Here is a 144,179-nt window from a genome sequence, read left to right as displayed (position 1 = left end):
AAAAGTCGTAATTGAATCGGCTTCCATAGCTTCCTCTGGCAGCTCCTTGTAGTTATAGACCACTACCTGAGTAAAACTATGTTACCACTCAAGTCATTCTTATAACTCTCTATTCTCAGTTTATGCATGTGCCCTTATGTTTTTTAATCCTCTACACTGAGAAAGGTGACAGCGAGGTCCTGGGGCGGAAAGTTGACAAGTGGAAACATCCCAATAAATAGGAGCATTTAGGCCAGCCATGTATGTCGACATGCCACCGATTTGCTGCCTTTGGCCCATATTCTCGAAAACGGCGCTTAAACGTCTGACAAAATGTCTTTTAAAAGTCGTAATTGTAGCTGCTTCTATATCTTCCTCTGACAGCTCCTTGCAGTCCTAACTAAGTTGCCCCTCAAGTCTTTCTTATAGCTCTCCGTTTTCAGCTTATGCCTATGTCCTCGTGTTTCTTATTCCTCTACACTGGGTAAAATAGACGGAGGGTATAACTTAAACGAACAAACGCGGGGCTTCATACTTATTCAGACATCGGGCAGCACGGTTGCGCAGCGGTAGAGTTGCTGCCTTTCAGCGCTTGCAGCGTCGGAGACCCGGATTCGATCTACGGGTGCATGGCTGGATGGAGTTCGTATGTTTTCCCCGTGACCGTGTGGGTTTTCACCGAGATCATACGTTTCCTCTCACACTCCGACGACATAGGGTGGTGTTAATGTGCCGGTATCGATGGGCGGCGCGGTCTCGGTGGGTGCAAGGGCCTGTTTCCCCGCTGTATCTCTAAAACTTAAAACTAAAATTCTGATAGAAGTATATGAAATTATGAGGTTAGACAGGATAGACTATCGCTGATCATGATCAGCCATGATCACATTCAATGGCGGTGCTGGCTCGAAGGACCGAATGACTTACTCCTGCACCTATTGTCCTTTGTCTAGTAAACCCACCCCCACACGTTCTCGCCCCGCCGTCCCCGTGACACCCACCCCCTCCTCCCGATGGAAATGACAAAGACGTGGAGGCATAAATTTAAGCTGAGAGCGACAATATTTGTTGCAGACGGATGCGGCAAATATTTTTACATGGAGAATGCTGGGCACCTGGACCGCCTTTTCAGTGGTGGTGATGGAGCCAGGCACGGCAGTGGCGTGTAAGAGTGTTTCGGGCATAGAAATATAGAAACATAAAAAATAGGTGCTGGAGTAGGCCATTCGAGCCTGCACCGCCATTCAATAGGATCATGGCCGATCATCTAACTCAGTATCCTGTACCTGCCTTCACTCCATACCCCCTGATCCCCTTAGCCACAAGGGCCACAGCTAACTCCCTCTTAAATATAGCCAACGAACTTGCCTCACCTTCCTTCTGTGGCAGAGAATTACAGAGATTTACCACTCTCTGTGAGAAAAATGTTTTTCACATCTCGTTCCTAAAAGACTTCCCCCTTATATTTAAACTATGACCCCTTGTTCTGAACTTCACGAACATCGGGACCAATCTTACTGCATCTAGCCTGTCCAACCCCTTAAAATTTTTGTAAGTTTTTATAAGATCCCCCTCAATCTTCTAAATTCTAGCGAGTACAAGCCGAGTCTATCCAGTCTTTCTTCATATGGAAGTACATGGACGTACATGGTAAATGGTAGGGAATTGAAGAATGCAGGTGAACAGAGGGATCTGGGAATAACTGTGCACAGTTCCCTGAAAGTGGAATCTCATGTAGATAGGATGGTAAAGAAAGCTTTTGGTGTGCTGGCCTTTATAAATCAGAGCATTGAGTATAGAAGTTGGGATGTAATGTTAAAATTGTACAAGGCATTGGTGAGGCCAATTCTGGAGTATGGGGTACAATTTTGGTCGCCTAATTATAGGAAGGATGTCAACAAAATAGAGAGAGTACAGAGGACATTTACTAGAATGTTGCCTGGGTTTCAGCAACTAAGCTACAGAGAAAGGTTGAACAAGTTAGGGCTTTATTCTTTGGAGCGCAGAAGGTTAAGGGGGGACTTGATAGAGGTCTTTAAAATGATGAGAGGGATAGACAGAGTTGACGTGGATCAGCTTTTCCCACTGAATGTAGGGAAGATTCAAACAAGGGGACATGACTTGAGAATTAAGGGACAGAAGTTTAGGGGTAACATGAGAGGGAACTTCTTTACTCAGAGAGTGGTGGCTGTGTGGAATGAGCTTCCAGTGAAGGTGGTGGAGGCAGGTTCGTTTTTATCATTTAAAAATAAATTGGATAGTTATATGGACGGGAAAGGAATGGAGGGTTATGGTCTGAGCGCAGGTACATGGGACTAGGGGAGAATACGTGTTCGGCACGGACTAGAAGGGTCGAGATGGCCTGTTTCCGTGCTGTAATTGTTATATGGATATATGGTTATATGGTTAAGTCCTGACATCCCACGAATCAGCTGGTGAAACTTCTCTGTACACCCTCTATGGCAAGAATGTCCTTCCTCAGATTAGGAGACCAAAACTGTACGCAATAATCCAGGTGTGGTCTCACCAAGACCCTTGCAGTGAATTGATCGCAATGTATCACGTACACCCAAATAAGATTATTGTGTCTAGGCATAAGGTTCGGTACAAATATTCTGGGCGAATGGGGCTGCTCCTGTATTATAGTGCTCTATGTTTTTTATTGTAATTCTGGCTATTTCGGGACTTCCGCTGTGGATGTGTTTTGATACTAACCCTTCGTGTTTCTCTTGCAGTTAATTTAGTGGCGATTGTGATCCTGTCCCGAGGAAACTGCGGCCTGTCCAAATGTATCAGCCGGTATCTCCTGTCTATGGCGGTGACGGATCTTTTGGTCATTCTCACTGCAGTGATGTTAAACCGGATACCGGCTATTTATTTTCCGGGTAGCTTCCTCGCCATAACTCCCATATGTAGTTTCAGCATTGCGTTGATTTATGCAGCGAGAGACAGTTCTGTGTGGCTGACAGTCACGTTCACATTTGATCGATTTGTAGCCATCTGTTGCCAGAAGCTCAAAGCAAAATATTGCACGCACAGAACCGCGGGCATTGTTGTCTCAACCGTCTGTGCGTTGGGCTGCCTTATCAATGTTCCCTGGTACTTCCTGCACGAACCCATCTATATCATTGACAATGTCCCTTGGTATTGCAAGCGGAGGGATATCCGCTATTCTTTCCTTTTGTGGACAATATTTGATTGGGTTGATCGCATCTTAACCCCTTGTCTCCCCTTCATTCTTGTCCTCGTGTTCAATGCACTGACCGTCCGGTACATACTGGTGGCCAGTCGAGCACGGAAGAGACTCCGTTCTTGCTCCACGGGTGAGAAACAGAGCGACCAGGAAATTGAGAACCGCCGGAAGTCCATTATCCTCCTTTTTGCCATCTCGGGGCGTTTTATCCTGCTGTGGATGCCGTATGTTATCCAGTTCTTTGTAGAAAGGTTTCAAGTTGGTTATACAATTAATGGCTACAGTGACCCCAGGTTTATATTGATGGAAAGTGCTAATGTGTTTCAATTGTTGAGCTGCTGCACAAACACGTTCATTTATGCAGTGACACAAAATAAATTCAGGGAGCAGGTGAAGGCAATAATGAAATATCCATTCAAACAATTGCATTCGGTAATTAATTTGCGTAAGTCATAAGTTCCATGAATGATTTTGTGTTAAATGTTCAAATGTTTAGTATTGTATTTAACTGACAAATAAAGTCCATGGTTTATGTGAATTGGAAGTATCTTCATTTTATCTTGTACATAGATCCTTAACGAAAAATGATATATACTAAACGCGTTTCCGGTTTCCTCCCACGTGACAAGTAATACAGCCTCTTTAGGTTAATTTGCTTCTGAAAATTGTCCCTAGTGTGCTGAAGAGAACTGGTTCCCTGGTGATTTCCGGTCAGCACGGACAATGAACCGATGGGCCTGTTTCAATGCTGTATCTCTCAACTAAACTAGACTAAATTATACTAAACTAAACTAAGCTCAGCTAAACTAACTTAAGCTAAACTAAGTAAATCTAAGCTAATATAAGCTGAACTAAACTAAACTAAACTAAATTAACTAAACTAAACAAAACTAAATTAACTAATCTAAACTAAACTAAACTAAACTAAACTAAACTAAACTAAACTAAACTAAAGTAAACTAAACTAAATTAATTAAACAGAAGTAAACTAAACTAAACTAAACGAAACGAAACGAAACGAAACGAAACTAAACTAAAGAGGATATGCATTGCGGATTGGGTTGAAATTGGATTTGAGAAAACAGCATGGAATGAGGTTCTTCGACACATCGAGTCCACGTCGTCGATCGATCACCCGCTGAAACAAGTTATCAGTGATAACACGTCTTCACTCACTCCCCACACAATGGGAACGATTTACAAAGGCCAATTAACATTCAAAACCGAATGACTTCGGAATGCGAGAGGAAAGCGGAACACGTATATGGTGCTGATTATATAAAATGAGATACCAGAGAAGGTGGTTGAGGCAGAGGGTATAATAATAATAATAATAATAATGGATGGGATTTATATAGCGCCTTTCTAATACTCAAGGCGCTTTACATCGCATTATTCATTCACTCCTCAGTCACACTCGGTGGTGGTAAGCTACTTCTGTAGCCACAGCTGCCATGGGGCAGACTGACGGAAGCGTGGCTGCCAATCTGCGCCTATGGCCCCTCCGACCACCACCAATCACTCACACACATTCACACACATTCACACACAGGCAGAGGTGGGTGAAGTGTCTTGCCCAAGGACACAACGACAGTATGCACTCCAAGCGGGTTTCGAACCGGCTACCTTCCGGTTGCCAGCCGAACACTTAGCCCATTGCGCCATCTGTCGTCCCAATTGGGTATGACACAACTGAAGCGTAATTTGGACAGATACATGGATGGGAAAGGTTTAGAGGAATCTCGGTCATTTTTTTCTCCAGTTACGTGCCTCATCTCATTTTCCAAGGCGCGGTCCAGTATTGGGCGCTCTTTACCTTGGCGAAGGAAGCTCTCTGGAATATATTTGACTAGTTCTATCCCGTCCATGACGTTTATAGCATCAGAAACTCAATAGCTATTGGGGATAATGAAATCTTCCACTAATTCTAAATTGTTGCGATGCTTTATCTTCAATCTCCTATTTATCTGCCCCTATAGGAATAGGAATACTATTATTTCCCTTGTGAATGCGGAATCGTATACACTGTCAGTCAAGCGATCATTTCCTACTTGTTTAAACGTTATGCCCATAGAGGCTCATTGGGCGAATCTCCAATCATATCCTATTTAATATCTCAGCGAGATTGGCCACTGATGATAGAAAAAAGGAACACGAAACGAGCAATTTCTTTGATTGTAATGATACTATAGTCCATCCAATAACTAGCCTATTTGAGAGAACAGAGATTCGGGCATTTTGCGAAATGAGTTAAAACAATGAGGTTAATATTTTCGCTTCGAGAAACCAAGTATTTTATAGGTTTTATTCAGGGAAAAGCGTATATAGGAGGGAATTTTGTACTTTACTCATGCCCTACATCTGACTTTACTCAGATTGGCCCTGCCACAAAATAAAACAGCTCATAGATTAGTGGTGATTCAATTGGATAAGTCGGTTTCATAAAGGCCTTTGCGACATACACGGGGAAACAGTGTGAGCATGCTCAAGCTGCCTCCAAATCTTACAGTAAATGTAGGATGTTTAAACCCAAATGACACAACGGTTACTTGTGGAATTAAAATAAACCATCATAGAGGGAGAGAGAAGCGAGCGTGGAATGGGGAGAGGAAGGGAGGGAGGGGAGGGAGGAAGAGTGGGGAGGTGAGAGGCAAGGTGGAGGGAAGCTGTGGATGGGGGGAGGTGGGGCGAGGTCGAGGGAAGCTGTGGACGGGGAGATGTGAGGGGCGAGGTCCAGGGAAGCTGTGGATGGGGGGGGGGGAGGGGAAGGAGGTGGAGGGGGGGGGGAGGAGGGACAGGGAGGGTAGGGAGTGCGTTACAGAGCCAAAACGTAACTAAAACACAACTAAAGGAAAATTAATTTAAACTTAACCTAAACTACAAACTCAAACCTTAAACTAAAATTATCAGATTACCTCCGCTCAGTCTTCCTGGGCCTACCTGATCTCCCGGTTGTTCAGCAATTTAACTCCCCCTCCCATTACAAATCAAAAAAAGTTACTAAAACTCAAACCAAATTAAAGTTATTTCAACTAAATTCAAACTCTAAACTCAACAGTTGAGCTAAAGCTATCAGAACATATTCGCTCAGTCCAGCTGTACCAACCTGATCGACCGGTTGTCAAACACGTCACCTCGACCACAGATAACATTGGCCTGTTTCCCACATCATCGTTTTTTTTTGCATACCTTTAATTAATTTGTTCTAAATCTCTCCACATCACCATCTATATCTCTCGTTTCATTTCCCCCCCTGAATCTCGGTCTGAAGATGGGTCTCGAGCCGTAACGTCACTCAGTCCTTCTCTCGAGAGATTCTGCCTGATCCGCTGAGTTACTCCAGAACTTTGTACCCGTCCACGTTCTCCACAGAGATGCTGCCTGATCCGCTGAGTTACTCCAGCACTTTGTACCCGTCCACGTTCTCCACAGAGATGCTGCCTGATCCGCTGAGTTACTCCAGCACTTTGTACCCGTCCACGTTTTCCACAGAGATGCTGCCTGACTCGCTGAGTTACTCCAGCACTTTGTACCCGTCCACGTTCTCTACAGAGATACTGCCCGACAACAAATGATCACAATACAAATTTATGATGATATGTGAACCAGGCCAATGTTAGCTGTGGTCGAGGTGCTAAGTGTTTGGCAACCGGTAGGTCAGGTCGGTCCATGTGGACTGAGCGAAGGTGTTCTGACAGTTTTCGCTGAAATGTTGAATTTATATTTTGAGTTTAGTTTAAATTAGTTTTACATTAATTTCAGTGTCAGTTAATCCTTTTCTCTGTAAACCCCTCCCCTCCCCCGTCCCCTCCCCTTCCACTCCCCCTCTCTTTCCATCCCTCCCCCCCCTTTGCCAACTCCTCTCGCTGCTCCCTCCCTCTCTCCTTCCCTCCTTCCTCCCTATATTCCCTCTCTCCCTCGCCCCATCCCCTCACGCCTCCCCTTTTCCCTCCTCCCATTTCCCGTCTGTCCGACCCTCTCCCTTCCTCCCTCCCCGACCTCGCCCAGCGGTACACGGGATTGGAACAGCACAGGTGCGGCCGCTCGCCAAAGGCATGCGCACCCAGACCCCACACACCATGAATATCGTACTGCTCTTCGTCTTCCTCGGACTCGCCGGTAAGTTTACTGCCCCGGACCAAAACTACCTACCATCTCCACTTATCTCTCCCCCACTTCTCTCTCTCCCCCTCATCTGTCTCCCCCTGACTCCCACCCCTCCTCTCTCCCACCCACCTCTACCCCCTGCTGCTCTCCGTGCCTTCTCTTTCTCCCTCCTCTCGCTCCCCCTCCTGTCCCCCTCCCGTCTCCCCTTGCTCCACTCCCCCTCCTCTCTCTCCCTTCTCTCCTCCTTCTCCCTTTCCTCACCTCTCTGACCCTCTCTCTTCCTATCTCCATTCTCTACCCTCCTCTCTCTCTCACCCTCCCATATCCCCCTCCTCTCTCCCCACCTTCTTCCCCCTCTTCTACCTCTCTTCTCGCTCTCTGCCCCCGCCCCTCTCTCCCCCCTCCTCCTCCCTCCCCCACCCCCACCGCAACAGTCGCGGCGCCAACAGGCGATGAGCAGGGGGGGGGATGTTACATGTGCCGTAAACAAGCCGCACCCTGGACCGTGTGCCTCAACGTCGGCCACCGTAAGTGCGACCGCGCCCTGATAAACTCGCGCTGCGTGTTGTCCGCAGCTCACTGTTACCACGCGGAAGCACAGGGATCAACACCCCCTCTCCCCGTCACTGTAATCCTCTCCCATCCTGCCCCTACACCCCCTCTCCCCGTCACTATAATCCATTCCCCTCTCCTCCGGCCCCAACGCCCTCTCCTCGTCTCTATAACCCCCTCTTCTCTGGCCCCTAAACCCCCTCTCCCAGTCTCTATAACGCCCTCTTCTCCGGCCCATACACCCCCTCACCCCAATCTCTCCTTCTTTCTCCGCTCCCCATCACTTTCTTTCGCCCCCCTCGATCCCCGCGACAGCGCGGAAACAGGTCCTTCGCCCCATCGAAGATGTTGCCAAGACTAGAGTATGTGAGATTTAGGGAGATGTTTAAGAAAGAACTACAGATGCTGGAGAAATCGAAGGTAGACAAAAGTGTTGGAGTAACTCAGCGCGTGAGGTAGCATCTATGGAGCAAAGGAGATAGGTGACGTTAAGGGTCTGAAGAAGGGTCTCGACCCGAAACGCCAGCAATTACTTTGCTACATAGATGCTGCCTCACCCGCTGAGTTTCTCCAGCATTGTTGTCTACCTTCGAGGTCTAACGAGAGGTTGAGCAGGCTGGGACTGCAGAAGGTGAGGGGTGATCTGGTTTTACGGTCTGTACGTGGTAGAATACCGGTTCGCCTCAGCGAATATGATATCTTGGCTGCGGAGGGTCGTAACAGTTCATCGACGCGGAGATGATGTCCCAACTCGACACCATGAAACGCAATGTCGTCGACGTTCCCGTGCCCACGCGGTGCACTCAGACCGGCGATATTTGCCACATCTCCGGCTGGGGCAGCCAGGTGAGGTAAAAGGAGGTGAGGGGAGAGAGAGAGCGAGAGAGCGAGAGAGAGAGAGAGAGAGAGAGAGAGAGAGAGAGAGAGAGAGAGAGAGAGAGCTCTATCTATCTCTCTCTATATCTATCGTCTCTCTCTCTCTCTCTCTCTCTCTCTCTCTCTCTCTCTCTCTCTCTCGCTCTTCTCTCTCTCTCTCTTCTCTCTCTCTCGCTCTTCTCTCTTCCTCTCCTCTCTCTCTCTCACTTCTCTTCTCTCTTTCTCTCTCTCTCTCTCTTCTTCTCTCTTCCCTCTATTGTTCTCTTTGTCTTCTCTCTCCTCCTCTCTCTCCGAATGTTCTTGGTCTCCTCTCCTCCCTATTCTCCTTTTTATTCCTCTAATCCGCCCGTTTTCTATGTTTCCCTCTACCACCTCCTTTTTAGACCATTTATCTCTAACCGCTCACCATGAAAGAGAAGCGAGTGTTACCAAACTTCTGAATTCACTGGTCTGGGTGGAACCCTCTCCAAGACACACGTGAAGCTCACCGTTTGGCCTGTTTTTACAAAATGTTAAATGGTCAGCTCGACATAGATCACTAAACCTACACCAACCCCAAACCAATTAGGAGCGGATGAGGACATTCCATCCAATTTGAGATTCCAGCTACCAAGCTAGATATGTAGAGCAATTCGTTCTTCCCCCGCACAATCAAAGCATGGAATAATCTTCACCCTACCCCAGTTACCCAACCAGATACAACTACATTTAAGGTAGCTCTTTCTTCCCAAAACCCCTTTCTGGCTTAAATCTATTTAGAAGATTGAGGGGAGATCCTATAGAAACTTTCAACATTAATAAGAGGTTGTACAGGCTAGATGCAGGAAGAGTGTTCCCGATGTTGGGGAAGTCCAGAACAAGGGGTCACAGTTTAAGGATAAGGGGGACAGCTTTTAGGACCGAGATGAGAAAAACATTTTTCTCACAGAGAGTGAAGGTAGTTGAGGCCAGTTCATTAGCTATATTTAAGAGGGAGTTGGATGTGGCTCTTGTGGCTAAAGGGATCAGGGGGTATGGAGATAAGGCAGGTGCAGGGAACTGAGTTGGATGATCAGCCATGATCATATTGAATGGCGGTGCTGGCTCGAAGGTTCGAATGGCCTACTCCTGCACCTATGTTCTATGTGTCTATGTTTCCCTCTACCACCTCCTGTTTAAATTCCATTTGGAATAATTTAGAGGACCAAGAAGTCAAGACGAAACAAGAAACACAATCACCTTGACTTACAATGTCATTGGGCATGAGCTGGGGAAGGTAGAATTGGAGCAGCTGTTAATGGGTGGGTCCGCAACTGACACGTGGGAGGCGTTTATAGGCCTTTTGATCAAAGTGCAGAAGCAGCATGTTTCAGTAAGATGGACGAATAAGGGTGACAAACTAAGGGAACCGTGGATGAACATGGAGCAAGGAAAGCCTGGTAAGGAACTGTAGATGCTGGATGCAACGGAAGATAGACACATCAGTTGAGATAACTCAGCGTGTCCGACAGAATCTCTGGAGATAAGGAACAGGCGACCTTTCGGGTAGGGTCCCTTCTTTACACCGAGAGTCAGGGGAGAGGGAAACTAGGGATATAGATGTGACGTAGAGAAATATGGACAACTGAAAGAAAGATATGCAAACATGTAACGCTGCTAAAGGAAACAGGCCATTGTTAGCAGTGTGCGAGGTGAAAACGGGTTACAAACAATGAGACTAGACACATAATTTTAAAGCAAAATAACGATTTGTGTGGGGGATGATCGGAGGGAGAGGGGATGCAAGGGTTACTTGAAGTTAGATAAAACAATATTTATACCTCTGGGTTGTAAGCTGCCCAAGTGAAATATCAGGTGTTGTTCATCCAATTTGCGTTTGGCCTCACTCTCACAATGGAGGAGTCCTAGGACAGTAAGGTCAGTACGGGAATGGAAAGGGGGAATTACAATGTTTGTCTAGCGTCAGATCAGGGAGGCACAGTTCGCCTATATAAATGTTCATTTTAATCGGCTATGTTTGCCCTGTAAGCAGGAATGTACATACAATATGTGCAGGAATCAAATGCAATGTCCCTATAATTTCCCCCTCGACGCCGTCCTAGAACCCCAACAATATTTTCAGGTGAAGCAGACATGCTGGTTTAAACCAAATATAGACACAAGTAGCTGTAGTAACTCAGCAGGTCATTCAGCATCTCTGGAGAAAAGAAATAGCTGACGTTTCGGGTCGGAACCTTTCTTCAGAGGGTCAAGGGAGAGGGAAACGAGTGATATAGACGGTGGTACATATAGAGATATAGAACAAATGAATTAAATATAGGCAAGAAAGTTAGTGTGATAAAGGAAACAGGCCATTGTTAGCTGTGGGCTTGCTGAAAACGTTTTACTGACAATGAGACTCGACACGCTAACATTGAAGCTCGTATAACGACTTGGGTGGAGAAAGTTCGGAGAGAGAGACAATGCAAGGCTTACTTGAAGTTATAGAAATCAATGTTCCTACCGCTGGGTGGACTATATTTCCAAGTGAAATATGAGGTTCCATTCCTCCAATTTTCGTTTGGCCTCATTCTGGAGGAGACCCAGGAGAGAAAAGTCAGCGTGGGAGTGGGTGGGGGAATTAAACGTTTGGCAAACGAGAGATCAGTTAGTCACAGTCCGCCTACATACATGTGCACTTCGGTCGGCTGTATATGCCGTATAAGCAAGAATGTATTTATATAATGTGCAGGAATGAAATGCAGGTGTCCATATATCTCCTCCCTCGACTCCGTCCAAGGACCCGGACAGTATTTTCAGGTGAGGCAGGGGTTCACTTGCACCTCCTCCAAACTCATCTCTGTATCTCCGTCTCCGTCTTCGTCTCCGACTGCGCTGAGGCCTAATCGCGGAGCTGGCGGCCTCCAACTGGGACCGACCGCGAGGTTCCGGAGGCAGATCCAGAACTCACCATCGCGAGGCTGGTCGACTTCGGGGCTGTGGTGGCGCTGGGCCCAGTGGACCAGAACATCGGGAGCTCGCAGGTCCCAGGTTGGTGACTGATTCTCTGGAGCTCCCGCAACAACAACTTCGTCCGCTGGACTGGACTGGAGGGTGGCAGCTTAGACCGCCCGGGCCGCGGAGTTTGAACCGGACCGTTCGGGGCGTTCGGATTCTGCCGCGGGACTTGCTAATCATCCTGGATCGTCTCAACGCAAAGGGAGAACAAGGAAGGAAGAGACAAGAACTTTAAGACTTTTGCCTTCCATCACCGTGAGGAGATGCCTGGTGGAGTCACTGTGGTGGATGTTAAACTGTATTCATTGTGTGTTCTGTTATTTTATTCTCAGTCATGACTGCAAGGTACGTAATTTCGTTCAAACTAACAGTTTGATAGACAATAAAGGATATTTTATACTTTATACTTTATCTCCTGTATCAGCCTTTCCAAGTGTGGACTCATATAAATCGGCGAGACCAAGCGCATATTCGACAATCTTATCGCTGAACACCTCATCTGAGTCCGCCTAAACCAGCCTAATCTCCCGGTTTGCTAAACCCTTTAACTCCATCTCCCATTTCCACACTGTCCTTTCTGTCCTGGGCCCCCTTTCTGTCCTGCTTTCCCTCTCTCTCCATTTCCTCCCTTCCCAGTTCTCCAACTAGTCTTATTGTCTCCGAATACATTTTATCTCTGTGCGCTTTGTTGACAACTTCTACCAACTAAGAATGATCTAGTCTATATGATCCTTGATCTCCATTCCCTTTGTCCTGTTTTCATACCTTACACATCCTTATCTATATAATTCCTTATCCATGTACCCTCTCACCGCTTGAACTCAACCTGTAGAATGGCCTCGACCCGAAATGTTACCCATTCTCACAGAGATGAGGAGGAGCAAGCGAAGAGACAGAGAGAGAGCAGGAGAGAGAGAGACAGAGAGAGCGAGAGAGATAGAGAGACGAGAGAGAGATCGAGAGCAGAGAGTCCTATCTAGTTCTATATCTGGACGAGAGTAGCGATAGATCGCTCGCGAATACTCTAGAGCTACTATCTGATAGTCTATATCTATCTACTCTCTCTCTATCTATATCTATATCTATATATCTTCTCTAATATCTTCTCTCCTCTCATATCTCTCTCTCGCTGCGTGTGTGTGTGTACATTTGTGTATGTGTGTGTGTCGGTGTGTGTGTGTCTGTGTGTGTGTGTGTACTTTTGTGTATGTGTGTGTAAATATTAGGCATACTCATGAATACCCATACTTCGAACATTTCCTCATCAGTCTGAAGTCCGAAGAATGGGTCTTGTTCTGAAACGTCACCCAATCCTTGTCTACAGAAATGCTGCCTCTCCCGCTGATTTACTCCAGCATTGTGCGTCTACCTATCAAAGATAAGTTTGATGGGTAGACGTATCTATATTACTAAATCTCTGATCTTGACCGCATTTGGCCGACTGTGCTGCGATTTCCGAGGGAACGCCGCCACCTACGGCCGTCATTTTTTGACCACCTCGCTGGTCACCAACGCAATATTCCACCTCTCCACCAATTCCAATACTGCTCGCCAGTGGGGGGGGGGGCTGTCTGTTGCGCTAGTATGGGTATTGCGGGCCGAAGGTACTGGTTACCAGATGGCTAGTATAGACATTGTGGGCCGTATGGATGCTTGGGCAGGCATCCAACTGTTGCAACAATTTTAAAAGCCAAGCCAAGGCATACAATAGGGCTGCAGCCACCCGACAACCAAATTTCATTTTGGGAATACAAACTTGTTAAAAAAAAAGATGAGGCAACCAATTGGGCTGCAGCCACCCGACAACCAAAATTCACTTGTGAACACAAACTTGTTTTAAAAAAAAGGAGAGGCAAACAATTGGGCTGCAGACACCCGATAACCAAAATTCATCTTGTGAACACAAACGTGTTTAAAAAATGGCGAGGCAAACAATTGGGCTGCAGCCACCCTACAACGAAAATCCATTTTGTGAACACAAACTTGTTAAAAAAAAAGTTTTTAACGAACCTTCCATGAGGAACCTTGTCAAAGGCCTTACTGAAGTCCATATATACAAAATCCACTGCTTTACCCTCATCAATTTCCCGAGTAACCTCTTCAAAAAATTCAAGAAGGTTAGTCAAACATGACCTTCCAGGCACAAATCCATGTTGACTGTTCCTCATCAGACTCTGTTTATCCAGCTGCTTATATATATTATCTCTAAGTATCCTTTCCATTAATTTGCCCACCACTGACGTCAAACTAACAGGTCTATGATTGCAAGGTTTACTCTTAGACCCCTTTTTAAACAATGAAACAACATGCGCAGTACGCCAATCCTCCGGCACTATTCCCGTTTCTAATGCCATTTGAAATATTTCTGTCATAGCCCCTGCTATTTCTACACTAACTTCCCTCAATGTCCTAGGGAATATCCTGTCCGGACCTGGAGACTTATCCACTTTTATATTTCTCAAAAGTGTCAGTACTTCCTCTTCTTTGAATCTCATCGTTTCCATAGCTACTCTATTTGTTTCCCTTACCTCACATAATTCAATATCCTTCTTCTTGGTGAATACCGAAGAAAAGAAACGGTTCAATATCTCCCCCATCTCTTTTGGCTCTGCAAATAGCTGTCCACTCTGACTCTCTAATGGACCAATTTTATCCCTCGTTATCCTTTTGCTATTAATATAGCTGTAGAAACCCTTTGGATTTACTTTCACCTTACTTGCCAAAGCAACCTCATATCTTATTTTAGCTTTTCTAATTTCTTTCTTAAGATTCTTAAGATTCTTAAGATTCTTTTTACATTCTTTATACTCTTCAAGCACCTCCGCTATTCCCTGGGAAACGTCTTTCCATTTTGCACTGTACACTGTTGCTTGCAAGGTGACAATAAAGGTTGATTGGTTGATTGATTGATTGATTGATTGATTGATTGATTGATTGATTGGTTGGTTGATTGATTGATTGATTGATTGATTGATTGATTGATTGATTGATTGATTGATTGATTGATTGATTGATTGATTGATTGATTGATTGATTTACTCCATGCTGCCTATAATTATTGTAGATCTCCCTCTTTTTCCGAACCAAGTGTCCAATTCCCCTTGAAACCCATGGCTCTTTCCAATTTTTACTATTTCCTTTCAACCGAACAGGGACATAAAGATTCTGTACGTTTACTCTTTTTAAATCCTTTCGCATCTCCTCAAAGTTAGCCTTTCTCCAATCAAAAATCTCAACCCTAGGTCCAGTTCTGACCCTCTCCATAATTATATTCTCCATAATGGACCTAGGGTTGAGATTTTTGATTGGAGAAAGGCTAACTTTGATGAGATGCGAGATGATTTAAAAGGAGTGAACTGGGACATTTTGTTTTATGGGAAAGATGTACAAGAGAAATGGAGGACATTTAAAGGGGAAATTTTAAGAGTACAGAATCTTTATGTTCCTGTTCAGTTGAAAGGAAACAGTAAAAATTGGAAAGAGCCCTGGTTTTCAAGGGAAATTGGACATCTTGTTCGGAAAAAGAGGGAGATCTACAATAATTATAGGCAGCATGGAGTAAATGAGGTGCTTGAGGAGTATAAGGAATGTAAAAAGAATCTTAAGAAAGAAATTAGAAAAGCTAAAAGGTTTCTACAGCTATATTAATAGCAAAAGGATAACGAGGGATAAAATTGGTTCATTGGAGAGACAGAGTTGACAGCTATCTGCAGAGCCAAAAGAGATTGGGGAGATATTGAACAATTTCTTTTATTCGGTATTCACCAAGGAGAAGGATGTTGAATTATGTGAGGTAAGGGAAACTAGTAGAGTAGCTATGGATACTATGATTTTCAAAGTAAAAGAAGTACTGACACTTTTGAAAAATATAAAAGTGGATAAGTCTCCAGGTCCTGACAGGATATTCCCTAGGACATTGAGGGAAGTTAGTGTAGAAGTAGCCGGGGCTATGACAAAAATATTTCAAATGGGACTAAGGGAAAACAGTTGTTCGGCACGGACTTGTAGGACCGAGATGGCCTGTTTCCGTTCTGTAATTGTTATATGGTTATATGGTTATATATTGAAACTAATGGTATTTTGATCATTGGTACCGAACTGTTCCCCAACGAATACCTCTGCCACCTGACCCGTCTCATTTCCCAACAGGAGGTCCAGCACCGCCCCTTCTCTAGTAGGTACTTCTATGTATTGCTGCAAAAAACTATCCTGCACACATTTTACAAACTCCAACCCATCCAGCCCATTTACAGAATGTGTTTCCCAGTCTATGAGTGGAAAATTGAAATCTCCCACAATCACTACCTTGTGCTTACTACTAATATCTGCAAACTCCTTACATATTTGCTCTTCCAATTCTCACTCCCCATTTGGCGGTCTATAAGTGTTGCTAACCCTTTCCCATTTCTCAGTTCCACCCAAATAGCCTCCCTAGACGAGCCCTCTAATCTATCCTGCCAAAGTACTCCTGGGCAGGATAGACTTACTTCCTTGGAGCGCAGAACAATAAGAGCTGCTCTTGCAAAAGTACCTACAATTGTAAGATAATTAGAGAAGATGAAAGCGCAGTGGCTTGTGTCCACATTGGGGGTAACAAAAACCAGAAAAGATAAGCTTAATGTAAAAGAGGAACGAATTATCAGGGACACAATCCTTTTCACACAATGCGTTGTGGGTGTACGAGACGAGCTGCCAGATGAGATGGTTGAGGCAGGTACTGTATAAATAATGAAAACACATTTGGATAGGTGAATTAATAGGAACGTTTTAGAAATATATGGACCAAACGCTGACAGGTGGGACTGATGGACGAGGAACATTAAACTTTAATGGAAGGTCGGCTCTGCTTTAATCAAGCAAGCTATTTGTTGAGGCGATTACGAAACGGTATTTTTTTTAAAGATAAACTCAGATGGTATAACAAAGAGAGCGATCATCAAAGGTAAATTACAAGAAAGAGGCCCATAATAACATCAGCAATGATGAGGCAGAAGCTGAGCGGTATATTTTGAATGATCCAACACGATTTACTCCACACAAAGAACTTGGCTGGATTAATCTTGCTTGGACGCATTAATGTCACAGTGTGCATTTAGCAAAATTGAATGTTGTTGGTAACGATATGCTCGAACTTTGGTGGTAAAGTAACATCGGACAACAAACAGGGCAGGGATGAAACATCTAGATATTATTTTGTCAGGGAGATGTTCAGACATAATCGAGTATCAAATGTATTATATTTGTTCCCATTTGGGACTTGTATTCTGCATTGGAGTGTTAAAAAAACAACAATGCCATGAATCTGAATGGCATCATTCGTAGTCGTTCAAACTGTGTGTAACATGAAGATAATTTACTCACCTGGGAGTCCAGAGGAGAATATAAGTGCGACCTGCTGGTCTACAGGTCTCCCATTGAAGAAAATGCACGGACCAGCAAGTGGGCTATTGTTTGCCATTTACTACCCCTTTCTCGCAATTATTGGTGTTCCACGTAAGTTTAACTTCGGTTGAACGGATCCAAAAGCATTTACCTAAATGTCAGTGTATTCATAACTGTGACTCCTAATGTTTAACTTAATTGCATTGCCGACATCTGAGCCTGTTAGTCATCCACTGCAATCGCGTATCCAGTCTGCAAGCCTCCAGTGTTTGTTGATCTGTGTGTGATGTAGCTAGTACCCAGTGACACCCTGCTGTTGCTCTCTCCGGCCTGTGACGGCTCAATTATGACGGTTTAAGCTTTTGGTAGATGACATAGGATGCCGTGAATGTTAGTTTGCGGCCTCAACTTCCAACTTAAGTTTAACATGAGTGATTATTTGTCGTACAATATTCACACCCGCTGATTAAGAATAGTTTGTTATAACAAATATGATATCATACAACCATTATCATTCTGAACTATTACCGTAAAAGGATGAGCTGCAATCGGGTACATAATTCCGCAGGTACAATAAGTGGCTTTGGATGGATATTAATTTCCATTTTATGGTGCAGGGCAGTTGCAGAACATATTATATCGAAACCTATGTCCAATGCTGTGACCTTCTCAGGTTGGGTATTTTATGCTGTATTATTCCTCCTATGTGGCATTAACTGCTAGGGTATGTATTTTCAGAGAGTGTAATTTAGTTCATTTAATGTTGTGTGAGATGTTACTGTACTTCACTGTATATTTAAACCTTATCTGGAACAACTCTTTTTGTGAATTTATTGCATTCTATTGTATTTTTCCATTGCAACAAGTTAGTACATAAACAATGGACGGCCGATTATTGCAGCAGCGGCGGTGCCCGTGCTTGAGAGGTGCGTGGCCCGATCAGAAGATGAGGTGACATTTCTGTGAGATAAGCGGCATTTTCTACTCCCTTTCCTGCTTTAAAATAAAACAAAACAGTTTGCAATTGTGCAGGGATGGACTGCAGATGTTAGTTTACACTGAAGCCAGACACACAATGCTGGAATCATTCAGCGGGTCGTGCAGCATATATGGAGAGAAATAATGGATGACGTTTCTGGTCGAGATTCTTCGTCAGATTGTGAGTCAGGGGCGAAAGAGACATGGAAATATGGAAAGGTAAGGTATAAATATACAGATCATAGAAACATAGAAACATAGAAAATAGGTGCAGGAGTAGGCCTTTCGGCACTTCGAGCCTGCATCGCCTTCAATATGATTATGGCTGATCTTCCAACTCAGTATCCTGTACCTGCCTTATCTCCCTCTTAAATATAGCCGATGAACTGGCCTCAACTACCTTCTGCGGCAGAGAATTCCAGAGATTCACCACTCTCTGTGTGAAACATGTTTACCTCATCTCGGTCCTAAAAGATTTCCCCCTTATCCTTAAACTGTGACCCTTTGTTCTGGACTTTCCCAACATCGGGAACAATCTTCCTGCATCTAGCCTGTCCAACCCCTTAATAGGGGATGATAATCAAGGAAATGTACTTTAATAGCTGAGGCGAAGTCGAGAAGGAGGCATACCATCAGTGACATTTAATCAGGAGGACAGAAAAACTAGTCGGATAACTGGGATGGGGAGGAATGGAGAGAGAGGAAAAGCAAGAGTTACTTGTAGTTAGCCAAATGCAAGTACATACCGCTGGGGGGTGTAAGCTGTTCGAGCGAAATACTACAATTTCCGTTGGGCCTCAAGTTGATAGTGGCGGAGGCACGAGATAGAAAGGTCACTGCGGGAATGGGAGGTGGAGTTAAAATGTTCAGTAACCGGTAGATATCGCCTTGGCTGATTGATCAGACGTGTTCAGAGAAACGAACGGCAAGCGTGCGTTTAATCTCGCCGATATATTTGAATCCACAACTGGAAAAGTGTTCCGGTAGATGAGATTCAAGGAGGTCCATGTGTACCTCTGCCTCGCCTGAAAGGAATGTCGGGATCCTTGGACGGTGTCGAGGGAGGCGGTATTGGGACAGGTGTTGCACCTTCTGCAGTTGCAGGCAAAAGTCCCTTTCGGTGGCGGTGATTTGGGGAGGATGGGGTGAATTAACCAGGGAGATGTGGAAGGTCCGGTCTCTGCTGACTTCAGTAGGGGTGGAGATGATAAGATGTGGCTAGTGGTGGGATCCTGTTGCAGGTGGGAAAAATGTCGGAGGATTATGTGTTGTATAAGATGGCTGATGGTGTGAAAGATGAAGAGTAGGGCGACTCTGTCCCTGTTGCGACATGGTGGAGGGGCAGCTAGAGCGTGGCTGCGGTACACTCGAAGAGAGTCGTGCGCTGCGCGACACACAAGAGAACCATTTTGATGGAAGGGCAAGCATAGGTCACAATATCAGATAAGTACTGATTCCAGAAACGAACTGGCTATCTCCCAGTTAATTGTAACTAAATATTCAAAGACGAAATTTAGGACCTTTTCCAGGACTTCAATATCCTGCAAATTTCTAAAGTTAGGATAAAACGGAACGATCCTTCCATGGTCGAAGCATGGTCTTCCCCACATTCAAGAAAATATATTGTCCGTTTTTTCAATATCTTGCATTTCGCTGATATCACCCGGAGTCTCTCCCCTTCAATTTCCGCTGATTTTGTTTATAGCCCAAATTGGGCTGAGCGGGAAGCATCGGACATCGGAAATGGTTCTTTAGGTATGTGAAGACGAAAAACATAGTTAAGACCAAAGTTGGACCCTATTACAAGCAAACAGATATTATCAAAATTTCATAGAAACATAGAAACATAGAAAATAGGTGCAGGAGTTGGCCATTCGGCCCTTCGAGCCTGCACAGCCATTCGATATGATCATGGCTGATCATCCAACTCAGTATCCCATCCCTGCCTTCTCTCTATAGTCCCTGATCCCTTTAGCCACAAGGGCCACATCTAACTCCCTCTTAAATATAGCCAATGAACTGGCCTCAACTACCTTCTGTGTCAGAGAATTCCACAGGACTTTTTGTTAGAATATGGTCTCCATTCATTGACTATTTGAAGGGGTGGATCGGTTCAGCACGAGGACCTAACTGAAACTTGAACTCAGGATTAGATTAAAAGTTATACTTTATATTCCACGAACCTATCTCCAAAGATGTATTTTTAGTAAATCATTACATTCTTTTTTTTATCTTGACGTTTGTGTTTTTTTTCCTCTTTCCCTCTTACTTCCTAACAAAAAAACAAACTAGAAGCAGAACCAATCCACAATTGATAATATTAATAATGTACGACTGATATATTATTTTTAAATGGGATTGTTGTAGTGTATGTACATTAAGTTCCGTTATTGGCATGATTTCACTTTTATTCCAATTACTTCTATATCCCGAAAATTGACCAAATTGAGTTGTTAGATTTAGTGAATTTGGAATGCTAGTTTCGAAGACTTCTTCTTCTGTCATATGTCTATTAGACCTGCAGCTCCGTTGAGGCGAGCCAGGCCAACCTGTCATCGTCCAGGTCAATCAGACCTCGTTCACCATTCGGAGACCGGTGTTTGGGGCAATTGTTGACGGTGTGTTCCACTGTCGGTGTTGGGTCCCCACACTCGCATGAGGCGCTGTCCACGAGGCCCCACCTCTTCATCGCAACTCCATAGCGTCCGATGCCTGTCCTCAAGCGGTTGATGGTTGTCCACTGCTTTCGGGGCAGGTCCTGACCAGGGGCGTCCATGGGGTGACTGATGTAATGTTGTAGACTAGATGGTTCCGCTGACTTCCACTGGTCTCTCCATCCAGTCTTGACCCAGGCCGCGTTAGAAACGTCAGCCGGTGTTGTGCACAGCAGCTCTTGGGCTTGCGTGGCAAAGGGTTGCGTGATTTGTGTTTCCGCAGCCTGAAGCAGCCAAAGATCAGGCGCCGTGCCAAGGTGATCGCTCTGCCGAAGCCAAACAAGCCCAGCGACGACCCCAAGGGATACCGACCCATCCCACTGCAGTGTGTTCCATACAAGTTCCTGGAACGTCTCCTCCACACACGTCTCAATCCAGTGATCGACCCCCAGCTGCCTAAAGAACAGGGTGGCTTCCGAAGCGGTAGGTCAACGGCGGACCAGGTGACCCTCCTGTGCCAAGATATAGAGGACAGCGTGCAGGCAGGGGAGAAGGCTGGCGCTGTACGTGGACCTCACAGCTACATATGATATTGTCTGGCTGCGTGGACCACACATGAAGCATCTGGAAACCATTCCAGACAAACACACGGTGAGCTTCATCATGGAGATGCTGAGCCACCGCAGCTTCCGGCTACACACCAGCAACGGGCATTGCAGCAGGGTGAGGACACTTAAGAACGGCGTTCCCCAGGGCTCAGTGCTGCCACCAATGTTGTTTTTTGAATTGAATCCTTTATTTGTCATTCAGACCTTTCGGTCTGAACGAAATGCTGTTGCCTGCAGCCATACATGTAATAATAACAAAACACAATAAACACAAATTAACATCCACCACAGTGAGTTCACCAAACACCTCCTCACTGTGATGGAGGCAAACGTCTTAGAGTTACTGTCTCTTCCCTCCTCTTCTCCCTCTGCGCCGAGGCGATACCCCACCGGGCGATGGTATTAGTCCCGCGGTTCAAGCTCCGCGGCCCGGGGGTGGTCGAAGCTGCCCGCAGCTGTTGCAACGGGTGCTCCGGAAAACAGGCACCAGCCTGTGACCTGCGACCTCCCAACATTGTCCTCCACTGGCCCGCGGCCGAGCCCCGGATCCAGGTCGCCGCCGCCTCAGCCCCCGGAGCACCGTCTCCGCCCCGCACCGGGCCGCCCACAAGGCAGCGTCTCAGCCCCGCACCGGGCTGCCCCCACGGGAGCACCTTCCAGCCGGGAGCCGGTCCGCCCTCACCGGAGCGCTTTCCAGCCGATAGCCAGGCCACCCACACAGCAGCGTCTCAGCCCCGCACCGGGCTGCTCACACGGGAGCGTCTTCCAGCCGGTAGCCGTGCCGCCCGCACGGGAGTGTCTCAGCTCCGCGCCGTCCGCCCTCACCGGAGCGCCGAGTCGTGCCGCTACCCGGACGTCGCCACAGCTCGAAGACGGCCAGCCTCACGTTGGTGAGTCCTGGCTGGCTCTACCTCCGGACCCTCGAGGTCGGTCGCAGGTTGGAGGCCGCCAGCTCCGCCATTAGGCCTCAGCGCAGACGGGGGAAGAGAAGGGGGATACGACAAATAAGTCGCATTCCCCCGAAGGGAGAGACAGAAACCTCTGTTTCACCCTCCCCCCACACACATAACACCACCTAATAACCAAAAAAATTACTAAACTAGACAAATAAAACAACACAAAAAGTAAAAACAGACAGATATCTACATCCATGACCTGCCTGCAACCCAGTCAAAGAAGTATGGCTATGCTGATGACCTGGCAATCCTACTCAGTAAGCCATCCTGGGATGTAGCAGAAGAGGGCCTCTCTGAAGACATGACCATCCTGGCTTCATAACTGAGGAACTGGCGCCTCAAGCACAGCATGGGTAAGACAACATCTTCAATGTTCCACCTCAACAACAGGGAAGCGACCCGCGAGATGAACGTCATGGTGGTCCCAGCCCGTCCCCACGTACGTCGGTGTGAAGCTCGACAGAACGTTGTCATTTAAACAGCACCTGGAAGGTGCCAAGGCAAACACAAGCGCCCGTGCGCACTGATACGCTGCCCAGCCGGCACCACATGGGGAGCCACAACGAAGACACTGCGCATGTCCACAGTGGCCCTGGTGTTCTCAGCCGCCGAGTACTGCGCCGTAACGTCGTGTTGCCGTAGCCTTCATGCCAAGAAGCTGGATGCTGCCCTCAACAGCGCCCTGCGGACTGTCTCCGGATCCATATGAGCCACCCCAGTAAACCAACTGCATGTCCTCGCTGGCATCGCCCCAGCCAACAGCAGACGAGAAGCAGCCACGCTGGCCCTCTCGAAAGGCGCAGACCAGTGAATCCCACCTCCTCCATCAGAATGTCACAGAGCCACCACGACGAGACCCTTGACCACTGAATCAGGTGAAATTATTATGGGGTACAAGGAAATGGCAGACGAGTTGAACAAGGACTTTGGATCCGTCTTCGCTCCACAAACAATCTCCCTGTTGCACTAGTAGCCAGAGGATCTAGGGTGACGGATTAACAGAAGGAAATTCTCATTAGGCAGGAAATTGTGTTGGGTGGACTGATGGAACTGTTAACGCTGATAAATCCCCAGGGCGTGGTGGTCTGCATCGCAGGGAACTTAAGGAAGTAGTTCTGGAAAATCGTGGACGCATTGGTGATATTTTCCAATGTTCTATAGATTGTATCAGTTCCTGTGGGTTGGAGGGTAGCGAATATAATCCCACATTTACTAAAGGCGGGAGAGAAAAATCGGGGAATTATAGACCAATTAGCCTGATAACGGTGGTGGGGAAGGTGCTGGAGTCAATTATAAAAGATCAATTAGCGGCGTTTTAGGATAGCAGTAACAGGATGGATGCGAGTCAGCGTGCATTTACGAAGCGGAAATCAAGCTTGACCACATTCCTGGAATTTTTCTGGATGTAACTAGGAAAATGGATGAGGGAGAGGCAGTGGATGTAGTGTGCCTGGACTTTCAGAAAGCCTTTGATATGGTCCCACATAGGAAATTAGTGGGCAAAATTAGAGTACATGGTATTGGGGGTAGGATACTCACATGGAAAGAAAACTGGTTGGCAGACAGGAAACAAAGAGTAGCGATTAGTGGGTCCATTTCAGAATGGCAGGCAGTGACCAGTGGGGTACCGCAAGGCTCGGTGCTGGGACCGCAGCTATTTACAATATATTTTAATGATTTAGATGAAGGGATAAAAAGTGACATTAGCAAATTTGCAGATGACACAAAGCTGGATGGCAGTGTGAACTGTGAGGAGCATGCTATGAGGATTCAGGGTGAATTGGACAGGTTGGGTCATGTTGCCATTGTACAGGGCCCTAGTGAGATTGTGTGCAGCTTTGGTCTCCAAATTTGAGGAAGGACATCCATTCTATTGAGGGAATGCAGCGTCGATTCACGAGATGAATTCCCGAGAAGGCGGGACTGTTACATGTTGATAGAATGTAGCGGCTGGGCTTGAATACTCTGGAATTTAGATGGATTAGAGGGAATCTTATAACATATAGATTATTAAGGGTTTGGACACGCTATAGGCAGGAAACATGTTCCCGATGTTGGGGAGTCCAGAACCAGGGGCCACAGTTTAAGAATAAGGGGTAAGCGATTTAGAACGGAGATGATTGGGAAACCTTTTCACACAGAGAGTCGTGAATCACTGGAATTTTCTGCCACAGAAGGTAGTTTAGGCCAGTTCGTGAGCTATATTTAAGAGGGAGTTAGATGTGGCCCTTGTGGCTAAAGGGATCAGGGGGTATGGAGAGAATGTAGGTACAGGATACTGAGTTGCATGATCAGCCATGCATATGGCTCCAAGGAAATACTCGCAAACGAAGGGGTTCCTGCCGGAAAAGTTGGCTCCAGCTGTTGGCAGAAAACCCGGAAGGGGCCAGAGTTCCCCTCACGCTGCAAGTGCCGGCAGTGAACAGCGCTGTCACGGGTGACATTGGAGTCATGAATCCGGGAAATGAAACCGGTCGCCGAATCTTCTCTTTACGTAAGACTTATCCAACGGTTACACCTGGATGAGGAAGCAAAGGCTGTCGGCCTAATCAAGGCATCAACGACAAACAAAGCGTCATCGTTTCGGCGACGACACACCCCACGCCTCATCGGCAGTAAGCAGTTCACTGAAGCAGCTTGAAAGCTGGGTAGAGGTATTTCAGGCCAAGGTCCAAGCCGGTCTCAGGAAATATGCACTCCACGCATCCTACCAGTCCTACTGACCAATCAAGGACGGACATAGAACCCACGTCAGGGGCCTTTGGGCTTACCATAAGACCACCGGTAACCATGGAGGTAGGTGGGTCTAGTTCTTCCAAAACATGGGGTATGTGGACCATTTACAATTCGGTTATATTTACACTTGTTTTTTTGTTTTGTTTTTCTTAAATAATATTTTTTATTAGAAGTAGACATATTATAAAGTATAGTTGCATATTATAGTAAAAAACTTTTCATATACATCAGTCATACATTATTAAAATTTTCAATTGTCGATTACTTCTAGTGTTTTTTTTGATAGAAAAAGAGAGAAAGAGAGAGAAAAGTTACGTGGAAAAGCTTTTCCCACTGAGAGTAGGGGAGATTCAAACAAGGGGACATGACTTGAGATTTAAGGGACTGAAGTTTAGGGGTAACATGAGGGGGAACTTCTTTACTCAGAGAGTGGTAGCTGTGTGGAATGAGCTTCCAGTGAAGGTGGTGGAGGCAGGTTCGTTTTTATCATTTAAAAATAAATTGGATAGTTATATGGATGGGAAAGGAATGGAGGGTTATGGTCTGAGCGCAGGTATATGGGACTAGGGGAGATTCTGTGTTCGGCACGGACTAGAAGGGTCGAGATGGCCTGTTTCCGTGCTGTAATTGTTATATGGTTATATGGTTAAATATAAAAAAAGAACAAAAAAGGTGGAATGGATTACTTATAATACGTCATTGGAGATAGGTTCGTAGATTATAAAATATGACTTTTCATCTAATCCTGAGTTCAAGTTTCAGTTGGGTTTTCGTGCCGGGCCAATCTATCCCGTCAGATAATTAATGAATGGAGCCCATATTTTATCAAAAAGTTCTTGTTTGTCCATTAAGACAAGTCTAATTCTTTCTAGATATAGGGTCTCCGACATTTCCACAATCCACATTTTAATTGTGGGGGTCGTAGGGCCTTTACAAAATTTTAATATTAATTTTTTCCCGGTTATTATACTGTAGTCGAGGACATTTCTTTGGCTTGTTGTGAGTGTTAAACTTTGCTCTGATATTCCAAGGATTATTAATTTTGAATTTGGATCCAGTTTTGTATTAATAACTTCTGAAATTATTTCAAAAATATGTCCAGAAATGTTTAATTTTTATACAATTTGCAAACGTATGTGTTAAATTAGCATCTAGATGTAGAAATTTATCACAAATAGGAGAGATTTGTGGGAAGATTCTATTTAGTTTTATTTTAGAGTAGTGTAATCTATTTAAGACTTTAAATTGTATTAAAGCATGTCTGGCATTTGACGAACATTGATGTATATATTGTAAACTTTCGTCCCACAAATCTTTCGTTATAGGATGACCTAATTCATTTTCCCATGTGTGTCTATATGGTTCCGTCGGTGGTACCTCGTTGTTTAGGAGGGTGTTATAAATATAAGCTATTAATTTTTCAGTGTTAGGATGCTTGATCAAACATTCATCAAGGATTTCTGGTTCCCTAGTCCTGTAGACTTGTGTGTTAGATTTAACATAATCTCTAATTTGTAGATATCTGAAGAAATTATTTGAGTGCAGTCCATGATTCTGTTGTAACTCCTGAAATGAAAGAAAAGTGCCTTTCCCATAAAGATGTCCAATCTTTTTAATTCCATATTTTTTCCATTGTTTGAAACCCTTATCCGAAAAGGATGGTTTGACTAAGGGATTATTTATAATGGGAAGGCATAGTGGTATATTAATCAATTTTAAAACTTTTTTAAATTGTTTCCAAATTCGTATTCCACTTTGTATTATGGGTTCTCCTTATAGATTTTTTGTGCAGTTTTGTGGTAGCAAATATGATCGGTCCAATTTCAAAAGGTTAACAGTCTTCCTTTTCCATCCGTAACCAATCTGGTTGTTGATCCAGTTCTTCCAGCCAGAAATTCATGTTTTTAATATGGACTGCCCAAAAATAAAACAAGAAATTTGGCAAAGCCAAACCTCCATTTATCTTTGACTTACATAAATGTTTTTACTTATTCTATGATTCTTATAATCATAGAATGGAGTCGACCTTTTTGAAAAAAAAGTTTTTGGGATATATATCGGGATTAATTGAAATAGGTACAGTAGCTGCGGTAACCATATAATATAACCATATAACAATTACAGCACGGAAACAGGCCATCTCGACCCCTCTAGTCCGTGCCGAACACATAATCTCCCCTAGTCCCATATACCTGCGCTCAGACCATAACCCTCCATTCCTTTCCCATCCATATAACTATCCAATTTATTTTTAAATGATAAAAACGAACCTGCCTCCACCACCTTCACTGGAAGCACATTCCACACAGCTACCACTCTCTGAGTAAAGAAGTTCCCCCTCATGTTACCCCTAAACTTCAGTCCCTTAATTCTCAAGTCATGTCCCCTTGTTTGAAGCTTCCCTACTCTCAGTGGGAAAAGCTTTTCCACGTCAACTCTGTCTATCCCTCTCATCATTTTAAAAACATCTATCAAGTCCCCCCTTAACCTTCTGCGCTCCAAAGAATAAAGCCCTAACTTGTTCAACCTTTCTCTGTAACTTAGTTGCTGAAACCCAGGCAACATTCTAGTAAATCTCCTCTGTACTCTCTCTATTTTGTTGACATCCTTCCTATAATTAGGCGACCAAAATTGTACACCATACTCCAGAATTGGCCTCACCAATGCCTTGTACAATTTTAACATTACGTCCCAACTTCTATACTCAATGCTCTGATTTATAAAGGCCAGCACACCAAAAGCTTTCTTTACCACCCTATCTACATGAGATTCCACTTTCATGGAACTGTGCACAGTTATTCCCAGATCCCTCTGTTCACCTACATTCTTCAATTCCCTACCATTTACCATGTACGTCCTATTTTGATTTGTCCTGCCAAGATGTAGCACCTCACACTTATCAGCATTAAACTCCATCTGCCATCTTTCAGCCCACTCTTCCAACTGGCATAAATCTCTCTGTAGACTTTGAAACTCTACTTCATTACCCGCAACCCCACCTATCTTAGTATCATCTGCATACTTACTAATCCAATTACCACACCATCGTCCAGATCATTGATGTACATGACAAACAACCGTGGACCCAAAACAGATCCCTGTGGCACCCCACTCGTCACTGGCCTCCAACCTGACAAACAACCATCCACCATTACTCTCTGGCATCTCCCATTCAGCCACTGTTGAATCCATCTTGCTACTCCACCATTAATACCCAACCATTGAACCTTCTTAACCAACCTTCCATGAGGAACCTTGTCAAAAGCCTTACTGAAGTCCATATACACAACATCCACTGCTTTACCCTCATCAATTTCCCGAGTAACATCTTCAAAGAATTCAAGAAGATTAGTTAAACATGACCTTCCAGGCATGTAAGAAGATCATTTTTATAGCATTAATTCTACCAAGCATTGAAATGGGAAGTGTTTTCCAGTATTGAATACTCTTGTGTAGTTTATTCAGTAAGGGTGGAAATTTTAGTTTAAATAAAGAGGTATATGTCTTAGTTACATAGATTCCTAAGTATTTAAATTTATCTTTAACTATTTTAAAAGGGGATTGTTGTAATCTATGTAGATTGAGTTTTGTTATTGGCATGATTTCACTTTTATTCCATTTAATTCTATATCATGAGAACTGACCAAATTGCGTTATTAAATTTAATAGATTTGGAATACTAGTTTCTATCTTTGTAATATATATTAGTACATCATCTGCATATAAGGAAATGTTATTCCTTGTTACTCTAGTGTTATATCCGTATATTCCTGTATGGGTTCTAACGATTTCTGTTAAGGGTTCGATTGCAAGAGCAAATAATAGTGGGAATAGTGAACATCCTTGTCTACAACCTCTAGAGAGGTTAAATTTAGTTGATAACATTTGGTTTGTTAATATTCTAGCTGTTGGATTAGAGTATAACAATTTAACCCATGTACAGTACTTCTCTCCCAATTGAAAATTTTCCATCACCGAAAATAAATATGGCCATTCAACCTGGTCAAATGCATTTTCAGCATCTAACGAAATAATTGCTAGATCTGCATTGGGGATTCCATTGGAGTATATAATATTGAATAGTCCTCTCAAATTACAAAATGAATAACGTTTTGGAATAAAACCTGTTTGGTCGGGGTGTATTAATGTGTTAATCACTAAGCTCAATCTATGAGATAGAATTTTAGTTAGTATTTTCTGATCAGTATTTAAAAGGGCTATTGCTCTACATGAACCTGGGTCTTCGAGATCCTTATCCGTTGTTGGTATGAGTATGATTGTAGATTCATTTAGAGTTGCTGGGAGTTTCTGTTGAGTGTAAGCATATTTGTACAGTGTCTGTAGGCGTGGAGAAACCAGGTTTATAAAATTCAGAACTTAGACCATCAAGACCTGCAGCCTTTCCATTTTTTAAAGATTTAATTGACTCTTCGATGTCTTTTATCGTAATTGCAGCACCCAGTGATTATCTCTCTCTTTCTGATCTAAACCCACAAGCTTACATTTATGTAGAAATATTTCCATTCCTGCTGATTGTTCTGTCATTTTAGATTAGTACAATTTTTGATAGTATTGTAAAAATCTATCATTAATATCTTTAGGCAGTGTTAGTGTTTCTCCCTTGTCTGTTCTAATTTTGTAAATTGTTTTTCCCCGTCCAGTTTACGAAGTTGGCGCGCTAATAGTTTTTGTGGTTTAAAAATTTAAATGTTTTGTATGTTGATAACGTTTTATAACTTGGTCTGAGTATATCTTGTTCAATTTATATTTCATTCTGCAATTTTATTGTGTTTTATCATGGATGGTGCTGCTGCATTTTCTATGTCTAATCGCCTTATTTCCATTTCCAGTTTCTGTTGTTTGGCCCTATTCTCTTTGTTAAGAAATGATTGAGAAGAGATTAATGCTCCTCGCACAAATGCTTTAAATGTTTCCCAAAGAAGGGAAGCAGAGATTTCAGGGCTATCATTAGCCTCAAAAAAGCATATTAATCTGTTTTACGAGGTATTCATTACATACCTTTTCTTTTAAGATTTGGGGATTAAGTCTCCATTGTGGCTGTGTCTCTACCATTCCGTTTAGTTTAATCATAAATGTTAGTGGAGCATGGTCTGAGATTATGATATTATTATATTGCGAGTTATAGGTAAATGGGATAAGTTTTGAGTCTACTAAAAATAATCTATCCTTGAGTAGGTGTTATGTACTGGTGAGTAAAATGAATATTCTCGACACGATGGGTTTTCAATTCTCCAAACATCCTTATTGTTGGTAGTATTAATATATGAGTTTAGAAATTCACTTGATTGGGATTTTAGTTTTCTTTGAGTTGATGATCTATCCAAATAAGCATCCATTGTACAATTTAAGTCTCCACCGATTATTAAGTTGTGTTGTGTACATTCCGGGATATTGTTAAGTATTCTCTTAAAAAACAGGGGGCTATCAAAATTTGGTCCATACACATTAAGGAGAGTCACCTTTTTTGAGTATAACTCCCCTGTTATTACAATATATCTGCCTTCAATATCTTCTATCGTTGATATATGTTTAAAGGGTATACCTTTACGAATTAATATTGCAACCCCTCTAGATGTATGTGAGAATGAGGAGTGGCACGCTTTAGCAATCCATTTTGCTTTCAATCTATGTTGTGCTTCCCTTTTCAAGTGTGTCTCCTGGAGAAATATTATATCTGTTTTCAATGATTTTAAATGAGCTAGCACTTTGCCTCTCTTAATAGGTTCATTAATTCCCTTAACATTCCAACTACAGAATTTAATTCCTTCACCCCCAATTTTCCTATTCACGTCTTGCATCTTGCGATTAGAGTGGTTAGAGCAGATGGTTCAGCACCCTCAACCCTACCTTATACTCGAACATCAGGTAGATGAGTTTTAAGTCTCGTCTGTTTTCCATCCGAACATATCTCCCTAAATAAAATATGTAATTCCACTCAAAATACAAAATATAATATATTATAAGGTAAAAGAGGTAATAAAAAATTATATTAGTTATGTGTAAAAGGTTGAAAAAGAAAAAAAACTACAGCTAAGATTAGTGCAGTTAGTGATAGCCACCCTAATGTGGCTAAGCATCTAAGGACTTCCGTAGCTTTTGGTAACCAAAAACATTACTAGCTCCGTACTTTCCTTAAAAGAAAAGTTTCAAATTCAGTGCAAGCAATTTATGGGGGGGAAAGGAAATATTGGTTATATTCCATTAATGATATTGAAATGTTAGCCTCGTATAACATAAACATTTGTCAAAGAATACTCAAAATCAAAATATCAGAGAGAGAACCACTATACATTTTTAATTATAAATACCTGGATCACACTTTACTTATATTTCATACTTTTGGTTAATTCTTAATTGATCCAGTTAGCAATAATTAGTGTTAATTAGTATTCATGATTATTAATAGTTGTTAGAAATTAGTACTAAAATGTAAATATTATATATCAGTAGCAAGATATTTGCCCAATTCTTGTTGCAGATTTTGGGCAGCACTTAAAAATACTGAAGAAGGGTTTCGGCCCGAAACGTCGCCTATTTCCTTCGCTCCATAGATGCTGCTGCACCCGCTGAGTTTCCCCAGCAATTTTGTGTACCTTCTTAAATATAATAGTTTAGAGTGTAGAGTTCCATATCTTCTCCGCGGGATAACAATATCCAGGTAAGTGTTGAGTGTTGAATATTATTCAATCTTCGGTCTTATCCTCGATACTCTTGGCGAATTCAAGTGCTTCTGTGTGCTTGATGAAGAAGTGTTCCTTCTTCTTGTAGGTTACTCTTAATGTTGCGGGGTATAACAGTCCGTATCTCAAATATTTTATGTTCTTCAGTATTCTTCTTGTTTCTGTAAACAACGCTCTCTTCTTGGCAACTTCCACAGGATAATCTCTAAATATACTAATCTTATCTCCTTCAAATACGAGATTTATGCTTTGGACAATTTCCTTCATCATATCATCCAAAACATGGTCATATTGCACCTTTACTATCAGTTGTCTTGGAGGGGCGCCCTCCCTTGGGCAACGTCTCGATACTCTGTGTGCTCGGGCAAGTAATGGTGCTTGATCCAGGTTCAAGACTTTTTTCAGTAGCTCTGCAGCAAATTCACGTGGGTCACGACTCCCCTCTCTGTCTTCCTGGACGCCCACGATTTTTAAATTATGGCGCCTCTGTCGTCCCTCCAAGTCACACATTTTTCGGTTATTCGATGCAATAACTTTGATAGACGTTTGTTCTCGGAGATAGGTTTTTTTGTAGTTTCGGTGCTTGTCTCAGCGATTTCCTCTAGTTCCTTTACAATCTCTTGGTGTTGATTTAATGTCTGGAGGATAGGTTCCAACTTAGAATCAATTCTAGATTACATCGAATTCAGTTTATCATTTACTTCTTCAATATTTTGAGTCAGATTTTCTTGTACATTTAATTTCCAGTCTTCCAGAACTTCATGTACAGTAGCTGTAACCTCTTCTTTAATTTGTTCTATAATTTCATTTTTTTTAAATTTCAGCACTTCCTTGAAGTTCTGTTTAAGATTGTTTAGTTCTTCTATTAATAAATTATTGGAATTAGATAAATTAGAGATTTCCTGCGCAAGAACATTTTTTAATTCCTCCATTTCAGTCTTTTTCTTCATTGAGATATCTTCTTGGAATGCTGTTAAAACTGAGGCCGAGGCTTCAGTTGGGCCTACCTCTTTAGCCCTGCCGGTTTTTCTCGCCTTGGGAGGGGGAGTATGTTGTGTCGACATTCTGCCGGTGTCGCGCACCTGATGACGTCACGACCTTACTGCAAAACAATCGGTGCCGATTTCAGCAGGTAGGACCTGTCTTTTCCCCCGTTTTTTGCGGTTTTTTCCCTGAGCTAGTTGGCGCGAATCTCTCCTACTCCATAGCGCCACCGGAAGTCCCTACACTTGTTTTTTGTACAAAGGACAATGATAACATGAGATTCAGATCCGTTTATAAACTAACTGATAACATGTGATTGGTTTATTTTGCACAGTATACAAGGATTTCAAGCATGGCTTGGAATTGGGGCCAGAGCTGTCTTTCGAGGCAGGCTCAGTATTACGGCCAGGGTTGCCTTCCGAGAAAAGCTGCGAAATATGGCCAGCGTTGCCTTTCGAGGCAGGCTCAGAATTATGGCCGGAGTTGTCTTTCAAGGCAGGCCCATTATTATGGCCAGAGTTGTCTTTCGAGACAGGCTCAGTATTACGGCCAGAATTACCGTTCGAGACAGGCTCGGGAATATGGTCAGAGCTGTCGTTCGAGGTAGGCACGAAATAATGACAGGCGTGGTCTGTTCATTGTGAACGATGGAGCATGTCGGGTCGACCTTAATTTAACTCGCATGTGCGACATAGACTTTTCCATCCTCAGGGATCACTGGACACATTTGAAATGTATCCGGAAGGGGCAATGATAACAGTTAAAGGTTTGCAAAATGGGCTAACTTCAGCTCCCAGGTTATTTACCAAATTACTAAACCCGTGCTTGGACTGCCAAAAGCTCAAACAACACTTGCTCTGGCTTATCTGGGTGATATTTTAAACGGTGTATTTTACTCAAATCAACTGTGTCAGCCGCAAACCATAGATTCCTCATCCATCCAGTTAAATTTAAGTTGATACCAACTAGCGTTATTGATTATTGGGATTTACCTTTAACTATCAATTTGTCCGTGACTCCGCCCTGGGGCAAGAGATTGGAAACAAATAAGCCGGTAACAACCTTGTTGTTATGAAACAGCCTTCTATTCATCAAGTGTAATTGGCAATATAGCAGCTGTGTTTCAGCTGTGCAAATTGGGTCTTTGCATTATCAGAACTTACAACGTGCAAAGTAGTAACCTCTCAGGCGGCATGTATGTCATTGTTAACAGACCGATGCTATTACCAGCTGAAGCTACCTAATTCACAATGGCGCACGACTAATATTCAGCATTGCTCCAGTAGGTTTTGGTCACTAAATCTTCAGGTATATTACAAACTGATGCTTGTGCTCAAAGATGGATAATCACGAATGCCATCTCTAGTCACGGAGGCAGATGGAATTTGCATGAGTTACCAATTCTCCAGTTGCTGGTATCAAATACCTATAAACACTATGTGCATTCTATGCGTTAAAGGGTTATTGTGCGAATATGCATAATTTGAATGTTCAATTCCAAGTTGAAACACTGTGGTGGTGGCAAATGTTAGTCACGTAGGTGTAACCCAGTCAAAGTATCCTGTCATATTTACCAAACCTCATTTGGCGCTGGTGCATCATCACGTAAAAAACAATGACAACACAGAATGGATGTTAGATCACAAAGTACTTTATGATATTATAGCTCGCTGAAACACCGAATATCGATATGTTTGTACCCAGGCTCATTCACCGGTTGCTAAAATATGTGGTTCACTGTGGCGAGAGATATATTCTCGCTACACGGGGGAGGAATTGTCTTTCATGTCTGTCCCCCATTTTGCCTCATTAGTCGGGTATTGCAATAAATTCAGCAAGATCCATCTTCAGGGATTTCGGACTGTCTGACTGGCCAATGTAGCCATGGTTCCCGTTTATGTTGGGAATATAATATAACCTAATATGTTTATTCTAAACATGAAACTTTGCTGGTTCAGCCTGTGACTCGGGAAAACAGCCCTTGCATGATTAATCAATTCATTGACTTGCAGACTCCGTGAAGACTGCTCCTGTGGCTCGGATTGTCAGACCGAGCCATGTATGTGCTCGCTGCAGAGTGCAGAGATAGCACCAAGAAATCAGTACATTTCCTCTTCTGGAGATGGGAAGCGTTTTGTTTAAATAGTATGTTACATATAATACGGCACGGATTACTGGCGTCTTGGAGTTCATTTCAAATGGGTCCTTGACAATACATTAAGTATAAAGTCAATAACTGAGCCCAACGTGCCTTCTCATAAGATTTGCTGCAGAGAGCGGGACCCACTCCGTCGGGTCTCACACGCTGATATCCAGTTTATAAAGGATATCATTTACACAAGTTCTCCCAGGCTAAGCACACGGAAGGATGGGATATCAGGGGTCTCCAGTTACATCATTATCTTTGGCCTGGCTCTCATAAGGTAGTTATCCTCAGGGCGCCGGTCTCGGCGCAACGGGTTCACTCACTACATAAATAGCGATTGGACAGGATGGTTACACCTGCAAACAATATAATATTTTACGTTTAGGGGCGTCAGGTCTCAAGCTAGTTCTCATGGCATACCCCATGGACCTTCGGTTATATGTGGCCACACATTTACAACAATACGTCAAGGTCTCCTAGAACCTTAGAGGCTCTGATACTAGCTGTGTTTGTTAGTTACGAAAACCCTCATAAGAAGGTATGAGTTCAGACCATCTCCAGGTGGTTGAAACGGGGTTTGGCTTATGAAGGAGTAGATACTATCTTCTAATTTCACTTCACCAGGGCTGCTACATCGTCAGCAGCAAGGGTTACATAGCATCAGCATGTTTTAAATCCATGTCATGTCTGCATGCATTATCAATGTTCCGCTTATCTGTGGTCAATTGCTGCAATTATGCTTGTGTTGGACTTTTCCACGGCATCAAATCACAGAGCTTTGAAATCTTCACGGAATCACTCACGCGACTCCCATGTAAAATAGTATGATTAAACTAGACCTTACCAGTTTCAAGTTTGATCTTTATTTTATGAGGAGTTACGATGAGCGATTACGTGCCCTCCGTTCCCAACCCTCGTATCATAAGGGTCATCTGGTAGTTCTAGCTGTCTCTAATCTTACTATGTCGCTTCAATTACTGTTATCTGTGATTTCACACCGCTGCTTTGAAGATTGACGCGCATGCGCACTGGTGGGCTTTTATTCACGTAATCGCTCATCATAACTCCACATAAAATAAAGTTCAAACTTCAAACTGGTAAGTTCTCGTTTAATCTTACTATTTTACTACATCAAGCATTATTTTATCATTACTCCTTTACCCTTACCGTTGTTTCTCTTAACAGCGAACATAGCGGCCGTTGTGATCCTATCGCGAGCGAGGTGTGGGCTATCCAAGTGCGTTACTTATTACCTCGTGGCCATGGCCGTGGCGGATCTACTGGTTGTCGTCTCCGCCGTGTTACTGAATCGAATCACCGGCATCTACTTTATTAACAGTTTGTTCTCCACCATTCCCGCCTGTAGTTTCAGCACGGTGATGATTTATACAAGCAGGGATTCATCGGTGTGGCTGACGGTTGCTTTCACCTTCGATCGATTAGCGGCCATTTGCTGGAGGCAGCTAAAATATAGTTACTGCACCAAGAAAACCGCGACTGTGGTGATAGCTGCTGTGTGTGTCCTGAGCGGTGTGAAAAATGCCCCTTTCAACTTTACATACCAACCATTGTATACAGTGGACGCAGTGCCCTGGTTTTGTGACATTAAGTTAAGCTTCTTCACTGAACCTGTCTGGAAAGCATACGATTGGCTGGATCGCATTTTAACACTTTCTGTTCCTTTCCTTCTGATCTTTTTGTTCAATGTTCTAACTATCAGACACATATATGTGTCCAACAGAATCCGCAACGCACTCCGTGGTAACAAGGAGGGTGAGAATGGGAAAGATGAAGAAAAGGAGAATCGGTGAAAATCCATCATTTTACTTTTCAGCATCTCCACCAGTTTTCTGCTCTTATGGGTGACGTATGTCATTAATTTTTTGCTCGTTCGGATTAAAGGCGGTTCTTATATCTCCGGTTTCAGTTTCAGAAACCCACGTTACATTCTCCAAGAAAGCGCCAACATGCTCTCGACCCTCAGCTTCTGCACGAATTCCTTTATTTACGCAGTGACCCAGGCTAAATTTCGACAGGAGTTGAAGAAGGCTGTGAAATATCCTCTGGTGGTGGTTGATAACTGCCTCAGACGATGAAAATAAATTATTCCCAAACAATGTATACTTTTGCCCCGGTTTTAACTTTCCGTTATTTGTTGTAAAAATGTGATCTCCCTATTGCCAATATCCCAGCTAGAATAGCGGGCACCACATCCAAAGCTCCGCTCCATCCAGTTTCTTCCGGACAACTGAATCATTTGTAGTTATAAAGGTAGAGATAGACACAAAATGCAGGAGTACCACGACGGGTCAGTCATAGACCTGGCGGCTTTACAGTCACCATTGAACACTCAACATTCCTCGTCAAATATTGCCGTATGTTCGTAATAGAGTTTAGTTTAGTTTAGTTCTTAGTTTAAGTTTTATTTGTATAGGGACAGTGCATATTAATAAACATTTACATGTAATACGCAAGATTGTAGCCAGTAGCTAATTTCCATCTTTAGTCCCTCTGGTAAACAAGATAAACACATCACAACACAATCAATCAATAAGAAAAAAGACAAAACAAAAGACAAAAACAAAATAAAACAAACAATATGGTTTAGCCTGCAGTCATAACATAGAATAAATAACAAACACTCAACACAGTTTAAAGTCCCAAAGTCACTGTCCCTTCCCTCCTTGCTCTCTCCCTGCGCCGAGGCAATCCAAGCCTCCGACGCCACGATCCCGCCGGGTGATGGCAGGTAAGTCCCGCGGTTGAATCCGAGCTCCGCAAACGGGCCGGTTCAAACTCCGCGGCCCGGGGCGGTCGAAGCTGCCGAAGCTGCCGTCCTCCAGTCCAGCGGACGCAGCTGTAATTGCGGGAGCTCCGGAAAACAGAACTCGAGCTCCCGATGATGTCGTCCACTGGCCCACGGCTGAGCCTCCGAGGCTCTAAAGTCGGGGCGGAAGCTGTGTCGCACCGCAACCACAGCCCCGAAGTCGGCCAGGCTCGCGTCGGTAAGTCCTGGCTCTGCCTCCACAGCCTCGAGGTCGGTCGCAGTTGGAGGCCGCCAGCTCCGCGATAGGCCTCAGCGCGGACGGACACGGAGATGGGGATACGGCAGGAAAGGTCGCATCTCCCCGAAGGAAGAGTCAAAACACATGTTACACCCACCCCCCCCCCCCCCACACACACACACATACACAGCTAAATAAACCGAAATAAACTGTAAACACAGGACAAAAGAAAACAAAAAACAGAAAAGACAAACGGACTGCAGGCGAGCCGCAGCTGCAAGGCAGCGCCGCCACTTCCTTGAGTGAAGGTGCGATGTCTGTTTAAGCAAAAATGCGTGAGTCTTGCAAACAGATCAGTGTGCGTCATTTTGCACGTAACGGGGAAAATACTATAGAGGATTATGTGTTTATCTTTGGGGTATTGATGAAGTATGATGAACAAACCGTGAAAATATTCGAGAGGAGTTTGCCGAAAGTCCGTTCATACTACATTCGTCCGCTCAGTTGACGTCAGCTCAAGGATTATTTTTAGGTTTAATTGCAATGATCATGAAGCACAAAATTAGACTGTTAGAGAAGTACCGCAAATATTTTGTTCTCTCATCATCCTTGCAGCGATAAATTCTAAATGTCCATCAGTTATAGAGGTTACGCTTTTCATTTTCGTTCTGAGAAACCAGTTTAGCAACACATGAAAAAGGAATGCAAAATGGTCTTTATCCTATTGTGGTTTGAATGAACCGTGCAGTTGCGCAGGAATTGGGACGACAACTGCAGAGACACTGTAGACGTCACAGAGGGAGAAACAGTTCAACGGGGATGTGGGCAGCGTTCGGACAATTTAAAATTGGCCTGATGGAGTCATAGAGGAATGAAACACAGGAGAGAAATAAATAGACAGATATAATAATAATAATAATAATAATAATAATAATAATAATAATTTTATTTATAGAGCACTTTAAAAGCAATCATAGTTGCAACAAAGTGCTGTACATCACTAATCATTGACAAAAAAAGTTAATACACACCAATAATAACAATTAAAAGATGGAGTAAGTAAAGATATTCAAAATAAAGAAATATTAAAAACACTAAAAACAGGAGCAAAGTCTCATGCATGGTCAAAAGCCAGGGAGTATAAATGTGTTTTAACACTGGCTTTGAAGATGGACAGTGAGGGGGCCTGTCTGACGTGCAACGGCAGAGCGTTCCAGAGTGCCGGAGCAGCAACAGAGAAGGCTCTATCCCCTCTGAGCTTCCGCTTAGATATAGAGTGGGAGGGAGAGAGCGAAGAGGTGGGAGGGAGCGGGCAGGGGGACAGAGGGAGACAGGAGTTGAACGGCAAAGAGAGAGAGGGAGAGATAGAGGGGGAAGACGGACGGGAGACAGAGAGAGGTGGATTCATATAATGAGAGAGAGAGCGATAGAGGGACAGAGAGGTAGATCTGGAGAGAGATGAAGAGGGAGATAGGATAGATACAAGGAAATTGAAGGGGAGGGAGAGAGGGGGGAGAGGGAGAGAGGGAGAGAGAGGGAGAGGAAGACAGACGTAGGTAGAGACAGGTGAGATGGAGAGAGAGAGAGAGGGGTGGAGAGGGAAAATATTTAATCTCGAAAGAAGGACAGTAAAATACAGATACTGTAAACACAAGCTTGAGAGAGACCGCGATGGGTAGAGAGAGAGGAATGCACAGATACAGAGTGGGGACAGAGAGGGAGGATTAGAGAGGGAGACAGGAAGAGAGAGGGAGACGGATAGAGGGAGTTGTAAAGCGAGATGGAGAGAAGGAGAGAGGGAGAGAGGGACAGATACAGAGTAGCCAGACAGAAATACATAAGGAAAGACAGAGGGAGAGATCAAGGGTGGGAAACAGATGGGATAGCGAGAGAGGGGGATAGAAAGGGGTATCAACGTTCGTTTCTTAAAAAGCAGATAACAACAAAAACTGTTAAAGGTAAAAGTTCGCAGCCTTTAATTGATTCGTCAGACGGGAGTGGCAAAGATCTACAATGCGCACAAACGTTGCTCAGCGCTTCTCGGGCTCCCACTCACAGTACAATGGAAAGTTGGCATAATTATACATTCTTCTTATCAGTAAAACACTCCTACCAAGTTTGAATATGGCACGACTGAAATATTCTGCTGCCTTTCACAATTAAAAAAAACCTGGGTCCAAATCAAGCTCATCCAATGGCAAGTTATTACTTATCTCTGGAGCGTCAGCTATTTTGTCAATCTTGGCTTCTTAATGGCCTGGAATGAAGCACAAGTTATTACTGCAGGATTTCATCTTAATGTCGTTATTTAAAAAGACAACCTGTCCTCCATGTTGTTTTCCATATAATTTACAAAGTTATTCAGACTTGGCACCGAGCCATTCTTTTGTTTTAGTAGACCAAGGATTTGTAGAAGAACGACCCCATTTTAGATATAACTATTAGATTTGACTACTAGCTCTTTCATCCCCTCCTTCTTATCAATCATGATAACATGCACAGCCCTCGGTAGGTACACATAATGGTCGGAAGTATTAGATCAACATTTAGCAGAACGATAGTCACAATGTATCACAGTGTCCTATATAACCATATAACAGATAACCATATAACAATTACAGCACGGAAACAGGCCATCTCTGCCCTTCTAGTCCGTGCCGAACACTTATAACCATATAACCATATAATAATTACAGCACGGAAACAGGCCATCTCGACCCTCCTAGTCCGTGCCGAACACATATTATCCCCTGGTCCCATACAACTGCGTTCAGACCATAACCCTCCATTCCTTTCCCGTCCATATAACTATCCAATTTATTTTTAAATGCTGAAAACGAACCTGCCTTCACCACATCCACTGGAAGCTCATTCCACACAGCTACAACACTCTGAGCAAGGATGTTCCCCCTCATGTTGCCCCTAAACTTGTGTCCCTTAATTCTCAAACCATGTCCTCTTGTTTGAATCTTCCCTACTCTCAATGGAAAATGCTTACCCACGTCAACTCTCTGTATCCCTCTCATAATTGTTTAGACCTCTATCGTCCCCCCTCAACTTTCTGCGCTCCAAAGAATAAAGACCTATCTTGTTCAGCCTTTCTCTGTAATTTAGATGCTGAATCCCAGGTAGCATTCTAGTAAACTCCTCTGTACTCTCTCTAATTTGTTGACGTCTTTCCTATAATTTGTTTTATCCTACAATAAGTAATTGGCGACCAGAATTGTACACCATATTCCAGAATTGGTTTCACCAATGACTTGTACAAATTTAACATTACATCCCAAGTTCTATACTCAGTGCCTTGATTTATAAAGGCCAGCACACCAAAATATTTCTTTACCACGCTATCTACATGAGATTCCATCTTCAGGGAACCATGCACAGTTGTTCCTAGTTCCATCTGTTCAACTTCATTCCTAAATTCACTACCATTTACCATATACGTCCTATTTTGATTTGTCCTGCCAAGATGTAGCATCTCACACATATCAGCAGTAAACTCTATCTGCCATCTTTCAGCCCACTCTTCCAAATGGCCGAAATCTCTATGTAGGCTTTGAAAATCGACTTCATTATCCACAACACCACCTATCTTAGTATCATCTGCTTACTTACTAATCCAATTTACCACACCATCATCCAGATTGATGTATATGACAAGCAACAATGGACCCAAAACAGATCCCTGAGGCACCTCACTAGTCGCCGACCTCCAACCTGACAAACAGTTTTCCAACATTACTCTCTGGTATCTCCCATTCAGCCACTGTTGAATCCATCTTGCTACTCCACTATTAATACCCAACAATTGAACATTCTTAACCAACCTTCCAAGTGGAAATTTGTCAAAGGCCTTACTGAAGTCCATATAGACAACATCCACCATTTTAGCCTCATCAATTTCCCTAGTAACCTCTTCAAAAAATTCAAGAAGATTAGACAAACATGACCTTCCAGGCACAAATCCATGTTGACTGTTCCTAATTATACCCTGTTTATCCAGATGATTATATATATTATCTCTAAGTATCCTTTCCATTAATTTGCCCACCACTAACGTCAAACTACGAGGTCGAAAATTGCTAGGTTTACTTTGAGAACCCTTTTTTTTTTAAATGGAAGAACTTGCGCAGTACGCCAATCCTCCGGCACCATTCCCGTTTCTAATGACATTTGAAATATTTCAAATCCCTAAGTCCACCAAACCAAAGGTATGGCCACTAGTTCAATTGTACCCCGAAGTCCATCAAACCGATGGTATGGCAACCAGTTATCACACTATACATTGACAGCAATCCTGATGAAGCTTGTTTAGGGTCGATGGATCAATTTCTACCTGTAGGCGGTTATAATCCTTTCAGCCGATATTGGGGTTGTGCCATAAAGTTCACACCTCTCCGAGAGTGTTGCCAGTCTCTTCCTAGATCGTTGCACAGGTGAGGTGCTCCCCCTTCTCATCCTGTGTTGTGGTTCATCATCTTGATATAGACGCTATCGTATCCCTGGGTTTGGACAGCTTCTTTAGGTATGTAAAGAGCAAAAAAATCGTTAAGACTGTGAGATTCAAAAATCACAAATGCTCTTGAGACAAATTCAGACAAAGAAGTGTTTTTATTAATTTCATATTCTGCAGAATAGGTGCCTCTCCACCGATGTCCCCTAGAGGCACACCGAGGATCGGGATGTCTTTTATCTTTATACATTTCTTTTCATTATTATCACATTCTCATCTCTCCCCATTGAGCTTCTTCCAATCATAACATAAAGCCCAGATTCCCACGAGAACGTCGTGGAACGCCCACCCAACGTCAAAGGCACCTCCCCTATCATGCATCGCATGTGCATTTAAATTAGGCATCTTGTCATAGTGGGTGTGAGTACATTTTCATGGCATCTCATCACGCAAGTGCAGTACAGAATGCCCCTTCCCCCAGTCCCCGTTATGTTCTTGTGTGACTGTGGTTATCTTCTGACTCTCATCCTTGAAATGTCACCATCTGTACTTGCTGCTATTATCGAGAATTTCTCTCTGTTCTTTATATTGTTACTTTCTATTCTACCAGCAGTCTGGTTTCTGCTGACACCTTATTTCTTTCTAAGTTATATTTCTATCCCTAATCTAAATCAACTATGTCTGTTAACCCTTTTCTCACAACCCATCCTCTTTCTTTTTGCTACGCACCCTTGATTTACACTATCTCATCCTTTTCTAATGCTAGCAGAAGATTATTCACCTCCCTATCCTCCTCTCGTTGGTTATACTGTGTTCTGAAGGCCATTATGGTGGCAGCACTGTTCTTCGTCAGGGCGGTTTCTATCACTCGCTGAGCCAATCCCCGTACGCAGGGAATGATACAACATCCGAACAAACACAATAACCCTGCCATGACTATTACTGAAGTTAGGGCTGATGTAAAGATGTGCTTCCATTTCCCAAACCAGGAGTCTAGAAACCCGGTCCAGGAGGTGTCTACTCCAGAGTTCTCAGCCAATTCAATAGACAGAGAGGTGAGACCTGCTAGGGCTCTTGATACTGACCCATCCGGAGCAGTGTTGTTGGGGATGTATGTGCAACATTGTTCGCCAAACATTACACACACCCCTCCCTTCTCAGCCAGTAGCATGTCCAAGGCCATGCGATTTTGCCAGGCCATTTGGCTGGTAGCTGTCAGTTGTTCCGCTAATCCTTCAACTGCATCTCGAGTGTAATTTATAAAGCGTTGTTGATTGTAGTATAAGTAGTTGATCCAGTCCACATTTTTATTAATTGTGGACCACCAGAAGAGTATGGACTCAAAGCCTGCAGCTATCTGATTTCTGGCTTTAAATTCATCGGGTACCCCTCTTGGCACCCCTATCGCATCTATATAGATGTGTGTGTCGAATGATCCTCTCACCTTTCTCTTTTATCGTCGGCTTCCTTTATCGAGTTCTACAGCATGTTCTACTGCTATGGTGAAGGGCATCATCAGTTGTATGAGGGTACAGGTTCCCGTCCATGACCCTGGAAACCGGGGCCACAGGGTATTCTCCCCGTACCACCACCAGACATCGGCTCTACTGACTATCTGCTTTTTCAGCCAGGAGCTATTGAACAGCGGCCCCTGTTCCTCAGCCGTTATATTATACGTCTTATTGCAGTTGAGCACCTCCCCCATGTCCTGTCCCTCTGGGTTATTTCTTGTATAGCACTCAAACCCCTCCTCCCCGAAAGGAATGGTAAATGGAGGAGGTCGAGGGTCTTCCCTTCGGCCCTTCGTATTGTTGTTGCTGGCCGGAAATAGGTAATGATAACTCTGGCATATCACATTCTTTGGTAAGAGGGGATTCGTGAATAGCTGTAGTATACATGTCATAGCCCTAGGTGTTCTATCCCAATTCAGGGGAAATGGTACTGGGACCAGCTGAGGCCTAGCTCCAGCGCAGGCGTAACAATTGGTTTGTTGCATACTTCTGGCTGTGTACATCATCGAGGCAAGCCAGGTGTTGGCTCCTTTTCCCCCTGTTGGTATTCCTTTCTTATATAACTGCCTTAATCCTGTTTCTCCTGCTACTATCATTATCTTCAGATCCTTAGACTCATCTTCACTGGTGACATTGCTGACTACTGGTGGTGCTGGTGTTGCCCCGGGATCCCTATTCTGACTGTCATCTATCTTGAACACCTCTCCCCTATCCTCGTATATTACCATCTTCCCATCTCACTTTACTTCTATCTCAAACTTCAGACATGCGTCTTTCCCTGTTTTATCTGCACATATCCAATACCTACCACTTTCCTGTATTTGGACACTCTGTATGCTCACATATACGCGTCCTGGCAATTTCTCGTTCAGGTTTTGATATACTCTCCACCTATCAGTTTGATAGGTGGTCCGATGCCACCCATATTTTGATGAAGTAAACACCGCGTGCCAATCTTTACAGGGATGGGTGCATACATACATTCTATAGCCGCACCACCATTTTCCTTTACATACATTAAATGGGATGGTGGTGGACCTTCTATTCTGTGGTATTGTGATTTGTATGCATGTTACATTACTTACAAGTTGGGTAACCACCCAACACACGACCCACCAACACGAAATCTTCATTTTTCCTGCGGGTTTTTGGTAAATGTTAAAGTCAATAGTTCCTCTCCTTTGCGCACAGTCCACGGGCTGATATCATCTGGTGGGGCCTCCACAGGACCCTTAACTCGACTTGCGTGTGTCCACCCTTTCTCTTTTATTCGTACTGCTGTCTCCGTGATTAGTAACACCAGGTAGGGTCCAGTCCACTTAGTTTGCAGCTTTTCTTCTTTCCACGTTTTTATTAATACCCAGTCTCCAGCCTTGACTGGGTGAATCGGGAAGTCCAGTGGTGGGCTCTGGGCCAGCAATCCTTTAATTTTTAGTTCTGCAAGAGATTGGGACACTGCCAGTAAATAGTTCCTTAGGAACATATCATTCCCTTGTATTGTTGGGACTCCTTCTATCTTCCCTAAGTATGGGAGCCCGAATAACATTTCATATGGTGATATCCCTATGTCTTTTCGAGGTGCTGTTCGGATTCTCAACAGGGCTATCGGGAGGCACTTAGTCCAGGGGAGTCCCGTTTCCTCTATCAACTTGGTGATTTGGGTCTTTAAGGTGCCATTCATTCTTTCCACCTTTCCTGAGCTCTGGGGATGCCATGGTGTATGCAATTTCCATTCTATTCCCAGTGCTTCACATATCATTTCATGTGTTTTGGAGGAAAAATGGGTCCCTCTATCTGAGTCTATTGTTTCCACAATCCCATATCTGGGTATAATTTGTTCTAATAATATCTTGGCTACCGCCTGTGAGGTGGCAGTTGCCGTGGGGAATGCCTCTACCCATCTGGTGAAATGGTCCACTACCACTAACAGGTACTTCCATGTTCGTACCCGGGGCAGCTCGGTAAAATCTACCTGTATTCTTTGGAAGGGCCTAACTGCTAATGGTTGTCCTCCTCCTGGGACTGCTCTCATGATTTTCTTATTAATTCGCTGACATATTACACAGCCCCTTATGACTTGTTTGGCCATGGTAAATATCCCACAGCAAGCGTAGGTTCTGAGGAGGGTGTCACAGAGGGCTTGTGTTCCCCAATGGCTTTGTCCATGTAATCTCCCTAATAACTCCCTCATTATTTCTTTGTTCAATAGCTGCTTTCCATTTGGTGTCCACCATTTCCCATTTGAAGTACGCTGAGCCCCCATTTCTTTCATGTTTTCCTGTTCTTTCTCACTAAAGATAGGCATCTTTTCCTCTGGTTCCCTTAAAGGTATTAGTGACTTCATTTCTACCATCTGTTCTGTGGCTGCTCTTTTTGCAACCCCATCCACTGCCCTATTTCCTCTGGCCTCCAGGGTGTTACCCTTCTGATGCCCTGCCACATATGCTATGGCTATTTGTTCTGGTTTTTTTGCAAGGCTTCCAGTATCTGTCCTACCAATTGCTCATGCGCTAATTCTTTACCTCGAGTTGTTATCATTCCTCGCTCTTTCCAGATCTTCCCAAAGGTGTGTACTACTCCAAAAGCGTATTTTGAATCGGTATATACTGTCCCTTCCTTCCCCTCCAATAATTCTAAAGCTCTCATTAATGCATGTAATTCACAAGATTGAGCTGACCAACTACCAGGCAGCCTGCCGCTTTCAATTTCCTCCATAGTTTCCCCGTTCACTATACCGTACCCACTATGTCTTTTTCCATCTATGCACCTGGAGGATCCATCTATCCACAGTCGACAGTATCCTATCAATCCCAGGAATTTTCGGTTCTCTTTCTTATTCTTTGGTAGTGGTACTCCCGTGATCCCAGCTATCCTTTCAGGGTTGATTCGTCTCTTTCCTCCACTTATCAGATGTCCCAGATATTTTACCTCTTGTTTCACAAATTGAAGCTTGTTACGGGACACTCTTAACCCCTTCCTTCCCAAGAAGTTTAACAGGCTTATTGTGGCGTCCCTTACTTCATCTTCTCTCTCTCCTGACAAAAGGAGGTCATCCACATACTGTAATAGTTGCGTTTCCCCGTGTCCTGGGAAATCCTCCAATACCTGCTCTAAAATTTGGCCGAATAAATTTGGTGATTCTGTAAAACCTTGAGGGAGCACCGCCCACCGGAATTGTTGCTTTCGCCCGGTTTTTAGGTTCTCCCACTCAAAGGCGAATAAGTCTCTACTCTCTGTTGCCAGCGGACAGCTCCAGAAGGCATCCTTTAAATCTACCACACTAAACCATTTGTGGCTTGGGGGTATCCGTCCCATGATGGTGTAAGGGTTAGGCACTACCGGGTGTCAGGCTTGGACCACCTTGTTCAGTTCCCTCAAGTCCTGTACGAGTCTAAACGTCCTGTCGGTCTTTCTGACTGGTAGGATCGGAGTATTGTAGGGGGACATACATGGTTCCAATAACCCGTCCTCTAATAAATTCTCAATGATTGGTTGTAAGCCTTTTCGTCCCTCGGTTGAAATGGGTTACTGTCTTACTCGTACTGTGTCTGTGTCTTTCTCTCGCTCTCTGTCTCTCTCTCTCTTTCTCTGTCTGTGTTTCTCAACTTGTATGTCTACCATAAAACAACATAAAAGCTGGTCATGTTTCATCAATTAACATTTCCAGTTAACTTTACTGACAAGAAATCTAAAAGAACATCAAGAAACGATTTCTACAACTTCTCTTTTTCAGGTTACCAGGATACAAAGAGTTAATTTTTGCAGCTTGTTCGCAATCCCCCACGGCCCAAACACAGTGGGAATTCCCACCTCCGCCATGGGGGCGTCTGTGTTCAATTTTACAACTTGCTCATTTCAACCATTTGTTCCAAACCGGTTTTCAAACAAATCACTTCGTTTCATTCTTACTTCAAATAGATTATTCAATTTATTTTTTTCTCCCTGCCTGCACTCTTGTCCCCGGCCTTTGCCGTCTTCTATCACATCCCCCTTTCGCGGCCACTGCCGTCTTCTTATCTGCTACTTTCGGGTTAACTCCCTTATCATCCTGTCTCAGGAACTTTCCTGTCTCTACCTGTTCCTTATTTGCTGTTTTTCTACTGCCTGCAACATAATCATTGCCTTCCCCTTCTGTTTTATCTCATCTCTCCGCACGTACACTTTCTGGACCTCTGTAAGCAACTGAGGTAGTGGTTTCTCATTCCAGTCATCCATCTTTTCCTCATTTCTTCCTTACATCAGGCCAGGATTTGGTCACGAAATTGGCCCTAAGCAATTGTTGTCCTGCCCCTGAGTCCGGGTCTATTCCAGAATACTGTTGCATGTTCTTCCTGAGTCTCTGAAGGAACACTGTCGGGGCCTCATCTTTCTGCTGTCCATTCTCAAATGCTCGTTCGAAATTCTGTCCTTTGGGTACTGCCTCTCTTATCCCTTTTATAATTATATCCCGCAGGTCCTTCATATTCCTTCGTCCTGCTGCTGTTCCCTTGTCCCAATCTGGCTCTTGTACTGGGAATTTATCTGCTGCCGCTGCATTCTGCTGCCCTGGAGGGTTCTCCTGTTCCCACTTTTTCATTGCTGCTGCCCTAATCATTTGCCTCTCCTCCGATGTGAAGAGATTCCCCATAATGGCCATCAACTCCTCCCATGTATAAGTGTTTGGCCCAAGGAATTGATCTAACTGCTCTGCCAGACCTAAAGGATCCTCTAGGAGGCTTTTCATTTCTCTCTTGAAATTCCTCACTTCAGTACTAGTTAAGGGGACATTAACAAACCCCATTCCCCCTTGGGGTCCTCCCATGGGTACCTCTCTTAGAGGTCTAATTTTTACCAAACCTCTTTTTACTCTGTCTGACCTTCTGACTCCCTCTCTTGGTGACTGGGGATTTAATTCATCTACCCCGACCGTCTCCTGTCTCTTTATTCTTTTTTTCTTTTTCACTCCTGGGGTCCGGTAGGTCACTACCGGTATCATCACTGTCAGTAACATCATCATTAGATTCTTGTTTTACCCTGACCTTTCTCTTTACCACCAGAGCGGACCCGGGTGTCACCTTTTCCACTCCCGTCGCCACGAGTGGGGGCGGGGGTTGAATTGACGGCGCTACTTCGGGTAATTGATGTACATAGGGAGGAGCTAGGTTCTCCAGTAAATTCCATGAGGGTGCAGAAGGATTTAACTGTTCAACCTCTTCTTTTAATTTCAACAAATTACATCCTGTTTCCCATACCGCGGCATACGTGGTTTCTTCTATCATTGGATTGGGTTTATTTTTCACATATACATTCAATGCCTGCTGTACCCAATCCTCATCTGACCCATCCTCTGGCCACCAGACCGAAGCTCCTTTTATCGGGTGTTTTGGCCATTCAAAATAACAATACCTTATCATTGTTGTCTTCTCCAACCCCTGGGTATTTCCTGCCCCCCAGCGGTTCAGCATTCGCCCCAATGGACTATTGGGCAGAATGCGAGGATTTGGCTTACGGCCTTTCCCCTCCCTTTTAGGTTTTTCATTTACATTTCCCATTCTCTCGATCGGAATACCTCTCCGATCTCTTATCAAATTGCCCAGGTAATACTATAATAGTAAAAGTTTCTTACCGGGTCTATGCACAGAATCACTCGATTTTCGCGATCTCCTATCACTCTCACTTCTTTGCCGAGTCTCTATTTGGTCCGGATACTACTGCTCAAACAGCTGATGGCAAGCAAGGAGTCTGAGACCGCTGAATTCAGCAGGGTGCACCTTCCCTTCGTCCGTCTACTCCCGTCAGCTGTCTAGAGTATTGGATCTCGGAAACGAGCCCCCAAGTTGTGAGATTCAAAAATCACAAATGCTCTTGAGACAAATTCAGACAAAGAAGTGTTTTTATTAATTTCATATTCTGCAGAATAGGTGCCTCTCCACCGATGTCCCCTAGAGGCACACCGAGGATCGGGATGTCTTTTATCTTTATACATTTCTTTTCATTATTATCACATTCTCATCTCTCCCCATTGAGCTTCTTCCAATCATAACATAAAGCCCAGATTCCCACGAGAACGTCGTGGAACGCCCACCCAACGTCAAAGGCACCTCCCCTATCATGCATCGCATGTGCATTTAAATTAGGCATCTTGTCATAGTGGGTGTGAGTACATTTTCATGGCATCTCATCACGCAAGTGCAGTACAGAATGCCCCTTCCCCCAGTCCCCGTTATGTTCTTGTGTGACTGTGGTTATCTTCTGACTCTCATCCTTGAAATGTCACCATCTGTACTTGCTGCTATTATCTAGAATTTCTCTCTGTTCTTTATATTGTTACTTTCTATTCTACCAGCAGTCTGGTTTCTGCTGACACCTTATTTCTTTCTAAGTTATATTTCTATCCCTAGTCTAAATCAACTATGTCTGTTAACCCTTTTCACACAAGACCAAAGTTGGTTCCTTCAGGACTGAAAAGGGTGAATTTATTATGGGGAACAAGGAAATTGGGGACATTTGGATCTGTCTTCACTAAGGATTACATACAATTGCTGCCCATTATCTATTGCGGACAACATTTGACCCCGCCCTTTAGTCTAAGCGGCCATCAGTGCCCGCCCGCCACTGGCAGGCACATAGCAACCATTCTCCCGGCCGACCAATCAGACGACGGGCCTCCCCCATAATGACGGGGTATGAATAGCGCGAGCGGCGGCGTCAGCCAGGCATTGTGATCACTGGACATTATGGTGGGTGACGTGGTAGAACTCTGAGGACTGATTGGTGAACGGGAGCCCTCTGTGCGCGGCGTGCACCAATCTGAGAAATGCGAGCGGTGCTAAGAGAATCCTGTTATCGCCGGGAGACCCGGTTAACATCGGGACGTGCACACAGACGGGGATGGGTTTCTTGGGACGGGATCGGGGGAGGCGGAGGGGTTATACTTGGAGCATAGCAAGAGGCGCTGGGTGACTTTACGCCCCACCCCATTTTCTCCGTCTCTCAAAACGTAGCCACATCCGATACTAATCCCGTGCCCCCCCCCCCCCCCCCCCCCCCATCTCCAGCGTGAGTGTATTTCAGTTCACGTCGGCCAGCCGGGTGCCAGATCGGCAACGCTTGCTGGAAGCTGTATTGCCTGGAGCACGGGATCCACCCGGATGGACAAGACCAGCGAGACGGGTGCGGGCAAGCACGTCCCGCGGACTGTGTTCATAGACTTGGAGTCTACAGTGATCGGTAATTTGTAGTGGCGGGCGAAGGCGCATGTGTCTGGGATTGTCTCAAAACCTCCCCTTGTCGGGGGAGGAAGGGCGTTTGTGGCGCTGATTAAGTCTCTGTTCCCTCTTCCCTCCCCTGCAGACGAGGTGCGGACCGGCAACTACCGGCAGCTCTTCCGCCCCGAGCAGCTCATTACCGGAAAGGAGGACAAGGACAATAACTAAGCCCGGGGACACTGCTCGGTCGGCAAGGAGATCGTGGACCTGGTGCTGGATCGTATACGGAAGGCGGTAGGTGGACATTGAATGGAGCCTCCCAGAATTCTTGTATTACCACGGAACTTCCGAGAGTGTGTTCCTGTCCCAAGCGTCATCTGAGAACTGGGTTCCCTGTGCACTTAGCGTACTTTAACGCCTTGCCCAATCCACTGTGATATTTCCAAACCTCAGGAAAAGAGTTCTCAAAGTGTACCCTATGTATATATATCGTATTTGCATAAATATCTAACAGGCCTCCGAAATGAATCATCGAGATTTGGCCCAGCAACCCGCATAAATCCTCTATTCCCGTTTCCATACAGTATCACCATGATTCCATGAATTACATTATTTGAATAAATATCTATCAAGTCTCCGACAACAAAAACAATCCAGGTATTTGTTTTGCTAAAAGCCTCAAATCCGGGCATAATCTAGAGAAACTCATCTGCGCCCTCATTTATGAGGGCGCACGTCCTTCCAGAAATGGAGCAACCGGAACAGCACATAATGCTCTCAACACAGTTTCCAGAGCTCTATATCTTTATTGACATGTCAATCCAAATTTAGCTCAGGTGTCCCTTGCTGTAACCAGTCGGAGGCCGAAAAACGTTCCGAATTTCGGAAGTGATTTGGACAGAAATGTGGATGGGAAGTGTTCACACGTATGGCGACTCAATATAGACAAACCCTCCCAGCCCAGACTGCCAACCAGATTAGCATTTAGGTGTTGGGATAGGTTATGAATAAACCATGTCGCGCGATCACTCGAGTCCTATTTTCGTGCGCTAAACCTCAGATGTAGCTCAGTAACGTCACATCCGGTCGTCTATTGAGGATTTCCGTTTGAATTCCACCCTAGGCCGACCAGTGCACCGGATTGCAGGGGTTCCTCATCTTCCACAGTTTCGGGGGCGGCACCGGATCGGGCTTCATCTCCCTCCTCATGGAGAGATTGTCCGTCGACTACGTCAAGAAATCCAAGCTGGAATTTTCCGTCTACCCGGCGCCGCAGATCTCCACCGCCGTGGTCAAGCCCTACAACGCGGTGCTGGTCACCCACTGCACCCTGGAGCACTCCGACTGCGCCTTCATGGTGGACAACGAGGCCATTTACGACGTGTGTCGGCGGAACCTGGACATCGAGCGCCCTACCTACACCAACCTCAACCGCTTGATCGTGCAGATCGTGTCGTCCATCACCGCCTCGCTGCGCTTCGACGGTGCCCTCAACGTGGACCTGAACAAGTCCCAGACCAACCTGGTCCCCTACACGCGCATTCACTTCCCGCTCACCACCTACGCGCCCCTGATATCGGTCGAGAAGCTTACCACGAGCAATTATCGGTCGCCGAAATCACCAACCCCTGGTTCGAGCCGGCCAACCAGATAGTGAAGTGCGACCACCGCCAGAGCAAGCATGTTGTACCGCGGGGACGTGGTGCCCAAGGACGTCAACGCCACCATCGCCACCATCAGGAGCAAGCGCTCCATCCAGTTCGTTGAGTGGATGCCGACCGAGTTCAAGTTGAGTGAAGGGTTTGGGACAAAACTGTGTGTACCCGGTGGAGGAGGAACATTGGCTCTGTTTGTCCGAGACCTCAGGTGAACGGCGCGTCTAAAATGTTAAATAGGTCACAATAATTGAACAAGTACCTCCCCCTCTCTCACCACTGTGCCCTCCCTACTCAACTATGTAGTCGTCTCATGGGAATGTTCTAACCCGGTCCTAACATTTGCAGGAGACACCCTGTCCTGATGCGGGCGCTCGGGATGGAGGAGAGTGGGTGGTGTTGAAGTAATTCACGAGCATGGAGACGATGGGCCGAAGTATCTCTTTCTACTGGGTAGTCGGTCAGTAGTAATACTCCAGGGAACATTGACCTTCGATAGGGGCGGATGTAAAGAATTGGGTTCATCACTTAATTGCCACGTTCCCCTTCCAGAGAGAGAGAGCGAGAGAGAGAGAGAGCGAGAGAGAGAGAGAGAGAGAGAGAGAGAGAGAGAGAGAGAGAGAGAGAGAGAGAGAGAGAGAGAGAGAGCTAGGAGAGATATAGCGTATGAGCTATCTGACACTCTCTCTACTCTCCCTCTCATCCCTCCTCATCTTATCTCTACTCTCTCTGATTCTCTCTCTCTCGCTCTACGTCTCTCCCTCTCCTCGTCTTCTCTCTTCTTTCTACGTCTGCTCGCTACTTCGTCTTCGTTTGCTCCGCTCTTCAGTATTCTCTCTAGGCTAGCAACCTCTCTAAGCTAGGTGTCGTAGCCACATTCTGAGTGACACTAATGTACATCCTCCCTCTTAAAGAATTAAAAGCGAAATGCAAAGCTACCGATAACTACTAAGGCTAAAGTACAACGTATACTTCTGACAATATACATCACACATAGTACATGGCAGCAAGGAAGTTCAGTAGGCCATTCGGCCCTTCGAGCCAACACTTCCATTCAATGTGATCATGCCTGATCATCCCCAATCAGTACCCCGTTCCTGCCTTCTCCCCATATCCCCTGACTCCGCTATCTGTAAGATCCCTATCCAGCTCTCTTTGAAAGTATCCAGAAAACCGAATTCCACAGATTCACAACTCTCTGTGTGAAAAAGTGTTTCCTCGTCTCCGTTCTAAATGACTTGCCTCTTATTCTTAAACTGCGGCCCCTGGTGTGGACTCCCCCAACATCGGGAACATGTTCCCTGCCTCGAGCGTGTCCAGACACTTAATAATCTTAAATGTTTCAATAACAACCCCTCTCATCCTTCTGAACTCCAGAGTATACAAGCCCAGCCGCTCAATTCTCTCTGCACATGACAGTCCCGCCATTTCGGGAATTAACCTTGTAAACCTACGTTGCGTCCCTCAATAGCAAGAATGTCCTTCCTCAAACGGCTGGAGGAATTCAGCAAATTGAGCAGCATAATCGAGGAAATGGAATTGTTGATATTTTGGGTCGATGCTCTGCTTCACAAATGAGAGTGTAGAGGACAGATCGCTGGATACTGCTGACTCCCTAAAGACACTTCCATTGACTACTGCAAGATCCTGCTTTAGTACATTTTTTTACCAGCCATACATTAAGAAGCTTGCGTAGCTGGAAGTTGCCAAATACCGTATGCTGATAATGGCGCTAAATTGGACTAGTCGACATACTTTTTGCGTCCTACTTTTTCGTCATCTAGCCATTGATGTGTTTAGGTCTTTCTAGAGATGCGACTGACTAGGTGGCGTTTAAGAAATAACAATGCAATAGCACGATCCAGGTGGGGGGACGCCAAGAGTTGTAGAACACGAACCAAGTGTGTTTAATGGTCCTATGCACGGGCAACGGAACAATTAAATGATTCCTTGCTGCAGCCTAACGGGTCGGTTAACGCAAACGCACAAATATAAGTATAAACAGCATGTCGTAACCAATGACACCGGTACTTATCAATAATCTATCTACCTCTGCCTTGAAACAAATTATTGGAGTATTTTTGTCATCAACATTTCCGCTCTGAAATATACCAACTGTCTAGCCGGTGTTCAAAACTTCAGCGAAACATAAAGTGCTGGGGAAAGTCAATGGGCAAGGCAGCATCTGCGGAAACATGAGGGGGGACCTCATTGAAACATGCAGAATTGTGAAAGGCTTGGAGAGGGTCGATGTGGAGAGGACGATTCCACTAGTGGGGCAGTCTAGGACTAGAGGTCATCCCTTAGTGGCATGGGAAAAAACAAGCCAATAAAGGATGAATCGTTTGATTAAAATATCCGACCTCAGCGAGTTATCGAACACATTGTGTCCAAGCCGCGCGTGAAGTAGTCGGGTGATTTGCCAATCCCACTTCCTGCCACGTCTGTGATACGGATCTGCGCTCCTCGGTTAAAGGGAGATATCAGATAGTCTGGTAGGTTTATGCTAATTAATGAATGGCATTATTGTGGTGTATTAGATCACGGTGGATGTGGATAGAGTGACCCATCGTTTCTTCAGGATAGAGGACTCATAAATTAGAGGGTATGGTCTTCCGGTTAGAGGAGCGAGATTAGTTGAGGGCAGTTTCTCACTTAAAGGGGAGTGCGAGGCCGGAACGAGCTGCCGGAAGAAGCGAATGGAGCGGGTGGAGGTAAGATTGTTTTTTTTAACATTTGGACAGATATATGAACTGGTAAGGTTGCGTGGGATATGGGCTAAATACAGACAGTTGGGACTAGCCCAGTAATATAACCTGATCGGCATGGACAAGGTTGGCCGAAGAGCCTGTTTGCGTGGTGTACAGTTGTACGACTCTATGAAGTCGTTCCGTTGCCTTCTCTTACCCGGCTAATCGAGTGCTCGATCTCACACTTCCTAAATTATGTAATGTCCCTGTCCCAATTAGGAAACCTGAACGGAAACGTCTGGAGACTTTGTGCCCCACCCAAGGTTTCCGTGCGGTTACCGTAGGTTCCCGGAGGTTGTTGTCAGCCTCCCTACCTGCATCCACTACCTGCAACCTCGGGCAACCACCTGACACCTCCGAGAACCGCACGGAAACCTTGGGTGGGGCGCAAAGTCTCCAGAGGTTTCCGTTCAGGTTTCCTAAGTGGGACAGGGGCATTACAGTCCCTGCTTCTCCCACCCCTTAGGGACGTGACACGTGGGGCCTGATTGCTGGGGTATCGTGTTTGGATGTCTCATGTGTGGGTTCTACAGCGGGTTTAAGATTCTGGTGTTCACATGATAGGGAGGATGTGCCTGCACTGGAGAGGATGTAGCGAAGCTTCGTCAGGATGTTGCCTGGAATGGACTGTTTTAGTGAGAGGGGAAAGACCGGAAAGACTGAGTTTGCTGTCCATGGAGCGCAGGAAGTTAAGAGGGGAAGACGATAGCGGTGGACAAATGATAAGAGACGGAGTCAGGATTGATAATATGAATTGTACCCTATCGTAGTGGTATTGATATGATATTGACACGTGCGCCAAGATACAATGAAAAGCGTTGGTTTGCAGGCTATTATTGTTCTTGTGATACATGTACTGAACTGTATACAAACATCAATTTCACTGTACCTCGGTACACGTGACGAATAAAGTACCATATCATACCGGATCCGGTCATAGAAACATAGAAACATAGAAATAGGTGCAGAAGTAGGCCATTCGGCCCTTCGAGCCTGCACCGCCATTCAATATGATCATGGCTGATTATCCAACTCAGTATCATGTACCTGCATTCTCTCAATACCCGCTGCTCCCTTCAGCCACAAGGGCCACATCTAACTCCCTCTTAAATATAGCCAATGAACTGGCCTCAACTACCTTCTGTGGCTGAGAATTCCACAGATTCACCACTCTCTGTGTGAAAAATGTTTTTCTCATCTCGGTCCTAAAATACTTCATCTATATCCTATACTGTGACCCCTTGTTCTGGACGTCCCCAACATCGGGAACAATCTTCCTGCATCTAGCCTGTCCAACCCCTTAAGAATTGTGTACGTTTCTATAAGATCCCCGCTCAATCTTCTAAATTCTTGCGAGTACAAGCCGAGTCTATCTAGTCTTTATTCATATGAAAGTCCTGCCATCCCAGGAATTAGTCTGGTGAACCTTTTCTGTACTCCATCTATGGCAAGAATGTCTTTCCTCAGATTAGGAGACCAAAACTCTACGCAATATTCCAGATGTGGTCTCACAAGACCCTGTACAACTGCAGTAGAACCTCCCTGCTCTTATACTCAAATCCTTTTGCTATGAATGCTAACATACCATTCGCTTTCTTTTTACTTACTTTTACTTTGTTAATTTTATTGAACATGTTAAAAAAATACAAACACAAATACACTTGTAAGCAATAAAAAAAAATTAAAAAAACACAAAGGAAAACAAACAAATAAGTAACTGAAATAAAATCGTTCATGTTCAAACGGGTAAGTAGAAGTTCGAAAACTTTTCTGGTCCTACCCCCTCTTATTTTCTATACATTTTCATGGAAAAACAAAATAATGGGAACAAATGGACCCAAAATCTGTTGAACAATCCACAAACAAGAAATAACCAGACAGAAAAGAAAGTCACTGGTCCAGCTCATAACCATTCAATCTTTTGTTTCTGAAGAGTGTTTTTAGTTTGAAAAGAGTCTTACATTTTTTCAGCTCATCATGGCATCATTTTTTCAGCATCATCATTTTCTTCACTGCCTGCTGCACCTGCATGCCTACTTTCAATGACTGGTGTACCATGACGCCCAGTTCTCGTTGCATCTCCCCTTTTCCTAATCGGCCATCATTCAGATAATTGTCTACTGTACATGAATACAACAGGTCATACTGTACACGAGCACAACAGGTAGTGGAAACGAAAAGCTGAAGGGCGTTCAAATCGTAATGTTACAGCTGCTGAGTAAGTGCATTTAACAAAATGCAAGATCCGCAACAATATAGATTGGACGATCGGGAATAAATCCCTTAGCGTATAAAAGGTCAAGTGGCTGATAACAGCGGGGAGACATCTGCCCCGAATCTGGTCGTACTGGCTTTCAAAGTTGAATATCTTCTGCCCGACGTTACAGGGAAGAAGTCGGAATGCGCGCGCATGGGAATAGCGTGGGTGCGATAGTCGGGATAAGAGGGGTGGGCCGAATGGCCCGTTTCTGTGCCAGGTGACCCCACCCTCTGCTTTGGATGCAGTTGGGCGTGTTGGGAGGGGGTTGGTGGCTGGCAGATGTTGGCTAATGGGAGATATACAAACCTCATCTGCTCGTTGCTAAGTTCTATTCCTCAGCTCACTTGTGACGAACATGACCGCGGACAATCCGCCGGGTTGTGTTTACTACAATGTCTCCGAGCAACCGCGGGTCAATTGTCCCGCGAGGCCAATGAGAGGCCGTTCTTGCTCAGCCGGGCCGCGGTATAAGTAGGGCGAGTGGCGACATCCGCCATCGACCGCCGCGACAACAGAGAGAGAGGATGGTGAGCCCACGTGACAGAACCCCCAGCGCCACCGCGTTCCATCGAGCCGCGCATCCGATTGGTGGGAGGCGATGGCCACATGGCGGAGCGCTTACCTTTCTCGTCCGGTTCTATCTGTTGACCGGATGTTCCATTCACACATTGGGCGGAGGTGTCGCTAACCGAGATGACATCAAAGTAGAACAAGGACACATTAGTTCCTCATCCGCAGCTGTACCTTGCCCTAATCGATGGCGTCTTCCACAAATATTCATCGTGTGTTTGTTGTTTATACTAGCAATGTTACAAAATTTTGAGATTTTAAAAATCAAGTCTGCAATTTATCCCATCAGATAAAGCATAAAAAGAAGTTTAATTTGACACCTAATTCACTTTCATATCTCAAGTATTTAAAAAGTTATGGCCATTTTCATACTCGGAAATGAGCAACTTGTTCCCTATTGATTTTCTATGGACATAACAAAAAAGCTGTGATCGTGAACAGTCAAAAGCCCATAACTTTCTTAAAAATAAAGAGAACTGAATGAAATTTTCAGTTATCATAGATTGAAGCATTCTGAAACAAATATAAAATCATCTTACTTTGATGACCTGAAATTAAAACATATAATTATTTAGTTACCTAATTGTAGCTAATCTCAGACTTCAATTACTAGATCTAAACATCTATCCATTTCTTAATAAATGATTAACATTTTTAAATAGCCTAAATGTCCAAATAATATTCACAAATAATTCACAATAAAACATGATTTTTAAATCTCATTTACATTAATTTATAGACCAAAATGGAAGGAATTTAGTGTTCAATTGCTGTAAATAAATGCCCATTTAAATCAGCTTTCTAGTGGGATCCTGTGAACGCGCTGGTTTAGAACGTTCACATTGCGGTAGATTTGTGCCCCCAAATGCCGAGAAAAATACTGCGGGATATATTGGGCCCAAAATGAGCTTCTCGCAATATTAAACTTTGTATAAAGGGATCTATAGAAGCCCTTTTTAATGTAAAAATATACAACCTACCTTCAGTTATTTGCTTTATGAGACCCTGCGGTTGCTGGCGGTCGCGGGTTTAGAGATTGATTTTTAAACTACTATAACTATTATACGAGGCCTTTAAAACTAATAATAGCTTTTGCGACGGGGTCTTCCAGCGATTTTTCGTTAATAATTAACTAGGCTGAACATCTTCGATTTGAACAGCCTAGAGAACACCGCGTTTTAAACCCGCCCCCCTCTAAACGGCGCCAAAATCGCGCACACCCGCAGCGACAGATTTTTAGCGACGCTTCAGGTAGGCTTTGCAACATACCTATTTATACGTGTGTATTTATTGGCGGACGGGTGTTAATTGTAACAGATATCCGAAAATATCTATTACAATTGTGAAGGGATAGGTGATCCGTCATCTGTTACGGTCCCAGTCCCTCTGGTGTCAATAATCTGTATTTGTAAATATTATCGTCTTGTATTTCTCTTCGTCTCCAGCGGGAATGTATTTCAATCCACATCGGCCAGGCCGGGTGCCAGATCGGCAACGCTTGCTGGGAGCTGTATTGCCTGGAGCACGGGATCCAGCCGGATGGACAGATGCCCAGCGACAAGACCATCGGGGGCGGCGACGACTCCTTTAACACCTTCTTCAGCGAGACGAGGGCGGGCAAGCACGTCCCATGAGCCGTGTTCGTCGATCTGGAGCCCACGGTGATTGGTAAGGCGGCAGGAGGAAGAATACTGATATGTTCTGCATTATCACAAATCCTACCCTGACATTCGTGGAGGGCCGTATGTGTAGCGCAGGTTAATTCTCTACTTTCTGCTCCCGTCCCCCTACAGATGAGGTGCGGACCGGCACCTACCGGCAGCTCTTCCACACGGAGCAGCTCATCACCGGCAAGGAGGACGCGGCCAATAACTATGCCAGAGGCCACTGCTCCATCGGCAAGGAGACCGTAGACTTAGTCCTGGATCGTATCCGGAAGGTGGTAAGTTCATTCGCAGTAGAATTTCACACAATTCCTTCATTATCACCGCACACCAGGGAGCTTCCTATCCGGCAGGATAGGAATATTCATCCACCCTGAGTTTTTCTATTGTGCTCTGACCATACCTTGAAACCATTACCCTTCTACCTTGACATTTCCAACATGGGAAATGGGTTCTCAAAAATGTTTCCTACCCCTGCCTTTCATATTTTTTATGCACTTCTATCACGTCTCCCCTCGAACTTCCATGTTTCAGAGAACATAGTCCACATTTGTCCGACCTCTCCTGAGAGCTTCTTCTTATCCAGTCCACATCACAAGGGGGGGTCTTATAGAAACTTACAACATTCTTAAGGGGTTGGACAGGCTAGATGCAGGAAGATTGTTCCCGATGTTGGGGAAGTCCAGAACAAAGGGTCACAGTTTAAGGATGAAGGGGAAATCTTTTAGGACCCAGATGAGGAAAACATTTTTCACACAGAGAGTGGTGAATCTGTGGAATTCTCTGCCACAAAAGGTAGTTGAGGTCAGTTCTTTGGTTATATTTAAGAGGGAGATAGATGTGGCCCTTGTGGCTAAAGGGATCAGGGGATATGGAGAGAAGGCAGGTATAGGATACTGAGTTGGATGATCAGCCATGATCATATTGAATAGCGGTGCAGGCTCGAAGGGCCGAAGGGACAAATGGCCTACTCCTGCACCTATTTTCTATGTTTCTATGTTTCTACAAGATTAGATATTGTTCAGTCAAAGATGAACACACTTCTCGGCATCTTCATCAGCGAGATCGGCAGCTGTGCATCGGTTTTCCAGTTGAGGCCATTTCAGTAGGTGTTCCGTTCTTTGCGGTTCAATACCACATTCGGAGGTGACATAGTTGGAGTTATACTCCCACTTGTTCAGAGACACTTTGGCTCTGCCAACACCAGTTCTCAATCGATTGAGGCATTTCCATCTGGCCCAAACATGTGTGTGCACCAGGCGGGAGTTAATCACTTGCCGTTAGTCCCATGGTATTTGAGGGAGGTAGAGTGGATATTCTATCACCCCATATGGAGACTCGTGCTTAACTTGTTGTAATCCCAGCCTCAAGCGGCGTCGCACAGTGAAGACAACTTTACCTCGACATTAGTCGGCTCCTACATGGTGTCAGGCCAAGCATTGGGTGTCGTTAGGTACACAAAATTGCTGGAGGAACTCAGCGGGTGCAGCAGCATCTATGGAGCGAAGGAAATAGGCGACGTTTCGGGCCGAAACCCTTCTTCAGACTGATGGGGGTGGGGGGGAGAAGGAAGGAAAAGGGGAGGAGGAGGAGCCCGAGGACGGGCGGATGGGAGGGTGGGAGGAGACAGCTAGAGGGTTGAGGAATGGGAGGAGACAGCAAGGACTAGCAAAATTGGGAGAATTCAATGTTAATGCCATCCGGACGCAAGGTCCCCAGACGGAATGTGAGGTGCTGTTCCTCCAATTTCCGCAGTTGCTCACTCTGGCAATGGAGGAGACCCTGGACAGAGAGGTCGGATTGGGAATGGGAGGGGGAGTTGAAGTGCTGAGCCACCGGGAGGTCAGGTTGGTTATTGCGGACTGAGCGGAAGTGTTCGGCGAAACGATCGCCCAACCTCCGCGTAGTCTCCCCGATGTAAATCAGCTGACATCTAGAGCAGCGGATGCAGTAGATGAGGTTGGAGGAGATACAGATGAACCTTTGTCGCACCTGGAACGACTGCTTGGGTCCTTGAATGGAGTCGAGGGGGGAGGTGAAGGGTTTAGGTGTTGCATTTCTTGCGGTTGCAACGGGAAGTGCCCGGGGAGGGGGTGGTGCGGGAGGGAAGGGAAGAATTGACGAGGGAGTTGCGGAGGGAGCGGTCTTTGCGGAAGGCAGCCAGGGGGGGAGATGGGAAGATGTGGCGAGTGGTGGGGTCACGTTGGAGGTGGCGGAAATGGCGGAGGATTATGTGTTGTATTTGCCGGCTGATGGGGTGAAAGGTGAGGACCAGAGGGACTCTGCCCTTGTTGCGAGTGCGGGGATGGGGAGAGAGAGCAGTGTTACGGGGTATGGATGAGACCATGGTGTGAGCTTCATCTATGGTGGCGGAAGGGAATCCCCGTTCCCTGAAGAACGAGGACATTTCCGATGCCCTGGTATGGAATGCCTCATCCTAGGAACAGATGCGACGTAGGCGGAAGAATTGGGAGTAGGGGATGGAGTCTTTACAGGGGGAAGGGTGGGAAGACGTGTAGTCCAGATAGCCATGTGAGTCAGTGGGTTTGTAATGTATGTCGGTCAGGAGTCTGTCCCTTGCGATGGAGATGGTGAGGTCAAGGAGTGGTAGGGAAGTGTCGGAAATGGTCCAGGTGTATTGGAGTGCCGGATGGAAGTTGGTGGTGAAGTGGATGAAGTCAGTCAGTTGTGCGTAGGTGCAGGAGGTGGCCCCAAAGCAGTCGTCAATGTAACGGAGGTAGAGGTCGGGGATGGGGCCCTGGTACGTCTCGAACAAGGATTGTTCAACGTACCCGACAACGAGGCAGGCGTAGCTGGGGCCCGTGCGTGTGCCCATAGCTACGCCTTGTGTTTGGAGGAAATGGGAGGAGTCAAATATAAAGTTGTTGCCGGTGAGGACCAACTCCGCTAAGCGGAGGAGAGTGGCAGTGGCTGGGTATAGGTTGCTCCTCTGGTCGAGGAAGAACCGGAGGGTTCCGAGGCCATCCTGGTGGGGGATGGAGGTGTAGAGTGACCGGACATCCATGGTGAAGAAGAGGGGGTGAGGGCCCAGAGAGTGTAATGCGTGGAGGCGGCGGAGAGTGTCTGAGGTGTCTAGAACATAGGTGGGGAGGGATTTGATCAAGGGGGATAGATTGGAGTCAAGGTATGTGGAGATGAGTTCGGTGGGGCACGAACACGCAGAGACAATGGGTCTGCCGGGAGAGCCGGGTTTGTGGATTTTGGGGAGAAGGTAAAAACGGGCCGTGCGGGGCTGGGGAACGATGAGGTTGGAAGCTTGGTCGGGCAGGGCGTGGGAATTGATGTCGTCGGTGATGGTGCTAGAAATGGTGGCCTGGTGCTCGTCAGTGGGGTCATGGTCCAAGGGTAAGTAGGAAGAGGTGTCCGACAGTTGGCGCGTGGCCTCAGCTTTGTAGAGATCGACGCGCCAGACTACCACGGCACCTCCCTTGTCGGCTGGTTTGATGACCCAATCTGCGTTTTTGCGGAGTGATTCAATGGCAGTGCGTTCAGAGGGGGAAATATTAGAGTGAGACAGGGGAGTGGAGAAGTTTAGGCGGTTGACGTCGCGGCGGCAGTTCTGGATAAAGAGTTCCAGAGCCGGGACTTTGTGAGAGGGGTTCCACGAGGAGGGGGTGCGTTGGAGACGGGGAAAAGGGTCATCATTGGGGGGCGAGGACTCCTTCCCATGGAAGTGCGCTGTGAGGCGGAGACGACGGTAGAAGCGCTCCAAGTCATGGTGGGCGCGGAACTCATTGAGATGGGGACGGAGGGGGACAAAGGTAAGACCTCTGCTGGGGACAGACCGTTGGGTATGGGAGAGGGGGAGGTCGGGGGGGATGGTGAACACCCGGCAGGGGTGGGAGTTGGGGCCAGAGGAAGGCAGGTGGGTGGACTGGGGACGGGGCGATGTGTGTGTGTGGGGGGGGGGGGGGTTGGGTGTTGGAGGAGTGGCGGGTGGTCAGGGGGTGGGGGGGAGAGAGAGCTGTAATGTGGGTGGGGAAGAGCGGGGGTGACATGGTTGGGGGGGGGTGGGGGAGGGTCAGTGGAGCAGCCACTGAGGTTGGCAAGGCTGGGCAGACGGGTGCTAGGACCCAGTGGAGTTAAGTCCAGTAGAGTGGGAGTGAGCAGCGTGGAGGCTCCAGGCCGAGTGCAGAGTTCAGGCTCCAGGTAAGGCGACGGCTGTGGGTTGCTGGAGGGGGGTGGAGTGGCGCGGGTCACCGGACCCGATGTTCGGAGTCCAGTGGCGCGGGTCACCGGACCCGATGGTCGGAGTCCAGTGGTGGTTGAGTCGGGGTCCGCGGGCGATGCGTGGGTGGTCCCGGTGGGCGGAAGGTCGGCGGGTCGGCGGCGAGATGAATCGGGTGCGTTGCGGCGGCCATGTTGGGGGAGTCCCGGTCCTGCGGCGATGTCGGAGGAATCAGCGATGGGGAGGGGGTCCAAGTTACCGTAGAAGCTGCGAGGCTGGGCGTCATCGGTAGGCAGGTGAGGGTCGGCGGCGGCATCGATCTGGAGGTCGGTGCAGGCGGCGTCCCGGTGAGTATGGAAGTCGCTCCTAGTGGCCAAGATGGCGTCGCGGGACTCGGGCAGGCGATGCGGGCCAGAGTAGGGGCCCGGGGTCTGCGGGAGGTCGAGTCGCGGAGTGTAGGCGTCGGGAGCGGCCTGGAGTCGGGATAATTTAAGGTCCTTAGTGGAATTAAGTTAGGCCATGAATTGTTTATTTAAGAAGTGGATCTTCCGGCGGATGAAATACAGCTGTGGTCCGTTGCAGGTCTTGGTTAGTGAGGCCTGAAGTACAGGGAGTGTCGATGTGAGGTCCTGTTGGTGCCGGCGCATCGCGACCAGGGTGGATACATGGGAGTGTCGCTGTGAGGTCCTGTTGGATGTCTTTCCTCTGTTGTCTGCCGCTAGTGCTCCTTGATGCTGGCTCCTGCTCTTCTGCTGTCTGGCGGGGCTATGCCAGAGCTAATAGTGTTAATAGTGTAGTCTCAGTGTCAGTGTCGGTGGGGACGCTGCAAGCCGGCAGCCCTGCTAGCAGCGTGTCCGTTTTTTATTTTTTTTATATTTGTAGTGTGTTTTTAATGTTTCTTTGTGTGTATTTTGTAGGGAGTGGGATGGGTGGGGGGGGGGGGGGTAAGGTGGAAACCGTTTCGGACGCCTCCTCCACGGAGAGACGACTTTTTCCAGGTCGCCTCCCTCGTGGCCTTACAACGAGGATCCGGCGGCCTTTCCCGGAGACGCTCCCGGGGCTTCAGCTGCGGGCGCAGCGCCGACTCTCGGCGTGGAGCGGGTGAGCCCTCGCTGGTGCTCGCCGGAGGGGAGCGCTCAGTTCACTAGCCCGTGGCAGCCTGGGGCAGTCCAAGCCACTACGACATTCACCGAAGACGGCAACCGGAAATGTATTGTACACACCGAATGAGGCCTAACCCGAACTTTATTTACACGTCATAGCAAAGTTAGGGCCCTCGCATTCACTCGTAGGATTCCAGTTACACCTACGACTTTCGAAAGCCATTTCGACAGTTGGGTCGGGCCCAATGCAGAGAAATGGGACTAGATCTGTTGAGTGTTGAGTGGAAGTGAAAGAACAATTTCATTCGTTCTCCCCAAAGCCATCCACTTATGCCCAACCGTAATGGTAACTACGTAGCTCACCAACGTCATATGCGGGTTTCCATTAACAATGCCCGCGTTTCTCCCCCCCCCCCCCCCCCCCCCCAAGCGGGCCTTTGTCCACTGGTACGTGGGAGAGGGGCTGGAGGAAGGGGAGTTCCAGGACGCACAGGAGGACATGGCGTCGCTGGAGAAGGACTACCAAGAGGTGGCCCTGGATTCCACCGAACTCGAAAGGGCAGAGGAGGAAGGAGAGGAGTAGACACAATATCTTAAAATTAAAATGTTTAATCAAATCCAACATTTATGCGACAGAGCAACTTTAGATTTAGAAAGTAGGTTTAATAAGACAGCATTTTATTTTCGAAAATAAATTTATTTGAAAAAAAATCAATTTGGAAGTCTATCCGCTTGTAATTGGAAAATCCCGAGGATATTTTCACCCCATGGTAATTTGCAGGTGGGAATGACAAATAAAACACTATTCAAAGGGACGCCAATCTAAACTACACGAAATAATTAAAAGGGTAAGTATGTACCCCTCCCCCCCCCCCCCCCCCCCCCCCGACGCTGTGGATTAAAGGCGCAGAGAGATCGAGAAACTGCTGCAGAACAAACTCCGTTCCACTGTAGCTTGTTTGTTTGACACATATCGGGGCAGCCATTCCTCACGCGCTGAACTTTATCATCATTGTTGGCGCAGCTCGTGAAGCCTTGCACGCTCATTCCAGCTGTGGGTTTACAGTCAGAAGCCTCTTCTCTCTCTCTCTCTCTCTTCATTTGGCAGCCCGGCTCTCCTCCACCCCCCCCACCCCCTCCCCCCCCACCCCCCCCCCCCCCACCCCCCCCCCCACCCCTGCCCGCACCATGCAAACTACGCTCTAGCAACGCCTCCAGCAGCTCGACTGCCGCCTGCCCGCCCGCTCACTCCAACCCCCTCCCCCACTTCACCTCTCTCCCCCATCCTCCCCTTCCTCCCCCCCTTCACCCCCACTCGCCCTTTCCCCCAGACAGAGCAGAACGCCGGCTTTTGCCAGAACCGCAAAGTTTTTCAGCTTCTAACAACTGTGCCCAACCGACCTGCTCCAGGGGAGAATTACCGTCCGCCTGCCCGTGTGTGTGTGACTGTTTGTGGGGCGGGCACGCGCTCTCCATTCAGGCAGATACTCTCATCTGTTTGTGGGGGCGGGTGCTTAGTGTGTGTGACGACGAACGCACCTCCCCCCCCCCCCAACAGCTTTGATTCATGAGACGCGCGGAGCATCTCCTTTCTCTTCCCCTCCACTCTCTCTCCACCTCTCCCCTCCCCCTCCCCCTCACCTCTCCCATCATTTCCACACAGAGATTGGTGAATCTCTGGAACTCTCTGCCACAGAAGGTAGTTGAGGCGAGTTCATTGGCTATATTTAAGAGGGAGTTAGATGTGGCCCTTGTGGCTAAAGGGATCAGGAGGTATGGAGAGAAGGCAGGTACGGGATACTGGGTTGTATGATGAGCCATGATCATATTGAACGGCGGTCCACGCTCGAAGGGCCGAATGGCCTACTCCTGCACCTATTTTCTATGTTCTATGTTCAATGTTCTATCTCCTCTCCCCTCTCCACTCTCCCTCTCCCTTCTTCCCCTCATCTCCCCCACCCTCTTCTCTCACATCACCCTCTTCCCCTCCCCTTCCCCCACAGCTCTCTACCCCCTCACCCACCCGCTACCCCCTCCCCCTACCCCTGTCGTCCTCTTCACCCCCCGCACTCCTACTCTCCCCCATCCTCACTCCCCTCTCTCTCCCTTCTCCCCTACCCTCTCCCACCCTCCCCACTCTTTCTCCATCCCTACTCTCTCCCCATCTCTCTCTTCCGTCCTCCCCCATACTCCCCCTAACCTACCCATCCTCTCCTCCTCCCCTCCACCCCCCCTCTGTCTCTTGCCCTTCTGTCTCTGCCCCAATCTCTGTCTCTCCCCATTCTCTCTCTGCCCTCACTCTCTACCCCCCCCCCTCTCTCTCTAGACGATCCGGCGAGTTGGGGGCTATGCGTCAGTGGGTAGGGCTGTAATGGGATATATGGAGCAAATTAATAATCTATATTACTAAATCTCTGATCTTGACCGTTTTTGGCCGACTGTGCTGCGATTTCCGAGAGAACGCCACCACCTACGGCCGTCAGGTTTGGCCACCTCGCCCAGAGACACCCCCGCGGTATGAGTGCGGAGGATTGTTTCCGTCGATGAAAAAAGAGAGAGACATTAATGTTTTTACGAAATTCACCATTCTCTCTGCTGCCCCCGCTGGCGGCAGGTGGTTGGACTATAAAACCAGGAAGTGTCGTGCCTCACGCAGTCTCTGCCAGACCCAGGCGAATAATACTGAAGGCATGTCTACTCCTCGACGAGTCCCCTCGATGCGGCTGTAAAGTGGCTGCAACCATTTTTAAAAAGTTTGTGTTCACAAAATGAATTTTGGTTGTCGGGTGCCTGCAGCCCAATTGTTTGCCTCGCCTTTTTTTTTAACAAGTTTGTGTTCACAAAATGAATTTTGGTTGCCGGGTGTCTGCAGCTCAATTGTTTGCCACTCCTTTTTTTTTTAACAAGTTTGTGTTCACAAAATGAATTTTGGTTGTCGGGTGGCTGCAGCCCAATTGTTTGCCTCGCCTTTTTTTTAAACAAGTTTGTGTTCACAAAATACATTTTGGTTGTCAGGTGGCTGCAGCCCAATTGTTTGCTTTGGCTTGGCTTTTAAAATCGTTGCAACCGTTGGATACCTGCCCAAGCATCCATACGGCCCTCAATGTCTATACTAGCCCTCTGATAACCAGTACCTTCGGCCTGCAACACCCATATTAGCGCAACGGACAGCCCCCCCCCCCCCCCCCCCCCCCCCCCCACAGGCGAGCAGTATTCGAATTGTTGTAGTGGAATATTGCGTTGGTGACCAGCCCTCCCGTGTGATGCTGGGACCCAACGTGTCCCACTTAGTCTAGTATTAATATAATATCAAGGGGGGGGGGGTAGTGAGCATGTGTGCGGGATGGTAGTTAATGTGTGCGACGCCACATGCAGCCCCCGTCCCGCAACCATAGCGTGGCGCCGTACGGTGGCAGCCTTGCAAACACTCTGACTCCTCCTTTTCTCCTTTTGTTGGTTTTAGTGTGTTGTTAAATGTAGGTTTTAGTGTGTCTTTAATTTTGAATTATGTGGGGATTAGGCGGGACTTATTCTCTCGCGAAGTAAACTCCCTCGTCGTTTTCCATAATGTGATTGACACAACTTGATCTGCGCATTTGGGAAGACTCATTGTATTATGCGTGGAAATTGGTTCTGTCGCGACTGATCAGGAGCGAGAGAATCAATTGAAACGTACGTGAAGATTTGACCACTGTGGGCAGGTAGGTGATTGCTTGGAAGATGGTGCGCTCCTTCAGCTGCTTACGCCGGGGTTCTTTATGTTCCCAACCGACATTGAATGTCCCTCATCTTGTCTGAGTGGCCACAGGCCAGGGATTCATCTGGGTTAGTAGGAATGAAACATATTTTCTGGGCCGTGGGGGGTGTGGGGGGGGGGGGGGGGAGGGGGGGGGGGGTTGGTGAGGGTCTCGCAATGCCACCCGAACCAACACTGAACGCCTCTTACCACGTCTGAACGGGTACTGACCAGGGATTCAGATGGGTTAGTTGGAATGAAACACATTTTCTGGGGAGGGGGAGGCCCGCAACTCCATTGCAGCAGTCCTACTGTCCAACCTGTCACCTCTTCCCCTGAGTAGCTCCGCTTCTGGACTCTGGTTCGTCAGGTTATTACAGTAGAGGACCAAGTTTCGCCTATCTTCAATGGTTGTGATCTGTTGATCGGAAAATCGATGATCCAGTTGCAGCGGGCAGTGCTGTATTCAGGTTCCACGAGTTGGAAGATGACCTTGGTTGGAATAATGGTGTTCACTGCTAAGATATAAATCCACGAATAAGTGTCTGGCGTAGATGACCTTCTTATCCCGGTGTTCCAAAGATGAGTGCAGGGCCAGGGGATTGCATCCGTCACACACCTGTTGTGTCTACCGTCATGTTTTGACGGTCGGCAGGTTGTAGTGAATCAACTCTGATGTCACTTATACCATACAGATATCGCGCCAAACCAGGCCCTTGAGCCCATCGAATCCGCGACGCTTCGCAATCAACCTTCACACTATCCTGCACACACTCGGGTCCATTTTACAACTACCGAAGTCTTTTAACATAGAAACCTGCCCGTCTGCGGAGTGTGGGAGGAAACCACGGCACCCCGAGGGTAACCATGCGGCCACAGGAAGAAGGGACATACTCTGTGCAGTCTGCAACGGTAGTTAGGATCAAACATGGATCGCTGGCGCTGTAAGGCAGCATGCCTACCATTTCCCACTGGCGCTGTCGCTGGTCGGCTGGAGTTAACGTGTGCCATATCCAACCCCTTGAACCGCTTCGTGGTGATACATATCAAGGCCACGGGACGGCATCCATTAATCACCGGCTCTGCCTCGCTACCATCGAAGGGGTTTACCGGAGACGCTGGCTCAAAAAGGCAGCCAGCATCATGAGAGACACACAACCCTGGCCATAAACTAATTTCAACGCTGCCATCGTGAGGAAGGGAGAGGAACCGGAAAACTGTAACGTCCATGTTCAGGAACAGCTGCTTCCCTGCAGCCATCCGGGTATTAAACACTGTAAGCTCAAATAGGCGCAGAACTACATGGACATTTTTTGATGTTATTGCGCAATTATCATTTGTATTTTGTGTATACGTGTGTGTGTGTGTTTGCGTGTGTGCGCGCGCGCGCGTGTGTGCGTGTGTGTGTTTGTGTGTGCGCGCGTGTGTGCATGTGTGTGTTTGTGTGTGCGCACGTGTGTGTGTGTTTATATGTGTGTGTCTGTGCGTGTGTATGTACGTGTGTGCGCGTGCGTGTGTGTGTGCGTGCGTGCGTGCGTGTGTGTGTGTATGTGTGTATGTGTGTGTGTGTATTTGTGTGTGTGTGTGTACGTGTGTGCGCGCGCGTGTGTGCGTGTGCGTGTGTGTGTGTGTATGTATGTGTGTGCGCGCGCGTGTGTGTATGTGTGTGTGTGTGTGCGCGCGCGCGCGTGTGTGCGTACATGCACGCGCGCGCACGTGTGTGTGTGTGTGTTTGTTTGTGTGTGTTTGTGTGTGTTAGTGTGTGTGTGAGTGAGTTTTTGTGTGTGTGTGTTTGTGTGTGTGTGTGTGTATACATACATATGTATATAACGTGTACTATGTTTACATATTCTGTTATGCTGCTGCAAGTAAGAGTTTCATTGTTCGAACTGGGACATATGATAATTAAACACTTTTAGTCTTTAACTTTAGTATTTCAGTCACATCAGTAGTCATAGATGCCCCTGGCCAGATCGGGCTGCAGATCAGATACTTTAACATTACCTCGTGAGTGCCCTCGTTGATTTCTACTCATAAACATGGAAAATAGGGACAGTAGTAGGCCATTCGGCACTTCGAACCAGCAACGCCATTCAATATGACAATCGTTGATCATCCAAAATTAGTACCCCGTTCCTGCTTCCTCTACATATCCTTTGATTCCGTTAGTCCCCAGTGACACATCTACCTCTCCCTTGAACACATCCAGTGAATTGGTCTCCACAGAGAATTCCAGCGACTCACAACACTCTGGCTCAAAACGTTTTTCATCATATCAGTCCGAAATGGACTACTCCTTATACTTAAACAATGACCCCTGTTTCTGTACTCCCCGACATCGGGAACATTTTTCCTGCATCTAGCCTGTCCAATCCCTTTCAGAATTGTATATCTTTCTTTAAAATCCCCTCTCACACTTCTAACTTCCAGTGAACATAAGCCCAGTCGATCCATTATTTCAACATATGTCTGTCCCTTCATTCATGCAATTAGTCTGGGGAACCTACGCTGCATCCCTCAATAGCAAGAATGGCCTTCCTCGAATTAAGCGTGCATTCTTTCGCTCCAGAGATGCTGTCTGTGGGGTTGAGTTACTTCAACATTTTGTGTCTTACAATTATTGTAGGGTGGAATAGATGTGATGTTCCGAACGGGCTAATTCTGCGACAATCACATGATAGATAGATAGATATAATTTATTTGCCACACAACCAGGGTTGGTGGAAATTTGGGTTGTCAGCAGCAGTACAATAATAAAGAACACACAATAAAACTGTAACACAAACATCCACCACAGCATTCATCACTGTGGTGGAAGGCACAAAAATTTGGCCAGTCCTCCTCCATTTCACCCCGTGTACAGGACCAGAGTCCAGTCAGTCCAGGATCGGCTCTTCCTCACCGGAGACCGCGGCTTTAGATTGTTGTAGGCCACAGGCCGGCGGTCGAGATTTAAAGTCCCCGCCGCAGCCAGAAGCACCGTAGACTGCAGGGCCGGCGGTCGAAGCTCCCCTCCAGGGGTGATGGTAAGTCCATGCCGGCCCCGCGGTAGAAGTTGGCCGCGGCCCGGCAGTGATGGCTTCTTCTTCTCCCGGGTCCCCAACGTGAGATCCCGGGCTGTAGACGCCGCACCAGCTGGAGCTGTGCAGACCGCGGCTTCAGGCTGCGACTTCAGGCTGCCGGCTGCCCCAGGCCAGCGAAACGGAGCGCTCCCCTCCAGCGAGCCCCAGCGAGGGCTCACCCGCTCCACGCCGAGAGTCCACGCTGCGCCCGCCGCTGAAGCCCCGGGCGCGTCTCCGGGAAAGGCCGCGCCGATCCTTGACATAGAAACATAGAAACATAGAAATTAGGTGCAGGAGTAGGCCATTCGGCCCTTCGAGCCTGCACCGCCATTCAATATGATCATGGCTGATCATCCAACTCAGTATCCCGTACCTGCCTTCTCTCCATACCCTCTGATCCCCTTAGCCACAAGGGCCACATCTAACTCCCTCTTAAATATAGCCAATGAACTGGCCTCGACTACCCTCTGTGGCAGGGAGTTCCAGAGATTCACCACTCTCTGTGTGAAAAAAGTTCTTCTCATCTCGGTTTTAAAGGATTTCCCCCTTATCCTTAAGCTGTGACGTTAGGCCACGGGGGAGGCGACCTGGAAAAAGTCGCCTCTCCATGGAGGAGGCGACGGAAGCGGTTTCCCCCTTACCCCCCCCCCCCCCCCCACACCACCCCCCACACAAAACACACGAAGAAACACAACATACACACTTTAAAACATACTAAAAAATAAAAAAAAGCTGTTAAAATTGACACGCTGCTGACATAGCTGCACACAGAGGAGCGCCCCCTAGATTTTATCTTGATGATATCTTGATCTTATGCACATCTCTGTGTGCGGTTCGCATTTACTATGAATGGCAGACTGACGGTCATTTTCAGTCGCTGAACACACCTCCAAATATGATATGAATAACGGTATGTAATTGCTACGTGTACCGAGATACAGAGAATACCGAGAGTACCGGGATATAGCGTCTAAGACGTGGATGTGGTCACATTTGGTGTATGGTGTTCAGATCTGGGCACAATGTGATAGGAATAATGTTGTCAAGCTGGAAAGGGTGCAGAGAAGATTGATGAGCACGTTGCCAGGATTAGAGGGTCTGTGCTATAGGGATAGGTTGAGGAGGCTGGGGCGTTATTTCTTGGAGCGCAGAAGGACGAGGGGTTACCTTATAGTGCTTTATAAAATCATGAGAGGAATAGATCGGGAAGTTCCACAGAGTCTCTTGCCCAGAGTAGGGAATAAGAGGACCAGAAGGCATATATTTAAGGTGACGGGAAAATATTTAGAAGGAATATGAGAGGTAACTACTTTACACAAAGGGTTGTGGGTGCATCGAACAAGCTGCCAGAATTAGGGCAGGGACTCTCCCAACATTTATGAAACAGTTAGACAGGTACATGGATCGGAGAGGCTTGTAGGTATTTGTTCCAAACGCGGGCAGATGGGACGATCGTCGCTGGGACATGTTGGGCCGAAGGGCATGTTTCCAGGCTGTATCACTATATGATTCGAAGAGGGAATGCCCGGAATCAAGTACCCTTTATCCACCTGTGTACCATCTGCAAATAATTCCTACTTGGGAATGTGGTCCGATGTCTCATTCATTTCAGTATCTCAATGAAATCTGTGAGTTAAAACTTCTCTGCCAACGCCAAGACTGCGGGGAACTGTGATCGTTTGTTGTTTTCCTTGAAAATTTCACAATGTATCTTTGCACAGTTTTGCAATATCACTCCCTCCGGAGATAATGAAATTTGTTTTCAATGTCCCTATTTTTGGAAGATGTTGCAAACTCATTACGCTTGCCGAGATCTGACCTGGTACAAAAACTCTGGGATTTTGAATGCGCGCGACACAATGTCGATCGCTTGCTTGCAACAAGGTTGTGCACTCCATTCGGCACCGACAATGCGGGAGCGATATTATAGCGTGGAGAAGATATTGTACCCGATCATTGCGGTAATTGGAGTACCTGGTAAGTTACGGCGACGTTTCAAATTTACCCACTCTCTGCAAGGGATGGCGTTGTTCATTTTTTGGCAATGATCCATAGAAAACTAGAAACATCGAAGACAATGCAGGAGTAGGCCATTTGTTCCACACCGCCATTCAATATGATTATGTCTGATCATCCAAAATCAATTTCTCTCCATATCGTTAATTTCTTAACTTCACTTGATACCATTAACCCTAAGTACTATATCTAACTCTCATTTGAATACATACAGAGAATTGGTCTCCTTGGCCATCAGTGGCAGATAATTCTACAGATCCAAATATCTTTGGGTGAACATGTGTTCCCTCAGTCCAAAAGGCCGACCCCTTATTCTTAAAATGTGACTCCTGGTTCTGGCACCCCCAACATCGGGAACACTTTCCCACATCTAGCCTATCCAATGACTTAAGATTATTATGTTTCTTTTTTTTGATGCATTTTTATTAGAGGCATTTGCATATCATAATCCAAGCTTGTTTAGCGGTTATATATCAAGTATCCAGGTTTCCAGGGACCCAGTAACCAAAGTAGCTGGGAGCCTCCTTTATCGGTTATCTATAAACATTGCCTCTGATTATTTATTTATATTTATAGATAGAAAAAAAGAAAGAAAGAAAGAAAGAAATTCGAAAAATAGAATAAACTACCAATAATACAACTTCGGAGATAGGTCCGTAGGTCAGAGGACATGTTATGTTTCTATACGATCCCCTCAAATCCTTCAAAGTTCCGGTGAATTGAAACCCGGTGGATCCATTATGCCATCTTATTTTCGTCCCGCAATCCCGGGATTAACCTGACGAATAGCAGGAATGTCCTTCCGCAAATTAGGAGACCGAAACTCCACATAATACACCAGCTGTGGTCTCGCCAGAGCCATGTATACCCGCAGTAGGACCTCCTTGCTCCAATACTCAAATCCTCTCGATATTAAGGCCAACGCGCCATTTGGTTTCCTCACTGCCTGCTGTGCCTGTATGCTTACTTTCAGTGTTTAATGTACAATGATATTTGGGCCTCGTTGCACCTCCCCTTTACCTCCACATGACAACATTCAGATAATAATCTGCTCATTGTTCTTGAATGAACGGTTTACAAGATGCCCTGTCGGCCTCCCGATTCTTACCGCGACATTTGTTAAATGTCCACTACTGTTTAAAAGATGGAACTGTACAGCAAAGATGGATTCCCTTGGATCCACAATGTCCGTGAACCGGATAAATTGATCTGATCTCCCACCATGTGATCTACAGTACATCCCTCCATGTCCTGTTGGTTCATTTGCTCCACTAAAAGGGTCTTAATGCGCTTGTCGTTTCTGCCTTCACCACCACCCCTGACAGCGTGTACGAGACATCCAGTATTATCGGTGTAAAGAGCATGCCCACTCCCCAACAGGACATTTAAATGTTACTACCCTCACGTAAAAGCTATGCACAGTAGACTTTGTGATATCCATCCAGTGAAATAGGTTCTGATTGTCTATCCTATTTATGCCTCATAAATGTATATTATTCTGTTGGGTGTCACTCTCAAACTCTGACGTTCCTGAGACAATATTCTAAGTAGGGCCAAACACATGTTATAGCTCTAAAGGGAGCATTCTGGTTATCCACCTCTGCACGCTCCCCAAATTTGGCAAATGAACACAATACGTTAACGCAACCAAACACATGTCCTATAAGGCGGCAACATGATCGCTTGACTCATACTCAATGCTCCAATTGCTGCAGGCAGCGCATCGTATGCCTTCTTTGCGACTCTATCTACCTGCCTTGCCTCGTTGGACAGCAAGCCCCCACTGAGTATCAGTGTTGTTAAGGGTCCCTGTTTGCAGCTCACCGGCTCTCCCAGCGTAAGCATTTCCAGACAGAAAAGCGGACTAGTAAACACATTATTCTTTGATGTTGGTGACTCCGGCGTTTTAGCGTCCTGTAAGCTGCTTAAACTATTTGGTACTTTGGCAGCCTAATTCAATTCATATATTTTATATTTAGCTTTGTTCACTTGTGTGAAATGTTATCATAAAACAAACCCTGGAGAACTGACTGATAATAGAACATCGTCTAAATTTGGAGTATTTTGACTGTGGAGTCGCTGCGGAGCTCGTTCGACAATCGTCAGCTGACCAACGAACTGAATGAGTTTTACTGCAGGTTTGAAAATCAGAAACGTAACATTGGTGCCCCTCCCCCCATCCCCCATCCCCAACCAACACAGCCGGACCCTAGTCTACAAAGAATGGACCCTGCTCCCTCTCCTCCCATTCACCACTTCACACCTACTTAAGGCAAGACTCCAGTCTGAAAATACTGGACCAATTCCCACCCCAACCAACACTTCACACCCACTCACAGCCTGACCTCAGTCTGTAAAGACTGGGCCTTTCTAAGCCCACCCCCTCCAATCACCACTGCACACCTACCTGTGCTGCACAAAATAACTTATCCAATATCAACATTAAAAATAGAGGATGTGGGGCGGCTTTTCAGAGGGAAAAAGAGTCGGAAATCTCCAGGACCTGACAATGTTTCCCCCGGTACTCTTAAGCTCTGTGCTAAACAGCTGGCACCGGTCTATACATACATTTATAAACAGTCCCTGCGAACATGTACTGTCCCTGTCTGCTTCAAAGTCTCCACTATGTCCCTGAACCCAAAAAGGCAAGGGTTACTTGTCTTAACGACTACATGCCTGTCCCACTGACCTCTGCAGCCATGAAGACACTCGATGGCTTCATGAGTCTGTGGAGTCTGTTCTTAACTTCTCACAGTAGAGTCTGTTCTCACGTTCTCCATCATGTCTGGTTTGGCTCAGCCATCAAGCACGACATCAGGAGGCTGCAGCGAATCGTCCGATCAGCAGAGAAGGTTATTGGTTGCAACCTTCCCTCCATTGGTGGACTGTACGCGTATAGAGCCAGGTAGCAAGCGGGCAAGACGATCTCTGACCCCTCTCACCCTGGCCACAAACTCTTTGAATCACTTCCCTTTTGAAGGCGACTCTAGATAGTCAAAGCTGCCACAGCCACATAAAAACAGTCTTTATCCACGAGTAGTTGCTCTACTCAACAGTCAAAAGCCAGTAGCCTCCCTTTAATCTGGTATTTTGTTGGTTCACATGCTTGATCAATGGTGTTTTATCATTAATGTTTTATTATTATTAATGTTTATTGATTCCTGAGTCATTCGTAACTGTCACTGTATGTCATGTTGTTATTTGTTGGCGGAGCACCAAGGCAAATTCGTTGTATGTGAATAGTTGGCCAATAAATCTACTTACTTACTTACTTTATGCAGTTTTGGTTTCCCTCATATTGGAAGGAGGTGGGGAATTGAAATGGTGCAGAGCCGGTTTATCAATATACTGTCCAATAGAAGGTATTTTCTGTCATGAGATATTGGGCAGGTAAAATGTATTCAAGAAGGAACTGCAGATGCTGGAAGATCGAAGGTACACAACAATGCTGGAGAAACTCAGCGGGTGCAGCAGCATCTATGGAGCGAAGGAATATAGGCGACGTTTCGGGCCGAAACCCTTTTTCAGACTGATGGGGGTTGGGGGGGAGAAGGAAGGAAAAGGGGGGGAGGAGGAGCCTGAGGGCGGGGGGATGGGAGGAGACAGCTCGAGGGTTAAGGAAGGGGAGGAGACAGCAATGTATTGTTGCGTCGGAAGTGACGGGGACTGAGGAGAGACCTGACGGAATTACATGCATTGGTGACAGGCACAGGCACAGAATTTTTACCCCAAGGTTGAAATGTCAACAACTGGGACGGCACAACATTAAGATGAGAGTGGCGACATTTAAAGGACAAGTACGAAGGGGACAGACGGAGGGAAAAGACGTGATACAATGCAAATGAGACGCAGGAGATAGGAGAGCAAAATTATGAAAAGTGGATAATTACGGGGTAACTGTTGGAAAGTGGTAGATTGTGGGACAAATGAGAGCGCACCCGTGTTACGGGAGGGTGGCAGCATTTAGGTTGAATAGTCTTGGATTGTTTATCTGTGGAACAAGATGCGACATTGTGAGAGGCATGGAGAATGTACACATCGATTAAGTTGTAGACATTGCTTTAAGGTGAACGAGGCAACCTCGAAACACATTTTTGCACAGTGACTGTTGTTGTATAGAACGCTCTGCCATGATTGGTCTGTAAGGCGAATATGACAGTGGCGTTTAAAAAACTTCGAGGAGCTTCGCTGTTCCTTTCTATTAAGGGATGGTGAGATACGGCCCGGAGCTGATGCTGTGGCGGGCCGTCTCGGAGCAGAGACGGCGTTCCGGCTTTCGGCGGCGGCGACATCCCCACGGAGGTCTGCTGGACTGGAGGGCAGCATCTCCGGCCTGGATCGATCGCCTCAGCGCAGAGGGAGAACAAGGAGGGAAGAGACGGAGACTAAGACTTTGCCTCCATCACAGTGAGGATGTGCTTGGTGAACTCACTGTGATGGATGTGTAATTTGTGTTTATTGTATGTTTTGTTTTTATTGGTTCTGTGTATGACTGCAGGCAACATAATTTCGTTTTGACCGAAAGGTCTAAATGACAATAAAGGAATCTAATTTAATCTAATATAATCTAATCTAATCTAATCTAATCAAATCTAATCTAATCAAATCTAATCCAATCCAATCTAATCTAATCTAATCTAATCTAATCTAATCTAATCTAATCTAATCTAATCTAATCTAATCTAATCTAATCTAATCTAATCTAATCTAATCTAATCTAATCTAATCTAATCTAATCTAATCTAATCTAATCTAATCTAATCTAATCTAATATGTTAGACCTGTATGTAGATGAGATACATACACACATTGTCGCCGAAAGGAATGTTTCTACGCTGTTCCTTTCTATGTTCTACAGTCTAGATGCTGGGTATGTGTAACCACTTTTATAATATCATTGATGGCGCCGCCCGTCTGGTGGCCACCAACTCTGCAATGATTTTCTAGATGAGAAAAAGGAGCCTCTCACTGGAACCGGAATGTACGTCGTTGTCCCACTCTCTCCATCCCCCCCCCCCCCCCCTCCCCAGTTCAGCCACCAGTCTTACTGTCTCCGACTACATTCTGTCACTGTCCCGCCCTCTCCCCTGTCATCAGTCTGAAGAAGGGTCCCGACCGGAACGTCACCCATTCCTTCTCTCCAAGTATCTGCCTGTTCCCTGAGGTACTCCAGCATGTTGTGTCTAACGCCGGAATATATGGGTTCAGATATCTCCATATGTCTTGTCTTTCTTTTTACCTTCTAGTCAATTTAATAGCGATCGTGATCCTATCGCGGGGGAAATGTGGTCTGTCCACTTGCACGACTCGCTACCTGGTGGCCATGGCAGCAGCGGATCTGCTAGTCATTGTCGCTGAAGTCATACTACGTCAGATCCACTCTTACTACTTCCCGGTGAATTTCCTGGACCTCACCGCCGTGTGCATTCTACGACGTCTGCTACGCCGTGTCTCCACGGACTGTTCCGTTTGGTTCACCGTCACTTTCACCTTCGACCGTTATGTCGCCATTTGTTGCCAGAAGCTGAAAGCAAAATATTGCACCCGGCAAACAGCGGCTGCGGTTCTCGCAACGATCGGCGTTCTGTTCTGTCTGAAAAACATTCCATTCGCGTTCACATATCGAGCAGGACAGAGGATCAATAACGTGTCGTGGTTCTGTTACTTGAAACCAAGTTTTTTCACGGAGCCTGGATGGGTGGGATTGGACAGCTTTGACAGGATTTTAACACCTCTCATCCCTTTCGTTGTAATCCTTCTTCTCAACGCTCTGACAGTCCGCCACATAGTAGTAACCAGTCGGGTCCGTAAAGAACTGAGGGGTCAGTCTAAGGGGAAGGACTGCAGTGACCCGGAGATGGAGAGCAGGCGGAGGTCAATGGTTTTGCTTCTCACGCTATCCGGCAGCTTCATCCTCCTGTGGCTAACCAACGTTGTAGATTATTTCTATTATCAGATCACAGGCTTAGAATTCAATGATTATGAATACATTTTTCACGAAGTTGGGTCTTTGCTAAAGAATCTTAGCTGCTGCACGAACACTATTATTTACGCTGTAACCCAGTCCAAGTTTAGGGAACAGATGATAAGCGCTGTAAAATATCCTGTCACCTCGTTGTTTCGGTTCATCAATAAAGTCGTGTCCTAAGCGAAACGAAAAGGCATTACAATATACGAGGTGCAGTTTTCGGTCCCGGATATTCGCCGCATCTGTCATGGCGCCACCTATCGGCTGCATGCGCAATAGGCGGAGTATCTTCTGCGATCTCTGTCTAATCCACATATATGTTGCTTCACATCGCATGATAGAACACCTCTGTTGTCTAACCCGGAAATCCGCAGGACCGGCATCGTTCACTGCGTCACAACACGTAATTTTAATGAAGAATTCTCGCAGTCACCAATCCCTCCCAGGTTCCGGATCGCCCCAACATTAATGAATGTGAATGCACTGAATAGAAGTCAATGCAGAAAATGCACATTGCATTGTTCATTGGGGCGAAGCATTGTGGTAAAGGAGTTAACGCTTGTGCTGAAAGAGATATATATATTCTTGTCTAGTACAAGTGCCAGGGGTTAAGGGGAGAATGCAGGGACATGTGGTTAGGAGGGAGAGATAGATCAGCTATGATTGAATGGAGGAATAGACTTGTTGGGCCGAATGGTCTCACTCTGCACCTATCACTTATGACATTATGAGCTTATGAACTTATGTCTTTACATCGACACTTTAGAATTCAGAACGATTTTCCTATGACTGGTATAAGAATGATCAAGCCATTCTGCAGCTTTATAATACGTTGGTTATGCCGAATTTGGATTATTGTGCGTAGTTCTTGACACCCTATTAAAGATGGAATAATGAGTATCTGGAGCGTGTGCTCAATAGGATTTTCAGAACGCTGTCTGCATTGGAGGTTATTATTTTTAAACAAAGTTTGGATAAATGTGGATTGTTTGCTCAGGAGTTCATGAGGTGGTAATTGGTAGCACTTGCATAGCTGATACCTAGTAGAGCCATGCATAGGATAGACAGTCGGAATGTTTCAAGAACTAGATGGCGTAGTTTTGAGATGAGAGGGCAACGTTTGCAGGAGATGTGCCTGGAACGCGCTGCCAGGGGTGGTAGTGGAGTCATATATCATAAGGACATTACAAGGACATTGTGATTGGCAAATGGATATACGAGGGATTAAAGGATGCAGATCATCACCAGGGAGACGGGATTAGTTTTACTTGGCATCATGTTCGGCACAGATAGTGTGCAACGAAGGTCCTTTAACTGTGCTCCATTGGTTGGCTACTTCCACGTGTCAGAAAATATATTCGCATGTAGCGGTAGGCGCCTTGTGTCAGAATGTAGATGTCCAGCGAAGATGATGAGAAATGTTGTATCTCGGTGTGTTTTGATATTGTGTCATTATCCACTGCAGACAGCCGTGGGCATCGATACATTGAATTCAACCCAGTTACGCAATGCTCATTCCGCCTAAACACTCCTAAATGTCGTCGTGACCAAGCGCAGGTTCGGCGCTCGTTCATTTGAACACATCCGCATAGTCAGCCTCAACCTGATTTCACGGTTGCTAAACACTTCCATTCCTGCACTATCCGTTGTGTCCTGTGCCCGCTCCATTGTCATAGTGAGGCCCAGCGCAATTAACCATATAACCATATAACCATATAACAATTACAGCACGGAAACAGGCCATCTCGGCCCTACAAGTCCGTGCCGAACAACTTTTCCCCTTAGTCCCACCTGCCTGCACTCATACCATAACCCTCCATTCCCTTCTCATCCATATGCCTATCCAATTTATTTTTAAATGATACCAACGAACCTGCCGCTACCACTTCCACTGGAAGCTCATTCCACCGCTACCACTCTCTGAGTAAAGAAGTACCCCCTCATGTTAACCCTAAACTTCTGTCCCTTAATTCTGAAGTCATGTCAATTGGAGTAATTGCACCGCATATTTGGCTTAGGAAGTGTATACTCCATCGGAACGAACATTAACTTCTCTAACTTCAAGTAATAATTGCCATCCCTCTCTCTCCATCCCTCCCCTGCCCAGTTCTTCGACCAGTCTTACTATCTCCGATTATATTTTATCTCTGTTGGCAACGTTGTTGCCTTCTCCAAGCTAACAATTCTACATTTCCATTCTCGTTCTCCTGTATTCACACCTTCACGCTTCCTTACCTATGTAAACCCCCTCTCCACTGACGTCAGCCTGAAGAAGGGTCTCGACCCGACACGTCACCCTTTCCTTCCCTCCACAGAAGCTGCCTGCCATGGTTAGTTACTATAGCATTGTGTGTCCACGTGCACGCGTTTGCACCAAAACCATCTAAACGTTTCCTATCCACCCGCACACGCAAATGTATTTGAAATCCTGTTATCGTACCTGCCTGACTTATCGACTCTGGCTATACCCTTACCACCTGACTGAACAATTGAACCCAGTTTCCTTTTGTATATTTCCCTTCTAACCTTTAACTCATGTCCACTGGATCTTAATTCCACTATTCTGGTAAACGACTCCATGCACTCACCCTATCACCCACGCTCATCATTTTATACAACTTTATACAACACGTTCGAGGCACCTGCGTCCCAATGAACAAAGTGCTATCCTGTCGAACTTGTCATTATAGCGCAAGCCCCGAAGTCCTGCCAACATCCCCGTAAACCCTCTTTGCACTCGTTCCAACCCAACAACACCCTTCCTATGGCAGAGTAAAGAAAGCTGAGCACAATTTTCCAACAATGTATTATACAACAGCAATATAATAACACAACTTCTATGCTCAATACTATGATTGATGAAACCAGATGTACCGAAACCCTTTTGACCACGCTGTCTATCTCTGACTCCACTCCCAGGAAAATATGCACCTGTACTCCTAGATAATTCTGCTCTACAACACTCCCCCAGGGCCATGTCATGCACTGTACAAAAATACTGCCAAGATTTATCTTGCCAAAATGCTAAACCTCGCACATATCTGCATTAAATTCCCTTAACCAATCCCCAGTCGACTTAGCCAGCTGACGAAGACCTTTATGCAATTTTTGATTAACAACTTCTGTGCAGAACCAGCCACCTTAGTATCATCTACAGATGTACTCATCTTGCCTTGTACATTATCATCCAAATCGTTGCCGTGAGCGCAAACAGCAGCGAGCTGAGCAGCGACCCCTAAGCGCTGACTCCAGCACACCTGGGACATTGGCATTCAGTCTGATAAACAACCTTCCGCCATCAAAGTTTGCTTTCTTCCACGAAGCCATTATTCTATCCTGTCACCATGTTCCCCTGGGTGCCATGCGATTTAATCTTCCAAAGTAGTATTCTATGACCTTGCAGAGCAGCCGTCCGCAGCAGAAACGCGCCGTCCCTGGAAGAAATCAATTGAGCATTCCTTACCCTCATTAAATCAGCAGGGCATGTTTGCTTTTTAGCCGAGAAGCGTCCAATAGTTATATATAAAGATCGATCTTGTTATCTCCTGACTAGCCTATATAATCGGTCATCATAGAGGAGAGAAAGTTGTACTTTACCCGTAGCCCATACCTGACTTTACTCAAGGAGACACGGAAAGAATCTAAAACAGCTCTGAGATCAGTGGTGACTGTCGAATAAGTCGGTTTATTAAAAGGCCTTATCGATTCACATCGAGAAGCAGTGTGAGCAAGCTCAAACAGCTTCATCAAGCTATAGTACGGAACAATTTTATCTCGTTATGACGCAATGGTCAAGTATGGATTTGAAATAAACAATAATCAATGTCTCTGTAACCTTCGATCTTTGCCTTTCTCCAGAGTTAACTTTAATCTCACGTTTCCTGTTGTTTTGAAACTCTCATCCATCTAACGTAGACCATAAATATCAATATTCTGCATGGAGGATTCATTCTACTCGTTAAATGGAGTCCCTTCGTTCGGTAAACGTCGGGAGACTTGCCTGTTAAACACAGTGACAAACAACAGCTGTAATCGCCAGAATGCAACAGATAGAGCGGATTATGTTTTGTTATAGGGTACACAAAATTGCTGGGGAAACTCAGCGGGTGCAGCAGCATCTATGGAGCGAAGGAAATAGGCGACGTTTCGGGCCGAAACCCTTCTTCAGACTGATGGGGGGTGGGGGAAAGAAAGAAGGAAAAGGGGAGGAGGAGGAGGAGCCCGAGGGCGGGCGGATGGGAGGGTGCGAGGAGACAGCTAGAGGGTTAAGGAATGAATGAATGAATGAAAACTTTATTGTCATTCAGATAATATTCTTCTGAAGGGGAGGAGACAGCAAGGGCTAGCCAAATTGGGAGAATTCTATGTTAATGTCACAAGGACGCAAGGTCCCCAGACGGAATATGAGGTGCTGTTCCTCCAATTTCCGCTGTTGCTCACTCTGGGAATGGAGGAGACCCAGGACAGAGAGGTCGGATTGGGAATGGGAGGGGGAGTTGAAGTGCTGAGCCACCGGGAGGTCAGGTGGGTTATTGCGGACTGAGCGGAGGTGTTCGGCGAAACGATCGCCCAACCTACGCTTGGTCTCACCGATGTAAATCAGCTGACATCTAGAGCAGCGGATGCAGTAGATGAGGTTGGAGGAGATACAGGTGAACCTTTGTCGCACCTGGAACGACTGCGTGGAACCTTGGATGGAGTCGATGGGGGAGGTGAAGGGACAGGTGTTGCATTTCTTGCGGTTGCAACGGAAAGTGCCCGGGGAGGGGTGGTGCGGGAGGGAAGGGAAGAATTGACGAGGGAGTTGCGGAGGGAGCGGTCTTTGCGGAAGGCAGACATGGGGGGAAATGGGAAGATGTGGCGAGTGGTGGGGTCACGTGGAGGTGTCAGAAATGGCGGAGGATTATGTGTTGTATCTGCCGGCTGGTGGGGTGAAAGGTGAGGACCAGAGGACTCTGCCCTTGTTGCGTGTGCGGGGATGGGGAGAGAGAGCAGTGTTACGGGGTATGGATGAGACCCTGGTGTGAGCCTCATCTATGGTGGCGGAGGGGAATCCCCGTTCCCTGAAGAACGAGGACATTTGCGATGCCCTGGTATGAAATGTCTCATCCTGGGAACAGATGCGGCGTAGGCGGAGGAATTGGGAGTAGGGGATGGAGTATTTACAGGGGGCAGGGTGGGAAGACGTGTAGTCCAGATAGCCATGTGAGTCAGTGGGTTTGTAATGTATGTCGGTCAGGAGTCTGTCCCCTGCGATGGAGATGGTGAGGTCAACGAATGGTAGGGACGTGTCGGAAATCGTCCAGGTGTATTGGAGTGCCGGATGGAAGTTGGTGGTGAAGTGGATGAAGTCAGTCAGTTGTGTGTAGGTGCAGGAGGTGGCGCCAAACCAGTCGTCAATGTAACGGAGGTAGAGGTCGGGGATGGGGCCCTGGTACGTCTCGAACATGGATTGTTCAACGTACCCGACAAAGAGGCAGGCGTAGCTGGGGCCCATGCGTGTGCCCATAGCTACGCCTTGTGTTTGGAGGAAATGGGAGGAGTCAAATGTAAAGTTGTTGAGGGTGAGGACCAACTCCGCTAAGCGGAGGAGAGTGTCAGTGGCTGGGTATAGGTTGCTCCTCTGGTCGAGGAAGAACCGGAGGGCTCCGAGGCCATCCTGGTGGGGGATGGAGGTGTAGAGTGACCGGACATCCATGGTGAAGATGAGGGGGTGAGGGCCCAGAGAGTGGAATGCGTGGAGGCGGCGGAGAGTGTCTGAGGTGTCTAGAACATAGGTGGGGAGGGATTTGACCAAGGGGGATAGGATGGAGTCAAGGTATGTGGAGATGAGTTCGGTGGGGCACGAACACGCAGAGACAATGGGTCTGCCGGGAGAGCCGGGTTTGTGGATTTTGGGGAGAAGGTAAAAACGGGCCGTGCGGGGCTGGGGAACGATGAGGTTGGAGGCTTGGTCAGGTAGGGCGTGGGAATTGATGAAGTCTGTGATGGTGCTAGACATGGTGGCCTGGTGCTCGTCAGTGGGGTCATGGTCCAAGGGTAAGTAGGAGGAGGTGTCCGAGAGTTGGCGCGTGGCCTCAGCTTTGTAGAGATCGGCGCGCCAGACTACCACGGCACCTCCCTTGTCGGCTGGTTTGATGACCCAATCTGGGTTTTTGCGGAGTGATTCGATGGCAGTGCGTTCAGAGGGGGAAAGATTAGAGTGAGACAGGGGAGTGGAGAAGTTGAGGCGGTTGACGTCGCGGCGGCAGTTCTGAATGAAGAGTTCCAGAGCCGGGACTTTATGAGGGGGGTTCCACGAGGAGGGGGTGCGTTGGAGACGGGAAAATGTTTTGTTATGTTATTATTGATTCTGTGTATGACTGGAGGCAACATAATTTCGTTCAGACCGAAAGGTCTGAATGACAATAAAGGATCGATCGATCTATATGAACCTAGACAGAACGACCAATAGATATAAAAATCATACCCAAATAGATATGACAGCCTGCTTTGCAGCAGAATGTTTCAGCTTCGCTATTCTGACTACATTCGTGTCCATTTTTCCCATCGTGCTTCTTCAGTATGTGAGATCTAGGGTTAACCATATTATGAACTACCCATCTTCCCTTAATTCACAAAATTCCCTGCAAGAATAATATCTCACTACATGTGCTGAGACAGTCGCTGTATGTCGCCATTCCAGCTATCCTCAAATTACGTGGTGTCGACAGTCATATACATTTCCCCAGAGTAGAGGGCAAGTTTTAAGTTGAGAGAGACAACGTTCAAATAAGAGTTTTGTTACACAAATAGTAATGATTATAAGGGGTACTAGTGGAAGCAGATTCACGAGTGTCGTTTAGGACTATTTTAGATAGTCTGATTGATGTGCGTGTTTTGAGGGATATGGGTCATATGCAGGCAGAAGTGCCCAATTTAAAATGGCATCATGTTCGGCCCGGGCATTGTGGGTGGAACGGCTGGTTCCTGTACTGCCCTAGTCTATGTTCTAGATTCCAGCCCATCCACACTCATCATCGATCATGAGATCAGTAAACTTAGGAGCAGAATGAGGCCCTTCGGTCCGTCCAGTCTACTCCGCCATGCGATCATGGTTAAACATTATGTTCTCTCTCAACGACATCCTCCTCTATTATCCCCATAAATATTTACGTCCTTACGAATCAAGCATTTTGTAATATTGTATTGATAAACACTCAATGACTCGGCCTCCTCGGCAGTCGATGGCAAATAATTAAACAGATTCACCACCTCTGGCTCCTCATCTGCATTTTCATATAAGTTGTTTTATTCAGATGCTGTGCCCTCTGGTTCTTCACTTTCCCACTATTAGAAAAGGTCACCACATTCACTCTCTCCAGGCCTTTCGTAATTCAGTATATTTTAATGAGAACCCTCCTCTCCATTTCAATCTACAACGAGTACTGGCCCAAAGCCAGCACACGTTCCCAACAGATTCGAAATGTAACCATGAATATATAGGTATGGTGAGTGCAGAAGAGGATACTGAAGTCGCTAGAATTAATAGGACGAACGATTTAAGACGGGGTAAAAGTGGAAGGTCACGTAACATCGGGACCAATCTGACGGACCTGGTGGTGAAGGCCGAACTAAAGGTGTTATTTTAGAATGCACGTAGGACAAGGAAAAAAGGTGGATTAACTTGCAGTGCAGTTAGAAATGGGTAGGTACGACGTGGGCGGTACAGATGTGTTTCTGGAAGATGATCGAAGCTGGGAGCTGAATATCCATGGTTACATGTCCTGTCGAAACGGTGGGCAGAGGGGTTGAGGTAGATCTGCTGGTTAGGGGTGAAACTCGGTTCTTAGCAAGGGATTGCATAGGATCAGACGATGTAGAAATCTTCGAGGTAGAGCCAAGAAAAACATTCTTCTTCTTCTTCTTCTTGCGTATGGCGTGCACAGTCTATAGTTGTACTCTTTGATCTTACTTGATTGTGCACGTCAGGTTGATTGCATTCTTCGAAACAGGGCGGACCACGTGAAGGGTGCAATCTCCCACCCCAGAAAAAATATTCTGCCGGTGGTTATTAACAGGCCTCCGAACAGTAACCAGGACAGAGTGTACAAATTACATCAAGAGATACAATCGGCATGTACAAAATGCAATGTTAACGTGATGAGCGATTTCAATGTGCAGGTTGACTGGGAAAATCAGGTTCGTACTGGGCGCCAGTATCGAGAATTTGTAGAGTGCCTACGACTGCCACCGGGTGGCGTCGTCAGCATTGGCAGCCTCGCCAACAATATGCCTGTCTTTTCCTCTTTGTTGTTATTATTTAATGTATTTTAAAAGTATGTGTTAATGTTCACTGATTTGTTTTATGTCGGGGGTGGGGGGTCGCGGCAGCAGGTCGCGGTAGCGGCCTCTGCAGTCCGTCTGTCATTTAAAAAAAATTCCCGTTGTGTGTAAAGCTTGTTCTGGTTTATATATTGTTTTTAGCTGTGTGTATGTGGGGGCCGGGTGGGGGGTGTTGGGGTCCCTGTATGGGGGACTCGACTTTTTCCCTGTCGGGTCTCCGTTGTCGTTGCGGCCTAGCACCGTGCAGCGGCCTCCAACCGGAACGACCTGGTGGCTCCAGTCGCGGAGCCTGCGGACTTACCATCGTTGAGCAGTCCGGTTTCGGGGCGTGGAGAGCTGTGGTGGCGCACGGCTGTGACCCGACTCCGGTGCTTCGGAGGCTCCAACCGCAGCTCCACTGGACGGTGACATCGGGAGCTCGCGGGTCGCAAGTGGGAGACCGATTTTCGGAGCTCCCGCAACGGCAATCTCCCACGCGAATTGCGGGGTTGAAAACGACCCGGAGCTGGCCATACATCGCCCTGCGCCGCTTTATCGGCCGCGGGATTTGCCAATGCCCGCCGGGGGCTTTAACATCGGGAGAATAATGGAGAGCAGGGGAGAGACAAGACTTTCTCTTCCATCACAGTGAAGAGTAACCCTATTCACTGTGATGGATGTTTGTGTGAATTGTATTGGTTGTGAGTCTTGGTAATATTTTATTGTTGTTGTATGACTGCATAAACCAAATTTCGTATGAACTTCATTTGAGGTTCAAATGACAATAAATGGCATTGTATTGTATTGTATTGTATCTCTGGGACTGTCCCTGCCCACGGACCCAAGTTCATCCTTGGTTCCAGCGGCGGCTTCGTTTTCGGCCCCGGTCACGACCCCATCCCAAACCCCGGGCTCAGATCTCACTACAGCTCGAGCACCATCCTCCCCACCGGGCGTCCTGTGTCGGGCACCGGGCACCGGCAGCCGCCGCCACGTGACCGCTGGAGTGCCCCTCCCTCCCGCAGTGTCTCGCACTGCATTGCTAGTGCATTGTGACGTCACTCGGGAATTGTATTTCGGGCTGTTTTTAAAATTTTAAACGATTAAAAAGTTTGGACATATAGGGCGGAATGCGACGGGAAGTCGTTTATCGCCTCGACGGGAAGAATGTGAGTATAATGTGCGAAAATGGAAAGGCTGTGGCCTAGCGTTTGGAAATAAATAGGAAAATTAACCAGATTGACACACACACTCACAGCCATAAACAAGACGAAGAGTTTGAGAATTATAGAGATTAAAAAGGATGAGGTTTCTGAGTACTTGATGATAAAGCAGGCCAACCTTTGCCCGATTTTGTGAACGGGAGATCTTGCCCGACGAACCCGCTGCAATTGTTTGCGGAATTAAATAGCAGGATAGGCAAGGACAGTCAATGGATATTTACATAATTTTCTGACGGCCTTTCCCGCACGGAGGCTACGGTAATAGGTGAGAGTCCGTGGATTTTGTGCGACTAAACTAGAATGGACAGTAGGTTGACTGGGTGCAGAAGGCAAGTACGGGACAGGTACTGTAAAGAATTTAATATCAGTGGAAATGTCCTCTTCACATAGACTTGGACAGATAAGAAGAGTGGCAATGAAGTGGCAAATATAATACAGCGTAGCAAAGTATGGAGTCGTGTATTTCGGTCTTCGGATTAAGTCTTAGATTATTTTCTAAATAGGTAGATAATTCAGAAATCGGAGATGCAATGCGTCTTGGGACTGCTGGGGCGCGATTCCCACATAGTTAATTTGCAAGTCATTTATTTCGAGACGACTGGAATATAAAGCCATAGATGCGATACTGAGCCTTTACAAAGCCCTCGTGAGGACGCGTTAGGAGTAGTTGGTGCAGTGTTCAGCCCCATTTCGAAGGTTAATGTCCTAGCGTTGGTGACGATCCAGATGAGGTTCACGAGAATGATCCCAGGAATGATTGGCATATGATGAGCACTAGCCCCTCTACTCGCTACAGTTTACAGGGGTGGATAGAGGGTGGGGTAGGTGGTGGTGGTTGGGGGGGGGGGTCTCATTGAAATTTATTGAATACTGAAAAGCCTGGATAGAGTGGATGTGGAACATTCTAGAACCGGTGGCCACAGAGTCAGATTGAAAAGGAGTATGTTCGGAAAGGAGATGATGTGGGTTCTCATCAGACAATGGGTAGAGAATCTGGAAGATTCATTGCCACAGAATGCTGCAAAAGTTGTCAATGCATATTCAAGGCGGAGATTTGTATACGGACGTGAGGTGATATGGGGGAAAGGCAGAAAAATGGGATGTAGAGGGAAAGACAGATCAGCCAGTGGCGGTGTAGACTTCACAGGTCGACCGGCCTAATTCGGTTCGCTGTCCCGCTGCATCCCGATGCCGCGGTCTGCGGAGCTCCAGCTGGCGCGGCCTGCGGAGCCCGGGATCCCTCGTTGGGGACCCCGGAGGAGAAGAGCTCCGACCGCCGGCCCGCGGCCAACTTCTAATCGCGGGCGCGGCGGGGACTTACCGTCCGGAGCGGGGATCGCTGGAGAGGAGCTCCGACCGCCGGCCCTGCGGATTGCGGCGGTTCTGGCTGCGGCGCGGCGGGGACTTTAGATCTTCGACCGCCGACCTGCGGCCTACACCATCTTGAAGCCGCAGTCTCCGGAGGGGAAGCACCGATTCAGAACTTACCTGGACTGCTCATCTGGACGCCCGCACCGGCGACTGCGGAGGCTTGTGGTCCCGACCACGAAAGGAAATGGAAGAGGACTGACCAAACTTTGTGTCTTCCACCACAGTGATGGATGCTGTGCTGGATGTGTGTGTTAACATTTTATTGCGAAGTGTGTTTTCTTTTTTATTGTTCCGGTGCTGGCAAATTCACTACACAAATGTCGAATAAAACTTGACTTGACTTGACGACTTAGTAGGGCCACCTATGGCGGCAAGGTCGAAGGGGATGTATCTGACAAAGAGCAATCCAACCAAGCCCTCAACTGTGGAACAGGTGGAGGGTAATGGCTGACGTTAGTGGAGCATCACAACGGCTGGCATTGCAGATGAAGGCTGCCGCAAAGCTAGACTCCGGTCGTCTGGGACTCCATGCGACTGGATCCCGACCCAGATCGGTTAAAAACCGTGGGGTAGCTGTCCGTACACCAGTCTCCCCGCGTTAAACAAAGTCACGCACAGTCTTTCTCCAACCCTGTAGACACCCATGGGCAGCCATGACCGAAGGGGCAAATGACAAGATATGTTGCACCAGTTATCTTTCATTTCTGCACTGTTCGCAGCTTGATTGTATTTATGGATACCCTTTCCGCTTCATTGGACAGCACACAAGCAAACGCATTTTACTGTGTATCGGTACATGTGATAATAATAAACTAAACAGTTGGGCAATCTGAACCCAAGCACCAAGTTGTAAGCGGCCAAGTGTGCGCATCCCTCGGGACAGCCCCCGCTGTCACACGGCCACCCTCTGCGGGCTGTGGGTCGGGTGGATCGGAGGTGTGGGACAATGCTCATCCCTCCACAGTGATTTTGATGGACGCGGGTGTCTGGACCAATCGCTGACAAGTCCCGCACCCTGGCAACGTCATGTCCTTTATTTGACTTTTTTTTTGAGCGGCGACCCACTCTTTCGGTTAGTTGACGTTTCGGCTTTGATTCCATTCTGGTATTTTGCTTCCACTTCTATACTTCGGCTTTTCGTTCGCCAGTGCCACGTCCGGGTACCCATTTACCCAGAGTAGAGGAATCGAGAACCAGAAGACATGGGTTTAAGGTGAGAGGGAAAAGTTTTGTAGGAAGGTGAGGGGCAACGTTTTCACACAAAGAGTGGTGGGTAAATGGGGCAAACTGCCCGAGAAGGTCGTTCAGGTGCATACTCTGACAACATTTATGAGACAACATATCACAACATATCACAACATATATGAGTCGTCCTACTTATTTCACAATTGTCCTGTTTAATTTCACTGTTCGCACACTCTCATTTTCGCATCGTCCAGAGCCAACAATGGACCGTTGTAGTCTCCAGCTATCCTTCGTCATCTTTCCTGGCCTTGATTTGTTCACGTCATTCCTTTCATTCTTTTGGTCTTTGCACCACTTCAGACCACCTGATTTCCCGCCTTTGGCTCTGTTTGAGAAAGGGTCTCCACCCGCAATACCACCTATACCTTTACACCAGAGATGCTGCCTGGATCGCTGAGTTACTCCAGCATTAAGTGTATATCTCCAGCGTGTGCGATCCGTCTATGACACAGCGTATAGTCGGAGACCATTTCATGACACACGTACGCTCGGTCTGAAGAATACCTACTGGATCTCCCGTTTGGCTACGCACATTAGCTCCACTTCGGACCGTTCTGCCTTTGGCATCTTCCATTACCAATTTATGGCGACGCACAAATTGCAGGCACAGTACCTCATGCTTCGCTTGGGTAGCTTACGGCCCAGTGGTATGAATAACCATATAACCATATAACCATATAACAATTACAGCACGGAAACAGGCCATCTCGACCCTTCTAGTCCGTGCCGAACACATAATCTCCCCTAGTCCCATATACCTGCGCTCAGACCATAACCCTCCATTCCTTTCCCATCCATATAACTATCCAATTTATTTATAAATGATAAAATCGAACCTGCCTCCACCACCTTCACTGGAAGCTCATTCCACACAGCTACCACTCTCTGAGTAAAGAAGTTCCCCCTCATGTTACCCCTAAACTTCTGTCCCTTAATTCTCACGTCATGTCCCCTTGTTTGAATCTTCCCTACTCTCAGTGGGAAAAGCTTGTCCACGTCAACTCTGTCCATCCCTCTCATCATTTTAAAGACCTCTATCAAGTCCCCCCTTAACCTTCTGCGCTCCAAAGAATAAAGCCCTAACTCGTTTAACCTTTCTCTGTAACTTAGTCGCCGAAACCCAGGCAACATTCTAGTAAATCTCCTCTGTACTCTCTCTATTTTGTTGACATCCTTCCTATAATTAGGCGACCAAAATTGTACACCATACTCCAGAATTGGCCTCACCAATGCCTTGTACAACTTTAACATTACATCCCAACTTCTATACTCAATGCTCTGATTTATAAAGGCCAGCACACCAAAAGCTTTCTTTACCACCCTATCTACATGAGATTCCACTTTCAGGGAACTGTGCACAGTTATTCCCAGATCCCTCTGTTCACCTACATTCTTCAATTCCCTACCATTTACCATGTACGTCCTATTTTGATTTGTCCTGCCAAGATGTAGCACCTCACACTTATCAGCATTAAACTCCATCTGCCATCTTTTAGCCCACTCTTCCAACTGGCATAAATCTCTCTGTACACTTTGAAACTCTACTTCATCACCCGCAACCCCACCTATCTTAGTATCATCTGCATACTTACTAATCCAATTTACCACACCATCGTCCAGATCATTGATGTACATGACAAACAACAGTGGACCCAACACAGATCCCTGTGGCACCCCACTCGTCACTGGCCTCCAACCTGACAAACAACCATCCACCATTACTCTCTGGCATCTCCCATTCAGCCACTGTTGAATCAATCTTGCTACTCCACCATTAATACCCAACCATTGAACCTTCTTAACCAACCTTCCATGAGGAACCTTGTCAAAGGCCTTACTGAAGTCCATATACACAACATCCACTGCTTTACCCTCATCAATTTCCCGAGTAACATCTTCAAAAAATTCACGAAGATTAGTTAAACATGACCTTCCAGGCACAAATCCAAATCCATTCTCCCAGCTAACCTACAGACATCTACTGCCCACTGCTCTCGCTCGTCCATCACTCACTGCCCCACCTACGCCACCACTTTCTTCACTAAAATCCAATAATCAGTGCCACAGGTCATAGATTGTATCCCTCGTACGTCCACTGTCTGGAGGCAAGAATCGGCCTATCAGGGGAACTATTTTCTGCTGCAGAAAGGAACTGCAGATGTTGATAGAGGGGACCGAAGATAGAGGGAAAATTTTCATATTGGTGTCACTCAGCGGGACAAGCATCATATTTGGATAGAAGAAATGGATGAATTTTGAGGTCGAGACACTTCTTGTGAAGAAACATCACCCATTCTTCTACGCAGGGATATTGCCTGTCCTGCTGAGTTACTTCAACATTATGTGCCTGTCTCCTTTCGCCGCCAGTCCTGATTTGTCCTGTTTTTGTCCTCGTGCTCCGATCCATAACGTCTCCGATCTATTTTCTGCGGAGATTATGCCTGTACCCCCTAGTTACACCAGCATGGTGTGTCTATCATCAGCATTAGATGGGAGGAAAAGGATGGAGTGGGAAACTGAGGGGCTCCCGCTTCACACAGGGTGGTGGGTAAACGTTGGTGGATGTGCTGAAACGCTTGTCGTCGTCATTGGATGGAGTAGTTTTCGGAATATCTTCGCTGTAAACCAGCATCTGCTGTTCCTTTCTGCATATGTACACCTCTACACATGAAGACGTTACACTTGTGCCCTAGTACGTTATGTTGGTCATAATAGCCGGGCAACAACAAATACAAAACGAATGACGACAAACATCTGGCGTGATCGTTGCCAAAGTTCGACTGGATTACAAATAATTTCCATCAGTTTCCGAACATCACTCAAGTACAAATGACCAAGGAGACTTTGATTTCACAATCATGGTACCATGGGTACATATGATGAGCGTTTGACGGCACTGGTCCTGTACCCGGTGAAGTTTAGAAGGATGAGAAGACCTCAATGAAACGTATAGAACAGTGAAAGGCTTGGATAGAGTGAATGTAGAGAGGATGTTTCTACTCGTGTGAGATCTAAGACGAGAGGTCATAGACTTAGAATTAAAGGACGTTCCTGCAGAAAGGAGATGAGGAGGTTTTACTTTAGTCAGAGGGTGGTGAATCTGTGGATGTGTTAGCCACAGAAGGACGTAGAGGCAATGTCAGTGAATATATTTCAGGCAGAGATAGATAGATAGACAGACATCCGTGATTGAATGTGTAGGTTGAATTTACAGATGCTGGTTGAAATAGAAGGTAGACACAAATTGCTAGAATAAATCAGCGGGACAGGCAGTATCTCTGGAGAGAAAGAATGGGTGACGTTTCTGGTCGAGACCCTTCTTCAGATGTTCTTCTGTTATAGTCAATACACGAGGTAGTGTAACGAAAATAATCTCAGAGAGCAAAATATAATTTCACAGCATTGCATCTTTACGCTTCCAAAGAAAAAACGGCCACGATGAGCAAGGTTGAAAGATCGGAATTATGCGCTGGTTTTGCGGAGGAACTGCCAGTAGTGTGAGAACGGAAGTGCCGCAACTGTACCAAAGGCCGCTGGTTGTCTAACTTTTCTATCTACTGCACGACAAGAGTAAAGCATATAAGTGTATCAGACGTTGATAACATCACATTTGGAGTATTGTGTTCAGTTCTGGGCACCATGCGATAGGAATGATGTTGTACAGAGAAGATTTACGAACACGTTGCCAGGACGAGAAGGTCTGAGCTATAGGGAGATTGAGTAGGCTGGGGCTTTATTTCTTGGAGCCCAGAAGGACGAGGGGTTACCTTATAGTGCTACATAAAATCATGTGAGGAATAGATCGGGCAGATCCACGGAGTCTCTTAGTAGGGAATACGAGGACCAGAAGACATATTTTTAAGGCGAAGGGTAAATATTTAGTAGGAATCTGAAAGTTAACCATTTTACACAAAGGGTGGTGGGTGCATCGAACAAGCTGCCAAAAGGGTAATTAGGGCAGGGACTCTCCCAACATTTATGAAACTGTTAGACAGGTACATGGATCGGACAGGTTTGTAGATATGTGTTCCAAACGCGGGCAGGTGGGACGAGCGTCGCTGGGACATGTTGGCCCGGTGGGCAAGTTGGGCCGAAGGGCATGTTTCCAGGCTGTATATGACTCTAAGAGGGAATGACCGGAATGAAGTACCCTCGATCCATCTGTATACCATCTGCACATAATTCCCACTTGGGAGTGTGGTCCGATGTTTCATTAATTTCATCTCTCAATTAAATCTACGAGTTAAAAGTAATCTGCCAAAGCCGAGACTGCGGGGGCTGTCGTCATTTGTTGTTTTCTTTGCAAATTTCACAATGTATCTCTGCACAGTTTTGCAATATCACTCCCTCTGGAGATTCTGTAATTTGTTTTCAATGTCCCTATTTTTGGAAGATGTTGCAAACTCATTACCCTTGCCGAGATCTGATCAGGTACAAAACCTCTGCGATTGTGAATGCGCGCGACACAATGTCGATCGCTTGCTTGCAACAAGGGTGTACACTCCGTTTGGCACAGACAATGCGGGAACGATATTATAGCGTGGAGAAGGTATTGTACCCGATCATTGCGGTAATTGGAGTACCTGGTAAGTTACGGCGACGTTTCAAATTTACCCACTCTCTGCAAGGGATGGCGTTGTTCATTTTAGGCAAAGATACATAGAAAACTGGAGAGATCGAAGACAATGCAGGAGTAGGCCATTTGATCCACACCGTCTTTCAATATGATCAAGTCTGATAATCAAAAATCAATACCCCGTTCAAGATTTCTCCCCGTATCGTTAATGTCTTAATTCCCCTTGATACCGTTAACCCTAAGTACTATATCTAACTCTTATTTGAATACATACAGTGACTTGGTCTCCATTGCCTTCGGTGGCAGATAATTCTACAGATCCATATCTCTTTGGGTGAAAACGTGTTCCTTCACTTCAGTCCAAAAGGCCGACCCCATATTCTTAAAATGTAACTACTGGTTCTGGCACCCTCAACATCTGGAACATTTTCACACATCTAGCCTTTCCAATTACTTAAGAATGTTATGTTTCTATACGATATCCTCTCATCCTTCTAAGTTGCAGTGAATTGAAACCCAGTCGATCCATTATTTCATCATATGTTCGTCCCGCAATCCCGGGAATTAACCTGATTAACGTACGCTGCATTCTCTCAATGGCAAGAATGTCCTTCCGCAAATTAGGAGACCAAAACTCCACATACTACTCCAGCTGTGGTCTCGCCAGGGCCATGTGTACCCGCAGTAGGACCTCCTTACTCCAATACTCAAATCCTCTCGATATTAAGGCCAAAGTGCCATTTGCTCTCCTCACTGCCTGCTGCGCCTGTATGCTTACTTTCAGTGTTAAATGTACAATAATACTCGGGTCACGTTGCACCTCCCCTTTAACTCCACCTGACACCATTCAGATAAGAATCTGCCTTATTGTTCTTGAATGAACGGTTTACAAGATGCCCTGTCGGCCTCCCGATTCTTACGGCGACATTTCTTAAATGTCCACTACTGTTTAAAATATGTAACTCTACAGCAAAGATGGATTCGCTTGGATCCACAATGTCCGTGAACCGGATAAATTGATCTGATCTCCCACCATGTGACCTACAGTACATACCTCCATGTCCTGTTAGTTCATTTGCTCCACTAAAAGTTTCTTAATGCGCTTGTCGTTTCTGCCTTCTGCCTGAAAGCGTGTACGAGACATCCAGTATTCTCGATGTAAATAGCATGCCCACTTCCCAACAGGTCATTTAAATGTTACTACCCTCACGAATAAGTTATGCACAGTAGACTTTGAGATATCCATCCAATGAAATAGGTTCTGATTGTCTATGCTATTTATGCCTCACAATTGTAAATTATTCTGTTGGGTCTCACTCTCAAACTCTGACGTTCCAGAGACAATATTCCAAGTAGGGCCAAACTCATTTTATAGCTCGTATCCTCTAATAAAGGAACATTCTGGTTATCCACCTCTGCACGCTCCCCAAATTTGACAAACGAACACAATATTTTAACGCAACCAAACACATGTCCTATAAGGCGGCAGCATGATCGCCTGACTCATACTCAATGCGCCAATCGCTGCAGCAGCCTTCTTTGCGACTCTATCTACCTGTCCTGCCTCGTTCGACAGCAAGCCCCCTCTGAGTATCACTGTTGTGAAGGGTCCCTGCTGCAGCTCACCGGATACCCCAGCGTAAGCCTTTCCTGACAGAAAAATGGATTAGTAAACACATTATTCTTTGATGTTCGTGGCTCCGGCGTTTTAGCTGCTGTCAGCTTCTTAAACCATTTGGTGCTTTGGCAGCCTAATTCAATCCATATATTTTATATTTATCTTTGTTCACTTTTGTGAAATGCGATCATAAAACGAATATACGTTTTGCAGAACTGACTGATAATAGAACATCGTCTAACTTTGGAGTATTTTATCCAGTTTTGGTATCCCTCATATAGGAAGGAGGTGGAGAATGGAAACTGTGCAGAGGCGGTTTATCAAAATACTATCCAATAGATGGCAATCTCTGTCATGAGAAATTGGACAAATAGAATGTATTGTTCTGTCGGAAGTGACGGGGGCCGAGGAGAGACCTGACGGAAGTACATGCATTGATGACACGCACATATAAAGTTGATAGGAATAAGTCTTACCCCAAGGTAAAATGTCAACAACTAGACGGCACAACAGTAAGATGAGAGTGCCTGCATTTAAAGGAAAAGTACGAAGGTAACAGAGGGACAGAAAGACGTGATGAAATGCAAATGAGACGCAGGAGATAGGAGTGCAAAATTAGGAGAAGTGGATAATTACGGCGGACTGTTGTGGGACAAATGGGAGCGCGCCTGTGTTACGGGAGGGTAGCAGCATTTAGTCTTGAATTTTATTGGGTTGTTTTTCTGTGGAACAAGATACAACATTGTGAGAGGCATGGAGAATGTACACATTGATTAAGGTGTAGACATTGCGTTAAGTAGGTATGTTACAAAAGTTACCGTCAGCGGCGGTGCAGTTCTGCCACTGACCGTGTGCGCGACTTTGGCGCCTTTTGAGAGGCTGGAGTAAAATGCCGTTTCCTCCTGCCTGTCGGAGTCGATCTTTCTCAGGCTGCTAAGCTGCTGCATAAAAATCGCTCCGATTTCCGTCCTCGGAAGTTTAAAAAAAAATCACTGGACAATTTAATCGTTGGAGTAAAATTAAAAATATTTTTCTAACGCCATCAACGCCGACAACGGGACGGATCTCACTTAGGGGACAAAACATAAGATAAGTTGACTATTTTACATAAACACTTGCTTCTTAGGATTACTTTAAACCAAATTTAATTGGCGAAAATGTGATTATGGATCCCATACGAACCGGCAATGTTTTTCTTGCCGATATGGGGTTCAAATTCACCGCACCGCAACGTTCCATACGATCGCGTTCCACAAAATCTCACACGCAAGATGATTTAAGTGTCCATTAATTTACGCGAATTAAACAATAAATTCCTTCAATTTGTCCTATAAATTAATGACAACGTGATTTTAAAATCATGTTATATTGTGAATTCTTGTGTGAATGTTATTTGGAAACTTAGGCTATTTAAAAATGTTAACCTTTTCTTAAGAAATGGATAGATGTTTAGATCTAGTCATTGAATTTTGTAATTAGCTACAATTAGGTAACTAACTAATTATATGCTTTAATTTCAGGTCATCCAAGAAAGATTGTTTTATATTTGTTTCAGAATGCTTCATCTATAATAACTGACAATTTCATTCAGTTCTCTTAATTATTAAGATAACTATGGGGTTTTGACTGTCCGCGATCACAGCTTTTGCGTTAAGTCAATGGAAAAGCAATAGGGAACAAGATGCTAATTTCAGAGTATGAAAATGGCCATAACCTTTTTAATACTGAAGATATGAAAGTGAATTAAATTGTCAAATTAACCTTCCTTTTATGCTATATCTGAAGAGATAAATTGCAGACTTGATTTTTAAATTCTCAACATTTTGTAACATTCCTACTTTAAGGTGAACGAGGCAACGTTGAAATACATTTTTGCGCAGTGACTGTTGTTGTATAGAACGCTCTTGCATGATTGGTTTGTAAGGCGATATGTAAGTGGCGTTTAAGAAACTTCAAGCAGCTTCGCTGTTCCATTCTATTAAGGAATGGTTAGATATGTAAGACCTGTATGTAGATGAGATACATGCACACATTGTCGCCGAAAGGAATGTTTCTGCGCTGTTCCTTTCTAGGTTCTACAGTCTAAATGCTAGATATGTGTAGCCCCTTTTATAATATCATTGATGGCCCGTCAGGTGGCAACCAACTCTGCAATGATCTTCTAGATGAGAAAATTGAGCCACTCTCTGGAACCGGAATATGTCGCTGTCCCTCTCTCTCCATCCCCTGGCCAGTTCAGCCACCAGTCTTACTGTCTCAAACTACATTCTATCACTGTCCCGCCCACTCACCTGTCATCAGTCTGAAGAAGGGTCCCGACCGGAACGACACCCATTCTCTCTCCCCCAAAATGCTGCCTGTTCCGCTCAGGTACTCCAGCATTTAGTGTCTAACCGCGGAATATATGGGTTCAGATGTCTCCATATGCCTTAACTTTTTTTTTAACCCTCTAGTCAATTTAATAGCGATCGTGATCCTATCGCGGGGGAAATGTGGTCTCTCCATCTGCACGACTCGCTACCTGGTGGCCATGGCAGCAGCGGATCTGCTAGTCATTGTCGCTGAAGTCATATTACGTCAGATCCATTCTTACTACTTCCCAGTGAATTTCCTGGACCTCACCGCCGTGTGCATTCTACGCCGTCTGCTACGCCGTGTCTCCACGGACTGTTCCGTTTGGTTCACCGTCACTTTCACCTTCGACCGTTATGTCGCTATTTGTTGCCAGAAGCTGAAAACAAAATATTGCACCCGGCAAACAGCGGCTGCAGTTCTCGCAACCATCGTCGTTCTGTTCTGTCTGAAAAACGTTCCATTCGCCTTCCCGTTCCAGGCGGGACAGATAATCGATAACGTATCGTGGTTCTGTTACTTTAAACCAAGTTATTTCATAGAGCCTGGATGGGTGGGATTGGACAGTTTCGACATAATTTTAACACCTATCGTCCCTTTCGTTATAATCCTGCTTCTCAACGCTCTGACAGTCCGCCACATAGTAGTAACCAGTCGGGTCCGTAAAGAACTGAGGGGGCAGTCCAAGGGGGATAACGGCAGTGACCCGGAGATGGAGAGCAGGCGGAGGTCAATGGTTTTGCTTCTCACGCTATCCGGCAGCTTCATCCTCCTGTGGCTGACTAACGTTGTGGATTATTTCTATTATCAGTTCGCAACATCTTTTATCGATTATAACGATTATGAAGACATTTTTTCACGAAGTTGGTTCTTTGCTAAAGAATCTTAGCTGCTGCACGAACACTATTATTTACGCTGTCACCCAGTCCAAGTTTAGGGAGCAGATGATAAGCGCTGTAAAATATCCTGTCACCTCGTTGTTTCGGTTCATCAATAAAGTGTTGTCCTAAGCGAAACCAGAAGGCATTACAATATGCAGATTTCGGCACCCGATATTCGCCGCTTCTCTCATGGAGCCACCGATCGGGCTGCATGCAAAATAGGCGGCGGAGCTTCTGCGATCTCTGACCAATCTGCATATCGGCTGCCCTCGCAATTCTGGCGCCACTGATAGAACATCTCTGCAATCTATGCCGGATGCCAACAGGACCGACATCGTTCCCTGCGTCACAACACCCAATTTTAATCGGCGATGTAATGAACAATTCCTGCAGTCACCAATCCCTCCCAGGTTCTGAATTGCCCCAACATTCATGAATGGGAATGCGTTGAATAGAAGGCGGAGCAGAAAAGGCACATTAGATCGCTAATTGTTAACGCTTGTACTTAAAGAGATAGATATATTCTTAAATAATACGAGTGTTGGGGGTTATGGGGAGAAGGCATGAGAATAAGGTTAGAATGCGGGATAGATCAACTATGATTGAATGAAGTAAGCTTGATGGGCCGAATGGTATAAATCTGCACATATGACCTTATGAACCTATTAAGTTACTACGACACTTTAGAATTGAGAACGACTTTCTCATGACAGGTAGAAGAATGAGCAAGCCATTCTTGCTCACGTTTTCATCAAGATTGGTAAACTCTTCGTGTAGTATATCAGCAAATTGTTTCATTACCGATGGTTTTTATAGACTCCTCCATTTCCTCCATTTATTTTAATTTTTCATCCATTTCTGCAGCTACTCTTTGAACTTGCGTTTCTTCTTCAAAGCGTTCTGATTATTTGTAGCGTTTTTTCAGTTCTATGGTTCGTTGTCTTATTGAGATCTTGTAACAGGTTTCTCGGGATTCTTCTTGTGTATTAAAAGTACCAAAGAATCCACTGTATCGGCGGAATTTCTGATAACATCTCTTACACGATAAAAGGTATTTTCTCCGGTAGTTATTTTTAGATCGAGCCCTTCTTCCCACTCATCTTTTTTTTAACGATTTAATGCATTCCTCGGGAGCGGAGGTAAATGCTGCGCTTCTCACTGCTCCATGGCGCCACCGGAAGTCCTCCATGTGACTGTAACCCTGGTTTTCTCCGGGTGCTCCAGTTTTCTTACACACTCCAAAGACCATACAGGGTTGTAGGTTAATTGGCTTTGGTAATATTGTAAGTTGTGCCTGATTCAATTTGGGAGCAAAATTACTGAAAGTATCAAAGTGAATAACTACACAGGTGCAAATTATTTATCTTAGGAAATGAAAAAAACCCCTGTAAATCAATTAATAACGTGACCATCCAATATGTAAAGCATAATATTACGCCTGAGTAATTTGGTCAAATTCATGGTCACTGTCAATGTCCACAAATTCTGCTCCTGAGATCTCTATGGTACAGGTTCACCACATGAATTCATGTGGTTCAAAAATAACGTGTCACCTTCTCAAGCGTGAATGGAGGCAGGTGATAAAAAGGTGACAACCCATATCCAAGATAGAGATGTTTTAAATGAGAATAAATGAATGGTCAGAATCGCCTACTCAAATTGTACAAGTGTGCACCACAGGCAAGATGAAAGTGTAGCTTAGATATTCAGGTTAACCTCATGCATCCAGCAGTACAATTCAGCAAAGAATAACAAGATTCTGACAACACTGTTTAAATTATTTTTTGTTGAGAGGCCTGGGAGAGGTGGTAGTATCTGTTGCACTGAAGCAGAACAACTTATCACGTCCCGAGGTCATTATTTAGGCATGTCTATTTCAAACATAATGATCAGAATACTTTTGATTTGGATTATTGTGCATCGTTCTTATCACCCTGTTAAAGATGGGTTAAGGAGTCTCTAGAGCGGGTGCTGAAGAGGTTTTCCAGAATGTTGCAAGCATTGGAGGTTGTTATCTCTAAGCAGATTATGGATAAATGTGTATTGTTTGCTCAGGTGTTCAGCAGGTGATACTTGGTAGAACTTGTCTAGGTCATTACTCCCGCTGGGACCCTGTCAAATGGGAGGCCTGGTACGCCAACGCAACACGTTCCCCAATGCAATATTCCACCACTCACCTGCTCCCCCAATGCAACCCTCCTCCCCCCCCCCCAACGCAATATTTCCCCACTCACTCATACCCCTAGCTGCGCAGGCACGGCTCATTTCCCCCCTATTCTCCCAGCCCTCCCCCCTCCTTTTCAACCTACCTCTTATTTCCCCTCTCCTCCTCCCCTTACGCAATACCTACATCACATCCCCCCATCTCCTTTCCCCTCCCCTCAGTCACTCCCTCCCTCCCTCCCTCCTTAACTCCTCTCCCCTCCCCCTGTCCCTCTATTCCCACTTCTCGCCTCCCCCTATTCCCACTACCTATTCTGACCACCCCAATGCCCTCATCTCCCTCTATTCCCCACATCCTACATCCTCCACTCCCCCTCCATTTCCTCTATTTTCCCAGCGCACCACTTTCCTCACATCCGCTAAATTCCACCACTCCTTACCTAGCTCTTCCTCTCCCTCAATTCCCCCCCCCCCCTCTCCCTCCTCACCCACCAGGATCTTTCCCCTCTCATTCTCTCCCCAAATCCCTCCCTCACCACTCCGTCACCCTCCTTGCCCCTACCCTCGGTAGCTCGCTCCTCCCTCCATACATCCATGAAAAGCAGCAACTGCAGTTCATTCCTCCACAGGTCATTCATGGTTAGCCGTGGTTCAGATCAATTTGACTTGACGATTGGACTGGTTTGCATCGTGGGCCTGTCCCACGAGCATTCCACAACATGCGACAAGCGCGACCTAACGTGGAAGCTTTAGCCGTACGGCCTCGCGGGGCCGGTCCCACTTCGATCGGCGGAGCCATATGTAGTTGTGCGGAGCTAGTCCTGACATCGCGCGGGGCTCGAAAAAACTGACACTGTCCAAAAATTCCGCGCGGCAACGGAGCCGCATTGAGGCAGGACGCACCTCCTCGACGAGCGTGCGCAGCGTCTTGACGTCGTACGCAGCGTCTGGAAGCCGTACGCAGCATCTTGATGGCGTACGCCTAGCGCGAACTTCCTGCGGACTTCTCTCGAACTTCACGTCAACTCGTACGGGATCAGTCGACATCCGCGCGCCCCCGCTTCCGATTTGGTCGTGCTTGCCGCATGCAGTCGCATGCTCGTGGGATAGGCCCTTTACTCAAACTCCGCGCAAACAGCTCGGCCACCCTGCAACCCGACTCTCCCTCCCTCCCTCCCTCTGCCTACTCCGGCTCAGTCGCCGCTCGGCCCATCCCCGCTCTGCCCGCTCGCTCGCACTCTGCTGCCGCCCGCCCGCCTACCTACCTGCCTGCTCGCTGGCGCCGCCGGGCCGCGGGGTGGGGTTGCGGCGGGGGGTGGAGTGTGTGTGTGTGTGGGAATTGGTGTTCATCACGGTGGGCACCACGGGTTTCAATAGACGATAGACAAGAGGTGCAGGTGTAGGCCATTCGGCCCTTCGAGCCAGCACCGCCATTCAATGTTATCATGGCTGATCATCCATAATCAGAACCCCGTTCCTGCCTTCTCCACATATCCACTGTCTCTGCTATCTGTAAGAGCCCTATCTATCTCTCTCTTGAAATGATCCAGAGAACCTGCCTCCACCTCCAGGTGGAGGCCGGCAGATAATTCTGAGGCAGATAATTCCACACTCACAACTGTGTGGAAAAGTGTTTCCTTATTTCCGTTCTAAATGGCTTACCTCTTATTCTTAAACTGTGGCCCCTGGTTCCGGACTCCACAAACATCGGAAACATGTTTCCTGCCTCTAGCGTGTCTAAACCCTTAATAATGGTATATGCTTCAATAAGATCCCCTCTACTCCGTCTAAATTCCAGAGTATACTAGCCTTAGCTGCTCCATTCTATCAACATATGACAACCTCGCCACCCCGGGAATTAACCTGGTGAACCAACGCTGCACTCTCTCTATAGCAAGAATGTCCTTTCTATGGTTGTGAGACCAAAACTACACACAATACTCCAAGCGTGGTCTCACTAGGGCATTGTAGAACTACAGTAGGATCTCTTTGCTTCTATACTCAACTCCTCGTGTTATGAAGGCCAACATGCCATTTCCTTTCTTCACTGCCTGCTTACTTTCAATGACTGATAAACAAGGACCCCAGATCCCGTTGTACTCCCCTTTTCCCAATTTGATCCAATTTAGATAATAATCAGCATTTCTGTTTTCCCACCAAAGTTTTCCCACCACCTCACATTTATCGACATTAAACTGCACCCGCCATGCATCTGCCCACTCATACAACCTGTCCATGTCACCCTGCAACCTCTTAGTATCCTCTTCACAGTTCACACTGTCACCCCGCTTTTTTACTTTTAATCGCTTCATCTAAATCATTAATGTATATTGTTCCTAGCTGCGGTCCCAGCACCATGTCTTGCGGTACCCAACTAGTTATTGCCTGCCATTTGGAAAGAACCTTTTAATCCCTACTCTTTAATTCCTGACTGCAAACCAATTTTCTATCCATGGCAGTAACCTACCCCCATTACCATGTGCTCTAATTTTGTCATACGTCGGTCATTCAAATAAAAAGCAATGGAACGCACAAAATACATTTTAACATAAACATCCAACGCAGTGACTCCTCTACATTCCTCACTGTGATGAGTTGAGTATAGGACCAGGAATGATTTACTGCAGTTGTACAGGGTCTTGGTGAGACCACGCCTGGAGTATTGCGTACAGTTTTGGTCTCCTAATCTGAGGAAGGACGTTCTTGCCATAGAGGAAGTACAGAGAAGGTTCACCGGACTGATTCCTGGGATGTCAGGACTTGCATATGAAGAAATACTTGATAGACTCGACTTGTATTCGCTAGAATTTTGAAGATTGAAGGGGGATCTTATAGAAACGTACAACATTTTTAAGAGGTTGGACAGGCTAGATGCAGAAAGATCATTCCTGATGTTGGGGAAGTCCAGAACAAGGGGTCACAGTTTAATGATAAGGGGGAAGTATTTTAGGACCGAGATGAGAAAAACATTTTTCACACAGAGAGTGGTGAATCTGTGAAACTCTCTGCCACAGAAGGTAGTTGAGGCCAGTTCATTGGCTATATTTAAGAGGGCGTTAGATGTGGCCCTTGTGGCTCAAGGGATCAGGGGGTATGGAGGGTGGGCAGTTTCAGGATACTGAGTTGTATAATCAGCCATGATCATATTAAATGGCGGTGCAGGGGCGAATGGCCTCCTTCTGCACCTATTTTCTATGTTTCTATGTTTCTATGAAAGGCGAAAAAAAAGTCCAATATCTTCCCTTCTTTGTTCTCCGCGGTCGGGGGCCTCGAGCCCTCCGTTACCGGGGCGATCTTACTCCCGCATCCGGCGGCGTTCGGGCCTTCCGCGTCGGGGCGATCAGCTCCTGCATCGGGGGGAATCTCAGCTTCCCGCGCAGAGCGATCGGACCCCTGGTCGGGCCTTGTCGAACCTTCTGCGACGTTTGAGCTCCCGACGTCTACGGTCTCTACAGGAGACTGCGAGTTCAAGATGGTAATGTCCGAAGGCCCGACATTGGAGCGGTCTTAGACGACAGATCGGCTCCGATGGTAAGTCATTCCCGAGCGATGCCTCCAGCTCCATGATGGTTGGCCGCAAAGTGACTGGAGATTCGACCCGGAAAACAATCGCATCCCCGGCAGCATAATAGATTGGGGGGGGGGGGGGGGGGTCCCCGACCCCCTCCCCCTTCCCTCACATAAAACAAACCAGATAACATAAACACAAACTTAAAAAAACCAATAAAAATAACAGAAAAAGAAGAAAAGCATCAGACAGACTGTTGGCGAGGCTGCCAACCGTGCGGCGCCCCTGGTGATAGTTTATCAGCTAATGTGGACGCCGCCGAGCAAACATATTTTCAAACAGTTGGCGGTGAAAACAGCCCAGTGTAGCTGAGTGCATTCAAACTAGAATTCGCGGGGTGTTTAAATAGTACAGGAGATTGGCCGCGGGGTCAAAGGCGGCAATTGGTAATGGAGGACATTCCCGAGGGGCCTAAATGTCTATGCCCGCCCCTACTTTATCTCTCCCGATTGCTGGGCGGTTTGCGTCATCTGATGAGTGTAGGATTTGATTCCAGTGGACGTGTTGGGGATCCCTGTGCTTGGGGTCTGACTCAGCAAGGGGACCACCAGGAGGCGCCGCCCTATGGCTGCCTACGGACTTTAACGTCTTGGAGCGGACGATCGCTTTGCCAGGACTCGTCCTTTGTAACATAGAAACATAGAAACATTAAAAAATAGGTGCAGGAGTAGGCCATTCGGCCCTTCAAGCCTGCACCGCCATTCAATATGACCATGGCTGATCAAACAGAGAAGGTTCATCAGACTAATTCCTGTGATGGCAAGACTATGATATGAAGAAAGACTGGATAGACTCGGCTTGTACTCGCTAGAATTTAGAAGATTGAGGGAGAATCTTATAGAAACTCACACAATTCTTAAGACGTTGTACAGGCTAGATGCAGGAAGATTATTCCCGATGTTGGGAGTGTCCAGAACAAGGGGTCACTGTTTAAGGATAAGGGGGATGTCTTTTAGGACCGAGATGAGAAAAACATTTTTCACACAGAGAGTGTTGAATCTGTGAAATTCTCTGATGTGGCCCTTGTGACTAAAGGAATCAGGGGGTATGGAGAGAAGGCAGGTACAGGATACTGAGTTGGATGGTCAGCCATTATCCTATTGAATGGCGGTGCATCCTCGAAGGGCCGAATAGCCTACTCTTGCACCTATTTTATATTTTCCTATGTTTCTATTCATGCCCCTACTTATATTCCTACGATTGCAGGGCAGGTTGCGTGAACTGATGGGTGCATATTTGATACCAGGGGGCATGAAGGGGGTCCCTGTGCTTGAGAGTCTGACTCAGTGACGGGACCGTGTGAGGCAACAATGCCCATTATCTATTGCGGACAACATTTGGCCACGCCCTTTACTCCAAGCGGCCAATCGGCGCCAGTACGCCTCTGACGTTGTTTACATGGCACCTAGCAACCATTCTCCCGGCCGACCAATCAGACGACGGGCCTCCCCCACAATGACGGCGTATAAATAGCGCGACCGGCCGCGTCAGCCAGTCATTGTCGAGGGCTGCGGTGTTCACCGGACATTATGGTAGGTGACGTGATACAACTCTGAGGACCGCCGCGTTCCATGGAGACAGGAACTCCAGTGGTCGAAGGGAGCCCACTGTGGGCGGCGTGTTCCATTCAGGGAAAAGGGAGCGGTTCTCAGCGAATGCAGTAGTAGCTGGGAGTCCTAGTTAACACCGGGACGTGCACACAGATTGGTGGGGACGGATTCGGGTGTGGGGGCGGGGCGGTTGAATTACCAGGGTTGGAAGGAGCGTGAGGATGGGACACGCCTGACAGTAACCCGGTGATTTTAAGCCCCACCCCACTCCCTCCGTCTTTCAACACAACACTAAGGCAAGTTATCAACTTCCGGTACTAATCACGTGTTTCCCTCCCATCTCTAGCGCGAGTGTATTTCAGTTCACATCGGCCAGGCCGGGTGCCAGATTGGCAACGCTTGCTGGGAGCTGTATTGCCTGGAGCACGGGATTCAGCCGGATGGACAGATGCCGAGCGACAAGACCATCGGGGCCGGCGACGACTCCTTCAACACTTTCTTCAACGAAACGGGGGCGGGAAAGCACGTCCCGCGGGCCGTGTTCGTCGACTTGGAGCCCACGGTGATCGGTAATTTGAAATGGCAGTCTAGGGCTCATATGTCCGCGATTGTCTCAACACGTCCACGCGTAGTGCAAGGAAGGGAGCGTTTGTGGCGCTGGTTAATTATCTGTTCCCTGATCTCTCCCCTGCAGATGAGGTGCGGACCGGCACATACCGGCAGCTCTTCCACCCCGAGCAGCTCATCACGGGAAAGGAGGACGCGGCCAATAACTACGCCCGGGGACACTGCTCAGTCGGCAAGGAGATCGTGGACCTGGTGCTGGATCGCATCCGGAAGGTGGTAGGTGGACTTGCAATAGAACTTCCCAGCATTATTGTATTACCACCGAACGTCCGATAGTGTGTCCCTATCCCAAGCGTCATCTGAGAACTGCGTGTACTGTGCACTTACCACACCTTAAAGCAATGTCCAGCCTACTGTGACATTTCCAGATATCGGTAAAAGGGATCTCAATAAATGCCCTAAGTGCATATAAAGTATTTGCATCAATATCTGTCAAGTCTCCGAAATAAACTATCCATAATTGGCCAACCTCACTGTATAAATCCAGTATTCCTGTTTCCATACAGTATAATTCCATGTCTATCAATTACATTATTTAAATAAATATCTATCAGGTCTCTGGGAACAAACAAAAAAATCCACACGTGTCAATCTGTCTGCATAGCTAAAGTTCTCAAATCCGGCCATAATTCTGGCGAAACTCATCTGCGCCCTCATCTAAGTTTGCACGTCCGTCCTGAAATGGAGCAACCGGAACAGCACAGAATACTACGAATACAGCATATACATTTTTTGTCCAGTCAACTCAAATTTAAAGCAGGTGTCCCTTGCTGTAACACGGCGGAGGCCGAATAGCTTACCGAATTTCGAATGATTAGGACAGAAATTCACTGGCGTTTAGAAGGATGAGGGGGCATCTTATAGAAACATATAAAATTATAAAACGACTGGACAAGCTAGATGCAGGAAACACCCAATATTGGGTGAGTCCAGAACCAGGGGCCACAGTCATAGAATAAATGGGAGGTCATTTAAGACTGAGGTGAGAAACAAACGTTTTCACCCGGAGAATTGTGAATTTATGGAATTCCCTGTCACAGGTTTAGATAGAACTCGAGGGGCTAGTGGAATCAAGGGATATGAGGAGCAGGCAGGCACGGGATGATCAGCCATGATCACAATGAATGGCGGTGCTGGCTCTAAGGGCCGAATGACCTCCTCCTGCACCTATTATTTATGTCTCTATGTTTCTATGTTTCTAAATGTGGATGGGAAGAGTTGTCATGTATAACGACCCAATGCAGCCAAATCCTCCCAGTCCAGACTGCCGACTAGATCAGCATTTAAATGTTGGGATAGACTATGAATAGACAATGTTGCTGGATCATTCCAGTCCTATCTTCATGAGCTCAAACTCAGAGGCAGTTTGGTGGCGTGTATCAATAATGTCACATCTGGTATTCTATTCATGATTTCCATTTTATCCAAGGCTGACCAGTGCACCGGACTGCAGGGGTTCCTCATCTTCCACAGTTTCGGTGGCGGCACCGGTTCGGGCTTCACCTCCCTCCTCATGGAGAGACTTTCCGTCGACTACGGTAAGAAATCCAAGCTGGAGTTTGCCGTCTACCCGGCGCCGCAGATCTCCACCGCCGTGGTCGAGCCCTACAACTCGGTGCTGGTCACCCACTGCACCCTGGAGCACTCCGACTGCGCCTTCATGGTGGACAACGAGGCCATTTACGACGTGTGTCGGCGGAACCTGGACATCGAGCGCCCCACCTACACCAACCTCAACCGCCTGATCGCGCAGATCGTGTCGTCTATTACCGCCTCGCTGCGCTTCGACGGCGCCCTCAACGTGGACCTGACTGAGTTCCAAACCAACCTGGTCCCCTACCCGCGCATCCACTTCCCGCTCGCCACCTACGCGCCCCTGATCTCGGCCGAGAAGGCTTACCACGAGCAACTGACGGTCCCCGAAATCACCAACGCCTGCTTCGAACCGGCCAACCAGATGGTGAAGTGCGACCCACGCCAGGGCAAGTACATGGCGTGTTGCATGTTGTACCGCGGGGACGTGGTCCCCAAGGACGTCAACGCCGCCATCGCCACCATCAAAAGTAAGCGCAGCATCCAGTTCGTGGACTGGTGTCCAACCGGGTTCAAGGTAAGTGAAGGGTTTGAGACAAAATCTTGTGTACTCGGTGGAGGAAGGGCATTGGCTATGTTTGTCCAAGACCTCAGTTGAACGGCACAGCTAGATATGTTGGATAGATATCAATATATTCATCGACAATAATTGTACAAGGACCTCTCCCATTCTCCACACTGTGCCCTCCCTACTCAACACCCCAACCCACTGAAGTCATCCCATGGGAATGTTTAACCCAATCGTAACATTTGCAGGAGACATCCTATCCTGATGCGCGTGCAAGGGATGGAGGAGAGTGGGTGGATTTAAAGGAATTCGTGTGCTTGTAGACGGTGGGCCGAAGTACCTCTTTCTACCAGTAAAAAATATCCAGGGAATATTGAGCACCTGATAGGGGAAGAAGTAAAGAATTGGGTTCATCTCTTACCTCACACGTTCCCCTTTGCCGCGCTATCGCCCGGGGAACAGAGGCCTGCAATGCACCCAGAACACGGGGTTTACACGGTGAAGGGGTTGGGAGGAGCTCGCATGTTGACAGGGGTCCAGGAATTGACATCCAATGTGTGTACTTTCCAACCCCCGCAGGTGGGCATCAACTACCAGCCCCCGACGGTGGTGCCCGGGGGCGACCTGGCCAAGGTGCAACGCGCTCTCTGCATGCTGAGCAACACCACCGCGATCGCCATGGCCTGGACCCGCCTGGACCTGAAGTTCGACAAGATGTACGCCAAGCGGGCCTTTGTCCACTGGTACGTGGGAGAGGGGCTGGAGGAAGGGGAGTTCCAGGACGCGAGGGAGGACATGGCGTCGCTGGAGAAGGACTACCAAGAGGTGGCCCTGGATTCCACCGACCTTGCAAGAGCAGAGGAGGAAGGAGAAGAGTAGACGATATTACTTGAAATTAAAATGTGTAATGAAATGCCACATTTATGCAACAGAGCAACCTTAGATTTGAAAAGAAAGTTTAATAAGACATCATTATACTCCCAAAATTAAATGTATTTGAAAACATAATCCATTTGGAAGTCTATTCGCTTGAATTTGGAAAATCCTGAGGGTATTTTCACCCTGGCGGCAGAAGAACTATTGCGACAATAATGACTAGCATGGGGCGGTCATGTCAGTGCGAAACAGACAAATAGAAGGTGTGTGTGTGTGTGTGGGGGGGGGGGGTGGAGGGATGCAGGGGGAGATCCAGAGGGGGGTGGAGCAAATGTAGAGGGGTGGGGAGGAGAGGTAAAGAGAGGCAAAGGGACGGGGAAGGGTGGAGATAGGTGTGGGAATTCGGGGGGTAGAGGGTTCAGTGTTCAAAGGTGAATTCCAAAGCTTCAAGAAGACCAAGGGATAGGGTTATGTAGATTTCTGAAAATTCTTAAAGTCCTACCCCAAATACCATTTCTTCTAATTTTGCCGTAAGTCAGTCATTCAAATAAAAAGCGATGGAACGTACAAAATACATTTTAACATAAACATCCACCACAGCGACTTCTCTACATTCCTCAATGTGATGATTTGAGTATAGGAGCAGGGAGGTTCTACTGCAGTTGTACATGGTCTTGGTGAGACCACGCCTGGAGTAATGCGTACAGTTTTGGTCTCCTAATCTGAAGGACATTATTGCCATAGAGGAAGTACAGAGAAGGTTCATCAAACTGATTCCTGTGATGTCAGGACTTTCATATGAAGAAAGACGATAGACTCGTCTTGTACTCGCTAGAATTTAGAAGATTGAAGAGGGATCTTATAGAAACTTAAAACATTATTAAAGGGTTGGACAGGCTAGATGCAGAAAGATTGTTCCCGATGTAGGTGAAGTCCAGAACAAGGGGTCACAGTTTAAGGATAAGGGGGAAATCTTTTACATAGAAACATAGATAGAAACATAGAAAATACGTGCAGGAGTAGGCCATTCGGGCCTTCAAGCCTGCTCCGCCATTCATTATGATCATGGCTGATCATCCAACTCAGTATCCTGTACATGCCTTCTCTCCATACCCACTGATCCCTTTAGCCACAAGGGCCACATCTATCTCCCTCTTAAATATAGCCAATGAACTGGCCTCAACTACCTTCTGTGGAAGAGAATTCCAGAGATTCACCATTCTCTGTGTGAAAAATGTTTTCCTCATCTCGGTCCGAAAAGATTTCCCCCTTATCCTTAACCTGTGATCCCTTGTTCTGGACTTCCCCAACAGCGGGAACAATCTTCCTGCATCTAGCCTGTCCAACCCCTTAAGAATTTTGTGAGTTTCTATAAGATCCCCTCTCAATCTTCTAAAGTCTAGAGAGTATAAACCAAGTCTATCCAGTCTTTCTTCATAAGACAGTCCTGACATCCCAGGAATCAGTCTGGTGAACCTTCTCTGCACTCCCTCCATGGCAAGAATGTATTTCCTCAGATTAGGAAACCAAAACTGTACGCAATACTCCAGGTGTGGTCTCACCAAGACACTGTGCAACTGCCGTAGAACCTCCCTGCTCCTATACTCAAGTCCCTTTGCTATGAATGCTAACATACCATTCGCATTCTTCGATGCCTGCTGCACCTGCATGCCTACTTTTAATGACTGGTGTACCATGACATCCAGGTATCGTTGCATCTCCGCTTTTCCTAATCGGCCACCGTTCAGATAATAGTCTACTTTCCATTTTGTTGCCACCAAAGTGGATAACCTCACATTTATCCATATTATACTGCATCTGCCATGCATTTTCACACTAACCCAGCCTATCCAATTCACCTTGCAGCCTCCTAGCATCCTCCTCACGGCTAACACTGCCCCCCCAGCTTCTTGTCATCCGCAAACTTGGAGATGTAGCATTCAATTCCCTCGTCCAAATCATTAATATATTTTGTAAATAGCTGGGGTTTCAGCACTGAGCCTTGCGGCACCCCACTAGTCACTGCCTGCCATTTTGAAAGGACCCGTTTACTCCTACTCTTTGCTGCCTGTCTGCCATCCAGTTGTCTATCCACATCAATACTGAACCCCCAATACCGTGTGCTTTAAGTTTGTATACTAATCTCTTATGTGGGACCTTGTCGAACGCCATCTGAAAGTCCAGATATAACACATCCACTTGGTCTCCTTTATCCATTGTACTAGTTACATCCTCGAAAATTTCTATAAGATTCGTCAGACATGATTTACCTTTCATAAATCCATGCTGTCAATGATTTCATCACTTTCATAATGTGATGCTATCCCATCTTTAATAACTGATTCTAGCAGTTTCCCCACTACTGATGTTAGACTAACTTGGTCTGTAATTCCACGTTTTCTCTCCCCCTCCCTTTTTAAAACGTGGGGTTACATTAGCTACCCTCCAATCCTCAGGAACTACTCCAGAAACTAGAGAGTTTTGAAAAATGATCACTAATGCATCCACTATTTCAGGGGCTACTTCCTTAAATACTCTGGGATGCAGCCTATCTGGCCCTGGGGATTAATCAGCCTTTAACCATTCAATTTACCTAACACCACTTACCGGCTAACCCGGATTTCACTCAGTTCCTCCATCTCATTTGACCCCCGGTCCCCTGCTATTTCCGGCAGATTATTTATGTCTTCCTTAGTGAAGACAGAACCAAAGTAGTTATTCAATTGGTCTGCCATGTCCTTGTTCCCCATGATCAATTCACCTGCTCCTGACTGCAAGGGATCTACATTTGTTTTAACTAATCTTTTCTCTTCACATATCTATAACAAATTTTGCAGTCAGTTTTTATGTTCCCAGCCAGTTTTCTTTCATAATCTATTACCATTTCCTAATTAAGCCCTTTGCCTTCCTCTGCTGGACTCTAAATTTCTCCCAGTCCTCTGGTAGGCTGCTTTTTTTCTGGCTAATTTGTATGCTTCATCTTTTGTTTTTATACTATCCCCGAATTCCCTTGTTATTAACGGATGCACTACCTTGCCTGCTTTATTATTTTGACAAATGGGGATGAACAATTGTTGTAGTTCATCCAGGCAGCCTTTAAATGCCTTCCATTGCATATCCACCATCAACCCTTTAAGAGTCAATTGCCAGTCTATCTTGGCCAATTCACGTCTCATACCCTCAAAGTGACATTTCTTTAAGTTCAGGACCCTTGTTTCTGAATTAATAATGTCACTCCCCATCCTTATGAAGAACCCAGCCATATTATGGTCACTCTTGCCCAAGCGGCCACACACAACAAGACTGCTAAATAACCCTTCCTCATTACTCAATACCCAGTCTAGAATAGCCTGCTCTCGCGTTGGTTCCTCTACATGTTGGTTTAGAAAACGATCCCGCATACATTCCAAGAAATCCTCTACCTCAGCACCCTTGCCAATTTGATTCACCCAATCTATATGTAGATTGTCGTCACCCATTATAACTGTTTTACCTTTGTTGCACGCATTTCTAATTTCCTGTTTGATGCCATCCCCAATTCCACTACTATTGTTACGTGGCCTGCATACAACTCCCACTAGCATTTTCTGCCCCTTAGTGTTTCGCAGCTCTACCCATATCGATTCCAGATCCTCCAAGCTAATGCCCTTCCTTTCTATTGCGTTCATCTCCTCTCTAACCAGCAACACTACCCCACCTCCTTTTCATTTCTGTCTATCCCTCCTGAATATTGAATATTCCTGGATGTTCAGCTCTCAGCCTTTGTCCACCTGGAGCCAAGTCTCCGTTATCCCAACCATATCATAATCATTAATAGCTATCTGCACATTCAACTCATCCACCTTATTACGAATACTCCTTGCATTGAGACACAGCCTTCAGGCTTGCCTTTACAACGCTCTTACCCCTTATACAATTATGTTGAAAAGTGGCCCTATTTGATTTTTGCCCTGGATTTGGCTGCCTGCCACTTTTCGTTTTCACCTTGCTACCTATTGCTTCTACCCTCATTTTACACGCCTCTGTCTCTCCGCTCACACATTTAAGAAACCTTTTCCCTTTAACTCCATCCTCGACTATCCCATTTGACATCCCACCCCCCTTATTCTGTTTAAAACCACCCGTGTAGCAGTGGCAAACCTGCCTGCCAGAATGCTGGTCCCCCACCTGTTAAGATGCAATTCGTCCCTTTTGCACGGTTCGCCCTCACTCCAAAATAGTGATCTAAGAATCTAAATCCTTGCCATGTGCACCAGCTCCTCAGCCACACATTCAGGTCCCGTATCTCCCTGTTCCTGCTCTCGCCTGCAGGAGGAACTGGAAGCAAACCGGAGATAACAACCCTGGAGGTCATGCTTTTCAGCATTTTTCCTAGTCCTCTAGTCACGCTGCGGAATATTCATCCCCTTCTTTCCAACATGCACAACCACTTCCGGCTGTTCATCTTCGCCCTTGAGGATTTTCGGCACTCTGTCCGTGACACCCTGGATCCTGGCACCAGGAAGGCAGCACACCATCCTCGAATCTCGTTTGTTGCCGCAGAAACCCCTGGCCCTTTAGGACCGAGATGAGAAAAACATTTTCCACACAGAGAGTGGTGAATCTGTGGAATTCTCTGCTACAGGATGTAGTTGAGGCCAGTTCATTGGCTATATTTAAGGTGTAGCCCTTGTGGCTAAAGGGATCAGGGGGTATGGATAGAAGGCAGGTACAGGACTGAGTTGGATAATCATCCATGATCATATTGAATGGCGGTGCAGGCTCGAAGGGCCGAATGGCCTACTTCTGCACCTATGTTCTATGTTTTTATATTTCTATGAAAGGCGAGAAAAAAAGTTCAATCTCTTCCCTTCTTTGTTCTCCGCGGTCGGGGGCCTCGAGCCGACCGTTGACGGGGCGATGTTATCCCGCAGCCGGCGGCGTTCGAGCCTTCCGCGTCGGGGCGATCAGCTCCTTCATCGGGGGGAATCTCAGCTTTCCGCGCAGAACGATCGGACCCCGGGTCGGGACTTGTCGAACCTTCAGATCCCGACGTCTACGATCTCTACCCGAGACTGCGAGCTCAAGATAATAATGTCCGAAGGCCCGATGTTGGAGCGGTCTCAGACAAGAGATCGGCTCCGATGGTCCACGCCCCGCGGTGGGGCTCAAAGTCAGTCCCGAGCGAGGCCTCCAGCTCCATGATGTTAGGCCGCAGAGTGACTGGAGATACGACCCGGAAAACAATCGCATCCCCTGCAGCGTACGATTGGGGGGGGGGGGGGGGGGGAAATCCCCGACCCCCTCCCCCTTCCCTCACATAAAACAAACCTGATAACATAAACACAAACTTTAAAAAAACACCAAAAATAACAGAAGGAGTAGAAAAAATCAGACAGACTGTTGGCGAGGCTGCCAACCGTGCGGCGCCCCTGGTGATCGTTTATCTGCTAATTTGGACACCGCCGAGCAAACATGTTTTCAAACAGTTGCCGGTGTACCCAGCCCAGTGTATCTGAGTGCATTCAAACTAGAATTCAGGTGGTGTTGAGATAGTACAGGAGATTGGCCGCGGGGTGCAAGGCGGCAATTGGTAATGGAGGACATTCCCGAGGGGCCTAAATGTCTACGCCCGCCCCTACTTCATCCCTCCCGATTGCTGGGCGGTTTGCGTCATCTGATGAGTGTAGGATTTGATTCCAGGGGACGTGTTACTGATCCCTGTGCTTGGGGTCTAACTCAGCGAGGGGACCACCTGGAGGCACCGCCCTATGGCTGCCGACGGACTTTAACATCTTGGAGCGGGTGATCGCTTTCCCAGGGCTCGTCCTTTGAAGCATAGAAACATAGACACATAGAAAATAGGTGCAGGAGTAGGCCATTCGGCCCTTCATGACTGATCATAGAGAGAAGGTTCACCAGACCGATTCCTGTGATGGCAGGACTTTGATATGAAGGAAAACAGGATTGACTCGGCTTGTACTCGCTAGAATTTAGAAGATTGAGGGGTATCTTATAGAAACTTACAAAATTCTTAAGGGGTTGGACAGGCTAGATGCAGGAAGATTGTTCCCGATGTTGGGGAAGCCCAGAACAAGGGGTCACAGTTTAAGGATAAGGGGGAAGTCTTTAAGGACCGAGATGAGAAAAACATTTTTCACACAGAGAGTGGTGAATATGTGGAATTCTCTGCCACATAAGGTAGTTAAGGCCAGTTCATTGGTTATATTTAAGATGGAGTTAGATGTGGCCATTATCCTATTGAATGGCGGTGCATCCTCGAAGGGCCGAATGGCCTACTCCTGCACCTATTTTCTATGTTCCTATGTTTCTATTCTTGCCCCTACTTATATCCCTGCGATTGCAGGGCAGTTTGCGTGACCTGATGGGTGCATATTTGATTCCAGGAGACATGCAGGGTGTCCCTGTGCTTGGGAATCTGACTCAGTGACAGGACCGTGTGACACAACAATGCCCATTATCTATTGCGGACAACATTTGAACACGCCCTTTACTCTAAGCGACCAATCGGTGCCCGTCGGCCTCTGACGTTGTTTACCTGGCACCTAGCAACCATTCTCCCGGCCGACCAATCAGACGACGGGCCTCCCCCATAATGGCGTGGAATAAATTGCGCGACCGGCGGCGTCAGCCGGTCATTGTCGAGGGCTGCGGTATTGACCGGACATTATGGTAGGTGACGTGATAGAACTCTGAGGACCGCCGCTTTCCATGGAGACAGGCGGTTTATTGGACGAAGGGAGCCCACTGTAGGCGGCGTGCTCCATTCAGGGTGCTCAGCGAATCCAGTTGTAGCCGGGATCTCCGGTTAACACCGGGACGTGCACACAGACGGGGGTGGATTGCTTGGGACGCGTTCGGGTGAGGGGGCGGGGCGGTTGCATTTCCAGAGTTGGAAGGGCTTCACCTCCCTATACATGGAGAGACTTTCCGTCGACTGCGGTAAGAAATCTAAGCTGGAGTGTTCTGTCGGCCCGGCGCCGCAGATCTCCACCGCCGTGATCGAGCCCTACAACGCGGTGCTGGTCACCCACTGCACACTGGAGCACTACGACTGCGCCTTCATGGTAGACAACGAGGCCATTTACGACGTATGTCGGCGCCCTACGTACACCAACCACAACCGCCTGATCGCGCAGATCGTGTCGTCCATCACCGCCTCGCTGCGCTTCGACGGCGCCCTCAACGTGGTCCTGACTGAGTTACAAAACAACCTGGTCTCCTACCCGCGCATCCACTTCCCGCTCGCCACCTACGCGCCCCTGATCTCGGCCGAGAAGGCTTACCACGAGCAATTGTCGGTCCCCGAAATCACCAACGCCTGTTTCGAGCCGGCCAACCAGATGGTGAAGTGCGACCTTCGCCAGGGCAGTACATGCCGTGCTGCATATTGTACCGTGGGGACGTGGTCCCCAAGGACGTCAACGCCGCCATCGCCACCATCAAGTGTAAGCGCAGCATCCAATTCGTGAACTGGTGTCCAACCGGGTTCACGGTAAGTGTTTGAGACAAAATCTTGTGTACCCGGTGGAGGAGGGGCATTGGCTATGTTTGCCCGAGACATTTGGAAGTCTATCCGCTTGACTTTGGAAAATCCTGAGGACATTTTTACCCTGGCGGGAGAAGAACGATTGCGACTGTAATGACTAGCATGGGGGCGGACATGTCAGTGCGAATCTGACAAATAGAAGGTGGGGGGCGATGGAGGGATGCAGTGGGAGATCCAGAGGTGGGTGGGGCAGATGAAGGGGGAGGAGTGGGGGGGGGGGGCAGAGGTAAGGAGAGGCAAAGGGACGGGAAGGGAAGAGATAGGTGTGGGAATTCGGGGGGTGTAGCAGATGTAGGAGGGGGGGGGGGTGAGAGGTAAGGAGAGGCAAATGGACGGGGAAGGGAGCAGATAGCAGAATTCGGGGGGTGGAGGGTTGAGGGAAGTGTTCAAAGATGGATTGCAAAGCTTCAAGAAGACCAAGGGATAGGGCTAGGTACAGTAGATTGCTGAAAATTCTTAAAGTCCTGTTCATGTGTTATTATAGTTCTGTGTTTAATGAAGATTGAAACTTAGCATGTGGAAATGACACTCACTGCCGTCTTCAAGTCAGGTTCTGTTCAGTTTACAAAGGACAAAGGGCAATCGTAAAACACTTAAATAAAGTCTAAAAGCTAAAAGGACGTGTTAGTCCTTTAGTCACACATTTATCTCCTCCCGCCTAGATTACCGCAACTCCCTTTACACTGGCATCAACAAATCTTCCCTGTTCCGCCTGCAATGTCCAAAACGCCGCAGCAAACTCCTGACGGGCATCAGAAAAAGGGACCACATCACCCCGATCCCGGCCTCTCTCCACTGGCTCTCTGTACGGTTCCGAATAAATGTCAAGATCCTCCTCTATGTCTACAAAGCCCTCAATGGGCTTGCCCCACCTACATTAAAAGTCTTCTCACACACCTCACCACCCCCAGGTCCATCAAATCGGCCGACTTGGGGTTATTGAACATCCCGCCGTCCAGGCATAAGCTCAGGGGCGGCCGCGCCTTTGCGGTTGCAGCTCCTAGACTGTGGAACAGCATCCCCTCCCCATCAGAACTGCCCCCTCCACCGACTCCTATAAGTCTAGACTAAAAACCCATCTGTTCTCCCAAGCCTTTCCTGACGTCCTCTGAGCGAGGGCTATATGTATATATGTATGTAGTTAGCTTGTTTATACTAGTCTTATAACAAATGTAAAGCAATTTGGCCAACGAGAGTTGTTTTTTAAATGTGCTATATAAATAAATGTGAATTGACTTGACTTGACGTGACTCTTAAATATAGCCAATGAACTGGCCTCAATTGCCTCCTGTGGCAGAGTATTCCACAGATTCACAATTTTTTTCTCATCTCGGTCCGAAATGACTTCCCCCTTATCCTTCAACTTCCCAACTTCCCAAACATCGGTTTCTAGAGGGCTAGTATAGACATTGTGAGCCGAATGGATTCTTGCGGTGGCAGCTCAGTCACTGAGGCCTGGCAGTACAGTCACTCGCCAGAGGACCCAGCAGGGGATGTGGGCGGCGTCAGTAGGGGGCAGGAGGGGGCGCATTCTATAGCCAGGCGGAGGGCAGCGTCTTCAGTTGGGGGGGGGGTGCCTCTGGACTCACTCACTGTCTTGGGATTAACTCATGGCCTGTGGACTGACTCTCACGGCTTTTGAACTGACTGATGCCCGGCGTCTGGAGTCACGTCCGACTTTTGTAAACTGAAAACTGTAACATCTACATTGAGGAACAGCTTCTACTTGACAGCCATCAGACTATTAAACATAACACATACGCTCTGAACTACGAAAGACTATATTACTTGTGCTATTTGCTGATCACACACACACACACACAGATTCACACACACACACAGACTCATTGGCACACACACACACACACACACAGACTCATTCACGCTCACACACATCCACACACTCATTCACACACACACAGACTCATTCACGCACACACACATACTCATTCACACACACACAATACTCATTCACACACACATTCACACACACATTCATACACACACTCATTCACACACACATTCACACACAAAGACTCATTCATACACACACTCATTCACACACTCATTCACACACACATTCATACACAGACTCATTCACACACACACACACACACACACACACAGACTAATTCACACACATACACCCAATACTAAAATGCCAAATTAACTTCAGAACGTGTTGAATATTTAGAGTGTAAAACGATAAGTTAAAGCCTGCTGTGGAGGCTGCTGCTGAAGCAAAATCATGCTTTTAATAACGTCCAACCAACGCACTCAGCATAGACAGAGCAGTAAACTCATGAATTATTTAACAGCGTCTGCAATTATATAACCATATAACCATATAACAATTACAGCACGGAAACAGGCCATCTCGACCCTTCTAGTCCGTGCCGAACACGTATTCTCCCCTAGTCCCATATACATGCGCTCAGACCATAACCCTCCATTCCTTTCCCGTCAATATAACTATCCAATGTATTTTTAAATTATAAAAACGAACCTGCCTCCACCACCTTCCCTGGAAGCTCATTCCACACAACCACCACTCTCTGAGTAAAGAAGTTCCCCCTCATGTTACCCCTAAATTCCTGTCCCTTCATTCTCAAGTCATGTCCCCTTGTTTGAATCTTCCCTACTCTCAGTGGGAAAAGCTTATCCACGTCAACTCTGTCTATCCCTCTCATCATTTTAAAGACCTCTATCAAGTCCCCCCTTAACCTTATGCGCTCCAAAGAATAAAGCCCTAACTTGTTCAACCTTTCTCTGTAACTTAGTTGCTGAAACCCAGGCAACATTCTAGTAAAATGCCATCTTGACGACACCCTCTCGCTGCTTGCCACGAACCGGAAATGACGCCATCGGCGCAAATCTTGCAACCAAGCGAAAATAGTAAGATCTTATAGAAACTTACAAAATTCTTAAGGGGTTGGACAGGCTAGATGCAGGAAGATTGTTCCCGATGTTGGGGAAGTCCAGAACAAGGGGTCACAGTTTAAGGATAAGGAGCAAATATTTTAGGACCGAGATGAGGAAAATATTTTTCACACAGAGAGTGGTGCATTTCTGGAATTATGTGCCACAGAAGGTAGTTGAGGCCAATTCATTGGCTATATTTAAGAGGGAGTTAGATGTGGCCCTTGTGGCTAAAGGGATCAAGGGGTATGGAGAGAAGGCACGTCCAGGATACTGAGTTGGATGATTAGCCATGATCATATTGAATGGCGGTGCAGGCTCGAAGGGCCGGATGGCCTACTCCTGCACCTATTTTCTATACTTCTATGTTTCTAAACGAGCTTACCAGTTTGAAGTTTGATCTTGATTTTATGAGGAGTTACGATGAGCGGTTACGTGAAGAAGGGCCGTCCGTCTGCGTGCGCGTCAATATTCAAAGCAGCAGTGTTAAATCACAGATAAAAAGAAGACCTGGGAATAGTAAGATTGTGAAGAAACTAGAAATTCCATATGACCTTGATAGTATGAGTGTGGGAGCGGTGGGCACGTAATCGCTCATCGTAACTCCTCATAAAATCAAGATCAAACTTCAAATTGGTAAGTTCTCGTTTAATCTTACTATTTTACTTCGGAGTCACATGAGTGACTACGTGAAGATTTCTAAGCTCTGTGATTTTACGCCGGTTGCGAATCCAGGCGTCACACACTGAATGGATTGACCATGGATGAGTGTAATCATTAAAGCATTCAGACATTACGTAGTTAAGTAAAGACACTGATGCTTTAAATGAAAGAAAACGTTTTTAAAAAACAGTTACCCCTCCCAATCTTGGAGGGAAACTAGGGAACATAAATTAAAATGGTACGTGCAAAGTAACCAGTCTGGTTATGGGTTTGTTATAAAACCGGTGGACCGTTCATTCATTCGTCCATCCTGCAGCCACTGGGATGACGTCAAGGAGCACGTCCATAGCTCTTGCTGCCGACGTAGATGCAGCCCTGGTGGAGAGAGATTTAACGATATAAATGTTCACTCCTGCTACCGCCATAACCTCCTTTGACCATCTGGAGATGGTTTGAGTTGACAACTGCTAGTGTGTTTTTTTATAGCTGATGAGGACCGATTGTTATGAGCCTCTGAGGTTCTCCGTGAATCTCAGATAGTGGTGTTAGTATGTTACCACACACACAACCGTTGGTCCTCTGGATATGCCGAGAACTGGATCTTCATCCCTGGCATTCCTGGCCTGCTCTGTTTTATTAGGTTCCTGATTATGAATGTTATGTTGTTCATATTGGTGGTCATGTAGTCCAACCGTAGCTTTTGCAGTGTCTGGAATCTTTGTGCTGTTAGTAGTGCCATCAGCATACCACCTTCATGGTTACTTATAGGCGATCCCCACTGTCAAAGTAGGGTTAGTACCACGCTCACATCCCATGTGTCCGTGTACCTTGGCTTCGGAGGTATTAAATTGTATATTCCCTTCATGAATTGTGTTGTCAAGGGGTGCGTTCCTATCGACCCGTGCCCTGCTTCCAGCATCAAATAGGAGGAGAGTGCGCCTCTGGCACTATAGATTGCACTATGTCTATGGTTATAGTTATAGTTATAGTACAGAGTTGATAGGAACTCCAAGACATCCGTTATCCGAACTATGTTGTGTTTATTCGGCCTTGAAATGGCCTCCTCAGAATCTGCAGATCAACAAGTTAATACGTTCATGTAGTGGATGATTGCTCCCTGTAACTGGGTTCACTAGGAGGTCCCTGCTCTTGCGTACAGCCATAACTGGCTGGACTATAATTCTCAAAACATTTTGAGAAACAGGCTTGAGTAAGCCAATCTGGCACTAGCAATATGCTTGTGGCTTAGTCTTGCTTGATTTTGGTCAAGCATCGGTTTGTGAGACAAATTGGCGGAAGGCATACATAAACGTTCCTCCCCAATTGAGGGAGAAAGCATCCACTGACTTTGCTTCTGGATCCAGCTCGCAGGATACATATCTGGGTAACTGATGGTTTAATCTAGATGCAAACAGATCAATATCTGGTATGCCAATTCGTGTAGTTATTTCGTTAAATACTGCCCGATTCAAAATCCATTCTGTGTTGTTATTAAACATTCGCGATCCAGCATCTGTCACCGTGTTATATCTTCTCGTAGATAGACCGCTGTAACCCAAATATTACTCTCGATACACCAGTGCCAAATGAGGTTCGACAATCTGTCGCAAGGTACAGAATTTACACCACCCTTGTGATTGATATATGTCACCGCTGTGGTGTTGTCAATCTGAATTTGAACAAGCACAGGTTGCATGTTGCTACAGAAACCTTAAGTCCATATTGTGCCCCCAACAATTCTGGGTATTTGATTCCATGTGTTGGGGAATTACAGACTCCTGCTCATTCCATCTGCCCCCACAGCTCTAGACTGTGTTTGTGGCTCCCCATCCTTAGCCGCTTGCATTGGTCTGAAGAACCACCGATGGCTATCGAGCAAGATTTCCCTTGAGCTGTCTTACGTTCGTTATCCACCATAGTTATTCAACAATGGCCTCTGCTGGCAGTCCATAGTTTTGCCAATTTGGCCTGCATGGAATCTGAGTGTTCGTTCCTTTGCTCGCTGTAAATTCTGGTAATGCAAAGGCCCGTGACGTACTGTTGGAAATGCAGCTACAATTGGCCAATTACACTCGCTGTTTGCCTGATAGATGGCTAGTATTTGACAATCAGGTCATAGCAGGCTTACTTAAATCATGTTGTTTGCCCCTAGGCAAAGTCACCAACATATTTACTGTGTTTGATAGTAAATCCTAGGTAATCAATTACCCTTGGAGGTGTCAATTTTGATTTAACTGGATGGATGAGGTAAACAAGTCTTTCAAACAGGGTTTTGGTTTGCTTTGATTGATGCTTCTGCCAATTCTTGGTGACTCCAAAATGAAAAAGTCCTCCAAATATGCCATTACGATGTGGTTCTGAGACCTTTGTAGACCCAGAATTGGTTTCTGTAGTCAATAGTCTAGGAGCTGATGTCAACCCATTTGGTAGAGCCATGCTATCCCGATAAACTTCAAATATCTCCTGCCTCCGGAATGTATCATGTTCTTAGTGAATAGACACCGAATAGTATGCATCTTTGAGGTCGATGCATGCCATGTGACCACTTTATAAGAAGCTCCTATAAACAGTTGTTAGGCCTAACAAAAAATTACTGTTCTGAAAGTCTGTACTGCACATATGAGTTAAACCTGGATGGATTGACATCCTCCATCTGTCACCTGTCCTGAAAGGCAATCCTGACCATAATAGTGGACCTGCCTCGAAGAAAACTCCGGTCCGAGTTCCAAGTCTGCTTGGAACCTATGTATGTTGTGCAGTAAAAATAATCACATGTTATTATCTGTTTTTTAGAACCAGATCTGAAATTCATGTTATTGTCATTTTGTACAAAGACACAAGAGTAAATATCACCAGCATGTAACTGGTCCACAATTCCTTGTTTCAGTAAACCCAGACCCACCTATCTCCATGGATACCGGTGGTCTTGTGGTAAGCCAAAAGGCCTCTGATGCGGGTTCCTTTTTTCTCCTTGATTGGGAGTAGGACTGCTAGGGAGTGTGGATTCCATGTTTCTCCTGACCTCTGCTTGGGTCTTGGTCTAAAAAACCTCATCTACCGAGCCTGCCTTGTAAGACAATTCTGGCCATAATTCTGAGTTTGCCTTGAAAGACGATCTGATCATATTTCCGTGCCCAGCTTTCAAGCTACCACCGGCTTCAGTGAACTGCTTACCCCTATGGAGGTGTGGGGTGTGTTGTTTCCTACTGATGACGTTTTCCTTGTCGTTGGTACCTTGATTGGTCCGACAGCTTTTGCTTCCTGCTTCTGGTCTTACCTGAAGAGAGGATTCGGCGGCTGGTTTCTCCAAAGTCATCCTGATAGCGCTGTTCCCTTGCCAGCACTTGCAAATTGCTGGCTCTTGAGGCCATATGCATGTGCATACTTTAAATTTGAGATCAGTTACCTACTGATCACTCGCACTCCCCTCCACTGAGAGTGAGATTTGTAGGCAGCCCTGAAAACAGGTGCTGCCGCAGGCCCCTGAGGATACCTGCGCTGACATGCCCCTCCAGCGGACCTAAATGAGGTTCTTGCTTTGGGTCAGACTGAAACTGACCGTGGATGTGCTCCTCTCCTCAGAGCAGGAGCCATTTGTGCAACCCTGAAACAGGTGCCGCTGCCTGCGGGTTCTCCATAATATCCGGGCTGTCAATTAACTAGATCACTATCCAGGGAAGCACCCAGTGGAACCTGGATGATTGCAGAAGTACTTATTTTCTTTTGTTTGTATGGAAGATTATTATTCATTTTATATAAAGCACTTTGGTGTTAATGCGAGTTGACTTAGTGCTATATAAGTAAAACTTACTTACTTACTTCCTTTCTTCAGCGTGTCCCTGGGAAGGTCCACCTTCTTTTGTACTGGTTTCTTCCATATGTACTTCCCCCTCCAATGGGGAAGACATTGGGCTGCCCCGTGTGTGAGGCTGCTGCCACGGCCTGCTGTAGGCCCGTGCTGATACAGCCTCCTTCGGAGCAGATCATTGTTGGAGCAACTTCTCCATAAATTGTTCCATGTGGGAGAGTCGTCCTCAGACGCTATCCGTTGAGGGAGGGTATCCCTCTTCCCCGGACTCATCTGAGACAACGGGTTTGTTAGACTTACGGGTGGTATTACGTACCGCAGGACCACCATGGAGCTCCTCCTACTGCACAAAGTTTCCTTCCGGTTCTGCTGCCGGCGCTAATGTCGGGAACAAGACCATCGCCCGCTACTGGGAATGCTGCGGTCTTCAGCAGCCGGCTTCCCCGCGGACCGTCTCGTCGACATCTGGTCTCTACAAAAAGCTTCAAGCCCGAAAGAACGCAGGTAAGTAATTCAACTCTGCTTACCTGCCCATCCTGACGGCTGGGAGGACACAGTGCCTGCCAGTCCGTCGTGCGCGTTGCGTTCAGACGTAATGACGCGCACGCAGACGGACGGCCCTTCTTCACGTAGTCACTCACGTGACTCCGAAGTAAAATCGCAGAATGAGCGCCAATTTTGAAAGTAAACACAGTTCTGATCTAATAAAATGTTTATTCACTTTATACATCCAAAAACTGTTGCAAGCAAGCCCTTTTAAAAAGCCAAGCAATTGCGGGAAAAAACACTGAGCAAGCAGGCAAGTGGACAAAAAACACATCCGTTCGCTGAAAAGCAATTTTTAAAATGCCAAGCAATTGCGGAAAAAAAACACAGAGCAAGCAGGCAAGCCGACAAAAAAACACATCCGTTCGCTGAAAAGCAATTTAAAAAAACGCCAATCAATTGCGGGAAAAAAACACTGAGCAAGAAAACCGACAAAATACACATCAGTTGAGTGAAAAGCAATTTAAAAAAATGCCAAGCAATTGTGGATAAAAACACTGACCAAACAAGCAAGCCGACAAAATACATATCAGTTCGGTCAAAAGCAATTTTAAAAATGCCAAGCAATTGCGGAAAAATAAAAACACTGAGGAAGCAGGCAAGCCGTCAAAATCACATCCGTTTGCTGAAATCCACATCGAGGGGACTCGCCGTGGAGTAGACGTGCTTCGCAGCTCAGAGAGCCGTGACCTTCTCGCTTCTTGGGTCTGGCAGAGACTGAGTGAGGCACGGCACTTCCGCGTTTTATAGTCCCCCCCCCCCCCCATGTCGCCTGCGGGGGCAGCAGAGAGAATGTTTTGTTTTTTTTAAAGATTAATATCTCAGGTTTTTCATCGATGGGAAAAATACTCTGGTCCCAAAAGGCGGAGGGGGGCTCTGAGCGACGTGCCCAAAAACTACGGCCGTTGGTGGCGGCGTTCTCTCGGACATCGCAGCACAGTGGGCCAAAAGCGGTCAAGATCAGACTTTTAGTAATATAGATATCTATATAGTAAGTAAATGTTGAGGGAAATGGTGATGTGCGGAGACATTGAAAACCTATTAATATAAATATATATATGTTAATTGCTTTTAAATGTCGCCACACCTCCACATTTTTCGGAGATTTCCCAACTCTCTCTCTCTTGTGTCCACTCAGTTCAAGTTCAAGTGAGTTTATTGTCATGTGTCCCTGATAGGACAATGCTTCAGCACACATAACATAGTAGGCATTTAACCATATAACCATATAACAATTACAGCACGGAAACAGGCCATCTCGACCCTTCTAGTCCGTGCCGAACACATAATCTCCCCTAGTCCCATATACCTGCGCTCAGACCATAACCCTCCATTCCTTTCCCATCCATATAACTATCCAATTTATTTTTAAATGATAAAAACGAACCTGCCTCCACCACCTTCACTGGAAGCTCATTCCACACAGCTACCACTCTCTGAGTAAAGAAGTTCCCCCTCATGTTACCCCTAAACTTCAGTCCCTTAATTCTCAAGTCATGTCCCCTTGTTTGAATCTTCCCTACTCTCAGTGGGAAAAGCTTTTCCACGTCAACTCTGTCTATCCCTCTCATCATTTTAAAAACCTCTATCAAGTCCCCCCTTAACCTTCTGCGCTCCAAAGAATAAAGCCCTAACTTGTTCAACCTTTCTCTGTAACTTAGTTGCTGAAACCCAGGCAACATTCTAGTAAATCTCCTCTGTACTCTCTCTATTTTGTTGACATCCTTCCTATAATTAGGCGACCAAAATTGTACACCATACTCCAGAATTGGCCTCACCAATGCCTTGTACAATTTTAACATTACATCCCAACTTCTATACTCAATGCTCTGATTTATAAAGGCCAGCACACCAAAAGCTTTCTTTACCACCCTATCTACATGAGATTCCACTTTCAGGGAACTGTGCACAGTTATTCTCAGATCCCTCTGTTCACCTACATTCTTCAATTCCCTACCATTTACCATGTACGTCCTATTTTGATTTGTCCTGCCAAGATGTAGCACCTCACACTTATCAGCATTAAACTCCATCTGCCATCTTTCAGCCCACTCTTCCAACTGGCATAAATCTCTCTGTAGACTTTGAAACTCTACTTCATTACCCGCAACCCCACCTATCTTAGTATCATCTGCATACTTACTAATCCAATTTACCACGCCATCGTCCAGATCATTGATGTACATGACAAACAACAGTGGACCCAACACAGATCCCTGTGGCACCCCACTCGTCACTGGCCTCCACCCTGACAAACAACCATCCACCGTTACTCTCTGGCATCTCCCATTCAGCCACTGTTGAATCCATCTTGCTACTCCACCATTAATACCCAACCATTGAACCTTCTTAGCCAACCTTCCATGAGGAACCTTGTCAAATGCCTTACTGAAGTCCATATACACAACATCCACTGCTTTACCCTCATCAATTTCCCGAGTAACATCTTCAAAAAATTCAAGAAGATTAGTTAAACATGACCTTCCAGGCACAAATCCATGTTGACTGTTCCTAATCAGACCCTGTTTATCCAGATGCTTATATATATTATCTCTAAGTATTCTTTCCATTAATTTGCCCACCACTGGACAGATCAGTGTGTCCATTTACGATTGTGTAAATATATACACACATGAATAAATAAACGGATAAAGAGCAAATGACAGATATTGGGTTATTAATGAGCAGAGTTTAATAGCCTGACGACTGTGGGGGAGTAGCTATTCGTGAACCTGGTTGTAGCAGTCTTCAGGCTCCTGTACCTTCTACTTGGATGTAGCAGGGAGATGAATGTGTGGCCAGGATGGTGTCCCCATATTTCTCACTGTCTCTATCTCTTGCGCTGCACCTTCGTCGATACGCTTGTTTCTCCTTCTTCCCTCGTCTGTCTTTGGCCCAGTGCTGAGAGAGAGAGAGCGCGAGAGAGAGAGAGAGAGAGAGAGAGAGAGAGAGAGAGAGAGAGAGAGAGAGAGAGAGAGAGAGAGAGAGATAGAGAGAGATTAGAGAGAGAGAGAGACTCTTCTCTCTTCTCGCCTCGTTCTCATCTTATCTCTGGCTCTCTCGATCTCTCTCTCTCTCGTCTCTCTGCTAGCTTTCCTCTCTCTCTCTCTCTCTCTCTCTCTCTCTCTCTCTCGCTCTCTCTCTATCGCTCTCTCTCTCTCTCTCTCTCTCTCTCTCTCTCTCTCTCTCTCCTCCTCTCTCTCTCTCTCTCTCCTCTTCCTCCCGCTCTCTCTCTCTGTTTCTCACCGCTCCTCTCCTCTCGACCTCTACCTTCTCTGCGCGCCCGGCTGAGTAGATCATAGAGCTCTTTTTTCACGGGGCGACTTGACGCAACTTTAAAGGGCTTTCTCATTGTGCGACCTGAAGCAAGACCTAACAAGATTTAACATCGTGGGAACCTTCTGCGATAGCAGTACAGGCATTCGTGGACCACCGAGGACCTCCGTGGCGCTAACGGCAGGTAGTCGTGTGACTTGGTAAGGTCGGGAGAAAATTCAAAAATTTTTGAATTTCTCCAAGAGTGTCTTGAGCAGCGTTGCAACATTGTATGGACGCAGATGCCAGTGCGATATCCGTGCGATATCCGTAATGACACTTGCGAATACCGTGGGAACTCCTGCGAACGGTAAACCCGGAAGCTGGACAGAAGGGACATAAGGTGAGTAAAAGAGGTGGTCTCAATATCGCCAATGGACCATGTGTCCATCGAGGACGTCCCACCTAATTGTCATTGTTTGAGAATCTTTTTCACAGTAAGACTTGCAGAGATGCCTCTCAGAAAATCGCAAAGAAAGGGGTCAAAGAAATTCGGAAAGTTTTTAGCCATGCAGGTAAATGAGGAGGAAACTCAGCAAGAGAGACAGGTGGAGAGGCAAGAGGAGATGCCAGAGATACCACTGCCTGTGGGCTCCTTGGAGCAGGGAGAGGGTGATCAAGGTGGATTTGAGATTGCCTCCCCAGTAGCTGTTGCCTCCACAATATTCTCAGCAGACGAGAACATAAAGGTTAGATGGCAGAAGGTAAAGCCATATAACTTCAACAGGGAACAAGAGGGTGAACTGGTGGAGTGGTACCAATTCAATGAGATTCTCTATGACAAATCCAGAGAGGATTATAGAAATAGGGAGAGAAAGCGCAACCTGCTGGAGACGAAGGCTGCTGAGTATCCCCGGTGCTCATGTGAGTAACTATAACAATATATTAGTTTATGTACAGGAGAACAATTTAATGTTATCCATGATTTTAAAACATACAATGCTACAGATGTAAAAGTGCTGTTTTTGCAGTCACCTTTAATTTATCTTATAAGTCTGTCTGTTCCCTGCAGCTGCAATGTAAAAGTAGTGGCAGACAGCTTTTACACCCTCTTCGTTTGAAGTGGGAATCATGTCTCTTTTAGAGCCATAAAATAAATTATGCATGAGGTCCCAAATTATTCTTTAACTCATTAAAGAGCTCGGGTGAAATTCTGACAACGTTTTTGAATGCACTTTTATCCTCTTCGCACAGCACATTAAGCAGTTGCTCATATTGTCCTAATTGAGGTCTCCGTTGAAACATGGGCTTAACCCAGTGAGACTTCCTCTTAATTATCTTTTTAATTAATCTCACCCTTCTGCCTTCACGCAAGCGTTTTCGATGCACATGTTGCGCTAATGCATACAGCACGTCAATGAAAATAACAACCAGCCTGTACTCGAACCAACTTTGTATAGGCATGTCTGCAAATGAGACAATTCTACGAACGGAGGATATTTATATAGCGTGTGAAAAAAAAGTGACATCATTTGTGCCACGTGATTAACTACACTACAGTCCACGATGTTCATTCACGATTAACGGGAAAGATCGGGAGACGGACAAGTCAGTCGCACAAATGACAGAATTGCCGAGTACCGTGGGAACTCTTTATCGTGGGAACACTTTATCGTGCGGAACTCGTGCTGGACCACGACCACTTCACTCGGGTGACATCTTGCTTCAGGTCGCACCGTGAGAACTCGCCATACCAGAGTTTAACATCGTGGGAACCTCGTGCGATAACAGTACGGCATTCGTGGACCACCGTGGACCACCGTAGCGCTAACGGCAGGTAATCGTGTATCTTGGTCACTCGGGAGAAAATTCAAGAAAGTTTGAATTTCTCCAAGAGTGACTTGTACACTTGTGGTTGAGCATTGCAACATTGTATGAACATAGTGGTCAGTGCGATATCCGTGCGATATCCGTAATAACTCTTGCGGGTACCGTGGAAACTCCTGCGAACGGTGAGTAACTGAGCAGTTTGATTGTCAGTGCTTGTTTTACCTCATTGTTAAATAAATATATTTTTTACTATCAGATTGATGTCTGCAATTCTTCATTAACACATCACTACAAGATGAATGTCTCTAATGTTATAATCCCTCTCATGCTGAAACACAAAATAGTTGAAGGGAGGTGAAATAATCACATTTTCATTCTTTTTCATTTTTGAGTGTTCAGGTACCTCACTTGCTGAGCATTTTTACTCCAGCAGTTTGTGTCTCTTTTTGTCTAAAGCAGTTTCTAAGACTGTAGGAACTCCGCGGGCCAGGCAGCAACTACGGAGGGAAATGGACAGGCGACACTTTCTTCAGGCTGCCTTATCTCTCCCCCCCCCCCTACTCCCACCCACACACACAAATGCTGGAGAAACTCAGCGGGTGCAGCAGCATCTATGGAACGAAGGAAATAGGCAACGTCTCGGCCCGAAACGTTGCCTACTTCCTTCGCTCCATAGATGCTGCTGCATCCGCTGAGTTTCTCCAGCATTATTGTGTACCTTCGATTTTCCAGCATCTGCAGTTCCTTCTTAACCACAAATGCACCGAGTTCCTCCAGCATTTCGTGTTTTGCTCAGTATTCCAGCATCCGCTGTCTCCCGCGTCTCCAATAAAACAAAACTACTGTCAAAAGGGTGAAGAATAGGGGCAGAGATAGATACATTCCTGATTAGTGCGGCTGTCAGGAGGTTATGGGGAGAAGGCAAGAGAATGTGGTTGAGAGGGAGAGATAGATCAGCCGCGATTGAATGGCGGAGTGGACTTAATGGACCGAATGGCCTAATTTTGCTCCTATAACTAACAAAGATAGTAATTGTTAGGGAAATGTAGTTATTAAAGACGAGGGGGAGCAGAAATGGGCAGTCTGGGATGGCTCGTGAGATACTTGCATAGAGGCACAAAAGTTAAAGAAAGGGCAGATAAACAGAGAGGGGGGGGACTTCCCTCAGTGCCCATCTGTTACCATTAATTGGACAGTTCGGTCTGTGAAACGCAACACACCAGCCCCGACATCCAGCCCGGTGGTCAGTCCTTTGAAGATAGACACCAGTTGCTTGGAGCAACTCAGCCGGACAGGCAGCAACTCTGGAGAGAAGGAACGGGTGGCGTTTCGGGTCGAGAGCCTTCTTCAGACTGAGGTCAATCCCCTGCATGGATAACAGGAGACCCAGCCAACACGACAATCGCCCGCTGCACAGTCTCGGAGCTTCCACTGCGAAAACGGTGCCTACATGTGAGCACTTATGTAACTGAACCATCCTAACACCAATCACAGAGCATTCCTGAACTACTACCTACCTCATTCGAGACCCTCGGAATGGGTGACGTTTCGGGACGAGACTCTGAAGAAGGGTCTCGAACCGAAACGTCACACATTCCTTCTCTCCAGAGATGCTGCCCGTCCCGCTGTGTTACTACAGCATTTCGTGTCTATCTTCCGTATGCTCTGTGATGGTCATATCGGAGTCAAGTGGCAACTCTGGTCTGAAGACACGAGGAACTGCAGACGCAGGTATCACGAGCAAAACACAGCGTTGGACGAGCCTGACCCTTTGAGTTCCTCCATCACTTTGTGTTGAAGTCAGGTCTGGACATTGCTTGGCTCAGTCTCAGGCACCGGCTAACTAGGAAGGTTCAAGTTCAAGTTCAAGAGAGTTTATTGTCATGTGTCCCTGTATAGGACAATGAAATTCTTGCTTTGCTTAAGCACACAGAGAATAGTAGGCATTTACTACAAAACAGATAAATGTGTCCATATACCATGATATAAATATATACACACATGAATAAATAAACTGGTAGTGCAAATAACAGAAAGTGGTTGCTAATAATCAGAGTTTTGTCCGAGCCAGGTTTAATAACCTGATGGCTGAGGGGAAGTAGCTATTCCTGAACCTGGTTGTTGCAGTCTTCAGGCTCCTGTACCTTCTACCTGAAGGTAGCAGGGAGATCAGTGTGTGGCCAGGATGGTGTGGGTCTTTGATGATACTGCCAGCCTTTTTGAGGCAGCGACTGCGATAAATCCCCTCGATGGAAGGAAGGTCAGAGCCGATGATGGACTGGGCAGTGTTTACTACTTTCTGTAATCTTTTCCTCTCCAGGGCGCTCAAATTTCCGAACCAAGCCACGATGCAACCGGTCAGTATGCTCTCGACTGTGCACCTGTAGAAGTTAGAGAGAGTCTTCCTTGACAATCCGACTCTCCGTTATATTCTCAGGAAGTAGAGGCGCTGATGAGCTTTTTTGATAATTGCGTTCGTGTTCTCGGACCAGGAAAGATCTTCAGAGATGTGCACACCCAGGAATTTGAAGTTCTTGACCCTTTCAACCATCGACCCGTTGATATAAATGGGGCTGTGGGTCCCCCTCCTACTCCTTCCAAAGTCCACAATCAGTTCCTTGGTTTTGCTGGTGTTCAGGGCCAGGTTATTGCGCTGGCACCATATGGACAGTTGCTCGATCTCTCTTCTGTACTCTGACTCATCCCCATCAGTGATACGCCCCACAATAGTGGTGTCATCAGCGAACTTGATGATGGAGTTCGCACTGTGGTTCGCTACGCAGTCATGGGTATAGAGTGAGTACAGCAGGGGGCTGAGCACGCAGCCTTGAGGTGCTCCCGTGCTGATTGTTATTGAGGCTGACACATTTCCACCAATACGAACAGACTGTGGTCTGTGGACGAGGAAGTCGAGGATCCAGTTGCAGAGGGATGCGCAGAGACCCAGTTCTGCGAGTTTGGTAACCAGTTTGGAGGGGATGATTGTGTTAAATGCCGAGCTGTAATCAATGAATAACAGCCTGACATATGAGTTTTTGTTGTCCAAGTGGTCCAGTGCGGAGTGGAGGGCCAGCGAGATCGCATCCACCGTTGATCTGTTGTGGCGGTATGCGAACTGCAGTGGGTCCAGGTTTTTGGCGATGTAGGAGTTGATTTGCTCCATGATCAACCTCTCAAAGCACTTCATCACCACCGGCGTTAGTGCCACTGGTCGATAGTCATTGAGGCACGTCACCTTACTCTTCTTGGGCACCGGTATAATTGATGCCCTTTTAAAGCAGGTGGGGACCTCAGACCTCAGAAGTGAGAGGTTGAAAATGTCCGTAAAAACTCCCGCCAGTTGGTCCGCACAGGTTTTTAGAACACGGCCGGGTATACCATCAGGTCCAGGTGCTTTTCGGGGGTTCACCCCTCTGAAGGATTTCCTGACATCGGCCTCTGTGACTGAGACTGAAATGCCATCACAGCGAATGGGGGATCGGGAAGGCACATCAGTATTCTCCCTGTCAAAGCGTGCGTAAAACGCATTGAGCTCGTCAGGGAGTGATGTTACACCGGCATTCGAGCTGCCTCCTGGTTTTGCCTTGTAGGAGGTGATTGCATTCAGACCCTGCCACAGCTGCCGAACATCTGTCTCGTCCTCCAGTTTGGAGCAGAAGTCCCTTTTGGCCTTTTTGATGGCCTTACCAAGGTCGTATCTGGTCTTCATGTAGGCCACTGTATCGTTGGATGTGAATGCCATGTGTCTGGACTTCAGGAGAGTACGGATCTCATAGTTCATCCAAGGTTTCTGATTGGGAAACACTCGGAAGGTTTTTGTAGGGATGCAGTCCTCCACACATTTCTTTATGAAGTCTGTAACGACGAGTCAAAGGTCGAGTCAAAGTCCAGCACTAACACTCAAGAAATAACGTTTGCGGCCTGATGTTCCCACTATTTAATTGAAATCATTAATAAAGTAAATAAATAGATACCGGTCTAATCAGTATCTACGGGATTGGACAGGCTAGATGCAGGAAGAATGTTCCCGATGTTGGGGGAGTCCAGAACCAGGGTCCCAGTTTTACAGTCTACCGTGGGAACTCTTTAACTCAGTAAAGTAAAGTAGCCTTTATTGTCATATCAGCGCACAGGCAGCAGTTGATTGTTGCTCTATTCAGTTTCCCAGGGGGTCGGGACGGGACTGGAGTTGGGAGGGAAAGGTGGGAGAGTCGAGGGAGAGACAGATGGGGGTGTCTTCATTTACTGGCGGCGGGTGTCTGTCACTGAAACAGGCAGGTGAGATTTCACATCCACCTTGTGTGTGCCTCTCTCTCTCTCTCTCTCTCCCTCCCTCCCTCCCTCCCTCTTACACAGGCTGAGAGACTCTGCCTCTGTGAGTGTACGTCTCTTTCTCCCCCTCTCACACACACAGTAAGACCGAGGTACTGTGCTCAGTCCATCTGTGTCTCCCACATACACAGTAAAACATGTCTCCAAATGAGCCAATTCAACCAAGGGAGGATATCTATAGTGTGTGAAAAAAAAGTGACATCATTTGTGCCACGTGATGATTTAACAACACTTCACAATGTTCATTCAAGATTTAACGGGAAAGCTCGGGAGACGGACAAGTCACTCGCACAAATAACAGAAATGCCGAGTACCGTGGGAACTCTTTATCTACCCCCCGTTATATCGTGTGATATCGTGCTAGACCACGACCACTTCACTCTGGTTACATCTTGCGTGAAGTCGCCCCGTGAAAAAGCCACTAGAGAGAGAGAGAGAGAGAGAGAGAGAGAGAGAGAGAGAGAGAGAGAGAGAGAGAGAGAGAGAGAGAGAGACCGACCCTGAGAGAGAGACCCGGAAGAGAGACGCGAGGAGAGATGAGAGGAGGAGAGTAGTGAGAGAGAGAGGAGAGAGAGAGACAGGAGAAGAGAAGAGAAGAGGAGAAGAGAGAGAGAGAGCCGGAGACGAGATTGAGAGATGAGAGAGAGGGTGGAGGGAGCTGAGAGAGAGAGAGAGAGAGAGAGAGAGAGAGAGAGAGAGAGAGAGAGAGAGATTAGGAAACCTGAACAGAAACGTCTGGAGACTTTGTGCCCCACCCAAGGTTTCCGTGCGGTTACCGTAGGTTCCCGGAGGTTGTTGTCAGTCTCCCTACCTGCTTCCACTACCTGCAACCTCCGGCAACCACCTGAAACCTCCGAGAACCGCACGGAAACCTTGGGTGGGGCGCAAAGTCTCCAGAGGTTTACGTTCAGGTTTCCTAAGTGGGACAGGGGCATTTCAGTCCCTGCTTCTCCCACCCCTTAGGGACGTGACACGTGGGGCCTGATTGCTGGGGTATCGTGTTTGGATGTCTCATGTGTGGGTTCTACAGCGGGTTTAAGATTCTGGTGTTCACATGATAGGGAGGACGTGCCTGCACTGGAGAGGATGTAGAGAAGGTTCGTCAGGATGTTGCCTGGAATGGAATGTTTTAGTGAGAGGGGAAAGATCGGAAAGACTGAGTTTGCTGTCCATGGAGCGCAGGAAGTTAAGAGGGTAAAACGATAGCGGTGGACAAATGATAAGAGACGGAGTTAGGATTGATAATAAGAATTGTACCCCATCGTAGTGGTATTGATATGATATTGACACGTGCACCGAGATACAATGAAAAGCGTTGGTTTGCAGGCTATTATTGTTCTTGTGATACATGTACTGAACTGTATACAAACATCAATTTCACTGTACCTCGGTACATGTGACCAATAAAGTACCATATCATACCGGATCCGATTATAGAAACATAGAAACATAGAAATAGGTGCAGAAGTAGGCCATTCGGCCCTTCGAGCCTGCACCGCCATTCAATATGATCATGGCTGATTATCCAACTCAGTATCCTGTACCTGCATTCCATATAACCATATAACCATATAACATATAACAATTACAGCACGGAAACAGGCCATCTCGACCCCTCTAGTCCGTGCCGAACACATAGTCTCCCGTAGTCCCATATACCTGCGCTCAGACCATAACCCTCCATTCCTTTCCCATCCATATAACTATCCAATTTATTTTTAAATGATAAAAACGAACCTGCCTCCACCACCTTCACTGGAAGCTCATTCCACACAGCTACCACTCTCTGCGTAAAGAAGTTCCCCCTCATGTTACCCCTAAACTTCAGTCCCTTAATTCTCAAGTCATGTCCCCTTGTTTGAATCTTCCCTACTCTCAGTGGGAAAAGCTTTTCCACGTCAACTCTGTCTATCCCTCTCATCATTTTAAAAACCTCTATCAAGTCCCCCCTTAACCTTCTGCGCTCCAAAGAATAAAGCCCTAACTTGTTCAACCTTTCTCTGTAACTTAGTTGCTGAAACCCAGGCAACATTCTAGTAAATCTCCTCTGTACTCTCTCTATTTTGTTGACATCCTTCCTATAATTAGGCGACCAAAATTGTACACCATACTCCAGAATTGGCCTCACCAACGCCTTGTACAATTTTAACATTATATCCCAACTTCTATACTCAATGCTCTGATTTATAAAGGCCAGCACACCAAAAGCTTTCTTTACCACCCTATCTACATGAGATTCCACTTTCATGGAACTGTGCACAGTTATTCCCAGATCCCTCTGTTCACCTACATTCTTCAATTCCCTACCATTTACCATGTACGTCCTATTTTGATTTGTCCTGCCAAGATGTAGCACCTCACACTTATCAGCATTAAACTCCATCTGCCATCTTTCAGCCCACTCTTCCAACTGGCATAAATCTCTCTGTAGACTTTGAAACTCTTCTTCATTACCCGCAACCCCACCTATCTTAGTATCATCTGCATACTTACTAATCCAATTTACCACACCATCGTCCAGATCATTGATGTACATGACAAACAACAGTGGACCCAACACAGATCCCTGTGGCACCCCACTCGTCACTGGCCTCCAACCTGACAAACAACCATCCACCATTACTCTCTGGCATCTCCCATTCAGCCACTGTTGAATACATCTTGCTACTCCACCATTAATACCCAACCATTGAACCTTCTTAACCAACCTTCCATGAGGAACCTTGTCAAAGGCCTTACTGAAGTCCATATACACAACATCCACTGCTTTACCCTCATCAATTTCCCGAGTAACATCTTCAAAAAATTCAAGAAGATTAGTTAAACATGACCTTCCAGGCACAAATCCATGTTGATTCTCTCAATACCCGCTGATCCCTTCAGCCACAAGGGCCACATCTAACTCCCTCTTAAATATAGCCAATGAACTGGCCTCAACTACCTTCTGTGGCAGAGAATTCCACAGATTCACCACTCTCTGTGTGAAAAATTTTATTCTCATCTCGGTCCTAAAAGACTTCATCTTTATCCTAAACTATGACCCTTGTTCTGGACGTCCCCAACATCGGGAACAAACTTCCTGCATCTAGCCTGTCCAACCCCTTATGAATTGTGTAAGTTTCTATAAGATCCCCCCTCAACCTTCTAAATTCTTGCGAGTACAAGCCGAGTCTATCCAGTCTTTATTCATATGAAAGTCCTGCCATCCCAGGAATCAGTCTGGTGAACCTTTTCTGTACTCCATCTATGGCAAGAATGTCTTTCCTCAGATTAGGAGACCAAAACTGTACGCAATACTCCAGATGTGGTCTCACCAAGACCCTGTACAACTGCAGTAGAACCTGCCTGCTCTTATACTCAAATCCTTTTGCTATGAATGCTAACATACCATTCGCTTTCTTTTTACTTACTTTTGCTTTATTAATTTTATTGAACATGTTAAAAAAAATACAAACACAAACAAACTTGTAAGCAATAAAAAAAGAAAATAAAACACAAAGGAAAACAAACAAATAAGTAACTGAAATAACATCGTTCATGTTCAAAGGGGTAAGAAGAAGTTCGAAAACTTTTCTGGTCCTACCCCCTCTTATGTTCTATACATTCTCATGGAAAAACAAAATAATGGGAACAAATCGACCCAAAATCTGTTGAACAATCCACAAACAAGAAATATCCAAACAGAAAAAAAATCACTGGTCCAGCTCATAACCATTCAATCTTTTGTTTCTGAAGAGTGTTTTTAGTTTGAATAGAGTCTTACATTTTTTCAGCTCATCATGGCATCATTTTTTCAGCATCATCATTTTCTTCACTGCCTGCTGCACCTGCATGCCTACTTTCAATGACTGGTGTACCATGACGCCCAGGTCTCGTTGCATCTCCCCTTTTCCTAATCGGCCTCCACTCAGATAATTGTCTACTGTACATGAATACAACAGGTCATACTCTACATGAGTACAACAGGTAGTGGAAACGAAAAGCTGAAGGGCGTGCAGGTCGTAAGGTTACAGCTGCTGAGTAAGTGCATTTAACAAAATGCAAGATCCGCAACAATATAGATTGGACGATCGGGAATAAATCCCTTAACGTATAAGAAGTCAAGTGGCTGATAACAGCGGGGAGACATCTGACCCGAATCTGGACGTACTGGCTTACAAGGTTTAATATCTTCTGCCCGACGTTACAGAGAAGAAGTGGGAATGCGCGCGCATGGGAATAGCGTGGGTGCGATAGTCAGGATAAGAGGGGTGGGCCGAATGGCCCGTTTCTGTGCCAGGTGACCCCACCCTCTGCTTTGGATGCTGATGGGCGTGTTGGGAGAGGGGTTGGTGGCAGGCAGATATTGGCTGATGGGAGATAGATGAGTACAGAAGCTGGGATGTAATGTTAAAATTGTACAAGGCATTGGTGAGACCAAATCTGGAGTATGGTGTACAATTTTGGTCGCCCAATTATAGGAAGGATGTCAACAAAATAGAGAGAGTACAGAGGCGATTTACTAGAATGTTGCCTGGGTTTCAACAACTAAGTTACAGATAAAGGTTGAATAAGTTAGGTCTTCATTCTCTGGAGCGCAGAAGGTTAAAGGGGGACTTGATAGAGGTCTTTAAAATGATGAGAGGGATAGACAGAGTTGATGTGGATCAGCTTTTCCCTTTGAGAATAGGGAAGATTCAAACAAGAGGACATGACTTCAGAATTAAGGGACAGAAGTTTAGGGGTAACATGAGGGGGAACTTCTTTACTCAGAGAGCGGTAGCGGTGTGGAATGAGCTTCCAGTGAAAGTGGTGGAGGCAGGTTCGTTGGTATCATTTAAAAATAAATTGGGTAGGCATATGAATCAGAAGGGAATGGAGGGTTATGATATGAGTGCAGGCAGGTGGGACTAAAGGAAAAAAGTTGTTCGGCACGGACTTGTAGGGCCGAGATGGCCTGTTTCCGTGCTGTAATTGTTATATGTTATATGGTGTTATATGGTTATAGACAAACCTCATCTGCTCGTTGCTAAGTGCTATTCCTCAGCTCACTTGTGACGAACATTACCGCGGACAATCCGCCGGGTTGTGTTTACTACAATGTCTCCGAGCAACCGCGGGTCAATTGTCCCGCGAGGCCAATCAGATGCCGTTCTTGCTCAGGCCGGCCGCGGTATAAGTAGGGCGAGTGGCGACATCCGCCATCGACCGCCGCGACAACAGAGAGAGAGGATGGTGAGCCCACGTGACAGAACCCCCAGCGCTGCCGCGTTCCATCGAGCCGCGCATCCGATTGGTGGGAGGCGATGGCCACATGGCGGGGCGCTTAACTTTCTGGTCCGGTTCTATCTGTTGACCGGATGTTCCATTCACACATTGGGCGGAGATGTCGCTAACCGAGATGATATCAAAGTAGAACAAGGACACATTAGTTCCTCATCCGCACCTGTACCTTGCCCTAATCGATGGCGTCTTCCACAAATATTCATCGTGTGTATTGTTGTTTATACGTGTGCATTTATTGGCGGACGGGGTGTCAATTGTAACAGATATCCGAAAATATCTATTACAATTGTGAAGGGATAGGTGGTCCGTCATCTGTTACGGTCCAAGTCCCTCTGGTGTCAATAATCTGTATTTGTAAATATTATCGTCTTGTATTTCTCTTCGCCTCCAGCGGGAATGTATTTCAATCCACATCGGCCAGGCCGGGTGCCAGATCGGCAACGCTTGCTGGGAGCTGTATTGCCTGGAGCACGGGATCCAGCCGGATGGACAGATGCCCAGCGACAAGACCATCGGGGGCGGCGACGACTCCTTTAACACCTTCTTCAGCGAGACGGGGGCGGGCAAGCACGTCCCACGAGCCGTGTTCGTCGATCTGGAGCCCACGGTGATTGGTAAGGCGGCAGGAGGAAGAATACTGATATGTTCTGCATTATCACAAATCCTACCCTGACATTCGTGGAGGGCCGTATGTGTAGCGCAGGTTAATTCTCTACTTTCTGCTCCCGTCCCCCTACAGATGAGGTGCGGACCGGCACCTACCGGCAGCTCTTCCACCCGGAGCAGCTCATCACCGGCAAGGAGGACGCGGCCAATAACTACGCCAGAGGCCACTGCTCCATCGGCAAGGAGATCGTGGACTTAGTGCTGGATCGTATCCGGAAGGTGGTAAGTTCATTCGCAGTAGAATTTCACACAATTCCTTCATTATCACCGCACACCAGGAAGCTTCCTATCCGGGAGGATAGGAATATTCATCCACCCTGAGTTTTTCTATTGTGCTCTGACCATACCTTGAAACCATGACCCTTCTACCTTGACATTACCAACATGGAAAATGGGTTCTGAAAAAGGTTTCCTACCCCTGCCTTTCATATTTTTTACGCACTTCTATCACGTCTCCCCTCGATCTTCCATGTTTCAGAGAACATAGTGCACATGTGTCCGACCTCTCCTGAGAGCTTCTTCTTATCCAGTCCACATCACAAGGGGGGATCTTATAGAAACTTACAACATTCTTAAGGGGTTGGACAGGCTAGATGCAGGAAGATTGTTCCCGATGTTGGGGAAGTCCAGAACAAAGGGTCACAGTTTAAGGATAAAGGGGAAATCTTTAAGGACCCAGATGAGGAAAACATTTTTCACACAGAGAGTGGTGAATCTGTGGAATTCTCTGCCACAAAAGGTAGTTGAGGTCAGTTATTTGGCTATATTTAAGAGGGAGATAGATGTGGCCCATGTGGCTAAAGGGATCAGGGGGTATGGAGAGAAGGCAGGTACAGGATACTGAGTTGGATGATCAGCCATGATCATATTGAATAGCGGTGCAGGCTCGAAGGGCCGAATGGCCTACTCCTGCACCCATTTTCTATGTTTCTAT

At 46.4% G+C, this 144,179-nt stretch overlaps 1 protein-coding gene, 1 long non-coding RNA gene and 2 pseudogenes across 2 annotated transcripts in view; 3 read left to right on the top strand and 1 right to left on the bottom strand.

Annotated features, from left to right (window-relative positions):
• The first annotated feature begins 58,004 nt into the window (after positions 1 to 58,004).
• On the top strand, positions 58,005 to 112,449 carry LOC116967574 (annotated as a pseudogene).
• Positions 112,450 to 119,308: 6,859 nt separating this feature from the next.
• LOC116967557 lies at positions 119,309 to 119,919 on the top strand (annotated as a pseudogene).
• Positions 119,920 to 130,578: 10,659 nt separating this feature from the next.
• On the bottom strand, positions 130,579 to 135,213 carry LOC116967608. Its single transcript, XR_004410269.1, has 2 exons — positions 135,127 to 135,213; positions 130,579 to 130,659 (listed from the first exon to the last, which is right to left on the bottom strand). It is a non-coding gene; the product is annotated as an uncharacterized LOC116967608 (long non-coding RNA).
• A 7,756-nt stretch (positions 135,214 to 142,969) lies between these two features.
• Positions 142,970 to 144,179, top strand: part of LOC116967607 (tubulin alpha-1D chain-like) — a 4,615-nt gene continuing 3,405 nt past the window's right edge. Inside the window, exons 1-2 of the mRNA XM_033014221.1 lie at positions 142,970 to 143,193; positions 143,319 to 143,467. Of these exons, the coding sequence (XP_032870112.1) occupies positions 143,073 to 143,193; positions 143,319 to 143,467 (270 nt within the window). The 5' untranslated portion in view covers positions 142,970 to 143,072. The remainder of the gene's footprint in view (positions 143,194 to 143,318; positions 143,468 to 144,179) is intronic.

Source organism: Amblyraja radiata, chromosome 40 (assembly GCF_010909765.2).
Source record: "Amblyraja radiata isolate CabotCenter1 chromosome 40, sAmbRad1.1.pri, whole genome shotgun sequence".
Classification (NCBI taxonomy): Eukaryota; Metazoa; Chordata; class Chondrichthyes; order Rajiformes; family Rajidae; genus Amblyraja; species Amblyraja radiata.
Note: the sequence above shows the minus strand (reverse complement) of the source record. Positions and strands in the feature narration are given on the sequence as shown.